At 55.9% G+C, this 134,013-nt stretch overlaps 13 protein-coding genes and 1 pseudogene across 17 annotated transcripts; 5 read left to right on the top strand and 9 right to left on the bottom strand.

Moving 5' to 3' along the window:
* Positions 1–2,705: 2,705 nt before the first annotated feature.
* On the bottom strand, positions 2,706–5,654 carry LOC136107642 (protocadherin alpha-6 pseudogene; annotated as a pseudogene).
* A 16,885-nt stretch (positions 5,655–22,539) lies between these two features.
* Positions 22,540–28,614, bottom strand: LOC136107768 (protocadherin-10-like). The gene is made up of 4 exons (XM_065849063.2): positions 25,547–28,614; positions 24,391–24,449; positions 24,206–24,294; positions 22,540–23,978 (listed from the first exon to the last, which is right to left on the bottom strand). The coding sequence occupies exons 1-4, from the start codon at positions 28,031–28,033 to the stop codon at positions 23,719–23,721; spliced, it is 2,895 nt and encodes a 964-aa protein (XP_065705135.1). The 5' UTR covers positions 28,034–28,614; the 3' UTR covers positions 22,540–23,718.
* Positions 28,615–37,814: 9,200 nt separating this feature from the next.
* Positions 37,815–47,247, bottom strand: ZMAT2 (zinc finger matrin-type 2). Its single transcript, XM_065849010.2, has 6 exons — positions 47,141–47,247; positions 44,082–44,175; positions 43,481–43,604; positions 42,480–42,553; positions 40,367–40,512; positions 37,815–38,654 (listed from the first exon to the last, which is right to left on the bottom strand). Exons 1-6 carry the CDS (start codon positions 47,156–47,158, stop codon positions 38,511–38,513), a joined length of 600 nt encoding a protein of 199 aa, XP_065705082.1. The 5' UTR covers positions 47,159–47,247; the 3' UTR covers positions 37,815–38,510.
* A 64-nt stretch (positions 47,248–47,311) lies between these two features.
* On the top strand, positions 47,312–52,969 carry LOC136107706 (histidine--tRNA ligase, cytoplasmic-like). 2 transcript variants are annotated; one of them, XM_065848951.2, is made up of 12 exons: positions 47,312–47,475; positions 47,565–47,684; positions 48,046–48,141; positions 48,805–48,930; positions 49,088–49,195; positions 49,670–49,768; positions 50,111–50,204; positions 50,303–50,430; positions 50,511–50,753; positions 51,558–51,674; positions 51,949–52,095; positions 52,311–52,968. In XM_065848951.2, the coding sequence occupies exons 1-12, from the start codon at positions 47,326–47,328 to the stop codon at positions 52,365–52,367; spliced, it is 1,485 nt and encodes a 494-aa protein (XP_065705023.1). In that variant the 5' UTR covers positions 47,312–47,325; the 3' UTR covers positions 52,368–52,968. The 2 variants fall into 2 exon arrangements, with proteins under 2 accessions (XP_065705023.1, XP_065705024.1); XM_065848952.2 differs by lacking the exons at positions 48,046–48,141; positions 48,805–48,930 and having other exon boundaries at positions 52,311–52,969.
* Positions 52,970–53,088: 119 nt separating this feature from the next.
* HARS1 (histidyl-tRNA synthetase 1) lies at positions 53,089–71,238 on the top strand. Its single transcript, XM_065849331.2, has 13 exons — positions 53,089–53,214; positions 54,356–54,445; positions 56,213–56,332; positions 56,509–56,604; positions 57,574–57,699; positions 61,282–61,389; positions 62,478–62,576; positions 65,592–65,685; positions 65,784–65,911; positions 65,992–66,234; positions 67,408–67,524; positions 69,023–69,169; positions 70,747–71,238. The coding sequence occupies exons 1-13, from the start codon at positions 53,137–53,139 to the stop codon at positions 70,804–70,806; spliced, it is 1,506 nt and encodes a 501-aa protein (XP_065705403.1). The 5' UTR covers positions 53,089–53,136; the 3' UTR covers positions 70,807–71,238.
* Positions 71,239–71,531: 293 nt separating this feature from the next.
* On the top strand, positions 71,532–75,589 carry DND1 (DND microRNA-mediated repression inhibitor 1). Of its 2 annotated transcripts, none has more exons than XM_065849212.2 (5): positions 71,532–71,678; positions 72,876–72,993; positions 73,102–73,563; positions 74,259–74,657; positions 74,906–75,589. In XM_065849212.2, exons 1-5 carry the CDS (start codon positions 71,532–71,534, stop codon positions 74,920–74,922), a joined length of 1,143 nt encoding a protein of 380 aa, XP_065705284.1. In that variant the 3' UTR covers positions 74,923–75,589. The 2 variants fall into 2 exon arrangements, with proteins under 2 accessions (XP_065705284.1, XP_065705283.1); XM_065849211.2 differs by having other exon boundaries at positions 74,903–75,589.
* A 1,612-nt stretch (positions 75,590–77,201) lies between these two features.
* Positions 77,202–79,372, bottom strand: WDR55 (WD repeat domain 55). The gene is made up of 8 exons (XM_065849136.2): positions 79,346–79,372; positions 79,121–79,263; positions 78,922–79,022; positions 78,766–78,853; positions 78,404–78,583; positions 78,179–78,278; positions 77,908–78,077; positions 77,202–77,794 (listed from the first exon to the last, which is right to left on the bottom strand). Exons 1-8 carry the CDS (start codon positions 79,361–79,363, stop codon positions 77,467–77,469), a joined length of 1,128 nt encoding a protein of 375 aa, XP_065705208.1. The 5' UTR covers positions 79,364–79,372; the 3' UTR covers positions 77,202–77,466.
* A 746-nt stretch (positions 79,373–80,118) lies between these two features.
* On the bottom strand, positions 80,119–89,567 carry IK (IK cytokine). The gene is made up of 20 exons (XM_065849338.2): positions 89,463–89,567; positions 88,786–88,852; positions 88,102–88,194; positions 87,554–87,613; positions 86,868–87,035; positions 86,669–86,783; positions 86,420–86,490; positions 86,261–86,307; positions 85,875–86,038; positions 85,678–85,786; positions 84,823–84,862; positions 84,260–84,449; positions 83,920–83,938; positions 83,358–83,435; positions 83,044–83,125; positions 82,460–82,517; positions 81,906–81,994; positions 81,488–81,596; positions 80,791–80,825; positions 80,119–80,376 (listed from the first exon to the last, which is right to left on the bottom strand). Exons 1-20 carry the CDS (start codon positions 89,476–89,478, stop codon positions 80,349–80,351), a joined length of 1,638 nt encoding a protein of 545 aa, XP_065705410.1. The 5' UTR covers positions 89,479–89,567; the 3' UTR covers positions 80,119–80,348.
* Positions 89,568–89,640: 73 nt separating this feature from the next.
* Positions 89,641–91,695, top strand: NDUFA2 (NADH:ubiquinone oxidoreductase subunit A2). Its single transcript, XM_065849330.2, has 3 exons — positions 89,641–89,774; positions 89,864–89,970; positions 91,500–91,695. Exons 1-3 carry the CDS (start codon positions 89,671–89,673, stop codon positions 91,589–91,591), a joined length of 303 nt encoding a protein of 100 aa, XP_065705402.1. The 5' UTR covers positions 89,641–89,670; the 3' UTR covers positions 91,592–91,695.
* Positions 90,968–98,960, bottom strand: TMCO6 (transmembrane and coiled-coil domains 6). The gene is made up of 12 exons (XM_065849326.2): positions 98,856–98,960; positions 98,213–98,337; positions 97,860–97,969; positions 97,543–97,726; positions 96,268–96,372; positions 95,602–95,687; positions 94,931–95,047; positions 94,139–94,250; positions 93,881–94,055; positions 93,695–93,789; positions 92,487–92,648; positions 90,968–92,106 (listed from the first exon to the last, which is right to left on the bottom strand). The coding sequence occupies exons 1-12, from the start codon at positions 98,932–98,934 to the stop codon at positions 91,942–91,944; spliced, it is 1,515 nt and encodes a 504-aa protein (XP_065705398.1). The 5' UTR covers positions 98,935–98,960; the 3' UTR covers positions 90,968–91,941.
* A 585-nt stretch (positions 98,961–99,545) lies between these two features.
* On the top strand, positions 99,546–103,456 carry CD14 (CD14 molecule). Its single transcript, XM_065849127.2, has 2 exons — positions 99,546–100,399; positions 101,233–103,456. The coding sequence occupies exon 2, from the start codon at positions 101,243–101,245 to the stop codon at positions 102,596–102,598; it is 1,356 nt and encodes a 451-aa protein (XP_065705199.1). The 5' UTR covers positions 99,546–100,399; positions 101,233–101,242; the 3' UTR covers positions 102,599–103,456.
* A 1,172-nt stretch (positions 103,457–104,628) lies between these two features.
* SLC35A4 (solute carrier family 35 member A4) lies at positions 104,629–106,483 on the bottom strand. The gene has a single exon (XM_065849275.2). It carries the CDS (start codon positions 106,480–106,482, stop codon positions 105,535–105,537), a length of 948 nt encoding a protein of 315 aa, XP_065705347.1. The 5' UTR covers position 106,483; the 3' UTR covers positions 104,629–105,534.
* Positions 106,484–106,558: 75 nt separating this feature from the next.
* Positions 106,559–108,860, bottom strand: LOC136107892 (SLC35A4 upstream open reading frame protein). 2 transcript variants are annotated; one of them, XM_065849276.2, is made up of 3 exons: positions 108,786–108,860; positions 108,595–108,693; positions 106,559–107,261 (listed from the first exon to the last, which is right to left on the bottom strand). In XM_065849276.2, the coding sequence occupies exons 1-3, from the start codon at positions 108,798–108,800 to the stop codon at positions 107,064–107,066; spliced, it is 312 nt and encodes a 103-aa protein (XP_065705348.1). In that variant the 5' UTR covers positions 108,801–108,860; the 3' UTR covers positions 106,559–107,063. The 2 variants fall into 2 exon arrangements, with proteins under 2 accessions (XP_065705348.1, XP_065705349.1); XM_065849277.2 differs by having other exon boundaries at positions 108,616–108,693.
* A 10,758-nt stretch (positions 108,861–119,618) lies between these two features.
* On the bottom strand, positions 119,619–127,868 carry STING1 (stimulator of interferon response cGAMP interactor 1). Of its 2 annotated transcripts, XM_065849273.2 has the most exons (7): positions 127,234–127,868; positions 126,684–126,928; positions 125,939–126,119; positions 124,148–124,256; positions 123,751–123,989; positions 121,431–121,617; positions 119,619–120,052 (listed from the first exon to the last, which is right to left on the bottom strand). In XM_065849273.2, exons 2-7 carry the CDS (start codon positions 126,926–126,928, stop codon positions 119,859–119,861), a joined length of 1,155 nt encoding a protein of 384 aa, XP_065705345.1. In that variant the 5' UTR covers positions 127,234–127,868; the 3' UTR covers positions 119,619–119,858. The 2 variants fall into 2 exon arrangements, with proteins under 2 accessions (XP_065705345.1, XP_071670688.1); XM_071814587.1 differs by lacking the exon at positions 127,234–127,868 and having other exon boundaries at positions 126,684–127,045.
* Between the last annotated feature and the right edge of the window lie 6,145 nt (positions 127,869–134,013).

Below are 134,013 nucleotides of genomic sequence, written 5' to 3'. Positions count from 1 at the left end.
CACTGCATGTGACCCAGGCCTCTGCACATCCCCACCTCTCATGACTGGCACAAAGAACATATGGATGGATGCAAAGGCACTCACCACCTGGCAGACTCTTCTCAGGTGCTGAAACTTCACCCTAAATACTTTGTGCCTTCTCAGCAATTGCAGGTGGAAACACCACAGAGATGCACGTTAGAGCTCCTCTTAAAGATTCTGTGATTAGAGCTGTGACAGCTCTGATCACAATCCACGTGGATTTTACGCTTTGAGAGAATGACACCAAATGTGCAAGCGCAAGTACACTCACAGTGTCATCCACATGGGAGAATTTTCACAACAGAAAACCAGAGCTGGGCTGCTGTGCAGGGTTGGGCATATATGTGCATGTATCTGAACAAGTTACTGGTGACAAGAAGACACACCATCTCTGCTAAGGCCAACTGTGGAAGCACACAAGCAGGGGAAGTTGACTGCCCAAAGGTCTCATCCTCCTCCTTACAAATCCTGCCTGAGGAGGATCAAGGAACCATCATGGGAACATCAACAGCTGTGGAAGATCCTGTAGATGCCCACCATTACAAAAGCAGAACAGCTTTAAGCTGCCTGGATGCTTTGTGCCTTTTCAGCATTTTCATATAGAAATCAAGTTCTTAAAGATTCTGTGACTAGAGCTGTGACAGCTCAGATCCCAGTCCACACAGACCTTATTCTGCGAGGAAACCAAACCAATTGCTGAAGTGCAAGTGATTTCACTATTTCATCTGGATGGGAGAATTTGTACTATAGAAAAGCAGAGCTGAGCTGTGCAGGATTTGGCCTGTACATGCACATGTCAGAATGAGCCATGTGTGACAACAGGACACACGATCTCTACCAATGCTGACTATATTAGTGCACAAGTAAGGGAAGTCGAACACACAAAGGCTCCTCATATAGCCTTAAAAATCCTGCCTGAGGCAACATCAACTGCTGTGGAAACTGCTCTAGATGCCCACCACTACACAAGGACAGCAGATCAAAGCATTACCTTCCCACAATGCCCTTCCTGAAACAGCAGTGAAAATGTTCATCAGACAGTATTCAGCAGTTTGCATCTCACCAAGTCTTTGCCAACCTGTTGCCTACATCAGGCAGGCAGCAGCACAAGGGACTGTCTTTGGTGTAGGAAATTCCTAACCACAAACACATTGTGAGCATTTCAATACCATGTAACCATCTCAGGATCCAGAAGGCCTCATACTTCAGTCTCTTGGGATCCTGAGAAGAGATCCTGGGTAAGAACATTCCATATCCATGCTGCCTCATGCCCTAGGCTTCCTCCATTATATGCATTCTTAAGACAAGCAATTCATGTCCCATTCTTGTCTTACAGCATGGCTCATGGTCTTCCCAAGGATTTCCCATTGCCGTAGACAAGTCTTCCCACTGCTCTTTCCACCCTTCACATCATGTAATGGCCAGGCCCCACTCAGTGCCACAGCCACATTCACCTCTGCAACACGCTGCAGTTTTCTTTCCCACATCAAAGCTCAGCCTTTTGCAGACCATTCCCATCCACAAGGGCATGATAAAAAAAACCCAGATGGTATCATACACATGGCGGCCCACTGAGTCACTGCTGACCTATCCTGTTTGGCAATGCTTCAGCTGTCTCAGATGGAAATGTAGCAGACTTGGGAGCAATACTCTTTCCAAAGGTGATGTCAGGACAGTTCTAAATGGAAATGGGCGTTGATTTCATGCAGTGAGAGAATAATCCAAACGTCGAGAAGCACAGAATCATAACAGATTATATCAACTGTGTAGGAGAATCTGATTTGAGATTTTTGGGCAGGTGTAGATCTTAGGTACTGGGTTTTCTGTTGTTTCTTTGTCTATCTCTTCAGAAAAGGTTTCCTGAGCTTTTGAAACTGTGTGGCCATTGATGCAAATATTGAACAAACGCCAAAACAGGCCAATGTACTTCACACCACTTCACTGGTCAGGAACACAAATCCTTAACTTAGGGGACAGGGTGAGCAGAAGACGAAAATTCCCTTTTTCTAACACTTACCATGGGCCACACTCTTCTACCTGAACACTTCATGCTACTAAGAAGAGTAACAACCCAGTTGGAAAAAACATCACAGAACAAAGCTTCTTCCCTACTTCCTTCATGACTCTGCAGAGAGAACCAAAATGGAGATTTTTTTTCTCTTTACACCTCTAATGGCAATGAGCTTTGAATTCATGATGTGAGAGAACAACTCAAATGCTGACGAGAACATCACTACAGCAACTGATATCTACTGTGTAGGAGAATTTGACTGGGTTGTTTTCTTGCTGCTGAAATGAGAAACTCCTGGGATTTGTAAGAGTATGGTTGCTGATACAAATATTCAAACGGCATCAAAAAAGGCCACTGCCCATCACACCACCTGCCCAGCCGGGAACACAGAGCTCACAAAATGGGCAGGGAAGAGGGAAGGAAAAACGAAGAAGAAAGAAAAAGCAAATGGCACTTTCTAACATCTACCTTGGGTTTCGTTCCTCTGCCTCAGCACTTTATGCTTCTAGCTACTGTAACAACAGTGGCTAACGGAAAACAAGAAAAGTCTCTCTTGTCTGCCTAGTCAGCAAGAGTGATAAAGCTGTAAATAGTGCTTGAAGGACTGTCACCACGACAGCCTGAGTGACTTGCACTCTGTCAGCAGCTCCGGTGGAGATGCTACACAGCAGCAAGCAAAGAGCCTCTCGAAAGCCCACAGCGTGGAAGCTCTCATCACAATCCGCAGTGATCTTTTTTCGACAACGGAACGTTGCGGACTGTAACTGCTGCAGATGTGGCAACACCTTTCTTTAGTTCTCCTCCACAGCAAGAGCCAAGAGGTCCCGCAAGAACGCCCAGAATGAAGCAAATGTCCCGTTCACATTCTTAAGCACCCGCCAGGCGCCAACGGATACCAGGGGCTCAGCCTGACTCCCACCAATGCCCAGGGAACGGGAGAGATAATACACAGGTGGGGAGAGCGGGGAAGAGGTGTCGGGGAAGGGGCGAGAGTTGAAAAGAGAGAGACACTGACCGTGTCCAGGAGAGCGGGCGGCTCCGGCTGCGTCTCCTTCGCCGCGGGACTGAGAGGCGGCGGGAAGTTGGGGCTGAAAACCATCAGGTCGCTCTTGCCCGCGCCCTCCGCCACGCACACGCTCCGGCTCTGGCGCTGCGAGTACGACCAGCTCCCCACTTCGCTGGCGCACACCAGCGTCGCCGGCCCGGGCCCCGACAGCACGCCCGCCCGCGGCGCCCACCGCGACGCCCCGTACAGCACCACCGCCAGCAGGAACAGGCTCGACACCGCGCAGATGGCCACCACCAGCCACACGTTCGTTGTCGCCGCCGCTCCTGTCGCGGCCGCGCCGCCCTCCGCGCCCACCCCCGCTTTCGACGACGACGAGCCCACGGCCGCCAGCGCCGCCTCGGCGCCCTCCACCAGCGACACGCTCAGCGTGGCCGTGGCCGAGCGCGCCGGCTCCCCGTGGTCCCGCACCACGATCACCAGCCTCTGCCGCGGGCCGTCCGCCTCCTCCAGCGCCCGCGCCGTGCTCACCTCGCCGCTGTACAGCCCCACGCGGAACGGGCCCTTCCCCCGCGGCTCCCACAGCTCGTAGCGCAGCCACGCGTTGTAGCCCGAGTCCGCGTCCACCGCGCGGATCTTCGCCACCACCTGCCCCGCCGGCGCCCCCCACGCCGCCCACGCCCACAGCGCCCCCGATTCTGGCCCCGACGCCGTCTCGCCCACCAGCCCAGGCCCCGGCCCGCCGCCGCCAGCCGGCAGCAGCGCCGGCGCGTTGTCGTTCTCGTCCACCACGAACAGCTGCACCGTGGCGTTGCCGCACAGCGGCGGCTCCCCCGCGTCCACCGCCCGCACCTCGAACTGCAGCACCTGCACCTCCTCGTAGTCCAACGGCTGCAGCGCCCACAGACGCCCGCTCTCCGCGTCCACCGACACGTAGCTCGACGCCGGACGCCACCCGCCGCCCGCCGACGCGACACCGCCCACGCCGCCCTCCCACACCGAGTACCGCACGCGCCCGTTGTCCGCCTCGTCCGGGTCCCGCGCCCACAGACGCGCCAGCTCCGCGCCCGCCGCGTTGTTCTCCCGCGCCAGCACCGTGTACACGGCCTGCGCGAACGCCGGCGCGTTGTCGTTCACGTCCGACACCGGCACACGCACCTCGCGACGGGCGCGCAGCGACGGTGACCCGCCGTCCTCCGCCCGCACCTCCACCTCGTACTCCGACACCCGCTCCCGGTCCAGCGCCTCCCGCAGCACCAGCGAGTACGACCCCGCGAACGTCGACACCAGCCCGAACGGCGCCGCCGGCCACACCGCGCAGCGCACACGACCGTTCGCCCCCGAGTCCCGGTCCGACACGCTCAGCAGCGCCACCACCGTCCCCACCGCCGCGTCCTCCGGCACCGGCACCGACAGCGACGTCACCCACACCTCCGGCGCGTTGTCGTTCACGTCCAGCACCTCCACCAACACCTTGCAATGCCCCGACAGTGGTGGATTTCCCTGATCTGTCGCGCCCGCTTGAAGCCGATAGAGACCAACATCCTCAAAGTCCAGTTCACCCCTGAGACGGATCTCCCCGCTGTTTTTGTCGATCCAGAAAACGTCTTTTCCATCCTGAGGGAACACGTGCTGGACAGAATACGAGATATTCCTGTTCGTTCCCTCGTCTCTATCCGTGGCGTTTAGTCTGATCACTAAAACACCGCGCTCTGTATTTTCCAGCAGCTGCACTTTGTACACTGACTGGTTGAACTGCGGAGCATTGTCGTTCGCATCCAGCACGGAGATCACCAGCTCCATAGTGCCCGTCAGAGACGGCCGGCCCCCGTCACTCGCCGTCAGCACCAACCGGTGCACAGGCAGCGTCTCGCGGTCCAGAGGTTTCGCGAGCACCAGAAATAAGGACTCGCTGTCTTCCTCTGTTTTCTGCAAATCCAGAGAGAAGTGTTCAGTGGGACTGAGTGTGTAAGAGAGCTGTGCGTTGGCACCGACATCTGCATCCGACGCGCCCTCCAGAGGGAACCGAGACCCCGGTAGCGACGATTCCGCGATGCTGAGGTTTCTCCGGGTTGCGGGGAAGAGTGGGGCGTTGTCGTTGATGTCGGTGACCTCCAGCTCCACATGAAACACGCGCAGCGGCCGCTCCACCAGCACCTCCAGGCGCAGGGCGCACGGCGCGCTCTTCCCGCACAGCTCCTCCCGGTCCAGCCGCGAGCTCACCACCAGCGCCCCGCTCGCCCCGCTCACCTCCACGCTCGCCCGCCGGCCCTCCGACACCAGCCGCAGCCGCCGCGCCTCCGCCTCGCCCGCCTCCAGGCCCAGGTCCTGCGCCAGACGGCCCACCACCGTCCCGGCCTTGGCTTCCTCCGGCACCGAGTACCGCACCTGCCCGCCGCCCAGCGCCCAAGCCGCCTGCAGCACCACCACCATCACCACGGGCTCCCAGCGCTGCCGCGCTGGACCACAAACGCTCATCGCAGTCACCGATTCCTTTTTCTCCCCACCGCGCTGTTATGTATCTTTCTATCGAAACGATTTTAGCTGTCCACTGTATAGTAATCCTTTCTCAGGAGCTGCACATCCTCTGCTGCTCGTTTTCTTATCTGCGTTCTTTTTTTCTGCGCCCCGGAAGGTCTTTCCCCGCCTTCCCCCTGCTTTTATCACACGTTTTTTAGGTCAGAGCGACATCATGTGGCACTCTGTACAAACTGCCTGTTACGGTTCCCTGTATTTATACCGCCCTGCTTTACTACTTCTTTGCCGTTTTCCATTCCATGCACTTGAATTCTTTCTTACTTTGTTGCCTGATGCTTTTGCCCAGCATTTTCGTTGCATTGATTTAGGAGAGGTTTATATGATTGTCCCCAGCTTCTTCGTAGAGCACCCTTCTGCCACTTTTTCTGGAACAATACTTTTCTCTAATTACGAGTGATTTTGAGGCCTGAATTTTGTTATTCGGCTAAAGCGAGCAGAAAAATAACATGGACATTTTAATTCTTCTCGGATACGGTTTATTTCCTTTTGAACTGGTGTTTGTTGTCCCCTCTATTCATAAATTTGTAGCACCTGTCACCAGTTCAAGTGGCCGAAAGCTAATCTGTAACACTTGTTCTCTCAGTGATATGGTCTTGCCATAAATTAATCGAAAAATATGTTCAATATAATCGGACAGGTGACAAGATGACCTTGATCGGGGTTCCTGTAGTAGAAACCCTGCGGTTTAATTGAAGTGTCTCCTAAAATATATGTGCGTTCCACATGCAGTTAGATACACTTCTTGAAAAACTAACCTGGACGTGTTTTGTAATCGAGCGTTCCACCGCTCCCATCCCCAGCACCCCTCCGAGAGAACGGCGGGATCAAACGATTCGGCAATAACTCCTTCACAGGAGATACTCCCCGCTACCCAGCAGCCCTTCTGACAGAAGAAGTGACTACGCTGCGCAGTGCAAAGCTCTGAGCCATGCAGGTTACTCCAGATCTCCCTCTTCTCGGAGCCGAGGCGGACACAGGAGGGCTGAGGTGAAAGGAGCCGTAGCCAACAGGCGTGGTGACTCCCGTCCGTTAGGAGGAAGCAGAAAAGCACTGTCTTGGATGAGATCCTTCATTTAAACTAAACACTGCTCAGTTTTTCTGCTCTCTGTGCTCTTCATTCCTGCTCGCCGTCTGTCAGAGGCTCGCCTGTGTCACAGGGCGCTTCCATAAGTGTTACCACGCCGCGTGCGTGGCTGTGGAAGGATTTATGACCACTATTTGTAGCTTTAGGGCAAAATCCACCTCCTGCCCACGTAGATCTCGTCCGCCCCCGCTCGCATTCACCACCAACCTGTACCGGTCCCCCCGCGAGTAGCCCGGTTGCAACACCCCGACCACCGCACTTTCCGCAGCCGGACTGAGGATGAGAGCAGTTTCTGCCGGTACCTCCGCAACTCACGTACACAAACAGTTCAAAAGATTATTGAACACAATTGTGTCTACTGACCTTTTTGTATTCCTGCGCGATTGGTCTTCGCAGCGCCGTCGGTTCACACAGAAATCTGCCACTGAAGGTAGCCAGGTTTTTCCTGGACAGCAATGATGTCTTGATTTCAAATTCGTGCCTAATGCCATTAATGTATGGCCTATGCCATCAAAATGCAAAGACGAGCTCTTCTTCCTACTGCGTCTTTGTAACTTACCTCCATTTCCTCACCCTGACCAGGTTTTTCTTTCCGACAGGGTTTTCTTCCCGGTGAAGTCATTCAGACAGATCGCTTTTCATATCCCATATCCTTGTGGAAGTTCAGCCTTTGAAGACTGGTCTCTTCCCTTCAGCGCTGGACCCCCGGCAGACACTGTTGCTGTTGGGGACCCCGACTTATCAATCCCATTAGCACATCTCTATCGCATTCATAACGCCCACGCAGGTTATGTCCTTCTCTCCAATTGTTTAGGTCTATATACGGATTTTCTGCATTCTCACTGTCATTACCATAAGATCACAGGTAAACAGACAGATACAACTCTATCCTATCAAACCGGACAACACTTGCTAACTTTTTCCAGGTGCGAGGGACAGAATTGATCTTTTTTGGTAACAGATGATGGACGAAGACGATTCTACAGGGCAAGATTTTTGCCAAGTTAATCTGGAGACACATTCCCGATCTCCGAGTTTTCTGGCAGTTTGTTTTAATTTGTGTGGTAAAATGAAATAAAGATTTGGGTAGAGATAACTGTCTTGACTCGTGGATCAGAAGAGATGCTGGGACATATCGTCTGTCAACAATTCATCATGCTCTCTCCATGTGAGTCCAGGACGAGAGGTATTCAAGCAGGACAGGTTTGCGGCGTTTTGTGGTGGTTTTTGTTTGCTTGGTTGGTTGGTTGCTGGTTTTTGTTTGTTTGTTCCCCCTACCTATCTGCTTGTTAAAGTTAACCGACTTACCTGGAATAAGTAGCTCTTCTCTGCAGGAATATTTCATGCCATATTCATGGAAATGAAAATATAATGCCGATGTCAGCAAAAACGAGCACCATTGTATTTTCAAGTATTTTAGAGCCGTGTTAGGGTCTAAGTTAAGCTAGCTGTAAAATGTACTAGGATGTTTTAAATCAGTAGAACAGCTGTTAATGAGATGACAGCCACTGACGTCAAGATATAGGATACGGCGTCCCTTTGTCTGTGGTCTGAACACTTGGCTCCATCGTTTCTATATTCACCAAGCAGCAGCTGGAATAAATCGTTCCACAATGCCGGAGATGTGAGCTTTGCTAGGGATAGAAGTGTTTCTATATGAAATGAAACAAAGTATCCAAGATAACCTACATGTTGGAAGAGTTGTTTCTTGCTTAATTAAATCTAGACCATATGAGATTCTCACATTCCGCTGAAATCCAGAGTAGACACCCTAGTAGCAGTAGGGCAGAGGGTGCCATAAGCATTGTAGCATTGTGATACTACCACAGATGTACAGCTAGTTTGCCTTTTATACCACTTGTATCTATAATGAGAAGCCACAAAGGTCATAGGAAATAGCTGAGATGATCCTGCAAAAAGCACCCGAGCTGGTCAGTCTCAGAGTATGCCCTATGCCTCTAAGCAACAACTCGTGAGGAGCGGTGATCCACATCAACTACGAATCTGTATGGAAAAATATCAGTAAAAGCTACTCACCTTTACAGCCCGACAGCCCACCAAATGCCCGGGCATTCCTCTGAGTCTCCTTCATCAGATAGGAAGCGGTGAAAGCCTAGTTAAACTGTTGAAAAAACCCACGAATTTCGACATTCCGAACTAATTTCACCCACTGGAGCTACGGAGCAAATGCTGAATTATTAGAAAAATCAAGTACGGCCCAATGGCCAACACCAGCCGAAAGGTTCATGTCCTGTCGTTCTTTAGACAGTGGAGAGACAGAAAGACTTTCCCAGGGATACTTGGAAAGCTCTAGTTCGACCCCTGCTGAACTCAAAGCATGACTTCGGTTACACTTGGAGACAAGAAATGGAGAATCGGCAAGAGGGAAAAAAACAAGCGGCAGCTTCCACAGAATCGCTGCCATGACACAGGACACTTGCAGCTTTACCATCCCTGAGATGAGAAGTGCCGCACCGCAGCTCCAGATCAGCCGGCTCAGGACAACTGTCCCCGTCCACGGAGATCCAGAAAGTAGAGCCCGTCCCCTCCTGAAGGGCAGGCGAGCCCCGAGCTTATATCGTCGGATTTATCTTCCTGCGAAGAGGGTCCTTCACGCCTCTTTAACGCAGTTCCGTAGTTAGAGCACGGCAAAGAGAAGCCGAAATCTGTTTTCAAAGCTTGAGATAAAAAGCTTTTAAAACAGCCTCTCCCACCACTCAAGAGTCCCCTAATTCACCGAGAAAGGGACCGCCCGTATGGGGTCCCACCGGTCCTTCAGCTGGGCGTTCCGCCCTCGGCAATCCCGGCGGAGGGGCCGGGGGTGAGCTGGTCGCTCAGCGGCTGGAGCACACACCGCCGCGGGGTTCAGCCCTCGCTTCTGCACGTCACCTTCCCCAACCACCGAATATAACCTGAGCAAGCTCGGCAAACACGGAACGGTCACCGAACCCGTCCCTTCCCACCTCTGCTTTCAGGGCACTGACATAGCTGGAGCCCCCGTCCCCAGCGTTTCTTGGGAAGCTGCCGCCGACGCCCATCGCTGGGCGCCAGTCGCTACTGCCGCTCGGCCTGACACTCGGAAAGTGACAGGACCTGTCGCAGGGTCAGGCAGGAGCCATCCTGCACCCGCCCAGCTCTCCCCGACAAGCCCAGTGCCTGCCCTGCTAGCCCAGTTCCCTCGGCACGGAGCCGCCCAGCTCCCGGCTCGGCTTCCCCGCCGCCATCCGTGGGAAGCGAAGAGCGCTCCCGGTCGGGAAGTGCAGTAAAAAACAAAAAAAGACCCAGACACTTCCAACGCGCCCCCAAGCCAGCGCGTCCGTCCTCGGAAGAGCACGGAGTCGACTCTCGGTCCGGACGAGATCCCGGCCGCCCCTTCCTCCCCTCTGCGGAAGTTCCCGGCAGCCTCTGCTCCCGCCGTTGCGTTCCTGCGGGCGACAGCGGAGCGGGGCGTGCGCTACGGCCACCGGCGCTTCGGCGACAGCTCCGGGTTCCCCCCGGGGACCGGCAGCAGGTGCTGACGTCCCGAGCGGGTCTGGGCTCTCACTGATCCCCCTTGAAGGAGCGGGTTTGCCCGCGCTCAGCCGCCGGTAGGGCAGGGCTGTACAGACCCAGCAGCCCCGCTGGAATAGCGGCTGCGCTTGTTCTCTTTCTGCCTCCCTGTCCCGTCACTGGAGGTTTAATCCTCAACTGGCCTATATTTAGACTGGAGTTCCTCCAAGTGGGGTTTCTCACGTGTTAAGTGTTTTCTCACGTGTTAAGTGTTTCAGGCGCACGGTGCCCTCTAGCTTCTTTAAGGGAAGGCGTGTCTGCTGACACAGACCCCTCCCGATCGCTGTCAGGTGGAGATATCCTCCATTATTAAACATTTTGGCTATTCACCCCGCGATGAGAGCGCTCCCAGCCTCCCCCAATTAATATCCCTGACATCTGCGCGTTCGCAGCACCCCACACATCCCGGTTTTCCCGGGGAGTGGCAGGCACCCAGAGCGGGCGGTGGGATGGAGCTCAGCCGCCCCGCCCACTCCTTCGGCTGCCAGCGCTGGAAGGAGCTGAGCTGGAAATCCTTGACAGCTGCTCCGAGAAAACACAGTAGGCACCTTTAGAGGTAGAGGATAAAACGTGGAGAATAATATTTATTGGCGGCAATTAGCATTGACCGAGAGAAAAGGCGGGTGAGATCTGCTTCCTCGCTCGGGTGTGTGTGATACAGGGAATTGACAATTAACTAATTAACACTTAAAAACTAACACTTGACGCTTAAGGAACTAACCCTACCCCACATCACTGAAGACACTTAGAGGGCTAACCCTTTAACCCACATCACTATTGCCCAGCCTTGCTTAGCTCCGTGTAACTTATTGTACGAAAAACGGGACTTCACTGACGCCTTGCAAAGATAATAGTCCTTGATGCATCCTTGGGTGAACTAGATCACAGAAACTCGGGCACAGGACAGGAGATACGCCAGTTTTAACCAACTCAGCAGTCTGAGACCTAACCAACTCATCACACTGGACCAAAGGTGACCGTGTACAGAGAAAGAGGACCCGGGTTCACGATCACTGCGCAGCTGCAACCAGGAGCCAGAGGTGGAGACTATGGAAATGATCTACCGAAACTCATTGTAATAAGAACCACCTTCTCGGAGACAGGTTATGAATATGTATAGGCGTTCCTAAAACATTAATGAATATGTAACACTTTACTGCATATAACCAGGTTCACAGCTACTGTAATTTTACACACGCGTTAGGTGAAATTATTCCCCATGTGTCCGGCGTCGTAAATAAATGCATACCTTCCTTATAACTTCAAGGGTTGTAAGGTCATTCCGTGCCTCATGGGGACACAAGGCAGCCCCTGCAGCGGGGCTCTCTCTGGCCCAGGACCCTTTGATTTTCGGAAAGGATCTTGAAAGAGAGGGCGAGTTCCCCGAGAGCTGGTGGAGCCTGCGAGGCCTTCTTCTCTGCAGACGTTCAAACCCGCCTGGACACATTCCTTCCTGTGCAGCCTCATCTAGGTGTTCCTGCTCCGGCAGGGGGATTGGACTGGATGAGCTTTCCAGGTCCTTTCCAACCCCTGACATTCTGGGATTCTGTGAAGAGATGCCCACGCTCGGTCTGACTCCTAGTTCTCTGTGAATCCGTGCGGGATCCTGTCCCGGGGGTGGGGAAGTCCCCCTTGTTGTCCCACCCTCGAAAGGCTACGCAGAGACCAGGCCTCCCGGAGCCCTGCTGGCCGATCCCATTGCTTTTTATTTGTTAAGTTTATTCCCCAGACACCATTAGAGCTACCAGTCGGGAACAGATGGCTCCCCTTCGTCCCGAGGTTCATCCCGGACAGATTGCATACAATTTATTAATAACCCAACAGATGCTCGGGCACTTTCCAGCTCAGATTATATTTCCTGATTGCTCAAATCCCAGTGTGGGGGAGCTGCTCATTTATCTCCCACCGCTCATCTTTGTGCTTTACCAGCACCAACATGACAAGGCGGGAAGGGGTGAAATTCATGTCCCTCTTCCCGATCCTGCGTGTAAGTGTCCAGAAACTGAATGGGATCTGATACCAGCTTAGGTTTGTCCCTCCCAGCACCCACGTCCCGGGAAGAACCACCGCTGCGTGCTGCCGGGACCGCCCGCTCCCGGCGGGCACAGCACGGACCAGCCGTCGGGTCGCTCCGGTGCTGCTCGGCGCGGCGGGGCTGGAAGCCCAGGAACTCGTTAACCTGGCAGGGAGCGACATGTCGTGACTCCTAGTAAACAGCAGGAGTCGGGATTTATGCCTGTTACTTCCCAGGGTTATGCTAATTGAGTCACGGAGAACCAGGTTTCCCCTCCCCGAGCTGCTTTCCGAACTGTGGGGATCCCTGTATCGAGGTTGAAATGGAAACAACCCCATTAAAAAAGCGACACTGCCCACGGCACGAACTCCCCCAACCTTGGGCAGTGCGGGCAGCGAGACAGGCAGAGCTGAGGGCCGGTGACCCCATCTCCCTCCCGGACGCAAGGTCCTAAGAGAGGAGGGGGATGTACGGGCAGAAACTGCTTATGCTCTGCGATACCCCTCCCCGAATTAGGTAAGATGCTCCGTGCTCCAGAAAAAGCCATCACAGACCTTTCAGCAACACTACGTTCAATTTTAATGTATAAAATGGGCTTTTCTTTGCTCTGTAGGGAGAAGCACAAAAGCAGCAGGTTGTTTATACTACTGAATAAAATAAATGCAGGTCTCTGAGGGATCTTATGCAAACCACTTACCTTGAAACACAACCCCACGGGAAAGCGAGCTACGAAGAGATGTGTGGTTAATGTTTCACATCTTCAGAGCAGCATCCAAGTGGCTGGCTCAGCACCAGTTATCATTAGGTATCACGGAAGGCAGGGGCTGTGGTTATAATTTGGAATGTCGAAGTCACTTGTAAGATATAAGCAGCAGGACATTTGGGGTTGAGATTTAGTGGAGCGTGATGTAGGAGTTAACCCTAAAGGTTTCAACTAAGTCTTGAAGCTGAAGTCTAATTGTTAAAGTGAGAGTTTGGAGGCAAATTTGTATTTATGATCAGGATGCATGCCATAGTGTAGTTTTAAAATAAAACTAGGAAGCATGGTAATCTTTTCTGCTCTGTGGCAGCTGGGTTCAGTGAAAGGCACTTCACTTTCTGTGAATGCAGGTGAGAGAAACTCTCAGGAATAACAGCAGAAGAATATTAAAGTCTGTTACATTTTTCATAGCTCCTGACATTTGCAATATAATTCCACTTCCTTACCTTCACCATGCTCCCCACGCCCAACAGATTTAGTGCAGGGGTGAGTTTTCTTCATTTCAGCCTCTGTAATTACAGTGAGAGAATAATGCAGTTGCAAGAAAAGCAATTCCTTCTTCCTGGCTCTACAGCATCAGGGAAGAACTTTGTGAAATGATGCCAGCCAGGCTTGCTGTGGAAAGGAGAATCAGGATGGAAAAGCTGGGGAGGTTGTGGTAAGATGACCAGTGAACACGATGTGAAGGGGGGTTGTGGGCTACCAGAGACTGAGCTTTTTGCAGTTTCGAGTGGAACCCATATAATACCTTAGACCCTGTTAAGGTAACAATTTTCTTTCCTATCTGTAGGTTCCCTGAATACCACAGATTCCCTGAAATGTCCCCCAGAATCATAATGGAGGGAAATTCCAACACTGGTACAGGATTCCTGGTCAGATAGAGGCTATTTTATCCAGTTTTCAATGTTCTGCCCATCTTTCTTCCTTCTTTCTGTAACAACAACTACAAATATTATCCCATGGCAGAAATTCTCACAGGCTGTTAAATTAGACAAATCTCCCACCATAAGATTTTTCTTTCGCTTTCCTTTGCTGCACACCAGCTGTGTGGGTCCTGAAAGCCGTCTCCTTTCTTCTTTCACAGACTTCCCAAATACACACACTCCCAACAACGCAGGGAACGAGCAAAACCAACAACAGCAACACAAATATTTTCTGGTTTGATAAATGTTTTTCAATCACTCCCCACGTTGTACTCCTGATAAACTGCCAGCACAACGAGTAAATATTTTTAAATACCATACACATTTTAAAGGAACATACAATTATGTGATCTGTTGATGTTTTGCTAAGTTTTCAGTCCCAACTTCCTCATCGCTGAACTCAAAAAAGGAGAAATATGAGGCATATCCAAAGTAACAAGAATTGCAAAGTAGAATCTTGTGAAATAAAAAAGACAAAAAAAGGTAGAAGGATTAACTTCCTGCATTTCTGCGTTTCTCTTTTCTTTTTTTTTCCCCTCACAATTTCCTTGAGAGTGAAAGGATCAGCCATACTCTTTATCACTTGGAGGACAGACATCCCAATAAAGACAAAATGGAAGTGTGCTGTGATGGTCAGCCAGCCTATATCTTATACAAAAGAGAACTCATTGGGGAACTTCAGCTCTCCCCAGAGCAAGAGCATATGGAAATGTCAGGGAAGAAAGAGATGGGAATCAGGACTCAGGGGATTCCCATTCAAAGTAGGAAAAAATGCATCAGACTTTGTGTCTGCCAGTACAGATTTCTAAACAGGTGCCAGCAGTGATGAGGGTGCAGGGTCAGGCCCTGGGGATTGTCCTGATCCAGTCTGACAGTAAGGCACAGGGCTCCTATCACACAAGTTTTCTCTAAGATACAAATCTGGTACAAATCTCTGCCCACACTGCAGGCAGAAAGGGTTTGAATTATCAGCAGTGATTCCAGAGGCTTGGGCAGTTTGAAAAACTACAGGGACCAGCTGGTCCTCTTCCACCTCTCCTAGGCACACCACAGTTTAGCTAAAACCTCTTCTCAAGGCCTTATATTCCCCAAACTTCCAATCTTTAAGCTTAGTTGAATTATTCTGGGCATTGTCATGGCAAACCACTTGTTTCTATTCAAGCAGTACAAAAATTACAGGACTGCCTGATGTTTGAGGTGGGAGGCCAAAAAGCCGGGGCAGGCAGCAGAACCTGGCTGGTGTGCAACTGGTAGCACAGCATGGTTAGAGCAGCGTATGTCCAGGCTTTGCGAGGCTCAGAATCACAGACTCACAGAATGGTTGAGGTTGAAGGGTCCTCTGGAGATCATCCAGTCCAACCCACCTGCTAGCGCAGGGTCACCAGAGCAGATCACACAGGGTCACGTCCAGGCAGGTTTGAATGTCTCCAGAGGAGACTCCACACCCGGTCTGGGCAGCCTGGGCCAGGGCTCTGCCACCCTCGAAGTAAAGAAGTTTTTCCTCATATTCAGATGGAACCTCTTGTGTTTCAGTCTGTGCCCATTGCCCCTCACCCTGTCGCTGGGTGCCACTAACAGAGTCTGGTCCATCCTCTTAACACCCACCCCTAAGATATTTATAAGCATAACTAAGATCTCTTCTTGGCCTTCTCCTGGACAACTTGACTCCAAACAAGAGAAACAAACCAGTTTTCTTGGCAGTTATGCAGAATATTATGTTAGGCAATAGTGTGTAAGCAAATGTGATGCAAATATGGAAATGTCAGAATTGTCTCTTTTCTTGCTGTGGTAACAGCAACATCTATCTATTTTGGGTCAAGGAAAAGGCTGTGATCACAGAATCACAGAATGGTTGTGTTTGGAAGAGATCTCTGGACAACACCTAGTCCACTCCCCTCTGCTCAAAGTGGATCGCCCAGGACTGAGTCCAATCAGTCATTTTACTCTGTGTGTTGGTTTCCTCGGTTTCAGCTTTCAGCATCTGGAAGCAGAAAAAGTGGATTTGTTTGAAGAATTTTGCTTGGTTTGTTTTGTTAGAGATACGTCTGCATCATTCTTGTTTTGGAGGTCTTTCTATGTACATGAGCTTAAAAATGTTCTCTGTCTTTGTCAAGCCTGCTGTTCTCTACTAATCTTTAACAGCCAGCTGTATGTGTGCCAAAAGATTTTACTGAACAAAACCCATAAAGCAGCAAGCAATCCAGTTAAGCCAATGAATGACAGCCCCACAACCCCAACCTAGAAAACACCGCAAGCTGCATCCAGATTGATACTTAATTTGCCACCAAAATAAATAAAAAAATCAAGCCTAAAGCACCATGGCGTTCATCAGGAAAACAAAAGCCAGGGCAGAACAGCAGCTTCCTCACTAGGAACTGGAGAAAAAGAAAAACAACTCTCAGTCTCAGCCTTTGTAACAATTCCAGATAACAAGGTCCACTATATTTTGCGAACTGCAGGATACCAGGGACCGCAGATTTCCATCAACCACTCTGGTTAGACTTGCTGCATGGACACCTGTCCCTGGTCACTAATCTTTTTTTGCCTTCTTCAACATTTCGGTCTCTTTTGGGCAGAAGCACACCTAGGCCTGTCCCCCATGGAAGCACATTTATGAGAGCATCTGCTGTCTCTGGTTCCTGCTCAAGGCCCTCGTTTGGCCAAAGGGCTCAGTAGAAAGCTATAACTGGAGGGGTTCTTCAGCTCCTTTCTCTCTTCCCAAGGACATTGGGCAATGATTTTTTGCTAATACAAACTCCTTGTCAGGCTTAACCCACTGCCTTGTTTACCACTTCTTGACTTTTCCACTGAACCCCAGAAAGAAACCAGGCACACAATCCTAATGAAAAGCTCGGCATGTAAAGGGGGAATTTATATTTCACTTCTTGCCTTTGCTATTGGCTTTACAAGTGATTGCTCATCAGAAACCAATTACCCCAGAAAGGCTTGGGTTTGGGTCCCTACTGGTGTTAGTAGGATGAATAGCCTCATTTACAATCTCTCAACTGGAAAACAAAAAGTAATGATAATAAAAAAAAGAGGTCTTTTCTAATTCTCTCTGCCCCTGTTGTAATTCACAAGAAAATTAAACTAATAACTCTCTCTGTGAGCGTGTTATGCAGATGCCAGGAGTCAGGGATAAATGGATGAAACTATCCCAGGCAAAGTCTCTGGGGAAGGCACCTCTGAGCAGACAACTGTTCTGCTTTGCAAGATTCAAAGCTTCTCCAGCAGTGCAATCTATGCAGAGAAAAGGCTGTTTCATTTTTCTTCCTTCTTTTTCTACCCTCTCTTTTCACTTGAATTGCACCTGAAGGCAGTAAAAAACTTCTGTAATTTTTTGCTAGGTTCATTTCCCACCCCATCCCCTGTTCCCACTCCATCTCCATAGAGGTCCTTTGCAAAGAAAATTCTCCATGCCAACAGAATCAATCTTCTCAAAAGCGGCTCCCAGAGTGGTCTTCCTGCCTCATCCCTTCAGCAAACAGACAGTGCTTTACTAGACAGAAGGGCCTGGGGGAAGACACAAGGGTCCCCATCATGTTCCCAGCTTTGTGCTGTGATTTGTCCCTGCAGCTCAGATCCAAGTTTTTAATTTTGTACTTTTTAAAGAAGATAAAACACGAAAACAAAGTCTGTAACTGCATCTGCTGGTCTTCAAGATGGGAGGAAGGATAATTATCTTCTAACTCCTTCCTTGCAAGACTGGAAGTGTCTTGCTGGTCAGATGTGATACCCCACGTAGAACCACCCTGGTTTTCGGACACCACAACACTGCACACAAGACAGCTCAGTAGACACAAACACAAGATCTCCTTACATACTGGGACAACTATCAGACTATTTTGCAGAGGGAAGCTGAGAGGAAGAAAAGATGGTCTAGGTAAGTACACTGATTATAACATCGCATTTCCCCACGAGAGAAAAATTAAGCTTTAGTTTTAGGACCTGATTTCAGGATTACATTCCTGAAGTTTGGTGTTTTAGGGGAGACTCAAAGCAAACAGTAATTCTGTTCCTCTGGTGTCTGATAAAATGCCACTGACAGGCAGGTGCTGAGTATGTGAGGCTTTATCTCCACTTCTGGTATATTATATTTAAGGGAGATCAAGGAGGAGACTGGGGACAAGCGGGATCCTGCAGGTAGGATTCAGCCCCAGCTCAAATTCCTTACATTTGGATACCTGAGTTGGTATGTTCTATCTGTACTCAGGGGAGCTTTGGAGATTTAATCAATGCAGATGGAACAACTGTGATAAACTTGGTGAAAAAGAGTTGCAACTCTTTGACAGAAAAATTAAACCCAGAGCCCTCAGCCCTCAGCCTAGCCAATAGGAAAAAACCTTCTCTTAGTTAAAACACAAAGAAGTATGGACATGGACTTGAGAGGAGACTCATGAAACAAGCCAGGCTTCCCTGTGATCCTAGAGTCTAAACTAACCTCTGAATTTCAGATAGACTTGGGCTGAAAACATCCCTGTGTAGAGATCTGCACTATTGTTTGCACCACGATGGCCTCCAGTGCTTTTTAGGGAAAGATTTGAATATAGAAATTCAGTGACTCATTGCAATAGAACCAAATAAATTCAGACAGCTCATCTTTTCTCTGGGTTCACATAGCGATTTAACCCCAATTTTTCTATTTCACATGCAGCCTGCTATCACAGAGCCTCTGCCTCTTTGCCTATCAGAAATCCTACTAATGCTCATAATGATTTTTTTGATTGATAGTTGTTTTTCCTGCTTCTCTTTCCTTTGTATGATTTCTTTTCCGTGCAGGCAAAATGTGTGATAAGACATTTCTGGAGCTATTTAAGAATAGTTTCTGTTGTAAATATTATTGAAATGAGTGGATTTGCTGTGAAGACTTTAGTGACCCTTCTGGGAATCTTCGCGCTCTCTTAATTTCTTCTGCTGCATTTTTTCACCTGTTGTTGCAGATATTCCTAGCAATGAATTAAAAGAAATATCTCATCACAAATGCCTGCAGATCCTCTGGATGTATTTCTGATGGCTGACTGCACAAATGTTTTATTTTTCAATCCGTTTAACATGAACTTGTTTGCCCTGCATTCTTGGCATTGGAGAAACACTTTGAATTCCGAATGCTGAAATAAAAATCTCTGCTATTTTTTAAAACATGCAAAAGTGTATCATTTATTCAAATGCAAAATTTGTAAATCATTGAATTTCATGGGAGATGAATCATTAGTCAAAGTGCAGACTGCACTAGAGATCATATTTAATTTATTTTCAAAGCCTTCATTTGTGCTTTTTTGGTCCAGTGTGTCATAAGTTATTCAATACACAAAGGTGTCTACTTACGTCGCACAATAATTTAGCTGATTAAGTCATATTATCACTAACAAGAAGCATTAATTCCACTCGAGTGAATGCTGCAAACAGAGTCAGTGACATTTCCGCCACTTAGATTGAAAACACATTATAGGCAAACTGGGGAGGCAAAAAACCTCGCTTAGCCCAGGCCTTTTTCTTCATCTGATCTCTGCGGAGGAGTCGGCAGCTGATGTTTTCAGAGCAATGAAAAAGACAAAAGGTGCAAAGGCACAGAGAAGATCAGCACGTGACAGTCATGCAGACCATTTCTCAGGGCGGCAGAGGAGAAAGTATTATGACAAAAGCTAAAGGGAATTTATTTCTGCAAAACATCTCCTGAGGTCAAAAAAGAAAAAGGAGGAGGGGATGCAGCCAAAAACAACAGGCTTTTCTGTAGGGTGCGTCCAGGGGGATGTTTAAGACACTGAGGCAATTTGAAAAGAAATCAGGATGGACCTTGACCCAGTCTCAGCTCTATTAAGGTGCGTTCATTCCAGCATCATCTTCAAGGGAGAAGAGAAGAAAATAAAGTCCTAGCAACTCTGAAGACGCTAATTATCCACTGAGTGCTACAGACTTCACTGTTAATTAACCACTGCGTGCCACAGACTTTGGGCTGAATCCAGAACCCTGCAAAGTCAATATGCAGATTCCCACTGGTCCCATGGATTGCAGCTCTGTCTTGCTGATCCAGATCCCTCTGGCGAGCTGAGACCACCTGTGCTCATGGCTGTATCCAGCCCAGGCTGGCTGCTTGCAGGCTGCCGTGTCCCTGCTGAGGGTTCCTGCATTTCTCCGGCCGTTGCTTGACTCCACACACAGCAGAGCTGAGCAGAGCTGAGCACCAGCCCCTCCGGGTCCTTTCTCTCTGCCCTCTTTTCTCTCTACCTCTGGATTCATTTTGTCTCTCTGATATATGCTTTCAAGTCATTACAGAGATATAAGTAATGTTTCCATCCAAAGAGTCTATTCAGCAATAGCGAGAGCACAAAAAACCTTCCCTATTTGCACTGGTGCCCAGAAGCGCTGTGTGCCTGCCTAGCGTGGCCTGCGGCATTTTGCAGCCAACTGCACCACATGGCAGCTTTCCTGCTGTTGTAGAAGCAAATCTCAAGCTGGCTGGCAGGTCCCTGAAAGCCAGATTTGCCTCTGGATCTCTGAACGTATGAGAGGGGCATATAGAGAGTGTTCTGCCGAGTACGTCTCCAAAGTGGCTCTCATGCCCAGTGCATTACCAGAATACAGAAACCAGCTAATGCTCATGAACTGTGCAGGAGCGTAAGCACAGGAAGAGTTGTAAAAATAACCAGTTGTAGGGCAAAGACCTTGAATTTTTAATGGCGCTTTGTCCCCGTGGGAGATCTTCAAAGGAGAACTCATCTATTAGAGGGACGATTCCGACCAGGCATGCTCTTTGAAGGAGGGACAGTAGTGTGGTTGGGTGGGTTTGAGTAAGTGTCATCTCGCCTAAAACAAGACCCTTTTTATTGTCCTTTTAATTGATACATTGACTGAGAAGAGAGATTGAAACTGAGCTCCTGCCAGTGATGACTTCCTTCAAACTAAGCAAAAGGATTCTCAGGGCACATGGGATGCTGGGGCCTGGGCTGGGTGCTGTGTTCACCCCCAAATCCCTTTTGGACGAAGCCTGACCTGAACACGCAGACCTGTGGATCAGCAGGAGGCGCAGGGGGGATGTGTGTATTTGTCTCTTCTCCTGGGCTGAGCATAGCCAGGAGTAATGGAGAGGAGAGGGAGGCGATTTACTGAGGATTGGTTGAGCCTTAATTGTAGGGGTTCAAAAATGCCAACGGAGTACACTGGAGAGTGACAGACTCGGAGGCAGCAATAGCTGGCCACTTGCTTGCTCAACCCCATGAATTTCCAAAGACAGGGATGCCAATTCTTAATTTCAAATGCCAATGGTTTGGGGGTTCAATTTTGAGACCTCCCTTTGCGAAGCAACACCTGGGAATCTGAAACAATTAGTGTCAGGTCCGTGCATTCATTTAGATCCTGGATACTGTGAAGTACGTGCTCTGGATACTTTGCTGTGTGAGCTAACACAAAACTAATGGCTTGGTCTTGCTGCAGGGGGCTGGGGCTGAGCCCCTCTGGGCTCACTGGTGGGGGCTGCAGTCCTCTCCTAATGCCTGGCCAGCATCGCCTGAAAATAGCAGGGAAGATATTGGCAGAGCTAACCCAGGAGAGGGAGATGCTTGGTGCCCCCGTGGGGAGTCAGGTACATTTGATGCTTTTATTACTTCTTGAAGTTGATATTAATTCTATTGTATCACTTTACATAATCCACTTATTGTTTTGAACCAGTGAAGCAGGCTAATGCTGTACAAGGGTCTCGGGCAGTCACTGTTTGGGGTTCTTTTTTTACCCTTAACACTCTGCAGAGACCACTGAAGAATGCACTCTCAGGATAAAATCCTTCATCCTACTGTCTAATTGGGACAGAGGATATTTCATCTACTGACAGCTGCGTGGGTATGAGCTGGGACTGAAGTCACCAGAAGCATCCAGGTCCCTTCAATGTCCAAAGCACAGTCCTCCTGGGTCCCTGAGTCCCCTGGGCCCCTTTGATTGTTCTCTGCCCCTCACTTCCACTAGAAAGCCTGTTACCCACTTGTAGACAAGGACTTTCCTGGGTTAATCCCAAAAGCCGCATTGCAGCCTCCCCAGGCCAGTCACTGAGTAATCAGGGGGTAAAAGAAGGACAACCACAGCGTGATCATCTCAGGACTTCATCCAAAGCTGAACTGCTTCCCACATCGAGACTCATCCCACCAGTAGATACAGGCAGTTGGTCTCTGGCACACATCCAGGTTATCTCTGCTACTCCCGAGTCAAGCTCTTGGGTGGTGAATGTCTAGGGGAAAGCTTAAATGACCCACAGAAAGCAATGCACAATAACAACAACAATCCATTACTGCCAGATCCAGTTCTTCTCCCCAACAGCTCAAAGCCCTTTGTGCCCACACCCTGGTGTAAATGTGTGTGGAGCCTCTGCCCGAGCTGGAGCGTGAAGCAAGGAGCTGTGTGACATCTCCAGCACACAGGGTCTCCTGGCCATGACCCCAAAATGCTCCTGAGTCCAGGGTTGTGCGAAGGCTATCTTGAGCCCCCAGCATCCAGGTGAAGTGAACAAAAGGAGCTCTCCTGGGCTGCTCCAGCAACTCAAGAAGCCAGAAGGACACAGGTGTCTGTTGGAGCTGAGAGCCATGCTCTGAGAGACAAGCAGTGATTCCTGCTGTCATGTGGAGCTCAGGGACAGCCAGGAGCCAGGGTGAGCTATTAAAATACAATTTATTGGTACAAATCAGACACTGTGAAACAAACTTGGTTTAGAGAGAGCTGTCATGTTCTGCACAGATGGATTGGAAATGAGCTGTCCCGTGACAGGAGCGATTGGCAATACTGACAGCCAGACTGGGTGGACAGGTGTAGGGTGAGCAGGGCAGGGGGGGAGACTGCTCTGGGGCTGGAGTTCTGCCCTTGAGAGCTCCTGCCAGCCAGTTAAAAGTCCTCCAAGAGAAGCAGAGTGCAGTGGGAGATGTCTGTCCTATGCAGGTGAGACCCTGGTGCAGGGGTTCCCACAAGCAGTCAGGACTTGGCAAAAACAGAGATCAGGGGAGGGCAAGGGGGGAGGAAGAGCAGTATCACCTGTGTTGGGGTTCTTCTGATGGCTGGAAACTTTATTTCAGGTGATGCTGGCTTGGGCTAGAGAACTACCCAGCAGGGCCTTGCCTTGTGCACCTCAGTTGCTTAAGCTACTGGCACTTCTGACCATTCAGTTTGTTTGCTCCAGCCCAAGCTGCTCCCAGAGCAAAGCTGGGCTGTGTCCTGGACTTTTGGTCTCCAGTTCCGCCTGTGTCAGGTCAGGGTCTGAAGAGAAGAACCCATAATGGCTGGGTTTTTCACTTACACCCCAGAGAAGTCAGACACAAATGGCTGCTCTGAATATGCAACACATCCTGCTGTGTCTCAGGGACAGAACAAGGGTCACTGCCCCAGTATGTAAGGTCAGGTTGACTGAACCGGGCTTGGTCTGCGTACATTTTCCGTGCCTACTGGGACAGAAATACAGGCATGCAGCTCAGTACATTCACACAGCCAGACAAGACAAAAAAGTGACAATGTTTACAGAGATGGACAGTCCCTAAGAGGACATGAGAATGGGTAAACTCAAGACAGATTTGCTTACATCTGGTTACATGGACCCCCAACAGCACCTGATGCCAACACAGGTTTGCAGGATGAGATGGGAGAAATGCCCTGTCCCCCCTCCTCCTGCCCATCCCTACTGCTTCTAGGTCTCTTGCTCCTTCAATCCTTTCCCCATGCCCTGGTGAGCCACTATCTCAGCAGCCTCACAAAATCCAGAGTGGTCCATACATGGGGCAGCTGAAATCATGCAAGCGATTCCCAGGGCCTTGGGCAGAACCACCCAGGTCCAGCACTGGTCACTATTTCAGGTCGTTGTTGATAACCACACTGTCATGCATGTCACAGTAAGTTGTCATCTTCTTCCTCTTGCCAAAGGTGGAGAAGCTGTTCTTGTTCTCCCGGCCCACAAAGAGAGGCCCATCTTTGCTGGAAAGCAGTGTGGGGGTGCCGGGGATGTAGACATTGTGCTGATAATCCAGAGCTGGGATGTGCCCCGGGTACAAGGAGCTGTACTGGGGTGTCCAGATGCTGTTGGTGCCTGCTGAAGCCTTCTGGAACTCTAGAGGAAAGATGAGAGTGAGACCAGCTCAGAGGAGGTCACATCCGTAGCTCAGCGGGATAGTGACATCCACGTGTCACCATCCTTCCCTCTGGGTCCCTCCCTTCTGCCACCATCCCTTCCATGCCACAAATCCCCACCACTTCTGGGAGCATGGATGTGTCCCACCACTGCATCTCTACCAAGTGACAACCACGTCTTCCCAGCCCCAGTGCCCCAATACAAACCAGAGACAGGGGTCACCAGTGTGCACAGCCTCTCGTGCTCCTTCTGGAGGGCTCTGTGGATTTCCCCCACATCCTCCAGGCTCTGGGAGCTAAAGAGAGGAGACCGATTCAAAGCTGCATTGGAGATAACCTCCACATCCCCCTTCTACCCGCTCCCTCTGGTCCCACAGTGCTGGATTTGGTACCTCTTCAGGGCAGGTTGCTGTGTGCTGGGGGGCAGCCAGTCCATGTTGGGCTGCTTGATCTGCAAGACAGAGGGAAGGGCAATGGTTATTGGGACTCTCTGTTAATCAATCAGCCCTGGTACCCTTCATTTATCAGCCCAGCCATGCCAGCAACAGTTTCAGTAGCCAGGAATGCAGAACTCTACCTCTTCCTTTGTGAAGAAGCAAGCAGCACATTCCCGTTTTAGGGAAACTGAGGCAGTGTTGAACCAGCCTGTTCCCTTCTGGACCTGCCTTTTTAGCAGGTGCTGTGGTAACTTAGACCAAGTCTCAGGCACCAAAGGGTGAGAGGTGCGGAAATTGGCTGCATACCCAGTGTCCTGGGGGAGGGGGGTTGCAAACAACTAGGGGAAAATCCCATTAACGTATTAGGGAAGCGAGTCCAGTGGTGCAAGGAGACGTGCGGGGAGAGCCTCTTGGCAGCGAGTCCTGGGCTCTCCTTGGAAGGGCTGTTTTATTAAAAGTCAAGTGTAAGTGGATTAGACGCCTCATCACTCTCCATCCTTGTAATCGTGTTTCGGAAAGAGTCTTTCATCGGGAAAATTAGACATTCCTCATTTCAACACCTAACAAATGTTGACATCAAAATCCCACCCCGGAGACCCCACTCCCTCCCTGCCAGCACAGCCCGTTGCGGTACAGTGGCTAGGCCTGGGTGCCGGGACTGGGGACATGAGAGGTGCTGGTGGGGCCAGGATCAGCCCCGCTGCAGCAGCAGGACACTGCAGAGCCCCACTGGCAGTGGGGAAACGGGGCAGCAGCGACTCTTAGGCTGTCTCAGCGTTAACTGCTCACCCACATGAAGGAGATGCCACCCCCACCATCCCACTGCTCTGGGGCACTGGAGCATCTCCATCCCCTCTACTGGGTGCAAAAGGCATCAGGAAGGGATTTCATCTCGCCTCAGTCAAGCCTGATGCTCCCCTAATAATTAGACCCATCGGGAAGCTCCGCGGAGAGTTTCCTGCTGCCTGATGGCTCCTAATTCCTACACTGATCAAAAGTGATGGTTATTCTCTGGGAAAAGTTGTGCTTGGATGCTCTCAGGGTAGAGGCTGAGGGAGGGATTTGGGGAGACCCGTGGACCACCAGTGAGCACCACTGGGCATAGCATTACCTGCTTGGAGACCTGGAGGGGCTGGCCTGGCTGGGACCACTTCCCTGGGTCCTTCTCATTGTTCCGGGGTGGGCTGCAGGGTTTGAGGAACATGAAGTCGCTTTGAGCAGATTCAGGACCCAAGCAGACTTTGTAGCAGTAGCCTGGGGGGCCACCCCCGGGCACATCGAGGCGGGTGGCAGCCGTGGTCCCTGCAGGGGGCTGCGCTGCCAGGTTAGACGTCTTCAGGCCATCAGGGGAGGGTCTGGACCCGGGGCAGCAGTGGCAGCAGGGCAGTGAGCAGCCATCATTTTGAAGGGAGTGTTGCTCTCCACGGCACCGAATGGCCGTGAGGATGAGGATGGCAAGGAGGAAGGTGAAGGAAATGGAGCCCAAGGAGACAAGAAGGTAGAGGGTGAGTGGGGAGGATGAGGAGGCCTCTGGAGGGAGGCTGAACTCACTGAAGTCAGAGAGAGTCTGAGGCATGGTCTCCACCACCGAAAGCAGGAGGGACACGGTGGCTGAGAGCGCCGGCTGCCCCCCGTCCCTCACCTGCACCACCAGCCGCTGCCGCGTTGCATCCTGCTCCAGGAAGGAGCGAAGGGTGCGCAGCTCGCCTGTGTCTGGTGCCACGCTGAAGAGGGTGAAGTCAGTGGCCTGGAGAAGCTGGTAGGAGAGGCGGGAGTTCAGCCCTGCGTCTGCATCCACCGCTGACACTGTACCCACGAGGTAGCCAGGACCAGCAGATCGTGGCACCAGCTCAGTGGCCACGGAGCCATTGCGCGGCAAGGGGGAAACAATAACCGGAGCGTTGTCGTTCTGGTCCAGCACAAAGATGTGGACGGTGACATTGGCGCTGAGTGGGGGGAAACCTGCATCCTGTGCTTGCACCTGGATCTGGAAGCTGCGGATCTGCTCATAATCAAGGGAGCGCAGGGCATACATGTGCCCACTGTCTGAGTTGATAGACACATAGGTGCCCACAGGCATGCCATGGATGTGCCCGTCAGCAATGGAGTAGGACAGGTAGGCATTCTGTTGGCAGTCGGGGTCCAACGCGCTGACAGAGCAGATAGAGGCACCTGGCGCATTGTTCTCCATCACATAGACACTATAGGAGGGCTGGAGGAAGCGTGGGGCATTGTCGTTCACGTCGGACACCGGGATGGTGAGGGTACTGCGAGTCACCAGGGCAGGGGAGCCCATGTCCCGCGCTGTGATGCTTACGTTGTACTCAGGCACAACCTCCCGGTCCAGCGCCTGCGTGGTGACCAGCGTGTAGTAGTTGCGGAAGGAAGAGCGGAGCTCAAAGGGCACGTCGGGGCCAACTTCGCAGCTCACACGCCCATTGTCCCCAGAGTCCCTGTCCAGAACACTGATGACAGCAATGACAGTGCCTGGTGGGGCATCCTCCAGCACAGGTGTGGACACAGAGGTGAGAGTCACCTCTGGCGCGTTGTCGTTCACATCAAGGAGGTGCACGAGCACCCTGCAGTGCACGGCCACAGCCGAGGGTCCACGATCCTTGGCTTGCACATAGAGCTCGTGAATGCTTGCTCGTTCATAATCCAGAGGGCCCTTCAGCAGCACCTGCCCACTGCGGGGCTCTATGTGGAAGAGCTCCCGGACACGTGGTGGCGCGTGACCACTGAAGGAGTACTCGATCTCCCCGTTGGGGCCCTCATCTGGGTCAGTGGCGTTGAGCTGTATGACCATGGTGCCGGCAGGGGCATCCTCAGGAAGGCTTACACCGTACGAGGGCTGGTCAAAGGCAGGCACATTGTCATTAGCATCCAGCACCGTGACAAGGATGTGAGCTGTGCCTGAGCGCTCGGGGACACCGCCGTCGAGAGCGGTGAGCAGCAGCCGGTGCACGCGTTGCTGCTCGCGGTCGAGGGTGCGCTCGAGCACCAGCTCTGCAAACTTGCTGGCATCGCTGCGTGTCTGCACCTCGAGCGAAAAGAACCCATTGGGGCTGAGCCGGTAGGTGTGCACTGAGTTGGTGCCCACGTCGGGATCCTGGGCACTCTCCAGCGGGAAGCGGGCACCGAGCACGGCAGACTCCGCCACCTCCAGCACATACTCTTGCCAGGGGAAGGTGGGTGCGTGATCATTGATGTCCAGCACCTCCACCTCGACGCGGTAGAGTTCCAGTGGGCTCTCGATGAGGAGCTGCAGGTGGAGCAGGCAGGTCCCTCCGGCCTCGCACACCTCCTCCCGGTCAATGCGCTCGTTCACAAAGAGGATCCCGTTCTCCAGGTTCACCTCCAGGTGCTGCCTGGCCCCGGCTCTGGACACGATACGGAACCGCCGCGCCGACAAGCTGGACACGTCCAGCCCCAGGTCCTCGCCCAGGTTGGCCACGAAGGCTCCGTGCTCCAGCTCCTCCGGCACCGCGTAGCGCAGCTGCCCGCCCGCCGGGCGCGGTGCCGGGGTGCCGGGCAGCAGGAGGAAGAGGAGGGAGCGGAGGAAGAGCTGCCCCCGCCTGGAGCCTGCCCCGGCCCCCATGGCCCCGCAGAACCCCCGGGGACGTGAGGACCCACCCGCGCCGCCGTGTCCCCCTCTCCTGTGCGCGTCCTTGCACTTCCAACGAGTTTCGGGCCGGCGGGGGTGGTGGGAGAGGGCCCTGCCCGGAGCTGGGGGCCGAGCCCCGGCCAGAGGAGACCACTTAACCCTTTCCCTGCTGGTCCCGATGAGAGGATGCGATCCGGGCCCCGGGGTCACACCAGGATCGATCTACCGGAGCAGGACGCACCTGGGGAGGGGGCTTGCCCTGGGCAGGTCCCGTTAACGGCGGTGGGAGCTCCAGCGAGACCGATCGCTGCCCGGGGCACCGGTATTACCCCGCAGATGCTGTGCTGGTCCCCGCGGTAGATTAAAAGGAGCCCAGATCGCGGCGGCTGCCAAATCCCCCGGCCGCGTCCCCCGCCGTGCCGGTCCTAACCTTTACCAGATGGTTAAGCCCCTCCAGACTTGATTACATTTCCCTGCACACCGTTTTCCTTGTAATGCGGAGTTTTTAATTACCGGAGCAGGGGGGATTACAGCCCTGGATAAAGCTGAGCCCATCCATGCGGAGCCACAGAGGACCCCCCCCTTCCCCGCCTGTTCCCACCCCGGCACCCCGCCTGCCCACAGCCCCGCGCCCCTAATCCCGGACCCCCTCCGGGCACCCCAGTGTCAGCCCCTCGGGCTCTCGGGGCACGACCCCGCCGGAGAGCCGAGGACTTCTCCCCACCGCCCCCCCGCCCAGCGGCTCCCCCCGCAGGCACAAACTTTCCGCCCCCCGCAGAAGGCCAGGGGGAGGCGGGTGCGGACGGAGCCGCTGGTCCCCTCCGGCCCCCGGAGGGTGACAGACGGAGCCCCCTGCGATCCCCCCTCCCTGCCCCGGTACCGATCACGATCTCTCCGCTGGCCGATCCGTTCTCCCCGCAGACCGCTCTCCAGCCGCCGCCGCCCCCGGGCAGCTTCGCCCGTCGCCTCCCACCGGTGCCGTCCCCGGGGCGCTCGGTAACGGGACAGGACGGCCGCCCCCCCCGCCCCGCGACTGCTCAGGGCGCAGATAATCCCCTAACAATCTAGTTAAGGGCTCGGCGGGGCTCGGAGCGGCTTTAGCCGTGCAGTGATATTTCACCGTCTTTGTCTCTGCCTCCCGGTCCCCGGTGGGAAGGGAACCGCCAGCCCCAACCGCCCCCCCCCGCTCCCCACGGGGACCCGCGTGGGAGGCAGGATTCAGGGGCGACCGGGAGACCGGAGGAAGCAGGTGGCGGGGCTGGAGGGGTCCGTCGGGCTGGGAAAAGGGGGTTTGGTCCCTGGGAGCTCAGGGCGACCCAGGGGGGACGCGCCGCGGTCGCGGGGCCACCGCTGAGGGAGCTGCGCGGGGGGCGGCGGGAGGAACTGGGACGGGTGCCGGTGGGTGAAGCCCAAGCTGCACCGGAACGACCGATCACGGCCGGACTGGCCCCCGCAGCACCTCCCACGCCAGGGCCACCCCGGCGTCGTCGTTGCCACCCCCCGCCCCCATCTGTTTTTTTCTCATCCCACAATCCTCCCCCCGCCCTTCCCCGCTTTGTCCCCCCCTCCCCGCCCCACATCACCGCCCAGCCCTGCTCGGGACCGGCACCCCTGCGGTGGGATGACTGGGGCACGGCTGCTCTCGGAGCCCCCCGAGGGCTGCTCAGGCCACCGAAGGGTTTGGGAGGGGGGACACTGGACACAGAGATTTTCGGGGGTCTCGTTTCCCCGCTCCATTCCTTCCCCGTCTCCGACCAAGTGCGTTCCGGGAAATCCTCAAAGCTGCTCTCGCTCTTTTGTTTGATTCAGATTAAAATATTCATTCTCTCCCCACCCCGGGTGCAACCCGCTCCCGGCAGGATCCGTCACCCCCCGGCCCCCCAGCCCGGTCCTGTCTGCCCTTGTCCTGCTCTGCTCGGCGATGTCACCCCCCCTACCCCCGCAGCTCTCCATCGCCGCTTCCCGCGGCGGGGTGGGGGGGCGATCTGTCATCTCCCCGTCCCTCGCTTCCCTCCCCTAAGGGAGGTCCGGCATAGCCCCATCCTGTCCCTTTTCCTCACCTGCCCGCACCCTGGGGTCCTCTCCTGCCCCCTCCTCCAGCTCCCAGGATTCCAGGGGACCTAGGGCAAAAGCGGGGGGCTTGAGAAGGGGACACGGGCTCGTTCCCAGGATACCCTTCCTGAAGGAAACGGCACAGGCTGGGGGTGCTGCAGAGGGATGGGGAATCCAAAAAAGAGCCTCTTTTCGTGGGGTGCAGCAGAGGAGGGTGGACAGCAGGATGGGGGTCATGGCATGGAGACGTTCCAGCACCCCAACTATCACCTCACTTCATGTCCTGTAGATTTGAAGTACCCCCTTGTCACCCAGAGGAGAATTCAGCTGCCAGCCCTGTTCTCTCGGGGTAAGGAATCAGGCTGCAGCCAGAAACTTGTTTTTGGAAGGTGCTGGAAGGGGGGAGGGGGGTGTCACTCTGAGATATCTTGGCACAGGCGGGTGGACGGCTGGTTGTCACAGGTCAGCACTGATGTGCCTTGGCAGGGAAGCCGGAGAGATCAGGGTGGGAGGTAGCAGGAGATGCCGCAGGTTGAGCTGCCTTGGAAAAGCCACACAGAGCGTAAAGGGTCAGGGGACTGTCCCCCAGCTGCCTGCAGGCACCAAACGTTGCCCAGCCACCACCATCCCTCCATTTTCCTGCCCAATATGTTCTGGGGCAGCAGAAACATCTGCAAGAAAAGCTGTCCCTGCCAGACCACACGTCCCTTCCCCCAGCTCCGCAGGCGCCCGTCTGCCCAGCCGTGCATGTGGGTTTGCTGCTCCCTTCTTGCTCCAAGCGAGAGCAGTAATAGTCTGCAGTGCCAAGAGGGGAGCCAGGGTGGGAGGGGGGGTCTCCTGGTTGAAGATGGGAGCAGCGCTGGTCCCGCGGCTGGTAACTCACTCCCGAGTGGCTTGTACAAGGTCAGGCGCTGGGGGCTCTTGCTTTGAATCTACAAAGTTCAGCGCAGCGGGGTGCCCTGATCCGTGCTCCTTCCCCTCTGAAGCTCTGGCTCTCTGCCCTCCCTTGGGAGGAAAAACCAAAGCCCTGAAGGGGACGGTGGCCATCTCAGTGTGTTTATCACGGCTGGTGAGGCGCTCTGCCTGCCCTTAGGTGCTGGGATGCAAAACGTGAAACATGCCCAGTCTCCCTGCAGAGGCTCTCGGGGACAGGAGGAGAAGCTACGGGCATGAGCTGGAGAGGGGAAATTCCTGTTAGGTACCAGGGAAAAAATCTTCACCATGAGGGTGGTAAAAAAAAAGCTCAAGGACCCGGCTGGAGCAGGAAATGCTGTCCTTGGAGATCCTCCTGAGCAACCTCATCTCCCAGCCCTGCTCTGAGCAAGGATGCAGTAGGGACATTCAGGGGTCCCGATTGACCAAAACTGTTGTGGGATCCAGAAAGCCCTGACCCGCAGCAACCCATCCTGAGCAGAGATGAAGTGCTCACCAAGGCAATGGTGCCCAGAGAGCCTCGGTTTCAGGAGAGCGCAGGTCTCGTGTCTGTCAGGGAGCTGTTTCTTTTCACTGACGCGTTGCCCAGAGGTGGGTTATGAGGCAATGGAGGATGCTGGGACTCCATTCCCACCAGAATTCCTAGTCCATGGGCTCTGTCCTGCAAGGCGCCTGGGTTGCTTGGTCCCCTCGTATTCCCCACAGCGGTGCAGGTAGACCCTTCCCACCAGGCAGGTTTAGACCCAGGATGTGTCAGGAAAGTTTTCCTGAAGTTTCAGGTGGTTTGTAGGCGAGAAGAAGGTGTAGCTGAGGTGACCAACTCAAGGGCCACTACTGGTGGAGTAAACTGGATTCTCTTGAGCAGCAACACAGCATCGTATCCCCCAGTCCCTCTGCTGGGACAGACAGAGGTTGAGACACAAGCCCAGCCCTGTGTGGACCCGTTGTAGCCTTTTCCTACTTCTGAGTATTTTCAGGACATGGGATCAGTCCCACTCAGCTCTGGGTGAGCCAGTTCTGGCTCCTTGGAGGACACAAACTTCACTGGTAGCTCAGGACACCAATATCTCTGCTCCTGCTTCAGAGGGGGGGATTTTCTTACGAGCCCAAGCCTGCAAAGGGAGCTGCTCTCACAGTTGGTGTCTTGTTCCTCTTGAAGTAAGAGAACTTGGACCCAAATCAGAAGGGCCGGGTCACCATCATCCTGAGAGTGGCAATTGTGCCCCTGGCATCTTCTTAGAGACCCTCCCTAAAATGTCCTGCGGGAACGTCTCCTCTCCCTGGGAAGGACTGAGAAGGGAGGGGGATCAGTGAGCTGGAAAATAAGGGTGGGCAATGCTGTGATGGTTGCATGGGGAAGAGCAGAGGCTTGGGAAGAGAGCAGGTAACACCTCTGAAGTTTTGCAAGAAGATTAAAAAAATGATTTAAGGCTTAGAAAAATATCTTACAGGGAGAAGCAGAAGTGAAACTGCCCGTATTCTGTGCAAAAAGAAGCTGGAGGAGGTTCGATGGCAGGGGGACAACTTGACATCTAAAGGCATGGGGACGTGTGGCTTGAGCCAGACAGCTTCATGTACTGGGATCGAGCTATTGGAACTATTGACGGTGTCTGTGTCTCTTGGCACCTGCAGATTGATGTGGAACAGAAGATGTGGGTTCATCAAGCCCAGTTCCCCTAGTGTATCTTGATTAAATGGGAAGACTGGCCCTGGGGAGAGGGGTCTGAGCAGAGAAACCACTGCAGCTTTCCCCTCCATGTGGGTGATGCCACAAGAAATCTGACCTGTTCTTTCCTATGAGAAGGTCCTAAAGCCACAAGGAAGTATCTGGTCAGCTCCCAAAGGGCTTCAGGGAAGGGGCCATCACCCCAACACAGCCCAAACATGACAATGACAGCTTCCCTTGGCAGGACCCCATGATCTGTGCTTAGATCCTGAAATCTCTCCTCTCCTCTCCTCTCCTCTCCTCTCCTCTCCTCTCCTCTCCTCTCCTCTCCTCTCCTCTCCTCTCCTCTCCTCTCCTCTCCTCTCCTCCCCTCCCCTCCCCTCCCCTCCCCTCTCCCCTCTCCCCTCTCCCCTCTCCCCTCTCCCCTCTCCCCTCTCCCCTCTCCCCTCTCCTCTCTCCTCTCTCCTCTCTCCTCTCTCCTCTCTCCTCCCTCTCATGTGCTAAATAGCAGCTGTAAATGTTGGAGTTGGGACCCCAGTGAGGAGGCCAAGGGGCGGGAATTGTGGTGGATGTTTCCTTGTCCTCACCCCACATACATCTTGCATCAATGCCCGAACAACAAATGGGTGTTTGCAATTCCCTTTGAAGTCCCACATCCCTGGGTTAGGTTGGTGGTTTCAGGAGGGAAAGGTAGAATAAGACCCATTCTTCTTTGTCGCCATTTCTGGTTTTTAGCCATCTGCTTCTACGGAGCCACCCCAGACCTCCGGGGATGCATCTCTGGAAAAGAAAGTCCAGTTCTTCCAGACCTGGACAGATACGGGGATGTTCCCTGCTTCTCTATCCCCCCTTCACTTCATTCCTCTGTCCCCATTCCCAGGACAGGGACCAGCTCCACCATCCCACTCTCTCCTGGCCTCTGCCGGGGGCTCTGTGGCCCCCTGAGACACCCCCAACATCCCCAATCTGCTCCCGGGAGCTCTACAGATCCTCCGGGTCTCTGTTTTCTCCCCCACCAGCCCTACTTCTTTCCTCTCTGTCTGGGAGATCAGTCATCGAGGGTGTCGACGTGCACCCGACTCCCGCGGGAGGGTGGGAGCGCGGAGCTGGGGGTGGTGTTCTGCTGCGAGAGCCAAAGCTGCCATCAGCAGCCGCTTTGATCTGCAGACAATTACAGACGAGTGTAGGACCTCGCTCCGCTCCGCCAATAAATAATGGAATTTGTGCGTTGACACAGACAGATTTCCCCCAAACTGTCAGAGAAGGGGAGACAGAGAGTGAGCGAACAGGAGCCCAAGCGGCTGGAGGGAAGGGGAGATGAGTGGGCAGGGGAAGGGGCTGTGGGCAACCAGGGAGAGGGGGTGAGGGAGGGTGAAAAGAACAAGTTCAGGGAGACAATGCTGATGGAGGGAGCTGGGCAGGGAGGCGAAGAAGCCCAAGGAACACTTATTTGTAGAGGGGAAGGCGAATCAAGACAGGAGCTGTGGGTGGAAAGGAGGGGGAGTGCTGCACACACAGCAGGCTGGAAGCAGAGGGAAAAGAATAAATCTGAAGGTGGAAAAGAAAGAGCAGGAGGAACAAAGGCACGGCAGCGCCCGGGGCTTCCGCTGCCTGGCAGATCAGAGCTCCCCGCACAGGGACCGTGTCCCCACACCCGCGGCACAGCGGCCCTGGCCCCCTGGGGAGGCACCCGTGAGCGGGTGAACTGGTGCCACTGGTGCGCAGCCGGCAGCAGCAATCTGCTCCCAGATCACAAGTCCCCAAAAAACCTCCTGCGGAAGCCTTGTCCCCATGCTCCCCCGCTCCTCCCCATCTCCCTGATCCCTCTCCAGCCTGGAGCTGTTTGTTCTCTGGATGACGATGTTTTTTTATTTTGCTTGTGACAAAGAAATATCTTCCCTTTGCTCAGGAGCTGCGCACCGAGCCCAGCAGGAACCATGGTTCTCCAGCCCAACCTGGCACCAGACCCAAATGGGGTGGGGGCAGCCACTGGGGCCATCTCCTTCCTCCCAGTTTGGAACACTCCAGAGCACCATTCGTTGCCTCTTGGCCGCATTTGTAGCTTGACTTGGCCCAGCCCCGAGCAGGGACTGCGTGGGCAGTGGCCAAACCTGCTGAGGTCTCCAGGCCAAGCATGGCTGTGCTGTACGTCTCCCCTGCTCCCTGCTGTGCCCTTTTTGGAAAATGGGTGTCCAAGTTTCCCAGACAAAGCTCTGAATGGGGAGCAAACACCTCCCAGCCCAGCAAACCCCCGCAAGTCTCTTGCCTTCCCCTATCCCAGCATCCCCTCCCTTCCCGCTCCCTCCTGCAGGAACACCAGCTCCAAACAGTGGTTGGACTTTTTTTTCTTGCACAGATCAGGCTCTCCCATGAGGTCACCTTGTCCCCTCCATGAGGAAAGCAGGACAGGCTACAGGTTGGGCCAAGCACTGACTACTGGGGGTGGCACTCAGTGAACAGGGTGTCCATGGAGCTGGGGGCTCTGGGGTTGTGTGGGACGGTGCTGCAGCAGAGGTTGGGTGCAGAGCCAGGAGCCTCACAGCCTGTCCCAGCAGCGTGGGTTTGGTGGCACAACTTCCTGGCACCACCATACTGGGTCAAAGAGAAGCAGGAGGGGGTTTCTGGTGATATTGCCCATGGAAGTTGTTGAGCTGCATGCTGGCAAACGGCAAGAGCGGCGGCCTAACTGGGGCAGCAATAGCTCATGGCCTGAGCAGTGGGAGGACTGGAGCTCCTGCCAAGCTCTTAAACCTCTGCTTTGGGAGGGCTGGGTGTAAAACTGGTGTAAATTGCTAAAAAGCTGAGTCTTTTTGCTAATGAAGTCCCTGAGGCAGGTAACGATTCAGCTGCCCAAAGCAGAGTAACGCACAGGGCCAGGCTGGGACACCTCCAGAATCACTGCAGGTCCCTGATCCCAGTCACTCTGCTGGGCTGGTGGGAATCCTGGGCTGGATCTCGTGGCTGCTGCTCTGGTCCTCAGCAGGACCTGAGGAGAGTGACAGGAAGGTGGGACAGCAGGGGAGGGCACAACAGCCTCCCCGCCCCTCTGAAGGGGAAAAGCAGCTTCTCAGTGTGGGCAGTGGAGCCCAGCTCCTCCCCAGCGCCTCAGTCGCCACTCCCGTGGTGAGCCCATGCAAGACAATGTGGTGGGGACAACAGATTTGTGTTTCCCCTGGGCTCTGTAGTGACGCCCCAGTGCTTCTCCAGCAACGCCATCAATATTTAACAGGATGGAGCTGTAACAGTCCAGCTCAGCTGAGCGCAGTCCCCAGCCTGGTTGGGCTGCAGGCAGGTCTGCTGAACCGGGAGATCCTCCCCACCGGTCTGCACAGCCAGAGCAGAGCCTCACACCCTCTGCCCAAGCACCGAGAACGAGCACCGAGCTGGCTCCAGGCACCTCTAAACACTTTCACAGCGAGACTAGGCAGGACACTCCAGCCTGGACGTGGGAACCATGAGAGATGTGTTCTTTACTCCACCTGATCCCACCTGTGGAAGAGCTGCAGGTAAAGGGGCTGCAGCCAGCACATAGCGCCCGGCCCTGTTTGCTGGTGGTGGATGTAGGGAGGAAGAGCTGCCAAGCTGCAGCCTCTCTCCCTAATTAAAATCCTTCCTCCCTAATTAAACCCCAAAGCCTGACCCCCATGGGCACATCCAACACAATCCTTAGCAAGTGCTGAGGAAGTCACTGAGAATCACTGCTTCAGCGTTGGGGGAAGCAAAGGGTTAATCCAGCAGGCATAGGGAATGTTATCTGTCTCTTCTCTAAATATTATTTCCTCCCATGAAACCAGCTTTTCATCCTTGGCTAGAGGCAGCTCCCGCTGCTGGGAATCCAGCGAGAGCTTGTATCTGCTGCCGCACACCCCAGTGCTCCCAGCGAGCTGCTGAGACAAAGAGCCCGGCTCCCCCGGCTCCAGCAGCCCCGGTGCTGGGACCAGGCAACCGCAGCGCTGGGACACTGGGGCTGCGGCCCAGAGGGCGCCAGTGGCCTCGGGATGGAGTGTGGGTACAATGGGGTTTTTACCAAAGAGGAATCTCATTAATGAGAGTCCTCTCCCACCCCACAAACCAAATTCAGGCTGTGGTGAGGGTTTGGCTGCCTGTAGAGCTGGTGGCTGGGATAAAATGGCTGCTGCTAAATCTTCTCTGAAACGTCCTAAACTTTTAATGCGTATGAAACCGCCGCAGCATCCCTCTCGCACCCCCGAGGGCACAAAGGCACAAGCGTCTCCTTTCTCCCATTCAGCCGGAGCCACATGCTGCAGCCTGAACAGCGTTAGGTACGTGGCTGGAATGAAAGTCGCATCCCGGCTCGCGCGTTCAGAAAGCGCTCGCCGAAGTCAAAGCAGTGCCGAGTTAAAAGGGTCAAACCTCCAAGGACAGTTGTCTCTGACTGGCTCTATATCATTTCAATAGCATCTTCAACGGGGATTATAATCTGAATTGAAGCGGAAAGACCCGAGGCAATGAAGCTGTCAGCGGTCTAAGATTAAGGAATTAAAACAGCAGCAAAGCATTACAGGATTTGTTCTAGATGTATTAGAACGAGCAGGCGAAACACACTGCAGCCTTCCCCGGGTCGGAAGATTTGTATGAGTACAGAGAAGGGCAAGAGCAAGGATCTCATCAATATACATAAAAAGAGAGAGGAGAGTGAAACCGAGCTACGAAAACTCAGCCACGCGAAATATAAATCCTCGCTGTAGAGGGAAATGAGTCGCACAAGGTTTGAGCGAGGTAAATAAAAGTAGGAATGAAGTGGATTTAGGGGAGGGCAGAGGTGACAAGACGCTGATACCAGCAGACAGGAAAAGGCTGGTAAAGTCTGGACCGCGGCACAGCCTGCTCTTGGATGGGCTCATGGAAACACAGGTCCCAGTCCCGTCCTCCCTTCTCCTCCATGTTCTTACACCCATCTCCAAAATTCCTTTAAAAAGCCAGGAATGGTGGCAAGTGCCTGCACAGGGGAGCTGAGCAGAGAGAGAGGGGGTGACAAGCCTTGCCTCTGCTCCATCAAGGTCCCAACAAGGCCACCGTGCAGCCTGACAAACACCAGCAGCTCTTCTTGGAGAGAAACAGCAGCTCTGGAGACAATGAAATAATCAAACTCCCACCAAAGGACCCATTAAAACGATCCATTTATTTCTGGTGAATTGTACACACCTTTCTTTCATTCGCTCTATCCTAGATCAGTCACGGGGAGGAATTTCTCCCTGGCCTTAAAGATATCAAAGTGATGGGACGAAACACTGAGAAAAGCAGGGCAGGATCCCTTGCAGATAAAACACACAGGAAAGTTTCAGTGACCCCGACTCCATGCAGCCACCAGCTCTGCTCAGCACAAGCTGTAACGATGCAGGTTGTGCCGCTCAGCACCACTCGCTGCGGCACATTTCCCTCACCTACACGATCCAAAAAAGCAACGGAATCGCTCCCTGCGTCTCAAACACGCAGCCTTGCTGATAACTAGAACAAACTAGGGCCCGGAACAACCAGACGCATCCTGAACCAGGCCATCTGTACAGAACTGTTGCACTTCACTGACACAAAAACGTACCCAGCAGAGCAGTTCCCTGCGTGTGCAGGACCATGGAGCAGTGAGGAGCAGCCGGATCTAGGACACAAGGAGAAAGGAAGCTAATGACAGGTGGAGCTTGTTCTGCAGCGCAGGTAGAGCATGGAATCGCTTTTCAACTCCTCCAGTCAACCTCTACTGGGAGATTTACATACAAGTCCTCAATCAAGTCTGTTAAGAGTTATCCAGAGTCCCCTGGGTAAAAACAATCTGTTTCAAGAAAGAGGAGAGTCCAGAGCTGCTCAGTGATTCTTTTTGGTTGAGCCAAAACCCGAGAAACCCATCACGGCTGCCATTTCGTCATCCTCTTCAAATGTCAAATCTTCCTCTGCCCGCCTTTTCTTCTCTCTCTGTTTCTCCTTCTTGTAGGCTTTGGCCTTCTCCTCCTGCAGCAAGGGACAGAACAGCAAAATCATTTCAGTCTGCTGAGCTGAGGAAGCTTTTGAGACACCAAGCACTGCACAGTTAACCCAGGTCCTACCAACTGCACCCAAGTTGTGTCTGAGGAAAAGACCTCAAGTTGTGGCAGGGGAGGTTGAGGTTGGATCTGGGGAACAATTTCTTCCCCAGAGGGCTGTGGGGCATTGGAACAGGCTGCCCAGGGCAGTACTGGAGTCACCATCCCTGGAGGGGTTGAACAGACATGGAGATGAGGTTCTCAGGGACATGAGTCAGTGTCAGGGATGGGGTAAATGTTGGACTCAACGATCTTAAGGGTCTTTACCAACCTACACAATTCTGTGATTCTATGAAAGCAGCCAGCAGAAACCTGGCCTGCACCTTCCAGGGGTTTTCCCACCCCACCGACCAGCCCGCGAGGGGAGTCCCACGCACAAGATGTAGCCAAAAAGAGGTGTTATGAAACACTCTCTTCTGAACAAATGTCCGAAGTTTTGTCTGGAATCAACACTGAGGCAACAGGAAGCTGTTTTTTAAGCAAGAGCCTTTCGCTTGTACGACGCCCCGTTCCAGCGGCTGCGGTGCCGAATGTCACCGCCTGTTGGCTCTCAGCCTGGCAGAGCGACAGCTGCTCACTGGAACAGAAGCTGAAGCTCTCAGCGGCTCGGGGGGGTTTTGGCATCAAAGTGTTTGTGCTGCTCTAATCAAAGCATTTTGCTCTGCGAGGATCACAAGCCCTGGAACAGCGCCAGCCTTGTACCGGGCAACGCAGAACCAGGGCTCCGGCTCCCAACTCAGCAGCCGCTCCTGCCGTCCCCATCACCAGCCGCAGCCGCTGCAGACAGCCGTGCCCTGCAGACAGCTACACCGAAAGCTGCTGCTGATTTATTTGTTGCCACGTGTGGATTGGCAGCAGCTTTTCAACCCTCAGCACTGCTGAGGTACCTGCCTCCTACCTCCCCCAGACAGACCAGGTTCAGCAGCACCAAAGGCCACTCGAGAGTGGAGCACAGGTCTGCTCTGTGTGCACCCCACCAGAGCACCCTGTGGTGACACAAAGATTGGGCTTGGGAAGGGAGACTCAAACGAGCAGTGATTTTTAACATTTGGTTGGTATCTGACTGCTGATGGAGAAGAAGCATCCACAGAAGCTCCTCAACTGTCATAACTTTGTCAGGTTTTCAAATAAACTTGATCTTCATGCCAGGGAGCTGATGCCTGAGCCCAGGATTGAGAGGAATCTCCTGTCTCTCGCTGCCTCCACACACATCTCACCACTCACAAAGCCTTCCCCCTCTCGGGGAGCCCACCCGCAAGCAACGTGCCATGTGGAGAAGGATCCCAGCAATCCCAAGAACTATGGAAGGGACAAGGATATAGATCTGCTTCGCAGAGCACACGAGTTCAAACATGACGGGACACGAAACGTGGGTGCACTGTCAGGCTTGTGGCACTCTCAGGGGAAACCTGAAGCACCAGAAGTTATTCTCACACAGGAAGAGGGGGAAAAAGGTTTCTATGGCAGCAGCAGCAAACTTCTTAAAAAGCAAAGAACAAAGAAACAACCCCCACTCACAGCAGCAAAGAAGCCTATGCTATCAAGAACGGCTTCTGTGGAACAAGATTAGGAACTTGGCTTCATCTCCTCACAAAACAGTTCATAGGGGGAATTGCTTTGTTGGTGGTTCCCCAGTCTCACCTCCTCACGGAGCTCCTTCATCCTCTCCTCGAAGTCATAGTCCTTCTGCTTCTCCTCCATCTTCTTCTTGTTCACCTCAAAGCGTTTCTTCACCTGGTCAAGTGTGGAGCGCTCCACCCGCATGGACATGCCCAGATTTCTCTGGTCTAGAAAACAGGAGTGGAATCTGTCATGCTTGGCAACACTCGTGGCTTTTGAGGGTCTGCACATTGTCCTTGATCCCAATTTAAATTTCTCAGCACAGCTGCCCCTTCCAGCCTCTCACTCCTCTCCTCAAAGCAACTTCAGGCCAGACTACGCTCAGGGTCAAGGTTGTACGCTCTCAGGCTCGGAGCTCCAGCCTAACCTGACCGCACCGGCTCACGGGCCATCCCCCACTGACAGCACAGGGAGCAGCATCGTCCATCGGGGAACGAGAGGCCCAAGAGCAGCTCCACGGAGAGGGATCTGGGGGTTCTGGTTGACAGCAAGTTGAACATGAGCCAACAGTGTCCCTGGAGCCAAGAGGGACCCGTGTCCTGGTGCACCCAGCACAGCACGGCCAGCCAGGTGGCGGGGGGGATTGTCCTGCTCTGCTCTGTGCTGGGGTGGCCTCACCTGGAGCATTCACTGTGTGCAGGGCTGGGGACACAGGAGAAAAAGGACACAAAGCTATTGGAGAGTGTCCACAAGAGGCCACAAAGTTGGTGAAGGGCTTGGAGGGGAAGTTGTATGAGGAGCGGCTGAAGTCACCAACCCCAGTTCAGCCCTTCATCTCAGGCCTACACAAAGTCATGCCAGGATTTTTTACTTCAGATTCTCTCATAAGGACTTATTGCTAATTTCCCAACACATCAAAGCACTTCAGTGTCCTCCTCCCATTCACATCAAAGCACAGGGCTTTAGCACACTGGGTTTTATTCCCACAGCTACAGAAAACTGGCCCTCAGCTTCTCTGCTGAAATCCCATTTCTCAAAGGTTCAAGCAGCCAAGTGTGCAGCTTGGGGTCACACACATCACCGCCTTCTGGTGAAGGGGCCATTTGTTGACTTCCACGGGGAGCCAAGAATCACTTTGAGGAGCCGAACAATGTGCCAAGAGTGTGTCAGCACATCCTGTTGCTCCTTTACTTTTTCCACTTCCCTGCTCTCTGAACATCTTGAGGAGAAGCAATGCCCAGTTGTGAAATGGGAGCCAATTCAATTAAGGTACAGCCCTCTTTTCCAAGTTAAACACAGGAAGGGAACAGACTGATTAATTGGGAACTCTGATCTCTTGTCTTTATCTTGGGGAACAGAGAGAAGAACCAGAGACACATGCAGGACCACACTGGTGGACCCAGCTCCAGGGTCTAACTGTCCCACTCTGGTCTCTGCTCATCCTCAGCAAACCACAGCCATGTAAATGCTGATCATACCCTGGAGCTCAGGGACCAGCTTGGAATTGATAATTCATTAAGATTTAGTGAAACTTTCACTTCTGTCTCACTGGGAAAAGTCATTGGCCGTTTAAATGAATAATGGCCAAGGTGGCCACCAGCATCCTGGTCTGTATCAGAAATGTAGCCAGCAGGCCCGGGGCAGTGACCGTCCCTGTGCTGGGCACTGGGGAGGCCAAACCTCAAATCCTGGGGTCAATTTTCAGCCCCTGATCCCAAGAAAGGCCTTGAGGTGCTGGAGTGAGTTGAGAGAAGGGAACAGAGCTGGTGAGGGGCTGGAGCACAAGTGTGATGGAAGCGGCTGAGGGGCCTGGGGGTTTCAGCTGGAGAACAGGAGCTGAGGGGAGACCTTCTGATCTCTGAACTGCCTGAAAGGAGCTTGGAGCCAGAGGGGTCGGGCTCTGCTCCCCAGGAACAAGCGCCGGGAGCAGAGGAAACGGCCTCAAGTTGCGCCAGGGGAGGTTGAGGTTGGATCTGGGAACAATTTCTTCCCCAAAGGGCTGTGGGGCATTGGAACAGGCTGCCCAGGGCAGTGGTGGAGTCATAATCCCTGGAGGGTTGAACAGACGCAGAGATGAGGTTCTCAGGGACATGGGGCAGCGCCAGGGTTGGGATAGTGGTTGGACTTGACAACCTTAGAAGTCTTTTCCAACCAAAATGATTCTACAATTCTAAGGTACAAAAATTATCCTTACGCTTTTTGCCATTGATGTGATCCAGGAAGTTAATGGAGTCTTTCACCACGCAGTCACAGACGTTGCAGTAATACCTGGCAGGAGAGAGAAAACAATAACTCCAAAGCATAAGATCACTTCATCTCACAACTCTTCAAAACAACCTACAGTGTGAAATCTGCACCTCGCTTGTGACACAGCTCCTTTCTCCCGGGCAAGAGACTTTCATCAGAGAGCCCCAGGGAATGGGAATGTGCAGGGCACAGGCCAGACTGCCAGTGCTGCCCAGGTTACACTGGAGGTACTGACACAAACAGATGGCAGAAACCAAACCATCAGCTGATCTGTGATCCATCAGTCATGGATTTTCTCACTTTATGGTCTTTTGCTACTGACTTATTCATTTTACATTTAGTTTAGACTATGGAAATGATACTAGACTAAAAGCAAATTTGAGTGATTTTCTTATTTGAATTCAAAATGGGTCATAAATTAGCAAAGACAACTCGTAACATCAACAACACTTTGGCCCAGGAACTGTTAACAAACGTACAGTGCAGTGGTGGGTCAAGAAGTTTCGCAAGGGACACGAGAGCCTTGAAGCTGAGGAGCATAATGGCATAATGAAGATGTGTCCAAGACTACTTATAATGATTTAAAATTCACGGTCCAAAACTGCAGTTAGTTTTGCCACAACCTAATACCATTCCTAGGGACAGGTAGGTGGGTCTTTCTCCCCTTCCCAGGGCACAGAAATCCAAATCAGAAACTCAGATCACCAGCAGACAGGGTCTTGCTTGTGGTCGGTGCTACGGGCGCACAGAGCAACGTTGGTGTCACATAATAATGCTGGGAGGGACTCATCCTGCTGTGGTTCTTCCACACATCAACCCAAAGATCCCGTTCAGCTGTAACACCAGGCAGCACCACCTTCAAACCCAGGAGGGGATCCCTGTAAGGGCTCAGGGTCCTGTGCCTGACCAGCACAGCCCTGGGACTGCAACAAAACCACCTCGACCTACCCGCCCATCTCTGACTGTGGGGTGGTTTTGGTGATGACGATGGTTTTCCCCAGCTTCGATTCCAGGTCCACTTTGTAGTCTCGGTGCCGCAGAAGTTCCCTTTTGACAGGCTGAGCTGGTTTGCCTAGAACATACACACAAAACCAAGTGTTTATCAGAAAAAGTCAAGCTTGACATGCCAGATTTCACGGTGCCCTTGATGAAAAGGGGCCTGCTGGGAATCTGGGACTACTTGATTCATGCAGAAATTACTTTTTTTTTTTTTTTAATCTGTAAAAGATCATTTCCTCCTCACTATTTCCTGGTTCCTATTTGAAGCAAATGGACCCCTGAGGTTTCTCCAGCTCTGACTTGGGTCATATTCTGAGATCTTGTTTCCAGGGGCTGATTGTTCCTCTCCCTCCCCAAGGAACAGGCAGACAGAGGCAAAGGTTCTCAGTCATAACTTTCGTCAAAAAATATATTCAGTGGGAGGCAGAGAAAAAAGGATGGGAGCAAGGCAGCCCTGAACTGCTGCTGCTTCCCTCCGATTTCACTTCCAGCCGCTCTGTCCCTCTCAAACACAAAGGGCTGGGGTGACTCCCTGCCAGGCACTACGCACCATCTTTCTTTTCTCTCTCTTCCGTGAGCCGCTTCTCTGCAAGTTTCTCGTATTCATCTTTGTCCCACTTTCGGCGGAAGTCAAAGTTCTTAGTCTGAGGAGGAAACAAAGTGTATATCATCAGTTTGAGTAGCTCTGAAGGGAGATTGGGAAAAGAGGTGGAATTGCTTGGCCTGTGCAGCCACAGCAGTAAATTAAGGACACTACGTTATACCCCCATGTCCTGTTTTCATATCTAGGAATTAAGGATGTAGCTTAAGAGAATGACAGAGCATGCACATATCTACTTATTCTAGAAGGATTTCAAAGCACCGAGAAAAGTAACAAGTTAATCTCAACGGCTCCTGAGATGATCAGCCAGGATTTTGCTCTGAAAACCAGACAGAAACGGGATTTAAACCGATTGACCTGAGACCTCAGAAGTACCACCTGACGAACGTACTCCAGGTGCTAGCAGGTCACACACCCCCTTTCCAAACAGCAATTAAACCCAAGCTGCAAATATGGGATGAGTAAGCCGTGAAACACAACACGAGCTACAAAGAGTTTGACTGAAAAACGTGGGAGTTCAGAAGGCTGCGCACACCGGCTCCCGCAGAGATCGGCCACACGTCTGCACGTTACAGGAACGAAAGCGCTGAGTTTGCTGCAGAATCACAGGAACCAGTACGAGTTTTACAAGTGTGATGGGTACAAACAAACCAGAAACATCTCTGAAATGTCCACCTGTCACAGCAGGGTGTGGAGACACCAGGGGAACCGCCTGGTCCTGCCCCAGCTCCCCAGAGTCCTGTGGAGCAGTGACAGGACAGGTCATGGGAAGAGAAGCCCAATTCAGGTGAAGCCGGCACTATGGAAAACCAAAACTGCTCTTTTGAGGGGGATTTTTACCTAATCACCAGCACTGAGGGCAGAAGTGACTGGACAAGAATCCCATTTCCATGCTAGTCCAGCCTCACCAAACCAGCACAGCCTCTTCCCTGAGGCTTCCCCATGTGCACCCCATAACAGTTACGGTCATAACTCTGACACTTCTTTATTTTCTAGAGAAGAGAACTCCCGTTGGGTCAGAAAGCTGCATTTCTCTTGGCACGGCAGTGAGAGGCTCTCAGCTTCATATTAAAAAAGGATGGATGTATTTTAAAACACCTCCAGGACTGAAAGACCCCCCCACACTGCCTCCTCCGTTCAGCCAAATCAAGAATCCAATCACAATCCAAAGGAAATAAATCTCATTTGAAGCCACAGCAGCAGCAGCACAGTCATTTAAGGTTTTCTCCTTGGGCAATCCTTCAAATGGAACGAACAACTGCTGATAGGAATGAAAATGCCTTAGGGAGGCGCAGAAAAATTCTCATTTATTCCCAGAGTTTCTTAAGCACTTTAAGCATGTCATAACAGGTTTTATTAACCACCCTGAGCAAAAGAAAAGAAAATATCACGGAGTGTAAATTAATGTTTGGGGGTATTTTCCAGAATCTAGACTATCCTGCACACCAGCGCACGATCACAAATCATAGCTGGGGGGAGCCCGGAGAGGAGGCAATTTACTTGCTGCTTCATTCTCCGCTTGTAATAAAAGGGAAAGAGTCTTTTGCAGATCTTTTACCAATCTCCCTCCTCCAGGCACAGGAAAAGAAATTAAAAAGAAATTAAACCCCAAACAAGATTTTGGCTAGACATGATCCAAAGGAACTTTTTTGAACTGGTCTGGTGGAGGCAAGGGTGGCTGCAAGCCCTAAAATCTTTATCTAAGAACTGCTTTGGGTGACAGAGAGTATTTCCCAAATAAGTAACAATTAAAAAGCAGAAGTGCCCCAAAGCCTCCTGCTCCCTGTGGAGGTGGACAAGGAACAACTTGCCACTATCAGCATCAAAGACTACAAGATAAGTCTCAACTCAGTCTAACAGGACACAGACACAAATGAACCCGGGGCCTCATGTCATGGCGGGCAGACATCCCACTCCCTGACCTCCCTCGCGGCTCCTCAGCCAGTGGCTTCAAGAGAAGGGAAAAGTGGCTGACAACACAGAAAAGCACAGCCCCTGTGGAGATGACAACTCTCTGGGGTGTCACCTGAGGTGTCTGAACTGCTCCAGCACTCCAGTAGCACCCACCTCACCCATCCCATCTCGGCATTCCCAACACCAGATCCTGCGGGATCCATGAAGGCAGCCAGAGCTCACTGCTACGCTGCACAAATCCACCAACACCACTAGAATCAGACAAGGGGCAACAGGTACAAACTGGAACACAGGAGTTTCCACTGAAATATGAGAAGAAACTTGTTCATGGTGAGGGTGCCAGAGCCTGGCGCAGGCTGCCCAGGGAGGTTGTGGAGTCTCCTTCTCTGCAGACTTTCAAACCCGCCTGGACACCTTCCTGTGGAACCTCAGCTGGGTGTTCCTGCTCCGGCGGGGGGATTGCACTGGATGAGCTTTCCAGGTCCCTTCCAACCCCTGACATTCTGGGATTCTACGATTTATGAATCGCAGGTACAGAAAAAGCAGTTTCTCCATGCAGGGCAGACAGCAGCAGCAGTTCCAGCAGAGCCAGGAAATGGGCAGCACTGCCCCGGGGAAGCCAGAGGGACGGGCAGGAAAAGAGGGGGAACAGCAGGAGCTGCCTCCACCATGGCCCAGCGCCAGGAGGCCCCGGGATGGGCTGAAGGCTGGTGGGCACCCCCACCCGGGGCTGGATCCCCGCACACCGCCCGGCGGCAACGGGAAGATCGGGGCGGGGGGCTCGCCCTCCTCCGAGCCCTGAAGGCATCAAGGCCTCTGCGGGGGACCCGAATCTCCCGATACCCCCGCACAGCGAGCACCGCGGGGTGCAAAGCAGAGACGGGGCCTCCGCACCAGCCCCGGCCCCGCCGCGGCCCGTCACCCCCCGGGCGGGCTGCAGGCCCGAGCGCGGCCCGAACGGGCGGGACGGCCCTGGCGCCGCCTGCTCCTCCCGAGCGGCCTCGACCCCGCCGCCGGCACAGCCCAGGGGTTACTGGGCAAGGGAGAGAACGAGAGCGCGGCCCCGCCGCCCCCGCCCCGCTGCCCACACCTACCCCGCTGCCCGACGCCATGGTGAGGGTGCGAGCGACAAGGAAACGCAAACTGTCGCGCGGTGGTTGCCCGGGCCGTAAAGCGGGGTAGTCCGCCCGAGCACCAACGAGCGCCCGCGCTCTGGCCTAGAGCGCCGCAGAGGGGGGCGGTCATGTGGCCCGGCCGCTTCCGGGTTCCCGGACCGGCCATGCTGCGGCTGGGGCCGCTTGTCGCCGCCGGGCGCCTCCTGGCGGGCCCGCGCTGCTCCGGGACCCGGGGCAGCGTCTGCAGGGCCGGGCCGGGACCGCTCGGGGAGCGCGGCCTCCCGTCCCAGGGCCTGGTCCTGAAGACGCCCAAGGTAACGGAGGAGCGGGGGCCGCGCCGGCGCTGACCGGGCGCTGCTTCCCCCGCTCCTGCCGCTGACGGCCGCTCTCCGTCCCGGGCCAGGGCACCCGCGACCATCCCCCCGCCCACATGGTGCTCCGCGACCGGCTCCTCGCCGCCGTGGTGACCTGTTTCAAGCGGCACGGTGCGGCCGCCATCGACACCCCCGTGCTGGAGCTGCGGGTGAGGCGGCGCTGGGACCCCCTGTTTCCCCCTGAAGTGTGGGTGACCCCGGGGCTGTGCGGCCCCTCTGCCCCCGGGGGTCCCCTCCTTCTGTGGGACTGGGGAGCACCCCATTTCCAGGGGCTAAAGGGCAGGTTTGGGACGGGACTGGAGGGACACAGCTGAGGGAGCCCCTTGTGTGGGGGGATGGGGCCCTGGACCCTCTTGTGCCAAAGGGGACTCGGGGGTGTGTGTCCTGTTCCCCTCTCTGCTTCACTTGTGGGGTTTGGGGGTGACAGGCTCCCTGCACCTCAGAGCCACCCCAGAGGGGATGGGGACACAGCTCCTTGGCTGCCCCCCCAGCCCCGTCCCCTCTCCCCAGGAGACGCTGGTGGGGAAGTACGGGGAGGAGGCGAAGCTCATCTACGAGCTGCAGGACCAGGGGGGAGAACTGCTGGCCCTGCGCTACGACCTGACCGTATCCTGCGCCCGTGGAGGGGACGGGGACAGAGCAAGGGCACTGCTGCCCTGGTTGGGTCACCTGGGCCCTGACAGGTGGTCTCGTAGGGGTGACAGGAGCTCCCTTTCCCATGAGCAGTGGACACGCCACCTCAAACCACCCCACAGCAAAGCTCCCTGGTTTTCCACAGTCTGTGACATGCACCATTATGCTCCACCATACTGATGTTACCTCCTCCCAGTTATAGTCCCCAGCTCTGTGCTTCTGTCCTGCTCAGCCCACTGTTTAGTGCCCCAGGGGCTGTGTGCTGCAGGTACAAAGCAGGTGTTCCTCCAGAGCCTTCTCCACCTTCATGTCTCCCTGAAAAGGTCCCCTCTGCATGTTTGTACGTCTGTGGTATACGTTGAATTCTCTCTTGATCGCACTGTGAGAGGGTAAAATGAGCTGGTAAGGTGTGTGTACATGAGACACTGACACACTGTGGTTCAGGAGAAGGAAATGGAGTTGTCCTGGTGTTGGTGGAGCTCTGAGCAGTTCACCGCACTCATCCTCAGCCCTGGCTGATGCCCCCTGGAGATCAGAGACCAGTTTGCACAGCAGGAGGCAGATGGGAGCGGTGCAGTTCAGCTTTGTGTAGCTCAGGGGAATTCCATGTTCCCGTCCTTAACTCCTTGGCCTCAGGTGCCCTTCGCTCGCTATTTGGCCATGAACAAGATCACCAACATGAAACGCTACCACATCGCCAAGGTCTACAGGCGGGACAACCCGGCCACCACCCGGGGCCGCTACAGGGAGTTCTACCAGTGCGTGAGTGTTGTGGTGGCTGTCGTGCGAGGGGCCAAGACAGCACAGGGACTGGCGTGGGTTTTACCGGCTGGTTTGCCTTTGGCTGCTGTGGGGCTGCTTGGTGGAGTCAAGGTGTCTCACCTGGGCAAGGAGCCACTTCTGCTTCTTCTGCCCCCAGGACTTTGACATTGCTGGGCAGTTTGACCCGATGATTCCTGACGCCGAGTGCCTGAAGATCGTGCACGAGATCCTGAGTGACCTGCAGCTCGGGGACTTTCTCATTAAGGTGAGACCAGAGCTGCGTGGTTTTCCTCCTCTGTGCTTTCCCCTCCTGGCGGGTTGAGGTGCCAGTGAAATGTCCAGAGGAAACACCCGCAGCTGCAACTGCCTGCACTGCTGGTGCAGGAAGAAATGGCAAGGGGGATCTCCCCTGAGGTAGAGGTGGGGGTAGACTCTTGAGCAGGGCCTGGTTGTGGTAGGACAAAGGGTGATGGTTTTAAACTAAAGAAGGGGAGATTCAGGCTGGACATGAAAAAGAAATTGTTGCCCCTGAGGGTGGTGAGAGCCTGGCCCAGGTTGCCCAGAGAGGTGGTGGATGAACCATCCCTGGAGACATCCCAGGCCAGGCTGGACGGGCTTCTGAGCAACTTGAGCTGGTGAAGATGTCCCTGCTCATGGCAGGGGTGGCACTGGGGGAGCTGGGAAGGTCCCTTCCAACCCAAACCATTCTGTGATTCCAAGTGTGCCTCTCCCACCTCAGGTCAATGACCGACGGATTCTGAATGGTGTGGTTGCCGTCTGCGGCATCCCGGAGAGCAAGTTCATATCCACGTGCTCTACCATAGACAAGCTGGACAAGGTAAGGGTTGTGCTTGTAGCGAGATCGTGGCCAGTCTGAGGGGCAGATGTTTCAGGCTACATAGTGTTGTGGCTGTTCTCATCAGAAAGGGGTTCACAGCAGCTGAGCCATGGGTGTTTGTAAAGGATTTGGGGAGCTCTTGGGTGTGGTTAAGAATAGATCCCTGGATTTCTGGTGGTTTCTGTTAACAATTCCTGTGAGAGAGAGGTGAATTGTTAGTGAGATTGCTGATTGCTGTCTTCCCACACGTGTTGTTAATACATGGGCTGGTGGAGACAGTGGATGCTGAGAGCAGCTACTGGGAGCGGCTGCAGCGGCAGAGGTTCTGGTTTCTCCTTGCAGATGCCGTGGAAAGAAGTGAGGAGCGAGATGGTGGGAGAGAAGGGGCTCTCTCCCGAGGCTGCGGATCGCATCGGGGAGTACGTCCAGCTGAACGGTGAGCACAGTGGGGTCCAGCCCTTGGCCTTGTTCCCCTGAGCCGGGCAGAGCCAGCGCCAGAGGGTTGTGAGGCACCAACACGGCTCCTTCTCACAGGTGGGCTGGACCTGGTCGAGCGGCTCCTCCAGGACCCAAAGTTGTCCCAGAACAAGCTGGCCAAGGAGGGGCTGGGGGACATGAAGCTGCTGTTTGAGTACCTGACCCTGTTTGGCATCGCAGGGAAGGTGAGGAGTGTGGGAGCAGGAGGGAGCTGCCTTCGTGGCCCCTGAGTGCACCCGGTGAGGGGCTTCCCCATGTCCTGCAGATCTCCTTCGACCTGAGCCTGGCGCGGGGTCTGGACTATTACACGGGGGTGATCTTTGAGGCCGTGCTGCTGCAGCAGGAGAACGACCATATGGAGGAGCCCGTCAGCGTCGGGAGTGTGGCCGGAGGTGGCCGCTACGACGAGCTGGTGGGGATGTTTGATCCCAAGGGTCGGAAGGTGCCCTGTGTGGGGGTCAGCATTGGCATCGAGCGGATCTTCTCCATCCTGGAGCAGAAAGTGAAGGTGGGTGGTGCGTGACACGGGGAAGGCTCTAGGACGTGTCTGTCATTTGCTGCAGAGCTCTACAGCTCCACAGGATTCAGGAGGATGGGATTTGGGTGGAGAAGATGGGTCCCCTCCTGCTGGAATGTCTGTGCACAGAAGATAGAGCCCTGTTCTGCAGCCCAACAGGATGCAGTTGTGGGCAGCTGAATGCAGCATTTTGTAGCAGCTGCCAAGGACACATCAGAGATGGGCCCTGAGCTCTGGTCCTGGCTCAGAACTCTTCTCCTGAGTGACTTTGCTCTTGTCTCCTGCCTGTGAAGTTTTCTGTGCTGGGGATTGTGAAGAGATTAATTCAGTAACAGCTGTGGCACTTGTTCTGTAACGAGCGCCCTAGGAAAGCCTGTGAGGAAATACGTCACTCTGCATTTAGTTCTGAGTTTGGGATTCATAGCAAGTAGAGCTGAAGCAATGTGTTTGTAGCTGAAGAATCAAAGGAGACATTAGAAAGCTGTCCAGGTCCCATCTGAGAGGGAGGAAGGAAGGGCAAGATCCCATGGGAACAGCAGCAGACGATTAAGTAGCATGTCAGAATGCAGATTCTCTGGGGGACTCATTGCCCTTGGCCAGGCTGTCTTACGTGTGCACATGTTTTGCTTCTGGAAGGTTGTCCTTGCTCGGTAACAGCCACTGAAGGGTGACAGTTAGCTTGTAAGTGTGTGTGTGTGTGTTGTGGGGAGCCAGGTTAAGGTCTGAAGACACGAGTAGATGAGCTGCAGGTTCCCTCAGAGCCCATCACTCCCTCGAGCGTGTCTGTCCCCGCAGGCTTCCGGGGAGAAGATTCGAACGACTGAGACACAAGTGCTGGTGGCTACACCCCACAAACACTTGCTCGCTGCGAGGCTGAAGCTCATCTCTGAGCTGTGGGACGCAGGGATCAAGGTAAAGGACGTGGGCTTAGCACTGGTAGGGGTGCGGGAGGGAGAGCCTGAGGGAGCTGCAACAGTGAGAACAGCGCCACTCGTGTGTCTCTTCAAGGCTGTCTGAGATGTAGCAGGCAGAGATCTGAGGAGAGAGCTGAGAGCACTAAAGGGAACCACTCATTGCAGGAGTGATGAGGCAGAGTTTTCTGTGGGGTTTTGGTGCTGGCTGTTCTGTTCCAGGATCCATCAGAGCAAATTTTGCACTAATGATTCACCTTCTCTGCTCCTTCTAGGCAGAGATGCTGTACAGGAAGGATCCTAAACTGCTGAAGCAGCTGCAGTATTGTGAGGACACGGGGATCCCCCTCGCTGCCATTGTAGGGGAGCAGGAGCTGACAGATGGAGTTGTCAAGCTGCGAGATGTCGCAACAAGAGAGGAGGTGAGAATGCTTTTTTATGCCAGATTTCAAAAACGCTTCCAAAATCTAGCAGTTACCGAAAGGCTCTGGGTTATCCCCCAGTGCTGTTGTTCCTCTGGGGAGCTGCAGCACAGATCTGCTCCAGAAAACCAGCACCAACTGTGTCAGTGTCCGCAGCAAGTCCTTGAGGCCAGGGTTTCAGTGCTGCTACCTCTTCCTTTCCATTTGCTTTGTAGGTTGATATCCCAAGAGAAAAGCTTGTTGATGAGATCAGAAGAAGGCTGGAGCCCTAGGACTTCTCTGACCAGAGCTGCTTGACTGAGCTGCTGTACACGTGGACCTGCCAGCACCCTTCCCACTGAGGTCTGGACACTCTCTGCTAGCCTGGGGCTCACCTGCCTGGGCTAAGGCAGTGTGGACATGGGATTTCTGCTTGGAAAGGAGTGAGCAGGTTTTAAAAGTTATGGACAGCGCAGTCAGCAGGTTGACCTCTGGTTGACAGCTCTGAAGGACGGGTCAAGCTTGTGAGCACCTAACATTGCAGTACCTGTAGCTGGGCAGCCTGTTACACCTGCCATAGGCAGCTGTGGCGGTGGTGGGTGGATGTGGATCGGGCTGAGCTCAGCGAGGGGCAGAGCTGGGGGGTGCTGGGCGCCTGCAGGCTCAGGACACGGGGCGGCGTGGTGGGGGATGTCACCCTGGCCCTGTGAGGGCTGCCGGGGCAGCTCCAGCCTGTGCCTGGGCTCTGCTGGGTGCAGGGCCAGACCTGTGTGGGGCTGCGGCACCAGAGCCTCCTGAGGGAGGACACGAGGGGTCTGCTGCAGGCAGCCTCAGGCTGGGGCGAGCGTGGAAGAACTCTGTATTTTTGTATATTAAAAAAAAAAAAAAAACCTAAAAAAGAAGAAAGGGCCTCGGTTGTCTATTTGAGCTGCGTGACCCCGGCGGTTCTCCCCGCGGCCGCTGAGCTGAGGTGGTTGCTGTGGCAACAGGAGGGCGCCGCAGTGCGCAGGCGCGGCCGGGCAGGCGGGGGCGCGCAGGCGCAGTGCGCAGACACGGGCCGGCATGGCGGACGAGGCGGCGGTGCGGGCACAGGCCGAGGCCGTCCGGCGGCTCAAGCAGGACAAGGCCGATCCCGATGAGGTGCGGCGGGTCCCAGAGCCTGCCCGGGCTGCGGGTGCGGGGCTGGGGGGCTCGGAGTTACTGGGGATGGGGTGCTGGGGAGGACCGGTATGATTGGGAGGGGGTGCTGGGAGACTGGTGTGACTGGAGGGGGTGCTGGGCTGGAGAAGAGGGGCTGAGGGAACCGGGGATGCTGGGGATGGTGCTGGGCTGGAGAGGGGGGTGCTGAGGTGACTGGGGTGTGGCTGGGGTTACTGATCTTAGTGGGACGGAGCTGTAGGGAACTGGGGACACTGGTGTGGGTGTTGCTGGGCTGGGTGGTGGCAATGGGGAGAGGGGTGTGGGGGGGGATGGGAGGGCTGGGCTGGAGAGCAGAAGGACTGGGAACACAGGTGATACTGGTGTTAGATTGGAGAGGTCGGTGTTGGGAGAAGGATGCTGGAGGCTGTAGGGGTGGCCGATGCTGGGGAGCACGTAGCAGGAGCTGGGGGTGCTGGGCCTGGGGTGGTGCAGAGGCTGGTGGGACGGAAGGTGGGGATTGGGAGATAGGTGATGAGTAACGAAGATGCTGAAGGGAGTGGAGCATCTCCTGTGTGAGGAAAGGCTGAGGGAGCTGGGGCTCTGGAGCTGGAGGAGACTGAGGGGTGACTCATTCATGGGGATCAATATGGAAAGGGTGAGTGTCAGGAGGATGGAGCCAGGCTCTTCTTGGTGACAGCCGATGAGAAGACAAGGGGTAATGGGTGCAAGCTGAAACACAAGAGGTTACACTTAAACCTGAGAAGAAACTTGTTCCTGGTGAGGGTGTCAGAGCCTGGCCCAGGCTGCCCAAGGAGGTTGCGGAGTCTCCTTCTCTGCAGACGTTCAAACCCACTTGGACACCTTCCTGTGTAACCTCATCTGGGTGTTCCTGCTCCAGTGGGGGGACTGGACTGGATGAGCTTTCGAGTTCCCTTCCATTCCCTGATATTCTGTGATTCTGTGGGGGATGCTGAGACTGGGTGTTTGTAGCAGAATTGGGGAGTACTGGAGAGGAGCAGGGGGTGCCCCTCTGTTTGCTGTGGGAGACTGGAACAGTGGATGTGTTGAGGCTGGGTGTACTGGGAATGCTGAGGGCTGGCAGGTGGGCTGACCCCCAGCTCCCTCCTTGTTCTCTCCCCAGATTGCCAAGGAAGTCGCGAAACTGCTGGAGATGAAGGCACAGCTGGGGGGAGATGAGGGGAAACACAAGTTTGTGCTCAAGACCCCGAAGGTAATTTCCCCAGCACACGTACTCACATCTGCTCTGTGTGCACGACCTGCTCCTGTGCCCAGACCCAGCACTCCCGCACCTGCAGGTGCAAAACTTCCACACAGACTTGCCTGTTGTTCTTGTTTCTGTTTCCCTTTTTGCTTTCAGCAGTAGGGGAGAGAGGGGTGAAAATATCCCTGTCAGTATCTGACCCAGATCCCCTGCTAACTCAAACACTTTCTGGTGTTTCTGTGACAAGCCAACCACCAGCTAGTGTGGTGAGGAAATTAAATCCCATTTTGGTCAAGGTTTGTTGTAACTCCCCAGTGTGAGAGGTCTCATATCTGCTCAGTTTGCGCTGTTTGAAGTAAGGTCATGACTTGCATTGCCTTGATGAGTTTATGGCTCAGGCTCTTCAGCTTGTGTAACACTGACCCCATTAGTCCCTGTGGACATGGGCCTCGTGGATCAGGGATCCTCAGGCTGCTCCTGTTCCCTGGACCGAGCGAGTGAAGCTGCTGGTGAGCACAGAGCGCTGCAAAGTGCAGCTCTGCTGGTGCGAGGCTCATCGCGGGGGAGCTGCAAAGCAGAAGGAAACCAAAGAAACGCAGGTGCCCAGCACTGTTTGCCAGGAGTGTTCAGCATGTGTTGAAATGTGGGGAGCAAGAAAGGTCTTGTGGTTTTTGATCTTGCCTTAGTCAATGAGGGTGAGCGATCCTATTGTACTGAGCAGCTGTGGCTGGCTGCTGACATTTCTGTGTCCTCCTGCAGAAGGACCCTTCAGACCCCTGAGAATAGTGTCCATAATGCAATTTATGCTAAATTTTTTTTTTTAATCTGAATGTTTCAGCACTAGCAGCTGATAAGAGACCAACTGCATTTGCCTGCTGTGGCGTGGAAAAAATTACAAATGTTGCTCACAAATAAAACAGGTTGTGTTAATACCACTGACTTAGGAAATGCCTCAAAACTCTCTCCCTTGTCCATTTGCTTTACTGTGTGTTTTGGTGAATGTAATTGTGGTGTGAGACTGGAAAGTGGAAGGGTATTTCACTGTTTAAAGATGTGGAGAGAGGATTTTGCAGCTCTGTGAGTGCCAGGGAAACACAACGTGGGTTTCCAGCTTGTCTCAGTTGTGTCCATGTACAGCTGAGAGCTGCTGTGCGACCTGCAGCTGGGGTGTTAGGAATCGCCTGCTCTCTGCTTCCTCCTGCCAGTCCCTGGAAAACGAAAGTGGGAGGTGTAGTTAATTAACAGTGATTCACGTGTTGATGAGAGCCTAAAGGTGGTCAGTGACTGTTAACAGTGAAGGAATTAAAGCTGATCACATCCCAAGTGGACACTTCACAGGTGTCATGCTTTGAAAAGATGGTTTCTCTCTGTGTGTGGACATTGCAGAGGTGCTGGTTGTTCTGCAGCTCCAGAGCTGTGTCCTCTGGTTCCACCTCTCAGGTGGCTTGTTTTGCAGGGCTCTGGCTGAGACATTTGAGCCAGAGCTGTGCACAGATCCTCAGCTGAGCTCTCTGACTGCTGGATGAATTGGTGCCTTTGTTTCCTGCATCGTGAAACTCCTCACTGAGATTTAGCTCTGCCGACCATGGCAGATCGTGTCTGAGCTGTGTCCTGATGTTTTCCAGTGGTTTTGGGTGCTGTTTTTTACTATCTCTCCCAATATCTGCTATCTGGTTTTGTTAGCAGTATGATGGCTTCATCACCTGGCCTCTCACACCTGTCTCCCCTGTGTGCCTCTAACCCAACATGTCCTTTGCTCTTCTTTATCTCCCTCAGGGCACACGGGACTACAGTCCCAAGCAAATGGCCATTCGCGAGCGAGTCTTCAATGCAATCATTGCCTGCTTCAAGCGCCACGGAGCAGAAGTCATTGACACACCGGTGTTTGAGCTGAAGGTGAGTGAGGACACAGGTGCTGAGGATCCCACAGTTGAAAGCTTGTGACGTTTTGAGGGCTGAGTTTCCTTCTTCCATCTCCCAGGTGTCCTCCCTCTCTCTCCATGTTTTCTGTGCGCTCCAGGGCTGATCCCATCACTGAAGAGGCTGTTTGTTCCTATGTCTTTTTGTTGTAGGAGACGCTGACAGGGAAGTACGGTGAGGACTCAAAACTCATCTATGATTTGAAAGATCAAGGAGGAGAGCTGCTGTCCCTGCGCTATGACCTGACAGTATCCTGCTTTAACCAGTGCCGAGGGGCCATGTCACCTTTGCTGTTCTCGTTTTGGGGCAGCGGGAGGAGCAGCTGGGGGGGCAGTCCCCTGGCTCTGGCCCTGTACCGACAGGGAGAGCATGAACAGGCAGTGTGCTTCAGTGGGTGCAGATCCCTTGCTCAGTCATTTACTGTATGTTACCTCTGTTTGTTGAAGTACCATTTGGTTGTGGAGCTGGGGGAGGATTTTCCAGACCAGGCTGCTGTGGGGCACAGTCCATGTGAGGCTGAGATCCAGCCTAAGGTGCTGCTGGAAGGTGCCTGTGAGGACACTTAATAGCAGCTTGTGTAGGCTGTGTCTTGGACAAGTCCAGCCATCTCTGAGTACAGAATCCCAGGCTGGTTGGGCTTGGCAGGGTCTTCTGGAGATCACCCAGTCCAACCCACCTGCTAACGCAGGGTCACCATAGCAGATCGCACAGGTCGGTCCAGGCGGGTTTGAATGTCTCAGAGAAGGAGACTCCACAACCTCTCTGGGCAGCCTGGTCCAGCCTCTGGGACCTCCCAGCAAAGAAGTTTCTTCTCATGTTCGGATGGAACCTCCTGTGTTTCAGTCTGTGCCCGCTGCCCCTCACCCTGTCGCTGGACACCACTGAACAGAGTCTGGTCCATCCTCTGACGCCTACCCTGGAGATATTGATAAGATCCCTCTCAGCTTCTCCAGGCTGAGCAGCTCCAGCTCTCTCAGTCTCTCCTCATCAGAAAGATGCTCCAGACCCCTCAGTATCTGTGTCCCTCCACTGAACTCCCTCCAGTATTTCCCTGTCCTTGAAGAGGGGAGCCCAGAACTGGACGCGGTTGCTTTGCCCCCCGGGTGTGCGCCACACTGTGCTGGGAGCTGGGGAGATAGTGAGGACCGTAGCTGCCCGTGACTGATAACGGGATGGGTGACCCCTCCCTGCTCCCATCCTTAACCCCATCCTCCCAGGTGCCTTTCGCTCGCTATTTGGCCATGAACAAGATCACCAACATCAAGCGCTACCACATCGCCAAGGTCTACAGGCGGGACAACCCAGCCATGACCAGGGGCCGCTACAGGGAGTTCTACCAGTGTGTGAGTCCGGCTGTGAGCAGGGGCTGCTGTGTGGGGCTGTGGGCTTGGCAGCGCCCCGGAGATGTAGCACCATAAAAATGTAGAACTGAAGGCTGTGTTACCCTGCAGTGGCCTTCCCTGTGGCTGTGGAAATCTCGGGAGGATGCACTAATCCTTAGTGTGCCTGTATGGCTGTGAAAAACAGTGGGAGCGTGGGAGAATGAGGATGATGTCCGGGACATGGGGTGCTGGTGTGCTGGGGATCTTTTGTGATGCAGCCCCAGTTATCTCCCCTGCTTTGTGCTGTGCAGGAGGACAGCCCCTTGCCCCATCCCAGGGTGCTCACCAGCCTGGTGGAGGGGAAGAATTTCCTTCTGATCCCAAACCTGGGAACAGTTGGACTCCTGGGTGTGTTAGCAGGACACCTGAGCCAGGCGAGGGACTCAGCATATGCTGCTTCTGTCCTGTACTGAGTCAGTCTTTATTTCCGAGGAAGGGAAAAACCCAGAGGCCATATTATAGAGCAGGTAAGAAAGCAATTTGCTTTGCGGCTTTGTCAGAGGAGTGTGGGAGCCCTGAGGAACAGCTTCATAGTGCTGCACTAACACAGTCCCCAGGGCCTTGTAGTGCAAACAAATTCCTGTTTGTGAATATTCCTATTTCATCACAGAACCCACATGGATGCTTTGCATCTTTGGCTTGCTAAATTCCCATTTCCAGACAACTTGGGGTCTTTGCTGTCTCATGTGAAAAACTGTTCCCAGATTTCTCTCCTAGGAGAACTAGAAATAGTCTCCCAATATCCAGGCTAAACTTGCATCTGATAGTTTCATTCTCACTGTGCCAGAGCAGCTCTTTGAAGGGTAGTTGTCATCCCAGGATAAGGATTATTCTCCTTTCCCAGATAAACATTTGGGAAATGTTTGGAGAAATCTTTCACTGTTTAGGCCATGTAAATTAAACTCTGTTACTTTCTCCACCTGAAGATGCTTTGCTTCTTTGCTCAGCCTAGTAACTTTTTCTGCATCTTTAAATATAATTCAGCAGCCCCGGTTGTTTTTTTTCAGTGAGATTTCACCTGTGCTGCATACAGCGGTAGTGGCACTTTCCTCACTGTACCAGACCTTACCCAACCTCCACAGGGATTGCATCAGCCTCCCTTGCACTCAGCTGATAGGGATTAGCTGATGTGATCTCATCTCTTTCCTCCTCTGTTGCCTCAATTTATTTTGGAAGCTTGGTGGAACCGTGTTGAAATTTACCTACTTAATCAAAATCAGTCTTGTACTCAAAATCTCACTGAAAAGTTTGCATTTGGAGATTCACAAATGGGAGTCAAATAAGATGTCTCTTGTTGCTTCTGTCTGTTTCTCTCTGAATATTGAGGGTGTCTTTGCTATTTTCCAGTCACAGGGTACCAGGCTGTTAAACCATCTTGCTGTTGGACTTTAGTTCTATGTGCCAGTTCGTCTGGTAATCCCTGGAGACCACTCAGCCTTTCTGAGTTCTTTTTCTGTCTTGGCAGTTGAAACTTTGGGTTTGCCTCAGTGAGATCACTTCTCCTGTCTTCTTCCCTGATCATTAATTTGATTGACCTGTGTATTAAAAAAAGAGCATCCTAAGAATCAAGGCAAAACGTTTGGTATTTAGGTCATACCAAATAATAAGTAGTTTTCTCCTCCCTTTCCTGGTTGCTTTGTTCTATTTGTTTACTGCTGATGATCACTCTGCTGTCTCCTTTGTGTTGTTTTTCCTCTGTTTTGAAGTGTATCACACAGTGAATTGCTGTGTTGGAGACAGGGACCAGGTCACACACCTCCAGAAGCAGAAAGCAGGGAACAGCAGGGTGGCTTCTCACAAACTGTCTGCCCTGTCCATGGCACAGTGTACAAACTCTTTGCAGTGCAGTGGACACGAGAGCACTGCTGCCTTCCATGAATCAAAGAATCATCTTACTTGGAAAAGATCTTTAAGATCATTGAGTCCAACCATTAACCTCACACTGCCAAGGCCACATCTACCCTATGTCCCTGAGAACCTCATCTCTGTCTGTCCAACCCTCCAGGGATGGTGACTCCAGCACTGCCCTGGGCAGCCTGTTCCAATGCCCCACAGCCCTTTGGGGAAGAAATTGTTCCCCAGATCCAACCTCAACCTCCCCTGGGGCAACTTGAGGCCGTTTCCTGTGCTCCTGGTGCTTGTTCCTGGGGAGCAGAGCCCGACCCCCCTGGCTCCAAGCTCCTTTCAGGCAGTTCAGAGATCAGAAGGTCTCCCCTCAGCTCCTGTTCTCCAGCTGAACCCCCAGGTCCCTCAGCCGCTCCCATCACACTTGTGCTCCAGCCCCTCACCAGCTCTGTTCCCTTCTCTCAACTCACTTCAGCACCTCAAGGCCTTTCTTCGTGTGAGGAGCCCAAAACCGACGTGAGGATTCGAGGTTTGGCCTCCCCAGGTCCCAGCACAGGGATGGTCACTGCCCTGAGCCTGCTGGCCATACCAGGTCTGGCACAAGCCAGGATGCTGGTGGCCACCTGGACACACACTGGCTCATGTTCAGTCGCTGTCACCAACACCTCCAGGTCCTTTTCCACCAGGCACTTTCCAGATGCTTTTCCCCAAGTCTGTAGCATTCATGGAGTTGTTGTGACCCAAGTGCAGGACCCAGCACTTGGCCTTGTTGAACCTCAGACAGCTGGCCTCAGCCCAACGATCCAACCGGTCCAGATCCCTCTGTATGGCCATCCCACCCTCCAGCAGATCAACACTCCCACCCAATTTGGTGTCGTCTACAAACTGACAGAGAGTGCACTCGATCCCCTCATCCAGATCATTGATAAAGAGATTAAACAGAACTAGCCCCAGTACTGAGCCCTGGGGAAGAGAAGTTGTGACTGGCCACCAACTGGATTTGGCTCCATTCACCACAACTCTCTGGGCCTGGCCCTCCAGCCAGCTCATTACCCAGTGAAGAGTACAGCCATCCAGGCCATGAGCTGCAGCTTCTCCAGGAGATGCTGTGGGATACGGTGTCAAAGGCCTTACTGAAGTCTAAGAACACAACATCCACAGCCTTTCCCTCATCCACTAAGCAGGTCACCTTGTCGTAGAAGGAGCTCAGGTTGGTCAGGCAGGACCTGCCTTTCATGAACCCATGTTATCTGGGCCTGATTGCCTGATTGTCCTGTGTGTACTGTGTGATGCCACTCATGATGATCTGTTCCGTGACCTTCCCTGGCACTGCGGTAAGACTGACAGGCCTGGAATTCCCCAGATTCTCCTTCTGGCCCTTCTTGTAGATGGGTGTCATATTCGCCAGCTTCCAGTCAACTGGGACCTGGTGAGCCAGGATTGCTGATAAATAATGGAAAGTGGCTTTGTGATCACCTCCACCAGCTCTTTCAGCACCCTTGGGTGGATCCCATCTGGCCCCATAGACAGGGTCATCTTGTCCCTTCTGGGTCCTGTTGGTGAGGGCTGGTACTCCCTTACATCCTGTTTTTGTTGCTTTTTGTAAACAAACTGCTGTGAACAGCAGAGCTGAGGCTGTAATTGCTGCAGCCACACCAGCGATGCAGAATTGCTTACAGCCCTTCTCCTGCGCCCCAGGACTTTGACATCGCTGGCCAGTTCGACCCGATGATTCCTGATGCCGAGTGCCTGAAGATTGTGCACGAGATCCTGAGTGACCTGCAGCTCGGGGACTTTCTCGTTAAGGTGAGACAGGGCAGGTTTCACGGTGGGAAGCAGTGGTCATTGTTCCTGTTTTATGCAGCAGCCCCTGTTCCCCCTCTAACACCCGCTGAGGTCTGATCCAAAAGCCCATCCCGCCTCTCTGCCTCCTCGTGGTGTGTATGTGAACCGGCTGGAGCTCAGCTCACACTCCCCTTTACTTGGGGATGCGAGAGGTTTCCCAAGGCTGCAGGGAGCAGAGTTCTCTGTAGCACCAACCTCAGTCCCCTGCAGAGCGTCCAGCAGCCACCTACCCAGGTGACTGTCATGTTCCTGCCTGCAGTAGAGCACAGGCTCTGCGCCAGGGTCCCTGTCCGAGCTCAGCGGGGACATCTGCTCACTGTGCGCCTTGTTGTCTGCAGCCTCTTGCCTTCTCCCAAGTCCTTTCTGGGGCTGAGGCCTCTTCCAGAGGACAAGTTGTGCCCTGCTGCAGGCTAAGTTTGCTGCTTGCCTCAGAACACCTTCATTTTGTTGATGTGGCACCCCTGGGTGGTTATTGTTCCCATGAGCCACTGGCTGGTGCATGTTGATGCTGCAGGATTGCAAACTCCCGAGCAGCTTTTGTTTCTGTCTGGTTTAATTGTAGATATTTTCACTACCCATGAAAACGTTTCATCTAGACGAGCCTTTGGCCTCAAGTACCCATTATTACAGAGCATAATTAAACTATGGAATTCACTATACTATTAAAAAATCCTTAGCAAGGTTTTAAGGTAATTAGATGTGCCTTTGTTCTTACACTGGGAGAGCAGGATAACGCACCGAATTAACTTCCTTAGGCCGTGGTGTGTTCCTGAGCTGTTTTTACATGTTCGCATGAGAGGACTCACAGACCCCGATGTTCTTCCTTCTCGGTGTCTGTGCCTCTAGGAGGAGACTGCGGCAGCTCTACCCTGTGTGACAGGAGTCAGTAGTGCCACCTGGGCCACCTGCTCCCCAGGAATGGGAAAGAGCAAAAACACTTCTCAGACATTGGCGAATTTCTCTTCCATGCTTAAAACTAGAGAGGAGAGAAACTGGACACAGCTGAGGCATCTGAATTCATAGTTAATGACTTGCTCCTTCTCCCCCAGGTCAACGATCGGCGCATCCTTGACGGGATGTTTGCAGTTTGCGGTGTCCCAGACAGCAAGTTCCGAATGATCTGCTCCAGCGTTGACAAACTGGATAAGGTACGAGCTGGAGCCCTGGGCTGCTGGGCTTTCAGTGAGTCTCTGTCCCTCGGGGCTGCTCTTTCCATGGTCTATGAGAACTGGCTGGAAAATGCTGATAAACGTCGAGTTGTTCTTGTTCCACCTTTTCTCTGGAGGGGAGGTACGCAGGGCACAGCGGTCACATCTGAAAACTGGATTCTATGCTTTCTTCTCCAGTATCACCCAAGGTTCTGACAAATGGAAAGGAGGGAGGGAAAAATCCTCTTCACGTGGGAGGTTCAACATCCCAAACCTTCGCCTTCTTAAGGTGCTGCTGCTTACAAACCAGAATCATGAAAACCTGCCCCCAGACTGGGCCATGGCATTGAAAATCCTTTTCAAATCAAATGCATCAGGTTCTGTCGGGTCATGTGAGGAAACACAGTTGTGTCCTGGAATCATAGAACAGGCCAGATTGGAAGGGATTTCAAAAGATTGTCCAGTCCAAACCTAATTAAAATTTCAGCCCTCGGTTGCAAGGCGAGTGTGGCATAAACAGTGAATCTCCGTGGTAATGCAGGAGTAGGGAAGTGCCATAAGTGACAGGCTGTAACCGTGTCTGTGAGGCAGTCAGTGTGCAGGTGACAGGGCAGAGCCCAATGGAACCCACAGTTGAGTTGTGTTGTCCCAGACCCTCTTCGTAAACCCTGTCCTGCAAGCTGATGCTGTCCTTGGTTGGTGATGTGACATCTGACGTCCCTGTTGAGGACACAGAGTCAGCAGCATGTGTGTGGTGCTGGCCGGGCTGTTTCGGCAGGAGCAGGGACACCAGCTTGTTTGTGGGACCCTCAGGAGGTGGTGGGGAACAGCAAGGAGACAGCAAAGAGAAGTGAGGTGGACAGGTATGGATGGGGTTTCTGTATTTTACCTGGAATTAAAGGATTTGGAGTGAGAAGGAGTAAGAGATCAGAAACATAGACCTGAAAAATAACCCCAGCAGCGCATTCCTTGGTCTGTTTGGTGTTGTCCTGCACTGGGTGTCCTCAGTGTGTGTCATCACACTCAGCTGTGGCTGTTGTCAGTGCAAAGACATTTTGCCAGGAGCAGCGGGGACTGTGCAGCTTTCTAGCAGGGCGAACACGATCACAGGGACAACAAGCTGCTCAGTGCCGTCGTCTCCCAGGGCTGTGAGATCGTGGTAGCTCATCCTGTCTCCTGATCGCTTCATTTAGACCTCTGCCAATTTGGGCGTGTAGCACAGATGCTTTTATAAAACACGCTGTGTGTGGATGTCGCTGTTTCTGTGGCTTCCTCTGTGGTACAAACCAGCCTGCTCTGTGCAGCCACTCTGGTGCGACACCAGGCAGGAGGTACCCGCAGGTTTGTGCTTGACGAGCCCTCGAGCACTGGCTGGTCAGGAGGTCTCTGAGGGATTCAGGAGGAGGGAGGGGATTGTCCTGCTCTGCTCTGCGCTGGGGCGGCCTCACCTGGAGCATTCACTGTGTGCAGGGCTGGGGACACAAGATAGAAAGGACACAAAGCTATTGGAGAGTGTCCAGAGGAGGCCATGAAATTGGTGAAGGGTTTGAAGTGAAGCCCTATGAGGAGCAGCTGAAGTCCCTGAGTTTGTTCAGCTGGAGCAGAGCAGACTGAGGGCAGAGCTCATGGGCTGCAGGTTCCTCAGCAGGGGAGCAGGAGGGGCAGGGCTGAGCTCTTCTCTGTGACAGTGACAGAACCCAGGCAATGGCAGAAGATGTGCCAGGGGAGGGTCAGTTGGACATGAGGAAAAGGTTCTTCACCCAGAGGTGCTGGACACTGAACAGGCTCCCAAGGAGGTGTCACGGCCCCAACCTGACAGTGTTCAAGAAGAGACTGGACAACGTCCTCATGGTGTGAACTGTGGGGTGTCCTGTGCAGGGACAGGAGCTGGAGTCGAGGATCCTCATGGGTCTCTTCCAGCTCAGGACATTCTGTGATTCTACGAACTATTTATTTGCAGTTGATGGTCTTGACTGTAGGTCCTAGTCAGGTATGAAGATGCTGGAGATCACTGTGTAAATGTGAATACAGCCCTCCACTAATAGCTAAGGAAGAGGAATGTTAAAATTAAATGCAATTTTTAAAATCAGTTTTCTTGGCTCGAGATCTGGAGTAGAATTTGGAGGCAAATTTCTGTGTGTGTTCAGAGTCATGTAGGGGCCACAGTGGGCTGACTGCCCCCAACCTTCTTGTGAAACCCTATGAAGCGAGGTGCCCCTGTATCTGATCTGCTGTGTTCATGTTGCTTTGTTCAAGGATGAACTGTGTTTTCCTTTGGAGGCCTTGTCTGATGGTTGAATTAAGTCAACTAGAGGAAGGCTCACCTAAAATCCTGTTAGCAGTGAGTTCTATTGCAAAGGCCTGACCACACTGTAGCATTTGGGGCTCTGTATGCATGGAAAAGCTATAGGGAGGATTGAGCTTTTTTTAGAGTGGGATAATTTCCTTGTTTTCCTACTGAAATGCTGTGACTTATCTCAGTACAGCTGGATGTGATCAGGACTCTGGTTCTCTTTGAGGCCTCGGTCAATGGGAAAACTGCAGCATAATCTGGGGTTTTGCATCACCCGACCACCTCCTCACGCCTTGCCAGGGGTAGGCACAACCAGCAACGCTTTCTTTACTGGAGTTTATGGCTAAGTACCGAACTGGGGAAACCACAGCAGCAAGACTTGGTGTTGTTACAGTACTGGTGTTTGTTTCTGGCCACAAATCAAACCCAAAGTATTTGTTCTGGAGCTTCGAGTTTTTGGGCAGCTTTGCAGACTGCAGGGTTGGGACACAGGCTGTGCAGAGGTACGAGGAGTGGAGCTGTGTGACTGCTCTGAGAGCATTTCATCTGTGGCTTCTCTCGTCCACCTCTTACGCACACTGACACCAATGGGATTTTGCCGTATGAAGATCTGTTGAGAGCAGATCTGTCTGTTCATCTGTGTCGGGCAGGACCCCAGAGACCTTCCCCAGGAGAGACCCCAGCCCTGCAGCAGTGGCTGATGTTCTTTTCTCCCCTCGCAGATGCCGTGGGAAGAAGTGAGGAGCGAGATGGTGGGAGAGAAGGGGCTCTCTCCCGAGGCTGCGGATCGCATCGGGGAGTACGTCCAGCTGCACGGTGAGCACAGTGGGGTCCAGCCCTTGGCCTTGTTCCCCTGAGCCGGGCAGAGCCAGCACCAGAGGGTTGAGAGGCACCAACACGGCTCCTTCCCGCAGGTGGGCTGGACCTGATCGAGCGGCTCCTCCAGGACCCAAAGTTGTCCCAGAACAAGCTGGCCAAGGAGGGGCTGGGGGACATGAAGCTGCTGTTTGAGTACCTGACCCTGTTTGGCATCGCAGGGAAGGTGAGGAGTGTGGGAGCAGGAGGGAGCTGCCTTCGTGGCCCCTGAGTGCACCTGGTGAGGGGCTTCCCCATGTCCTGCAGATCTCCTTTGACCTGAGCCTGGCACGGGGTCTGGACTACTACACGGGGGTGATCTATGAGGCCGTGCTGCTGCAGCAGGAGAACGACCATATGGAGGAGCCCGTCAGCGTCGGGAGTGTGGCCGGAGGTGGCCGCTACGATGGGCTGGTGGGGATGTTTGATCCCAAGGGTCGGAAGGTGCCCTGTGTGGGGGTCAGCATTGGCATCGAGCGGATCTTCTCCATCCTGGAGCAGAGAGTGGAGGTAGGTGCCTTTGGTGCTCAACTAAGCGTGGAGAACGAGTGAGGATTTACATCTTGCCCATGCACCCCAGGTCAGATGCTGAACTGAGTCTTTGGAGAAGCCAGACAGGCCTCTGCTGTGCCCTGCAGCAGGAGTCAGAACCTGGGCATAATCCCCACTTTTCTCTGGCTTGGGAAACAATCTCTGGGGCTCCCACTGGAGACAAGAGCCCTCTGCCAGCAGCCCTCAGATGTGGCTTGTTGAGCTGTAGCTGGTGGGGCCACTTCAGTCCTCAGCAGCACCAGGAACCCAGGTCAGGTGCCTCAGTGTCCCCTGCCGCGTTAGGCGTCCCTGTGACCCCGCGTCCTCTTTGGGATGGTGGCAGTGCTGGAGGGCTGGCAGGGGACAGCAGCCTCGCACATCTCCTGTCCTGCCAGAGGCACTATGGAGACTAGATATGGTCGGATGTCCCAGTTGTGGGTGTTGAGTAGGTCTCTGTAGGCTCCCAAAACACTGCTGCACATTTCCCTCCTGCACAGGCCTGTTGTGGGGAGTTCTCTCTTGGCAGCCAGACACAACTGGGATTTCTAAGTGGAAACTGAATTCTTCCCCCACCACCTCCAGTCCTGGCCAGGGTTGTTCCTCTGTGGGTGACCTTTTAAAGGCTTCTCCCTCCAGCGATGGGGAGGCAGGAAAATGCCACTTTGAGTATCCAGCATCTGCCATGGGAGCAAGTGACTCCTGACAGCACTGGAGCATCTCAGCTTGCTGCTCTAAATCCAACCCACAGTTACCAGCTCGGCTGTTGAGCAGACAGCTGCCCCTTTCCAGCTTCTGCTGGGGCTGCTGCTCCTGAGCTGCTCGGAGCAGATCTGTGGGAGGCCTTTGGGTGTGGAGGAACAACCTCTAGGCAGAAGCTGGTAGGGAAGTTGTTAATTTTCAGCACATCCTCGAGTCTGTGCACAGCCGCAGAGCAGGAGGGAGGCTGCATTAACCCCTTGTCATGGGACAGCTGCAGAAGGTGAGATTCTGCTCCAGGATGGGGTCAGTGGGGCCTCCCTGAGTTGATGCTGTTCATCCCACTGAGCCTGATCCTCTTTACCACTAAACTGAGGCTGGTGACCTGTCCTGCTTGTAGGGTCTTGTGTTTCTCTGTATGTCCATGGCATCTTTTGAGTCTTGTCTCCTCTCTAGGCATCTGAGGAAAAGATCAGGACAACAGAGACACAGGTGCTGGTGGCCTCTGCCCAAAAGAAGCTACTTGAAGAGCGGCTGAAACTCATCTCTGAGCTGTGGGATGCTGGAATCAAGGTATGACCAGCTGTTGGCAAAGTCAGGAGCTGCCTGGTCAACTCTCTGTACCAGGAATGAACAGATCAGGCTTTGCTTTGGGAAGAAGGAGTCACAGGGAGAAGGTGGGCAGCAGGCTGCCTTCCTGAACAGAGCCTCCTCAGTGTCGCGAATCGGGGCTTCTCCAGGAAGGCTTGAGGAACATAGAATCATGAAATAGTTTTGTTTGGAAGGGACCTTAAAAGCTCCTCCAGTGCCACCCCTGCCATGAGCAGGGACATCTTCACCAGCTCAGGTTGCTCAGAGCCCCGTTCAGCATGACTTGGTCAGCCCTGTAGTGCTGCAGGGGCTGCTCTGTTTTCTCAGGACAGATTCCCAAAGCAGCAGCCCCTCAGTATGGCAGCTGGGATACTCTGCTGCGTCCAACAAAAAGCAAAAAATGCAGAGTCCTGCAAGGAGGGGAGAGCGGGGCCAGGGAGGGCTGGGCTGTGTCCTGAGGCCGAAGGCCGCTGTGTGGCAGGGCCCTGTGCCAGGCAGACTCCCTCGGTGGCTGAGCGGAGGAGAACGCCCAAGCGCTCTGCCTGGCTGCTCACCCTGTGGGGACAGCGCAGGTGTCAGCCCTGCTCTGACGTGGACTGGAGCTAATGACCTGCTGGAAAGAAGCACTGTGGAGAAGAACTTGGGAGTTCTGGTTGACAACAGGTTGACCATGAGCCAACAATGTGCCCTTGTGGCCAAGAGGCCAATGGTACCTGGGTTGAATGAGGAAGAGTGTGAGCAGCAGGTTGAGGGAGGTTGTTCCTCCCCCTCGGCTCTGCCCTGGTGAGGCCGCATCTGCAGTTCTGTGTCCAGTTCTGGGGTCCCCAGTTTAAGAAGGACAAGGAATTACTGGAGGGAGTCCAGTGGGGGGACACAAAGATGCTGAGGGGTCTGGAGAGACTGAGGAAGCTGGGGCTGTTCAGCTGGAGAAGAGAAGCTGAGAGGGATCTGATCAATGTGATAAATATCTCCAGGGTGGGTGTCAGAGGATGGACCAGACTCTGTTCAGTGGTGCCCAACGCCAGGGTGAGGGACAGTGGGCACAGACTGAAAGACGGGAGGTTCCATCTGAACATGAGGAGAAACTTCTTTGCTGGGAGGTGCCAGAGCCTGGCCCAGGCTGTCCAGAGAGGTTGTGGAGTCTCCTTCTCTGAGACATTCAAACCCGCCTGGACCCACCTGTGTGATCTGCTCTGTGACCCTGCGTGAGCAGGGGTTGGACTGGATGTTCTCCACAGGTCTCTTCAACCCAACCAGGCTGGAATTCTGTAATGACCTCCTGCTTTCCCAGGACAAGCAGTGTCTTTGAGCTGTGTTGAATTACTCATTAGCTGTAATGCCAAACGTTCTCCCTTAGCTCACAGACCCCCACACTCACCAGACAGCAATTAGCAGCAATTAGCCCAGCAGTGCCTGGTTGAGGGGGTGTGGAGAACCAGGCCAGCACTGATCATGGCGGTGTACTCTGGTTCTCTTCCAGGCAGAAGTGCTGTACAAGAAGAACCCGAAGCTGCTGAACCAGCTGCAGTATTGCGAGGACACGGGCATCCCTCTCGTCGCCATTGTGGGCGAGCAGGAGCTCAAGGATGGAGTTGTGAAGCTGCGGGTCGTGGCAACCAGGGAGGAGGTGAGGCCCATGGTGGTTTGGCTTGAGGGGGTGGTGGCTGCTTAACCCTTTGCCCCTCCAGACCCACCTGTACCGGCTCTGCCGTGGTGCCCTTGAGCTGTGCACAGCAAGGTGGCCTTGCCAGCCCACCCTTGGAGTGTAGTGGAAAAAGGGGAGGTCAGAGGCTGAAAAGTGAAAAGTCTCCATGGCTTAACAAAGCTGCTGCTGCAGGTGTGGCGCGGGAAGTCTCTTACCAGGCAGGAGCCAGGGCTGGCAGGCTGGAGATGAGGCCTGGGAGCTGATGGTGGCTTGTGGGTTCACTTTTGGAGACTGGGTGAGGTTTCCTCAGCCCCTCCTGACTTGCTGTGGAGCACGTGCCCTGGCGTCACTTTGCCACCAACCCCACTCTAACAGGTTCTCAGGATTTTATCCATTGGCTCCCTCATTAGATCTTCTCAAGCAGTGATCTCCCCAGAGGCTTCTGCAACACCTCATGCTCCAGTTCCTTGCCCCATGCAGTTTCCTGGAGCCGTGGAGCGCTGTTGTCTCTGGTTCTGGACGGTTTCCCATCATGTGGCCTCCTTGAACTCCCAGCTCTTCCTCAGTTCAGGAGCCTGGAACACAGAGGGGCGATTCACTGGGCTGTAGGGCTGCTCACGCTTTCTGTCCAGGGCATGGGACCACTGCTCAAGGTCCCGGAGGTGGCACGAGTGGGACCAGTGCTGATCTGTGCACTGGCCTTGGCTGTGGAACCAGTAGGGAAGAGTGGGAAGAGCATCGCTCTCTGGATCGTTGGGCAGGAGGGGACTCGGCAGGGCTGCAGGCCAGTGCTGGCTCTCTCAGGTTCAGCTCTGTGTGTGCTGCAGCCCGTTTGATCCCCGCAGAGGGACCGGTGACAACACCACGCTGTGATCTGCCCGGGTGTATTAGAAATGGTGTGGTTAGCAGGGCCAGAGGGGTTCTCTTCCCCCTCTGCTCTGCCCTGGTGAGACCACACCTGGAATATTGTGTCCAGTTGTGGCCCCTCAGTTCCAGAAGGACAGGGAACTGCTGGAGAGAGTCCAGCGCAGCCACCAAGATGCTGAAGGGAGTGGAGCATCTCCCGTGTGAGGAAAGGCTGAGGGAGCTGGGGCTCTGGAGCTGGAGAAGAGGAGACTGAGGGGGGACTATTAATGGCGATCAATATGGAAAGGAGGAGTGTCAGGAGGATGGAGCCAGGCTCTTCTCAGTGACAACCAGTGACAGGACAAGGGGCAATGGTACAAACTGGAACACAGGGGGTTCCGCTTAAACTTGAGAAGAAACTTGTTCCTGGTGAGGGTGGCAGAGCCTGGCCCAGGCTGCCCAGGGAGGTTGTGGAGTCTCCTTCTCTGCAGACATTCAAACCCGCCTGGACACCTTCCTGTGGAACCTCAGCTGGGTGTTCCTGCTCCATGGGGGGATTGCACTGGATGATCTTCTGAGGTGCCTTCCAATGCCTGACATTCTGTGACACAGGGCCACAGATGCGGCACAGGCCATCGCTCTGGGACCGGAGGGACCAGGTATGTCAAGCTGCTTGGGTTGTATTGAAGCAACTTTGTGCTCCTTCTGTGTAGGTCAATGTTCCCAGAGAGAGCCTGGTTGAGGAGATCAGGACGCGAACGAACCAGCCTTGACACTTCCCGGCCACGTCTTGGTTGTTTGATGCTGGCCGACAGATTTCCTCCTGTAAATGCCTTCTCCAGGCCAGGTGGCAGTGGGGTTCAGAGGGACCTTCAAAAGCTGTATTTATTTGTGTCTCATGCCCTCCTTTTCCCGCCGGGAGTGCAGAGGCTGCACCGACTCCTGAGCCGGGCCCTGGCCCTTGAGTGCGTGGCTGAGAAGATGTTTTGCAAGTGGCTCTGGCAAACGCGGGTCTGCTGTCACTGCGGTGACACGTGGAGCCCTGAGCTGTCAGCAGACCCCGGGGTGTTGGCTGCAGCTTCTTGTTCCCGTCGCTTTGAATAAACCTCCCGCCCTGTCTCTGCTCTGGCTGCAGGGAGGTGACCTTATCCCCAGCGAAATGTGAAGGTGCTGCTCCCAGAAACATAATAAATGTGTCTCTCCCACTCTGCGACTCCTGGCCCTCTTTTCTGCTGGGAGCAGGGATTTGCTTTCCTGCCTCGCTGAGCGAGAGCTGGTTTGTAAATGTCACGGGGGACATGGGCGCTTCCTCTGGCTCCCCCCGCTGCTGCCACCCCCGCGCAGAGCGCAGTCCCTACCAGCCGGGCCGGAGCCCCCCGAGCAGCCCCAGCTGGGGCTGAACTGGGTCCCCCGGCCTCCTGTGGGTGCCTCTGCGCCCCACGTTCCCCCTCTGCCGCCCCACGCGTTTCGCCGCTTCCCCGCGGGGAACGAACGCGGGATGGGCGGGCGCTGCCGGGTCCCTGTGCCCCGCCCGGGGCGGAGCGGCCGCGGCGCGATGGGCGGAGCGGCGGCGCTGGAACCTTCCAGAGCACGGCCCGGGCGGCGAGGAGCAGCAGGCGCGGCAGCCGCGGCGATGGAGACGGAGGTGGGTGCCGTCAGGGGGCGGCCCGGCGGCCACCATGTTGCCGGGGGAAGGGGGAGCCCCGGTTCGGGACGCTGTTTATCTCCGTGCGGCCCTTTCCGGGGTGGGGGGACCCGGGGATCTGCTGGGGAGCACCCATGGGGTTCTCTGGGGGAGCCCCCGGGGCCGTCGGGCGGGGAGCGGAGCCGCCCAGACCCGTCTGGGCGCGTTGCCCCGTCGCAGCGGCGCCGATGCCGAGCTCGGTCGCGGTCCCGTCCCCCCGCGCTGGTCTGGGACCGGCGGCCCCGCTGCCCCGTGGGGAGCGGGGTGGTGATGAGGCCCCGATCGGCGGGGGCTGTGCTGGGGCAGGGCCGGGTCGGGTCCTGCCTTTCTCGGGGGCCCTGGCACCCCACGCACCCCCCGACCCGGGGACCTCGGGGACGAGGAGGTGCCGGTGCTGGGCCCAGCCCGGGGGGCTGCAGGGCCGGGCAGGAGGGTCTGGTGTGTGTGGCTTCCCGCACCCTCGCAGCAGAAATTCCGTCTGTATGGATCCCCACCTTCATCCGAAGGTGTTTTGTGGTCTTCAAGAAAGATGAAACCCCTTGGAGAGAGAAAGGTGCCACCATCTGGTGACGAACGTGTAGATGCGCCAGGTGAAGGTGCAGCCAGACTGCACTGTAGCCTGAGCCAGGCTTAACCCACTCAGTTTCAGGAGCTCTAATGAGACCTTGCAGTACTTAATGAGCTACACCCTGATGGTGTTGCCACATGGATGGTGTCTCTAGACCCTCCTTGATGTCCTCAGAAGCCTGAGGAGATGCTGGTGGAAGAGAGTTGGCTGGCTTGAGGTCCCAGCCTGCTTGGGATCCCATGGTGTGATGGTTCACCTTGGCTCTGTGCTCCAGCTGCCTCTTGCAGCGCCAGCCAGCTGCTACCTGTATCTTGACTTTCAGAGCCCTTGGCATCCACAGAGAACTGCTGGTGTCTGGGTGCTCTACCAAAGGTGATGGGCTTGGGCAGGTGGAGCAGGCTTGGGCAGGGTAGTATGTACAGTGTTGAGAGGTTCCTTGAGTTTCCTGAGGGCGCAGGGGTTCAGCGTTTGCTCCTCCATGCGCTGGCTGGTGCTGGGCCTTGTAGTTGGTTCATGAGGTGGGGACGACGCCAGTTGGGAGGTTGGAAGTGTTTTTCCCAGATGAGCGGCAGCATCATCTCCCTCCTCAGATGTGGACCAACAGCATCAACCAGGCCAACAAGATGGCCCTGTGTGCCTGGGCGAAAGAAACAGGTATCAGGCTGGTGCAGGTCAACGGGCAGAGGCGATACGGTGGCCCCCCCCCAGGTATGTGACGAGAGCATCTCAGTGCGTGATGCTTGGCACGTAGGGTGTCCAGGGGCATGGAGGTGAGGTGGGTCTCACCACGTGCTCCGTGTCACTGTGCACCCACAGGCTGGGTGGGCGGCCCCCCGCCGGCCGGCACCGAGGTCTTCATCGGGAAGCTGCCGCAGGACGTGTACGAGAACGCGCTGATCCCGCTGTTCCAGAGCGTGGGGAAGCTCTACGAGTTCCGCCTCATGATGACCTTCAGCGGGCTCAACCGCGGCTTCGCCTACGCCAAGTACGGCAACCAGCGTGACGCCAAGGAGGCCATCACGGCCTTGCACAACTTCGAGGTGCGGGAGGGCTGCGCCATCGTGGTGTGCCGGAGCACGGAGAAGTGCGAGCTGAGCGTGGACGGCCTGGCCGCGTCGGTGAGCGGGCAGGAGCTGGAGGCCGTGCTGCGGCGGGTCACCCAGGGCGTCCTCAGCGTCACCCTGCACGCCAGCCCCTGCCAGAAACAGGCCCAGCTCGCTGTGCTGAAGTACAGCTCGCACCAGGCTGCTGCCATGGCCAAGAAAATGCTCACAGAAGGTAACCGGGAGGCTGGGGTGCAGTGGGATGCTGCTTGGGTTGCTTTTCATGGTGTCTTTAAGGACTGAAGCCACCTCCAGACTCAGCTGCAAGGTGACTCCAGTATCGAGACGTCCCTTGTTCCCTCCCCATGTCCTGTGGGATGGCAGCTGTCCTGCGTGGGGCCGATCCCCAGCAGTCCTGCAGACCTTGTGGGGTGAAGGTGCTGCTGGAGGGGTTGGGCAGTTGCTCCGAGCAGGAGCGTCACCAGTACCAGTCCAGGGCATCCAGAGCTTTGACCACATTATTAAACCCTCCTGATGGGGGTGTCCTACCCCTCAGTGCCCCATCCCATGACTGCACTGCCCAGACGTCTGACCAGCACCTCCAAAGCCCTGATTTGTACCCATTTTTGCTCCAGCTGAGAAGCATTTGGCTCTGATGTCTTTGCGCCTGTCCCCGAGGGCAGGCTGCCCTGAAACCCCCTGAGCTTTGCAGCCCAGAGTCCACCTTGGTAGCAAAAGATGGAGAAGCAGCTGCCCCATGGCTGCTTGAGGGCTTGTGGAGGCAGGAGAAAAGCTGTTGTGCCGTTCATATGCTGTGGGTCAGGGCCAAATCACCTGTGGGGGTCACTGGCAGATGTTGGGGGTGGGATGGGGTGATGCTGGCGGGGGGTGCACGAGCATCTCCTGGCAGCTGCTGTTGGTCTCTCCTAGGGAACGTAAAGCTCAGAGGGGTGCAGATGAGGGTGAACTGGCTGAAACCCGAATTGAAGCAGAAGCTGCAGTCCTGCAAGGAGAAGCCACCGTCCAGCGTGGTTCCAGGGGGCAAGTGTCCGGAGGTCCCCAAGCCGGTGCCTCTGTCCCCCGTGTTGTGCAATGCCGTGGAGCGCCTGCACGCCGTGTGCCGGGGGCAGCATCTGGGCACCCCCCTGTTCCTCACCAAGTTCGTCCAGGCCAGCCCCAACGGGTGGCAGCGGTTCTGGTGCCAGGTGGTGATCCCAAGGTGCCCTGTGCCCTTCAGCGGCTTCACGTGGGTGCAGCAGGACAGGCCAGGCAGGAGCGGGCACGAGGAAGCGAAGGTCGCAGTGGCACTGCACGTTCTCCGGGCTCTGGGTGAGTCCTCACAGCATCAGTTCCAAGCCCCTGCCCTTCCCAAGTCCTGGAGCACCAGGGAGCACAGAGCTCCGGTGCTTCAGCGTGTGGGGGAACCCTGCCTGGTCACCCCCAGCATGGTGACCCCGGGGGCTCAGAGCTCCAGGTGCGTCTCCTGGCTGGAAGCAGAGGAGCATAGGGGTCATGGGGAGGTTTGGGGTGCTGCTCCTCGCAGCACGACTCAGTGCGTTGCTTTCCCTCCGTAGCAGCCAGCCAGCTGACGTAGGCAGGTCTGCCTGAGCCACCAGCTGAACCTGAGACACCGGCCTCGGTGCCGCGGCTGCAGGAGCGGCGTGCGAGCCTCGCTGGGGACCTGGTCCTGTTCCAGCTGCTGTTTGAGTTTGTTGGGGTTTGTTTTGAGAGCCGGCTTGGAAAGGTGGGGCTGCTGGCCAGGTCGGTGACAGCTGCCCTGTCCCCGGCTGGCCTTTGGGGACAGTTCTGTTTTTTGGGGACATAGGTTTACCTGCCCAAGTTTGGCTTCTTTTATGTTGTTTTGTGTTGCTCTGCTGTGGTGGAGGGGCCCAGTGCAGATCTTGGGAGAAGCAGCAGCTGCTTGGGGAGACTGTGGGTGTTGGCTGGGGACGCGGAGGGGACCTTGGGGACTGGCCTGAGCTCACCAGGGGACCGTGTGTGGCCTCAGTTGCTGTGCCAGGTTCCTGCGGAACGGCCTCCGGGGTGGACAGGGCTGTACAAGAGACAGTCTTGGTGAAGGTGGCACGTCCCACGGGCTGGTGGAGCTGCTGCTTAGCGAGAGGAGAGTCTGGACTGGGGTGCAGGGCTGCCTGCGGCATGGGGCAGCAGCCGCGGGTTATCGGCTGCCCATGAATGATCCCTCGGGACAGGGAGGTCCAGCCGCATGCTGTTCATTTTGTATTAAAGAAGCCTGAAAAGCGCTGGCTGTGTCACATCTTTTGCTCCCCCGTCCTCAGCTCCCTGCATGCCCAGCACCATCTCGGTGCTCTTCCCCCACATTAGTGTCTTCTGCAGTGGCAGGAGAAGAGATGGAGTGGGACATCAACTCATCCTGCAGCCTGGAGGCTCTGGAGCCACAGCCAGAGCGCAGCAGCCACTGGACCTTGGTGTCCTGACTTCTCACCGCAGTCTTTCCTAGTGCCTTTTGGTGTGCCCCAGGCTTCTACAGGCACCTCTTGATGTAGAAGTGCCTTTGGGTGTATCTTTGGTCCTTCATAACACCTTTCTGCTCGTCTCTGGGGCCTCCAGGTGCCCTTCAGCATGCCTGGTGGTCCACGAGTGGTTTCTGATGAGCGCCGTGGGCTGCCAGGTACATTTTGTGGAGCACCTGGGTGCCTCTGAGTCCAGAGTTCTGCTAGTCCCTTCTCCTATGTGAATGCCCTGTGTGCCTTGTTAGTCCCCAGCGACCTCCAGGGGCCTTACTGTGCTCACCAGGGTCCTCAGTGCCTTTTGGTGCACCTAAGGGGACTCCACGTGTCTTTCTGTGCTGCCCAGGTGCCTTTGCAGTGCAGCATGAGAGGACCCCGAAGCACCTTCATGTGTCCTCCAAAGGCCATGCTGTACTCACCACCAGTCACCCAGTGCTTTTGAAGTGCCCCAGGGACTTCACAGAGCTTTAGGATGTGGCCCATGGGGCTTCAAGGCCAGTTAGTGCCTTTCGCTGCTTCCCAGAGCTAGACCAGAACCTTCCGATGCACATCTGGACCCTCTGTCTCCCTTTGGCAGCACCCAAGGGACATCGCTGTGCCTTTTGGACATTTCCAGGGGGAAATCAATAGTGGTGTGTGGGGAGAACGTGTCTGGCCAGGGACACCCCATGGGTGCAGATGTCACCCAGCCCACAGGGAAGGTGGTTCCAATCTCCTGCCCCAGTCCCTGTATCCCCCCCAGGCCACCAGCCACCATGGACCTGGTGACACCCCTTGCACAGAGCCAGCCCCCCATGCAGCCCCAGGGCATCCCCTGCCACTGGGGCGGTGGGAAAACCCCAGCTCTCTCCAGCACCAGCTGCAAGTCACAATGCTCCCCAGGGCCACGCTGTCCCCTCTGTCCCCCACATCCTGCAGGCAGCTGGCAGGGAAGTTGGGGTGAAGCAAACCATGGCCACCAGGCACAAGGAACTGAAAGGCACTAGGTTTATTTTAAATAGAGTGGATGTCTAAGTTAATTAGCGCACCCACTGGAACAATTCAGTCCCTCAAGACAGGGATGGACCCGCGCGCCCAGGTCAGGCACCACAGGAGCCATGTTACCTCCTTCCCCCCCGCCCCAGTCCCCCCAAAGACACCAGCAAACCCCAGCTGTACCCGCAACATGTGTCCCCCCCCCACCACGGCTGCATCCCCCCAGCCATGTCCCCCTGCCACAACCAGGGATCCCCCATTCTTTGAGCCAGTCCCCCCACCCACCAGGACCCTCAGTCACAGCCCTCCCAAGGGCTCCCAATTCCCCCCCGTCTCAAGGGACACCTCTCATCCCAGCCACCCCCAGGCTCCCCGTCTCGGGCCCCCACACCCCAGAACCGCTGGGTCACTCCCTCCCAAGCCCCGTCCCCGACACCCTCTGGCCCGTAAGAACTCCCTGCAGCGCACCTGAGTGCCAGCCACAACAGCCAATCAGAATGCCAGCTCCCTGCCGCCGGCGGTAGCAGCACATATTCCCGTGCAGGACTGGCCCCGCCTTCGGGGCGTGGCCGCTGAGGGCCGCACCCCATTGGTGTGACCGCCCACGGGGCGTGGCCGCCCATGGCCACGCCCCCGCGCTAAGGCGATGCAGCGCTCCCGCCCGGCGCGGCGGCTCAGCCGCTGCTGTCGCTGTCACTATCACCGTCTTCTCCCGGCCCCGCCGCCGGCTCCGCCTCGTCCCGCAGGTCGGCGAAGAAATCCTCCCCGCTGCCCACCGCCTTGCTGCTGAGCGCACGCAGCGGGCCCCCCTTCTTCTTCTTCTTGCGGTAGTCGTCCACCACCAGTCCCCGCAGGGCAGACACGTCCCAGAACTTCACCTTCTGGTCATGGGCACAGCTGGCCAGGAGCTGCCCACCCGGGGCCACCGCCAGCTTCTCGATGGGCTCCCCCAGGTGCTGCCCCACGCAGCCCAGCACACGGTTCGGCAGGACATTCACCGCCCTGGGGAGGCAGAGCCCTGGTTCAACACCAGCTCAGTGTGTGACCCCTTCCCTTGCTCCCAGTCATGACTCATCTTGTCCTCCACCCTCCCCATCCCATCTGGTCCCCCTGACCTGATGACTCCGTCCAGGGAGCCCACGCAGACGATGCTGTCTGTGATGGGGACCATGCAGTCAATGGACTCAGCCCTCAGCGCGAAGCGGTCGCTGGCGGCCCCGAAGCCATCCCAGTTGAAGAGGTAGATGGTGCCTTCGCTGGAGCCACATGCCACTTTCCTCCCCCTCTAGGCAAGAGTGAGGACAGTAAGGAAAAGGCAGAACAAGAAACCCGGGGTGTGCAGAGGGCCCCGCAAGGTCCTGCTCTGTGGCAGGGCCCAGCTCCAACCTTCAACAGCACGACAGACGTCAGGTCCCCGTTCTGCGGCTCTGAGAGCAGCTCAAAGCGCCGCCTCTTCACGTTGAAGACACCTAGGGTGCCATCACCACTGCAGGAGATGGAATGGGCACGTCATGAGCATGGGACACGATGCAGGGCGCTCCCGCCAGCTATAAGGAAGGCCCTGCACGGGTCTCGTGGAGCCCGACTCCAGTGCCCTGGAGCCCCCGGTACCTGGCAGTCAGTAGGATCTTCCCGTTACCATCCACGGCCATTGCACTGATGTACTCCTCTTGCTGACGGGCCTCCAAGATGGCATCCCCCTTGCGCAGATCCCACACCTTCAGCCCCCCACCATCGTCGCCCGTGGCAAAGATGTGGTTGTCGATGGGCAGCACACAGTTGAGGGCAGAGCTGCGGAGACCCCAGCCCCACGCTGGCATCATCGCAACTCGTGCCGTGGTCAAATGGCACCCAGAGCATCAGGGACAATGCTCCGGGCTCTGCCTGCCCGGCCCAGGGCTGAGTGGCAGGGGGCAGACGGGGACGCTGCCCCAGCAGTCCCTGCCTGGGATGAGCTGCCTGTGCAGACCTACCCGTGGGCCTTGGGGAAGCGTGTTTCCAGCCGTCCCTCCTCCACGGTCAGGATATGGATGGCTTTATCCTTGGACACGGTAAAGAGCTCTGGAGACCTACGTCAGTGACCCCAGCCCGGGCGTCCCCCGGTGCCACCCCACAGCCCCTGCACTCACTCTGCCCATCCTGGGAGAACGCCACGTCCCGGCACGACTTGAGGTGATGCCCCGAGGACCAGAGCTGCCGGTTCTCCCCCTCGGTGCAGGAGTACGAGTACCTGCCGGCACCGGGTGGGCTCAGCGGGGCTGCCCCGACAGCCACTGCCCAGCGGCTCCTGCACCCGGCACCCCCCGCCCCGGTGGAGCCCCCACTCACAGGTAGACGTCGCCGTCCACGTCCCCCGCCGCCAGCAGCGGCCGGGCTGGGTGCAGGGCGATGGCGTTGGCCGTCGCCTCGAAGCAGATGTCCTCGGGGGTGTCCCGCAGGCGGGGCTCCCTGCTCACAGTCTCCGAGCATCCCTGGGGGAAGCGGGGCGGTTGGGCCGGGACCGGTGGGGCCATAGAACCGGCGTTGGGGCCGCGCCACCCCCAGCATGCTCACCTCCTCGGCCGCCGCCATGTTGGCTCGGCGTTGGGCGCAGGCGCGGGGCTCTTTTGTATAACCCCGCCCCCTCATTTACATAGCCCCGCCCCACCTCCCGGGGGCGCGTGTAGCGTGGCGCGGTGGCCACGCGTGGGTCAGCGGTGGCCAAGCGGTGACCTCGCGGTGTCACCAGCTCCGAGTGTCTCTCTCGGCGAGGGGCCCGATCCCGCGGACACCTCGGGCCGGTTTTGGTGGGACCAGCCCGGCCTTTCCCCACCTGTTGGGCAGCAGAAGCCCCACGGGCCCTGCTTTGCACCACGGGACTGGGACTCGGCGTCACTCCGACCCTGTTTGAGGGCTGGGCCTGGCAGGGCCTCCAGGTCCTGCCCGGGGTCACCAGCAGCGTCCCTGCCCTTGGTCAGAGGGGCTGTTCCAGCCTCCTGCTAGCCCCATCGTACCCACTCTGCCCCACATGGTCCCGCTGCTGCCAGCCCTCACATGGGGCTTCTGCTTCAGGCCATTGCTCCTACCCCACAGAGGGTCCCACTTCTTCCCCACCCACTGAGATACAGGTTGCTCAGCTGGGAATATTTTCCCCAAACAGGCTTGTTTGTTAATTTTATTAAAGTCTTTGACAGGGGCTGCTGCCTCCTATGACAAACCCCCTTATCCAGGACTCTCGCCCCTCGAGACCCACGCAGGCCCCACGGGTGAGAGAAGCAGCCCAGCACCCTCCTGATCCGAGCCTAGCCCAAGCAGCTGCTTCCCTGCCCGCACAAGCAGACGTAAGCGCAAATTTAATTCATTTTTATTAAAGCTACAACATTTACACATGACGTACAGCAAACACTGGAGGGCAGAGCCTCAACACAGCCCCACAGCACACAGTGGGGGGCATAAAAAGCCCGGGCCAGAGCAGAAAGTGGATGGGGCAGGGGCAGGAGAGCACACCAGCACGCTCTGGAAGGCAGAAGCCTGCAGGCTGGGGTTCCAGGAGCTGGAGGAGATGGTGCTGGAGGCTTCAGTACTTGGGCCGCTTCACCTCAACCCTGGAAGAGCCAGAAGGGTAGGAAGGAGGTGAGGACACAGGGCACACAGCTCTGTCCCCATCCCCCCCCAGAGTGCAGCATCGAGGGGCACAGATTGACCCCACGGAACCAGGGGCAGGGGAGGCAACAGCTCCTGGGGCACAGGGAAGGAATCTCTGGTGAAGGAAGAGCTCCAGCATGGCCCTGGGACCTGTTCAGCACCCACCCAGTGAGAGGTTTGCTGCAGGTTCTGCTGCACCGAGCAGGGCAGGAGAACCCCAAGGGGACCAAAAGTTCTCTGCTCTCCCCCCAGCCCCACTGCTGAGTGCAGCAGGGAGGTCTCTGCCCCCTCCAGCCCCTGCGACAGGTGACAGGGACAGCGAGGCCCCAGCACTGCCCTCCAGCCAAGCCCAGAGCAGAGACGACTATACTGACCCATCGGCCTCCAACTTCTTCCTCTTCTCGATGATCTGCAGAGAAAGCACAAATTCCTGTTACTCTCAGGGTACGTAGCTGCCCACAGCCGCAGCAGGATTACAGGGTGTGAGGTCCAGCCGGAGAGAGCCGTAGCCAGACCAGAGCAAGCTAAGGTGAGCTACAGCTGTCCCCAAGCTGCCAAAATCTGGAGAAGCTGGGCTTGTTCGCCCTTTGCTCCACTTTGGCCACCGAGGACCATCTATTCCCACCTTCCCCTAGCCCATTCTGTACTGCTGGGGTGCTCACGGCCAGCTCACCCACCAGGACACCCCCGGCTCTGCTGGTTAGAAAACGAAGCGACTAAACACGCCTGGTGCCCTTCAAGCCCCTCTGGATGGCTCAGAGCTGCTGGGTTTGGACACATCCGTCTGTTGCATAGCCCAGAGCAAAAAGTCCCCATCAGGACTGTTGCCAGGGCATCAGCTCCTGGTGCCTCTGCAGTCCTAAAGCTCCAAATATTTGGCTGACGCCCTCACGAGGAGCAAATCCAGCTTCTAGAGAGAGCCAGCCCTGCTGCACACACACATTGGCTGCCAGGACATGGGCTGGACCAGAGAGCCGTGCCTAGGACAGGGCAGAATGAGGTGGGATCTCTCCTGGGCTCTGCTGGCAGCTGGTGACCTGAAGAGATGACACCCCAGCACTGGGCACTCACCGCACTGATCTTCTTCCACTGCCGGTCCAGCTCTGCCTTGTCGTTCGTCTCCTTGAAGCGACGGGTTTTACGTCCCTCAGACATCTTGATCCCATACTGGAAAGCCGCCCTGCGGAAGGGCCGAGACAGAGCTCAGCGCTCGCATGGCACCCATGGGCTGCTGGGGGAATGGATGCGTCTGCCCAGCCACGAGCCCGTACTCCAGAGCCAGCCTGGGACTCTGACAGCAGCAGCTGGGCCTGAGCACTCAAAAGTGGCCTAAGAGCAAAGCCACCAGGTCCAGCATCCACAGCTCCTCCTCAGGTCCTCGCCAGGGGAGTCCCCGTCTCGATTTAAGCTCCCACAGCACCCGGGTTTGGCCAGCACTGCCAGTCCCTCCCAGAATCCTCCCTCAGGCCATCTCAAAGGCTGCACTCACTTGGGCAGCGCCTCTTTGTTGTTCATGTATTCACTGTATTCCTCCTGGGTGTCGAAGTCCCAGCGCCCCAGAGGTCCCTTCTTGTTACCCTGCAGCGAAAGAACGACTCAGAGCAGCTCCTCAGCTGCGGTAGCCAGGGCTTCTCACACAGCCCTGTGCCCAGGCAAGATCTCAACCTCCCACCGGTCCCAGTTCAACAGGCTTGTGCACCCAGTCTGGCCTTGGCTCTGAGATTCCCTCCCTGAAAAACCCCACACAGAGGATCCTGTGGATGAAGGAGCTGGGATAGACCAACAACCTCCTCAACATGTTCCCAGCACCTCTCCAACACCTCTAGGTCAAGTGCACCAGTCTGTTGCACGTTTGTCCCCTGCGATGATAGATCCCACCCGCTCCCAAGCACACAGCAGACCAGCAAACCCCAAAACACATTCAGCACTCAGCTCCCGGGCATTCAAACCCTCTGCACAAGTCCGATTTTTCTCCAGCAGGATCCTCTCAGCCTGCACGGACACCTAGTTCGCCAGCTGGTCCTAAAGCTTGTGCCAGCATACCTGATCCATTTTGCTGTAGTCCACCTCTTCATCGCTGTCCACAGCCATATCATCCATTCTGTAAAGAAAAGAGAAGCAAGGAAAAGGTCTGGAGTGGTTCCACAACCAGACCTCAGGGCCAGGCTGGTGGGAGCTGTCTCATGGCCTCAGATCAAACACATGCAGTTGCAGGAGGAGAGAGAAGCTCCTCCAGCTGCAGGCCCCACTGGTGAGCTGTACCATGGGGCACCCATGACTGCAAATCCTCAGATGACTCTGCAGGCTGAAAGCTGCTCCTCTACTGCTCAGGAACTGCTTTGTGGCCAGAGCACAATGAGCACAGGAATTACCAGGGAACCCAGTGACTCTCGGCCACCCCGGGGCACGGAGGAGCAGCAGCCTCTAGGCAGCTGTTTCCAGCAGAGACCAGGTATGAACAGGCTGGCTCTGCCAGAACTGGGGACTGGGGGAGCGTTTGAGCAGTTGGTTGCTACCCCAGACCAAGCCAAGCCTGCTCCCCACCACAGCTGTGGGGCTGATGGTGAGGTTCTCACTGCCCCTCGGCACACCCTGCTCCCACCCCACAGCTCCCAGCGCTTCCTCACGTGGCAGGGTAGCACTCGGCGTAGCTGTTGGACATGCCGAAGAAATCGCCCAGCTGCTTCTTATCTTCTGGCTTCTTCAATGTGCCAACAGTCAAGGAAAACAACACCGTACACCTCAGGGCTGAGCACCGCAGAGACGCAGAGCCACCTCCTGCCCTGACCCACCCCATCGGGGGCTGCAGAGCTTGGACCTGGCACACGAGCAGCAAGGTCTGGGCAGCATTTTTCTGCTGCCAGAGGAAGAGCCTTCCCAAGCGAGGAAGGACAGATGCCCATCCCCGCAGTCACCGCCTGCACAGACACTAAAGGATATGGCTCTGTTCCTTCCCAGCCAGTGGCTCCAGCAAACTTCTCATTGATGGATTTGATGAGCTCCTTGGCTGAGCCGGGTCCTGGGGCAGAGAGAGCAGCAGGCTGAGGTTTGGGGAGGAACAGCTCACGGCAACACGTGGTGCTGGGCAGAGCCCCGTTCTGCACAACTGGTTCACTGGACCAGGGGAACGGGCAGAAGGATGAGGTGCACATGAGGACGGGGCACATGCGAGGTAGAAGAGGAGCCAGAACACCGAGGAGCAGCAAAACCAGCTCATGTCCAGGCCAGGTCTGGCTGATCCTGGAGACCCTGAGCCCTCCTCAGCTTACAACCAAGGTAAGGCTGAGCTGCTCTGCTGCCAGGGATGGGTCTGCACACACACGCAAGCCGGGCTGGGGGTACGAGACTCTTCACCCAAAACCCTCCCAGCAATTCCCCTGGTCGCAGCAGCCTGTGGGACGGCAGGCAGCTCACACAGGCCAGCGAGCCAAGCAGTTCTGCAGCCCCGCACGGCCTCACCCACACGTTCAGCCTCACTCAAGTGTCCACAGCACTCGACTCACCTTTGTCGATGTCTGCAGGCTGCAAAGAAGAGAGAGAAATACCATGTCAGCCAGAAGGGCTCAAAGTGGCAGTGTGACAGTGCTGCAGGACTCGCAGCTCCACTTAAGACGGTTTATGGCAAGAGCTGAACCACCAACGCCACTGGCTGGTGCAAGTCCTGCCCTACTGGCTGAGGGCCCAGCCCCACGCAAGAGACTGATCCCAGCAAGAGGTGAACACATGTGGGGAGCGTGACCAGAGACACCCAAAGCCACCGGCGTGGCCACACCAACCCCCAGCTGCACTCCCCAAAGGCAGAGATGAGGGGGGACAGTCCAGGCTCCACGAGCAGGGGCTCACCTCATCATCAGCCTTGGGCTTCTCAAAGTAGCTGTGCCTCTTCTTCTCCTCCTCACGCTCCCTGTCACGTTCTCGGTCCCTGTCACGCTCCCGGTCCCTGTCACGCTCTCTCTCACGGTACCTCTCCCGCTCCTTCTCCCGTGGCACCTTCGCAGTGGAGGGCACATAATCCCCAATGTCTTCAAAGATGCTAGAAGTGGAAAACAGCCTGTGGTTATGGGTGGTGTGAGAGAAGAGGCCACAAACCCCTGCTTTGAACTGGAACCTAATAAACGAGCACATGGCACGAACCCCCAGAGCCGAGGATGCCCAACAGAACCAGCTGCTACATCTGTCAGAGGCATCACCACATTTCTGCTGCCTGGACCTGCTGCTGGCAGACCAGGACACACAGCCCTTCTCTGCCTCAAGCTTAAAATAAAAACCAGAGCTTGCCTCCAGCCTTGTCCTACAAACTGCAGGCCCAAAGGGGCAGCTGGCTCCAGAAGCACCAAACCCAGCGGGACAAAACAGAAGTTCCTTAAGGCAGAGACCCCGCAGCCTGCGGGCAGGGAGGCACTTACTTCATATCAGCTTCAGGGGGTTTCTTCTCATCCAGCTTCCCTGCGAGGACAACAAGAGCAGTGAGAGCCACATCATCCATTCTACCACCTGGTTGCAATCCTGCCAAGAATTGCCCTGGCATGCGGTACCGAACAACTCGGAACAGAGCTGTTCCACTGGGTTCAGCAACATCCTAACTAAGCTGCAGACATTTTCTAAGGTTTATAATTGCTGCCATCAAGTAATACTATTTTCCTCTTATTCACTCTTTCCTCTAAAGAAAAAAGTACTCAGTTCCATTTAACCTCAGAGTGCTCAGGTTCCATGCCTTGCGAGTAATTTCTGGCTGTAGTCTGACCACAAATCAAACTGTCTCACCCTTTGCTCTGCACCCCATTTCCACTGGAAGTTTTGAAGACTTCCACCTGGATTCTTTCAGTTTGTGTCAGAATCAGGCTTAACGCACAAGTGGATGCTATGAGCAGCTCTTTCCCTGTCCCCCAGTCCGGCTTCCAAGCTCCAGAAGTGGTGACCTGGAGGGTGTCCTGACTTTCCCTTTGGTTACCACATCCCCCCCAGGAAGCCAGTGTGTCCCTTCCCAGTAGGGGACATTTCTCCAAGCACCTGGCCCTCAACCAGGAGAAGCAGAGCAGCAGGAGCCACCGTCACAGATGTCATTTCTCAGCAGTCAGCCCCCTGCGCTCCTGCCACTGAGCAGCTGCCTTCAGGACACAGTGCCCGGGGAGCTGTAAAAAATCCCTCCTCTGAGTCTGCTGCCTCACAGTGCAGGGGAACGCAGCGAATGAAACACATCCCTTCTCTCGGGTTACGCTGCCAGTGCTAAATCCTTCTGCTTGATTCACCTCAGGTCCTACCTTTGTCTTTCTTCTTCAGCTTCTTGTTGCGGGTCCCTTGCCTGAGATAGGAGAGGATCTGCGTCAGCTTGCTGATGACAATGTCGTTGGTGGTCAGCGTGGTCTGCGCCTGGAAGAGAAACCCCCAAGGGAGAGGATGACTCCTTGTCAGAGAGCTCAGAGCGACGCGGTGGGGCAGCCCGGCCGCTGGCTGGTACCTCCATGGTGGGGCAGTCGGCTTTGCTCCGGATCAGCGTGGTCGGGATATCGGTGTCGGCGTACTCGTCGTCCAGATCCACCACATAGGCCATCCTGCCCGGGAGGAACAGCTCGTTCCGCTCGTAGGCCTTGCTCTTGAACAGAATGCGGTAGATGTTGCGACCTGGAGGGAAGGGAATACATGGGAGAGTTGCTCGCAGGAGAGCAACGAACAAGCCCCAAGCGAAGTGCATTTAATTGATCACGAACACCAGAATCGCCCCCATGCTTCCTCCAGCTCCTGAATTCAGGACACCTACACCTCAGACTCTCCCTCTTCCACTCCCCCCTTCACTATTTCTCCCACAATATAAGGTGGGGAACAGCCGCAGCCACACAGCCTTACCTAGCCGGGTCTTAAACTCGATTTTGTTCTCAGGATCTTCATCTTTCCTGAACAGAAAGAGAAAAAAAACTGAAGTATTATGCTAAGCGTGTGCCCCCGTTGCATCCTCCTCTCTGGAAGGCAGCTGCATGCAGGAGAGCAAAATCCTCAACCACTCACTTAGTCTCCTTCTGGGGCTTCTCCATCATTTCCTCTTCTTCCTTCTCCTTGCTGGCAATCTCAGCCCGTACCTGGCCACAGAGCAAATCCATCCGTTACAGACCAATCCATGCCACCGCCGCCCATCAGAACCAGTAAGCCCACTTCTACCAGCTCCCCAGCCCCTCATCAGTCTCTCCCAGAAAGAGAAATCCAATCCTAAGTGACAACTCCCACCCTCCCTGCCTGCACGGTGATGCCTGTGCTCACCTTCTGCAGCAGCGCGAAGTCCAGACCCTTCACCAAGTGAGTGTGCTCCATGTCACCACCCAAGAACTTGGACTCCTGGATCAACTGTCTCCTCTTCTCCGCTGCAGATTTATCCCTGTCCAACAAAAACGGAGCCAGTTAGGAGGCAGCCCGTCTGGAGCAGAACGCCAAGACAGGGCAGTGCCGCGGGGTGACGTACGCCTCTGCCGTGGGCCCCACAGCTCTGTAGTTGGCAGTTGTGCTGATCAACTCCGTTTCTTCGTAGTCCTTGTTCACACCATCTCTCCTCTCCTTGGCTCGATCCCTGTACTTCTCAGCCAACTCCCTCTCGCGCTCAATCTCCTGCTGGCGCAGCTTTGCGTAGTAGCTGGGGTTGGAAAAACAACTTGGTGTTAGAACAACAGGTTCACGCTTCTGATGTTCGAGTCAGGTAACAGTCCCCACAGCCCCACATGTGTCTGTTCTGCTCCCGGCCCCTTCCCCAAAAAACATACGAAAGCATCATGGGACACAACACGCCTGGAGGGCACCAGATGAGGTGACGCTGCTGTTCCAAGGCTCTCCGAAGAGGAGGTCAGTGTCCTCTTGGAAAGGGAATAGTTTGAGTGCAGCCCCGCTGCCCAGCTGTGCCCCAACAGACATCCCACCACTGCTCTGCTCCGCCAGACACCCCAGAGCCTCTCCTGCTCCCCCTGTCCTGCTGCTGCCCTCCCACACTTGTTCCCACAAGCAGTGACAGTCACTCAGTTTGAGCTCTTCTCCCTCTGCTTGGCTCCAAAGCCCCAAAACAATACAACTTTGGTAGCCCCAGAGCTCAGAAGCTGCTTCCATGGGAGGGACACAATGTACATACACAAGTAATGATGCATTGCTTTCCCCATTTACCTTTTCTTCTTCCTTCTGCGAGCAGCTGGATCTTCATCTTCATTGTACTCCCGGGGCATCCTGGAAAAGGGCGAGAAACCACACGTACAGGTTGCAGAGTCACACAGACAGAGGCTGTGTGACAGAACCGTCCCTCAGGCACAGCAGCACACCAAGACACTCAAAGAGGGGAACAGCACAGTCCCATTTCTCCTTAACTCCACTCTGTCAGCAGGGAGAGGAGAGGAAAGCATCAATTTTTACAGAACAAACTTTAAATCTGCCTCCTGCACGAAGCATCTTAACAGCCATAAAAGATTTGCTCTGTTATTTAAAACAGTCCTGACGCCCCTGTTTCTGCAGTTAACACACATGTACCCTGCATGGAAACGAGCACAAAGCAAGGCCAAGGTCTGCTCCTCAGGCCCTGTCTGCACGCTCATTAGCTAAAAGCCCCTTTAAATACTCCACTGCAGAGCACAAGGGGTGAGAGTCACGCAGGAGCAGAGTCCCAGAGGGAGGACAGCCCTGCTTTGTCCCACAGCCCCATCACACAAAGTCCTACTCACTCATGGTGGCGAGATTTGGATGGTGGCGCAGATGTTGGCGCAGCCCGCGGGGTCATAAGAAGCTTTCTGAAGTCTTCATTTGTCAGCTTGGACCTGCAAGGAAAAGGGGAAACAGAAACTGTCAACTCCCAGCGAGCTCTGGCAGCCTGACAGGTCCAAGGAGGCAGAGGGTTTGCCAGCGAGTCTTGTGTGACGGAGTTGGGCACAGGGTCCCAGTGGAAGGAGCCAGGAGGCTGCAGTGCACCTGTCACCCCCACTCGCTACACGGGGAACCTGCCCGGGGTCCCACAGCCCCACTCCAGCCCACAGTTCTCAGACTGAGGGCAGAGCTCATGGGGCTGCAGGTTCCTCAGCAGGGGAGCAGGAGGGGCAGGGCTGAGCTCTTCTCTCTGTGACAGGGACAGAACCCAGGGAATGGCAGAAGATGTGCCAGGGGACGGTCGGTTGGACATGAGGAAAAGGTTCTTCACCCACAGGTGCTGGACACTGAACAGGCTCCCAGGGAGGTGTCACGGCCCCAACCTGACAGTGTTCAAGAAGAGATTGGACAACGTCCTCAGACACACAGGGTGACCTGTGGGGTGTCCTGTGCAGGGACAGGAGTTGGATTTGATGTTCCTTGTGTGGGTCCCTCCCAACTCAGGACACTCGATGATCCCAGTCCCGCCCCAGTCCCATACTCACTGGTGGAAGGAGTGCGAGTCGTCCACATCGTGGCCATCAGGGGCCAGAGGGTTGGAGAACGGTTCATCTGGGGAACAGGGGAGCACTCAGAGCCCATCAACCCCTCCAGCCCCCGCGGTGGCCCCAGCCCACGACCTGGCAGCAGCGCCCCCACCCCCTCGCCAAACCCAATACCCTGGGGTGGCCTCACCGGGGCACAGGGACACGGGAGTCCTGGTGTCACTGCCCACAGCGTGACACTGCCACCCTCACGCGACTGTCCTTGAGTCTTCTCCGGGGGGTCCTGGTGCCTCCCTAGGGGTGTCTCCACACCCGGATCCCACCCCTCGGGACTGCCCTCGCATCCCCAGGAACGCCCCGTGACCCCATCGCCGGTGTCACTGTCACCCCAACACCCCCGCTGCGTCCCTGCCTCGCATCGCCACCCCGGGAGCTCCCGCAGCTCCCCAGACTGACATCCTCCCCAGTAAGAGGCCCCAGGCCGGGGGTGCCCGTGACGCCCGGGGTCCCCTCGATCCTCCCGGCCCGGGCCTGCACCGCCCGCTCCACCGCGCCGCTCCTCAGCTCCCCCGAGTGCCGCGGCACCGCCCGCCCCAGGGCCGGATATACCAGTCCCGGGGTGTCCGTGTCCCTCCGTGTCCCTGTCCCCCCGTGTCGATGTCCCCCACCCCACTCACTGTCGCGCTCCGGCATCGCGCTTCACTCTGCGGCCCCTCCGCACCGCCGCTCCCAGAGCACCCCGCGGCCACTCAACCCGCCCTCCTGTCCGCATTGGCCGACCGCTGGGCGGCGGGCATAGCAATTGGCGGATATGCCATTGGCGGATGCTGCGATTGGTCGTCGCCGAAGCCCCGCCCCCGTGGTGTTGTCCGGAGCGGAGAGAAGATGGCGGCGGCCGCCGTGAAGGGGATCGGGGCCGGGCTGGGCCGCAGCCTGCGGGAGCTGCGCATCCACCTGTGCCAGCGCTCGGCCGGCAGCCGCGGCGCCAGGTGAGCAGGGCCGGGGGTCTGGCCTCAGCCTGTCTGGCTCGGCGGGCTCAGTCCGGGGACCCTTCGCTCGTCCCTCCTTTCCTCCGCAGAGACTTCATCGAGCAGCACTACGTGACCCTGAAGAAGGCGAACCCGGATTTCCCCATCCTGATCCGCGAGTGCTCGGGGGTGCAGCCCAGGCTCTGGGCTCGCTACGGTGCGTGCGGGTGTCCCCGGGTTCGGCGGCTCCAGCGGGGCCGTGGCCGGGGAGCGGGGCCGCGGGTGCCGGGTGGTTTGGGTTCGGGGACACAGAGGGAGCTGCGGCTCGGGAGGCGGTTTGGCAGCTCCTGTCTGCAACCTCCCACCCCTGCAGGGTTCCTATAAAAAAAAAAAAAAAAAAAAAGTTTGCTTTTTATTTGTTTTCACTGTGTTCTCAGTGAAATCACAAAATCCTAGAATGTCAGGGACTGGAAGGGACCTGGAAAGCTCATCCAGTCCAGTCCCCCCGCCGGAGCAGGAACACCCAGCTGAGGTTCCACAGGAAGGTGTCCAGGCGGGTTTGAATGTCTGCAGAGAAGGAGACTCCACAACCTCCCTGGGCAGCCTGGGCCAGGCTCTGCCATCCTCACCAGGAAGAAGTTTCTTCTCGTATTTAAGTGGAACCTCCTGTGTTCCAGTTTGTACCCATTGCCCCTTGTCCTGTCACTGGTTGTCACTGAGAAGAGCCTGGCTCCATCCTCCTGACACTCCCGCTTTCCATATTGATCCCCATGAATGAGTCACCCCTCAGTCTCCTCTTCTCCAGCTCCAGAGCCCCAGCTCCCTCAGCCTTTCCTCACACGGGAGATGCTCCACTCCCTTCAGCATCTTGGTGGCTGCGCTGGACTCTCTCCAGCAGTTCCCTGTCCTTCTGGAACTGAGGGGCCACAACTGGACACAGTATTCCAGGTGTGGTCTCCCCAGGGCAGAGTGGAGGGGCAGGAGAACCTCTCAGGACCTACTGACCATCCCACTTCTAACCCACCCTAGGTACCATTGGCTTCCTGGCCACAAGGGCCAGTGCTGGCTCATGGTCACCCTGCTGTCCCCAGGACCCCCAGGTCCCTTTCCCCTACACTGCTCTCCAACAGGTTGTTCCCCAACTTATACTGGAACCTGGGGTTGTTCCTGCTCAGATGCCCAAATGCCAAGGAGTAAGAAGAAAAGCTCCTCTGTAAAGGCTTTGTTGCCTGGGAATAGGCAAAAATAATTTAGAAACTTTATTTCAAAGACACGCAATGACTCTTTGAGCACCAGTTTCCCGGTGTGAGCGCAGAGGACAGCAGAGACGCTGGGTCTGGTCTGTATGTGCCCGGCAGGGTGGGGGAAGCTGTGGGAACAGCGAGGTTTTCAGCGACGTTTTACTGCATCTGGAGGTGAGTGGGCTGAGAGCCGCCCGGTCGCTTTGGGATGTGGTGGTGGCCTCTGCCCAGCTGCTGTGCAGCAAAAGTGAACCAAGAGGTGAGGAAATGTGTGAGACCACACTGGCTTCTCTCTGAGGGAAAGGCTGAGAGTAGAGAAGGTGGCAGCAATAACTGGGGCACAGGGAGGCATAGGGGAGGTGGTGGGTGTGAAATGGAGGTGACAGGAGCCCAGGCTGTGATACTAGTGCTACTTGTGAAACCTAAAGCTGAGCTTCGGAGTGCTCTTGCACCAGAGAAGGACCAAGGCACCTGTCCCCTCTCTCATCCCCTGTCTTTCCTGCAGAGTTTGGTAAGGAGAAGAGCGTGTCACTGGACAACCTCACTGTGGACCAGGTGGCCAAGGCCTTGGAGGACATTGTGAAAAGCAAAGCGTGAAGACAGACAGTAAACATGCGTGTGCTGAAGACGTGACTGATGATCTCTACTGTATAACATCTCTTTAACTTATCAATCGCATAAATGCAACGTGCTTATCCTGAGCTTTGTGTGTTGGGTTTAACGCCCAAAGGAGCTGCTAGGGGAAAGGCTGATGTGGCAGGTTTGTTCACCACCAATGCCCAGCACCACGGCCCGGCTGCAGCTCCGCTCTGCGGCCGCACCGAGCTCCAGGGACGCACAGGGCAGCCTGCGCGCTGCTGCTGGTGGTCAAGAGCCCTGAGCAGCCCTTGGGAAAGCTGGACAGGGGGAACAAACACTTCGCTTCTCCGGGGAGCGTAGTGGGAGGCCTAGGGGAAGGCAGACGCTGTGCTGTGGCAGGGACCGGCGGTGGATGCTCCCAGGGCCTGCCCAGCCATGTCCAGCAGCGCTCGTGCTCGCTCCTGGAGCACTGGACTGCTCTGGTACTGCTCCAGGGCCTGCTGCCCGCCTTGCCTGATGAAATCGGCAGTCACCTGGGCGAGAGGAGAGGGATGAGAGCTGCCTGGCTGGGCCTGTGTGCCCCGAGCCCCCACAGTGCTGCCCAGGGATCCCCAGAGCCTACCACACACTGACATCCCCAGTCGGGTACACCAGCCACGCTGCTCGCTGGGTGGGAGTGCACAGAGCTCTAAGCAAGCACAGCTGAGTCAAAAGAACAACCTCAAAGGGTAAAACCTGCCCAAAAGGGTTGTGTTCAGTGCAGGGCTTCCACCCTCTCCCCTCAAGTGCTGCCCTGCAGGTTCGTGTCTGGGGGGAAGGGGCTGTGTGGTAGTACCTACAGGCACTGTTAATTAAACAATAATAATCCTCATGCCTGGGGATGCTTGATGGGGGCGAGCAGCCCCACGCTCACCTCTGGGCAGTGCAGGAAGAGGAGGTGCAGCAGCTCCAGGCCCTGCCCCACAGCCTGGGGGTCGGGCAGCGCCAGCACGGGCAGCAGCACGGGCAGAGCCTGGTGCAGCTGCCGGCACAGGGCTGGGCCCTTCTCTGCGATATTGCACAGAACTGTCAGGACCTGGAATGAGAAGCAAAAGAGAGGGAGTGAGTGATGTGCGCTTTGTTAGCAGGCAGGTTCCCAATGGGCTCAGGGGGCTCCAGAGAATTCCCCGTGTGCTCCTGGAGGTCCCACCAGGTGCTTCCCCAAAGCCACGTGCACACCAACCACCTGGATTGTGAATGCTCTTCAACATCATAGGATGCTTTAGGCTGAAGGGACCTTCCCAGCTCCCCCAGTGCCACCCCTGCCATGAGCAGGGACATCTTCACCAGCTCAGGTTGCTCAGAGCCCTGTCCAGCCTCGCCTGGGATGTCTCCAGGGATGGTTCATCCACCACCTCTCTGGGCAAACTGGGCCAGGCTCTCACCACCCTCAGGGGCAACAATTTCTTCCTCATGTCTGGCCTGAATCTCTCTCCTTTAGTTTAAACCATCAGCCCATGTCCTGTCACAACAGGCCCTGCTCAAAAGTCTGTCCTGATCTTTCTTATCGGCCCCTTTTAAGTCTGGAAAGGCTGCACTAAGGTCTCCCTGGAGCTTCTCTTCTCCAGCTGAACACCCCAACTCTCTCAGCCTGTCCTCCCAGCAGAGCTGTTCCAGCCTCGGGTCATTCCTGTGGCTCCTCTGGCCCCTCTCCAGCAGGTCCATGTCTGTCCTGTGCTGGGGACCCAGAGCTGGACCAGCACTGCAGGGGGGTCTCACCAGAGCAGAGAGGCAGGATCCCCTCCCTCCACCTGCTGCCCACAGGGCTGGGGATGCAGCCCAGAGTATGACTGTACCCCACCCAGGGTACAGTATCTCCCCAGAGCTTCGGGGTTCTTCGAAAGCAGGTGGCCACAGCCTTCCCGGGCCTGCTCATCTGGGAACATCTGCTTCAGGACCCCTCTTCTGCTGGGACAAGGCTCTGTCAATCATCAGTACAGACACAGTGACCTCAAGGGAGGCAGATGGTGACTCTGCCACGACACGAGATCTTCTGCCGAGCTGCTGCTGCCCGCAGCCAACCTCCACCCTGAGCATCGCGTGTGCGGGGTTCGTGTTCCTGAACGCCCAACAAGTTCTTACCAACGCAGCGGCCATTGGGGAGCACGGCAGGAGCTGCAGCAGGGCCGGGAGCAAGTCCAGGGCGAGCAGAGCAGAGCAGAAGAAGGGCTCGTCTGCTGGGGTGGGAGAGGAGGAACATATCAGTACAGTCGAGGTCTCTGTAAACAAGACACCGCCGAAGCAGGTCCCAGCCCCACGGGCGCTCACCTGTGAGGTTGTTGAGCAGCCACAGCCCCTCCTGGACGATGAAAGGATGTTGCTGGAGGAAGCTCTGCAGGATGAGGAAGAGGGCGACCAGCAGGCGCTCATCCCGGATCGGGCCTTGGCAGCCCGTGTCCGCCGCCAGCAGGTTGCTGAGGCACCGCAGCACCGGGCAGACGAGCTGTGATGGGGCAAACACAGAGCCCTGCAGCCGGGCCGGTCCCCGTGCAGCGCCGGGACCAGCGCGTCCTGCCCGCCTCTCACCAGCTCCAGGCCCTCGGGAGCATCCGGGGGGATTTCGGAAGCCAGGTCGAGCAGGAGCGTGGTGAGGGCAGGCAGGGCGCCCAGGGACAGCAGTGCCGCATCGGCTGTGTGGCTGCAAAGGGAAGGGACAGTGCGGTCACCCTCACCCCTCGGGGAAAACAGCTGCAGCCCCCGCCAAACAACAGTGCCTGGGAATTCAGAGCGCTCTCCTGAACCAGCACAGGGCTCGCTCCACATTTGAACAGCAGCTGCCTCTGAGCTCACAAGAAAGTTGAAAAGCCCTTGGCAAACAGATCCACTGGAATTATCTGCGTGGCTCTGGAAACACCAGCCCTGATCCACCTGAGTGCCCACAGGTGTCTGTGTCTCTGCTGGGGCTGCTCGAAGGTGACACCGGAGCAGCCATGCTGAGGTGGGGAGGGACTGCTGGTGGCAGCCAGCCTGGCCAGGGGACACTGGGCCAACCCAGAGCTCTAGGATCCAGGGAACTTGCCTTGGGGAGCGTGGGGGGCAACTCCTGACACAGGGAGGCAACTGGGGGCGTTCAAAGGACTGGGAACAGCCTCCTCAGATTTATCACCTGTTATCACCCTACAAAGAACACGGCGACCCTGCAAATAGCACGTGTGCTCGGATGGGAGAGCAGGAATGCTCCAGGTGGCAGGGAATTGTGTTCCCAAGGGAAAGGGGCGAGGGGTGGCAATCCAGGCGCCCTGGCAGGACCCTGTGCCCTCATGCGTCTCTGTGTGGCTGCCCTCAGGGAACTCAAAACGAGGAGGAAAGCAGATTTACCTACAAACGATGTAGTGGAGACACCACGCAAACTCCACGGCTGCTCCTGTCCCAGCCTTGAGACCAGAACAAACCAGTCGCAGCATGTGCTGGGGGAGCACAGAGTCCAGAACCAAGCTGGGGGCAGAATGGCAGAGTTAGCGCAGGCACAGCCAGGGCAGACAAGTGACAGGGGGACACTGGCCCTGGCCACCAAGCAGGAGCTGTTCTTCCTCATTATGGGGGCCACATGCTCCAAAACCACATCTGGAAGAGGCTCCGACCCTGGGCTGCAGCGCCGGGCAGCGCTAACGCCCGAAAAAAAACCCCTGTCCATGGCAGGGCCTGGGGGCACTCAGGACACCTTGGCTGGGGTCACATTTTTGGCACTGGGGCCTGTCAAGCTGATCTTTTCCTTCGCAGGAGGAACACAGCCAGAATTTCCCTGCAAGCCTGCCCTGCTCAACACTGTCCTTTACCGAAATACCAGAGCTGTCTGTTCCGGTGAGGCTGAGGGAAACGAGTCAAGCCCCATGCCCTGATCTGCAGCAAAACGTCTGCAGTCCTGGTAAGATTCTCCTCTGAACTATTATCATCACTGGGATGGGAAAGGTGTCCCTGTCCCTGTCACACAAATACCATGCCAGGCCCTGGGGCCCATCCCGATGGAGGGTGACAACGGTGGGACTCACGGTACGATCTCTGCAGGGGCCTCCTTGGCTTGGAGCAGCTGCGAGAGGACATAACCCAGACCCTCCAGCACCGCCTCGTGTGGGGACTGCAATCAAACAGAGTGCAGCTAATGCCACCTGGCAGGGCCGGGCTGCGCGATTCCTCTGTAACACCAAACCGGGCAGCCGAGCGGCGCGGTCGCCCCGTGCCTGGGGGCACAGCAGGGGACCGCAGTGACAGAGCAAGCTGTGGCCACACCAGAGCTGCGCTGTTGCCCTCCCCGGGCTCACACGGCTGCAGCTGTAGGGATCCCGGAGCCCAAACACGGCAGCAGAGCTGCTCTGGGCACTCAGATCCACACCCCACTGCCCTCCGCACTGTGTCGGCCTCATCTGCCCACTGCAGCCCAGCCATACCGAGGGGAGAGCCTGCAGCTCCCTATCTGACAGCCGCAGCTGTGCATGTGAGAGGTTCAGCTGGAGAAGAGCACAAGGTGACCTGACACCCGAAAAAGGAGCGCAGGAGAGCCCATAGAGACATTTAACCGCAAGGAACAGCCCTGGGCAGGGGTCTGTGCCTGCAGCGGGAAGGTGGCTGGTACCTTCGTGCCCTGAGCCAGTGCCTGCAGGGCATCAGAAAAGGCTCTTTCTGGGGCAGGGGAAGCGCAGCTGAGCTATTTCACCCACCTGGATGCAGGACGCCAGCACTGGAATGATGCCCTGAGGCAGAAGCTGCTTCCTCACAGCTTCACTTTCTACCACCAGGTTCCCCAGCGTGTACAAACACAGCTCCTGCAACACCCCGAAACAACAGGTCACCTCCTCCACACTGCCCCATAGCACCTGCACCCCGGGACTGGGGCACACACGTCCCCTGAGCGTGGCTGAAGCCATATTCAAAGAGGTAAACATAGATGGAAACTTCCAGGCTCTCCAGCTACCCCATTCCCAGCTGCATCAGCTTCAGTTTATCTTTCTTCTATCTGGCTCAGGTTGGGATCTGATTGCTTCTACTTTGGAGTTTTTTTCAGGCTCCTAATTATTGCTATGATGTTTCCCCAAGACCCCTCTCATTCCACAGCCTTCCCCTGCTGACTGCCCTCAACTGATCTGCACCTGGTGTTCCTGCTTTACCCACCACACAGACACCGAGGTGCCTCCTGTCCAGGCCCTGCCTATGTCAAGAGGTCAGACCACACATCTGACGACGGAGTCCTGCTGCCACAGCCTGCAGTCCCCAAATGTCCCCGTCTCCCCAAACCGGGCTTGGAGCTGAATTGCCCATTGCAAATGTGGCACACCAGTGTGTCCTGGGCTGTGGCAGGAGGGTTTGACTGGCCTGGATGAGGCTTGGGAGTATTTAAGCACGGAGGGTATTGGTCTCTTCTCCCAAGTAGCAAGTGATAGGACGAGAGGAAACGGCTTCAAGTTGCGCCAAGGGAGGCTGAAGTTGGATCTGGGGAACAATTTCTTCCCCAAAGGGCTGTGGGGCATTGGAACAGGCTGCCCAGGGCAGTGCTGGAGTCACCATCCCTGGAGGGTTGGACAGATGGAGATGAGGTTCTCAGGACATGGGGCAGTGCCGGGGGGGTTGTGGTTGGACTCGATCTTAAGGGTCTCTTCCAACCAAAATGCTTCTACTCTCTGATTCTCAGTGCAGGCTGCAGCTGCCTGGAAGGAGGTGCAAACATGATGGAACCAAACTCATATTGGTGTTGGGATGGGGCACAGTGAAAGGGGTCTCTATATTTCCAAAACAAAGCCATGCTGCCCTGGGCTAGCACTGGGGACAGTCCTGCTCCAAGGGGAAGGTTGAACTGGAGCCTTCCAGAGCACCCCTGCCCACCAGCGCTCCTACGTCAGCCCTGTTAGGCTGGGGGTGGCCAAAGGAAGTCAGCGCCCAACTGCTACCAGAGGATTATCAGGTGCCAGAGCCCCAGCAAACACAAGCACAGATCTTACCGTGAACTCAACGCTGTGTCCCGAGAGGTAGGTGAGGAGATAGGAGGTCACTGGCAGACAGGCCTCGGCCACAGCGGGGTCACTGGAGTGCGACAGCTCGTGCAGGCAGCGCGCGGCCTCCATCTGCACGTCAGCCAGGCTGCTGGTGAAGAGCCCCACGAGGGTGCGGATGCTGCCGTCCAGCCTGGCGGGACACAAAGGCCACTGTCACCTCCTGCCTTCCCACCCTCGGCCACACAGCAGCTCACCCGCACAACGGCTGGAACAAAGGGCCACTCTGGACGTGCCCAGCTATGCAGTGCCAAACCCAGGCTGACCTGACAAACTTCTGCTGAGTGTCCTTGTTCTGCAGAGCGTGGCGGAGGCGGCTGAGCGATCTTTTCCTGTCCTCTGAACCCCTCTGCATGCCTCTGAGCAGCTCAAGAACCTATCCGAAAATGAAAAGATGGGTGAATTTCAAGCAGTGACAAGGTGAAGACTTCATCCCATTAATCCTGGAGGCAAAGAAACCCAGGGCACAAAGATGGTCGCAAAGCACCTGTTTCTCACCATGTCTGGCAGCGACTCAGAAAACCCTTCCAAACCCACCACCCAGGCTGCTCCACATGCCCAGAGGCTGGGGCAGACCCCAGGTACCCCCACCGCCACGGAGAATACCATTGCTCTTCACCTCATCCTCTGAGAGAGGGTCCGGCACGATCTCTGCTCCATCCTGTCCACTCTCCTCTGCCGCGCTGTCCTCCCGCAGAAGCCGCTTGCTGACCAGCTGCTCCTGCCGCCGGGCTCTCCTGAGAGCTGCGTGGAACCGGTCCCGTCACCCATGGAATCAGTCCCGTCACCACCCGCTCCTCCATCCCACCAAAGACTGTCAATTCCCTTTGTCAGGGAGGAACCCCGAGTCAGTCCCGCGGGGCAGCGGCCGCATTCAGACCGTGCCCGGGGTGCGGGTCAAGGTGTGAGGCCAGGGCCGGGCAGACCGGCAGGACGGGCCGTGGGGACCGCGGGGCTGCACCCGGCGGGACCCAGGGCTCGTTTTATCCGGGGGAGACCTTGCAAAGCCCAAAGCGCAGGGGCAGCCAGGGCAGAAAAGCCACGCGGATTAGAGACAAATAAGGCTGTAAAACGCTTCCCCGAGCGGGCCGGCAGCCCCGAGCTGCCTACTGCCCCGTCCGCCCCGGGATGCGCGGCCGGACGCGGGGACCGGCGCCCCGGCTGGTCCCGCTGCGGGGCAGCGCTGGCGGCCGCGGGGATCCCAGCAGCGGCCGCGGTCCCCACGGGGTCCCGCAAACCCCCCCGCACCCCTCGTTCCGGACCTGCCTCTCGCTCCCGCCGCCGGGCCCGCAGCTCCTCCGCGCCGCCGCGCCCGGCCCAGCGCCCCCGCCGGCCCCACATGGTGGCGGGAGGAGGAGGAGGAGGAGACCGGGGCGGGGACAAGGGCCGGCCGGGCCCGGGGCGGGGCGGCGGGCAGTGCGGGTGCCGGAGCCGCGGGAAGCGCGGACGGGGTTGTGCAGCCCCTGAGGGCTCGGCCGGTGGGTCCGGGCATCCTCGGGCCCCGGCACCCCGGCCCCCCCGGCTCCCGGCACAGGAGCTCAGCCCCGGCCCTTCCCGGGCTCGGGTCCCCGCCATCCCGCTGCTGCGGCGGCAGAGGGAGCGCGGGCGGCCCCGCTGCGAGGCCGGGCCGTGCGGAGCGGGTGGGGACAGCACCGGCTGCAGGGACGGGAACGGGGTCTGCCTGGGGACAGCACCGCTGGTGTGGCCAGCGGGACCAGGGCAGGGACCGCCCCTGTGCTGGGCACTGCTGAGGCCAAACCTTGAATCCTGGGGCCAGTTTTGGACCCCTCACGCCTAGAAAGGCCTTGAGGTGCTGGAGCGAGTTCAGAGAAGGTAACGGAGCTGGAGCACAAGTGTGATGGGAGTGGCTGAGGGACCTGGGGGTTCAGCTGGAGAACAGGAGCTGAGGGGAGACCTTCTGATCTCTGAACTGCCTGAAAGGAGCTTGGAGCCAGGGGGGTTGGGCTCTGCTCCCCAGGAACAAGCGCCAGGAGCAGAGAAAACGGCCTCAAGTTGCGCCAGGGGAGGTTGAGGTTGGATGTGGGGAACAATTTCTTCCTGGAAAAGCCCCTCAAGATCCTCAAGTTCAACTGTTACCCCACCCCTGGCACCAACCCATGTTCCTGAGAACCTCATCTCCGTCTGTTCAACCCCTCCAGGGATGGTGACTCCAGCACTGCCCTGGGCAGCCTGTTCCAATGCCCCACAGCCCTTTGGGGAAGAAATTGTTCCTAATATCCAATCTAAACTTGAATTGGGTGCAACTTGAGGCCATTTCCTCTCGCTCCTCAGGGGAGGGATCCTATGAACATGGCCAGCATTGGCACTTACACCAACCCCCTTCCCAGCCCGCAGCTGCAGGGAAGCGAAGCAGAAGTGACTGGGGCGGTTGGCGCACACCACGCTGCTTCCCGCGGCACGGCCGGGTCCCACTGGGGAAGTCGGGCAGCGGGAGCCAGGGCAGCGCCCGGACCAGCCTGTGAGTGCCCACCGACCCCGGCCACCCACACCTGCAGGCACGACGGGTAGCGGCAGCAGGAAGACAACTGCGAGCACCGCCGTGTCCTGGGGCGGGAGCAGCGGGCGCAGGGAGAGCCGAGCGCTGGCACAGCCTCCAGCACCCCAGCCCTGTGTTTGGCAGCAGCTAGAGGAAGCAGCCGTGGGGCAAGGAAACATTTCAGCGTGAGCTGGCTGCTGAGTCACTGGACAAACCTACTCCTGCTTCGTGCTGCCCCTCCAGCCAGGGGGACGTTGCCAGCAGAGCTGCTCCCCGGGACGTGCTGTGGCCCTGCGGCGGCACAGACAGGTAGGGAGAGCTCCATCCTCCCAGGGTTTTGAGGTGCAGCCAGAAAATGCTGTGGCTGATTGGGTCTTGTGCTGGCAACAGACCTGCTTGGAGCAGGAGGTTGGGCTGGAGACCCCCAAAGGCTCCTCACTACCGACCATCTGGGTGCTAGGAGACAGCTGAGTCGGCACATTCTTGAGAGCCTTTAACTTTGCTTGCTGCTTTTTTTGTGATCTGTCGATAAGCCGTCAGCTGGACAGCAAAGCGGTACTCGGTGCTGACAAGGGTGAATACAGACCCTCAGAAATTACTTTTTGCTGTCCCCTTGGAGCTTGGTAATGAATCAAATCGCTGGGTAAGCAGAAGGAAAATAAGAAGCCCTGTTGCAATTTCCTGCTCCGGATCACACGGCGCAGCATGCAGAGAAACAAACGGCTGTGGCTTTCCCGTCCCGTGGTCAGACTGATAGATCTGGCTCCACTATCCGTAACTCAACATTTCCAGTTTCTCCTGATGATTTCCTGCTGGGTTTGGAGCGGGGCTGTGCAGCCCGGCCAGGAGAGCGCAGAGCCCGGGACGAGCCACCCTGCTTTGCTGAAACCCTGGTTTTGGGGTGGGGTGTGCCCAGAGCCACCACCTCCCTGCCTGGCGGTAGCTCCTGGGTGTTGCCTGGCGATTTGAGCTCTGCCCTGAGCCATGGCTGAGCAGCCCGGAGAGTTGGGCAGGAGGGACGAGGGCAGCGCTGTGTCCCTGAGCGGTGGCTCAACCTGCCCAGTCCCTACAGTTTGCTGGATTGGATGGTCCCCTCAGCCACCACAAGCACTGCCTTTCACCGCTGCTCTTCTCGTTTCTAGGTTGTTCACCATGAATGTGGCTGTTCTGCTCCTGCTGGGGCTGGGGCTGTTGGAGGCAGAGGGCAGGTGTTTCTTCAACCGCACGCAGGAGCACTGTGTGTGCTACAACCTGTCCCAGGAAAGCGTCGGCAGCATCATCCAGTGCCTAGCAGCCACTGTCCTGGAGTTCAGGGGGGGAGAGCTGCAGAGATATGTGGCCTTCCCCATCAGCGACCTGGACCCCCCCACTATTGATATGCTGGGCTCTCTTGTCATCAGGAAAATCATTTTTTGTGATCTTCTGGTGCCTGAGATACTCCTGGCCCGAGTCCTGAGGTTCTTCTCCTACACCCAGGTGCAGGAGTTGGTGTTTGAGAGCTGCACTTTTGAGGGGAGAGGCAACTGGGACGAAATGGCCAGGCAGAACTTGCCCATCTTGTCCCTGCACTTCCACAATGTGACATCTGCCCCACTGACGGGCCGTGAGGAGGACTTGTCCAGCCTGAGCAGCTGGCTGGAGACGCTGCAGGAGCTGGCTGTCACCGGCTGCCGCCTCACCAGCCTGCCCTGTGGCATCGGAAGGACGTTCAGAGCTCTGCGCTCCCTGGACGTGGCACAAAACAGCCTTGGGGATGAGGGTTTGATGCCCACCTTCTGCAAGGGGGCTTTCCCTCAGCTGCAGGTACTGAGCCTGCAACGCAACAACCTGACGTCCTATCACGGCGTGTGCGAGAGCCTGCAGCTGCTGCCTGAGCTCCAGCATCTGGATCTCAGCCAGAACAAGCTCCTTGCAGCTCCATCCTCCTCCTGCCAGTGGCCAGCATCCCTCCGAACATTTAACTTGTCCAACACTGGCTTGGATGAAGTCCTCACACCTCTGCCTCCCAGTCTGGAAGTGCTGGATATGAGCTGCAACCGCCTCCACACCATAGACACCTCCCTCAGCTCCCTGAAGAAGCTTTTCCTGAGTCAAAACATGCTGCAGGCTGCCCCCTCCATCAGGAATTACCCCGTGTTGGACACCCTCCACCTAGACAACAACTCGATTACGGAGCTGCCGTGGGATGAAGTGAAGCTCCTGAGGCAGCTGCAGGTCGTGGCTGTGGCTGGGAACCCCTACAACTGCTCCTGCGCGGGGGCCGGGGCGCTGCAGGCGCTGGGGGGCACAGGGTGCCTCGGGGAGGGCTGGCCCCAGGGCTACACGTGTCGCTCCCCCCCACGCTACCAGGGCAGGCTGGTGCGGGACGTGCCAGTCTCGGTGCTGCGGTGTGACCGCGCTGCCGTGATCGCTCCTGTCTGTGTTGTCCTGGCCCTGCTCGGTGTGGCCGGGGCTGTCTGCCTGCTCAGGTCCCGGCCCGGGCTCCTCCGGCCCTGCCGCAGGGCGTGAAGGGGACGCGTGACCATTGCCACCAGCGTGTCCTCGCGGGGGCTGCGCAGCCAGGAGCTCCGTGGGAAGACTCACAGGACCCCAGGTGCTGGTGGGAGGTCTCTTGGTGTCCCCAGTCCAGGCTCCGCTGTGGAGCAGGACTGTCCCCAGCGTTATCCCACAGTGGCTGTGGCTTTGCCCACACGAATTTTGGGAAAGGCCCCAAACAAAACCCCGTTGCCCTGCTCTGTCCCAGGGCTGTGCCCTCCCAAAGAGGTTTTCCTTATGGCCCATTCCAGGTCCTAAACCCCCAATGTGCCCCCGTTGCCCCTGTGATGTCGTCTACCCTGAACAGGAGTTCAGCTCTATCAGATTTGCCTCGCTGGGGTCTGGTGGTCCCTGCCCGGAGTCCCCTTGCACCCTGCGTCCCCCACCCATGTCCCTATGTCCCCCGCAGCCCCTCTGCTGCTCCCCAACCCCTCCAGCTGCAGCTGGGCCCTGGCTGTGAGGAGATGGGGTTTGTGAAAGTGTTCGCTCAACTGCCGTTCAGCACAAGAGAAAAACCACAAAAGACAGGAAAAATGACTAAATTAAACACCCCTGTGCACAAACGCTAACGAGCGGGGGGTAACGGAGACAGCAACCGAGACCTGAGCTCTTGAGGCACTGGTGGACAAACCCCTCAAGTGTGACCTAGAAGAGGTTCAACCAGAAACTTTTTAACGGATAAAATGAAAATGGATTTATTCCAGATTCTGGGTTATTCAGGAAATGTCTCACAGGAAGGAGAAAATTTATTCTGGGGTGCTGGGGGAATGTGCAAAACTTCCTGGGAACGTTTGTGGGAAGGACTGAAGTGATGATCAGGGGATGAGCACAGGGGGATGGGGAATGGGGGAGAGGGGCTGGTCACAGGGGTGCAGCGCTTGCCTGGGCAAACCCTGTATGTCGCCCCCATGGTCTGTCTCTTCTCATTAAAATCTGCTCCTGGGTGTTGCCTGTGTCCCCTCACTCTCTGTTGAGCACACAAGTCCCTGTGTCCTGCAAGCAGGCACATGCTGGACCAGCTATCAGCTGAGAGCCCAGCGTGTGTGCAGACACATGGCTGGAGCCAGAGAGCAGCCAAATGGGGCCCAGGGTCCAGCTGTGGAGCTGGGGTGCCCTTGGGGTCCGTGGCATGTTCAAGGGCACATGGGTGTGGGTCAAGGGGGGTCATGTGGGGCTGGGCCACCAGCTCACACCAGTCTGGAGCAGCTGGAGGGAAGAAATCCTAATGTCCCAGAACCCCAGGATTCACGTGCCCCCAGCAGCACCCCCGTGAGGAACATCCCCCCAGACCTGCTCCTGACAGAGCCCCAGCTGCTGTTTGCACCATTGGCAACAACTCAACCCAGCCTGAACCTCCCGCTGGGGGTTCAGCTGGAGAACAGGAGCTGAGGGGAGACCTTCTGATCTCTGAACTGCCTGAAAGGAGCTTGGAGCCAGGGGGGGTCTGGCTCTGCTCCCCAGGAACAAGCGCCAGGAGCAGAGGAAACGGCCTCAAGTTGCGCCAGGGGAGGTTGAGGTTGGATCTGGGGAACAATTTCTTCCCCAAAGGGCTGTGGGGCATTGGAACAGGCTGCCCAGGGCAGTGGTGGAGTCACCATCCCTGGAGGGTTGGACAGACATATAAATGGGGCTCATAGGGACATTGGTTAGACATGACCTTGGCAGTACTGGGTTAACAGTTGGACTCTACGATCTTGAAGGTATTTTCCAACCAAAATGATTCTGTGATTCTAACCAATCCCCCCAGGTGCCAGGGGACCAGCCAGCCCCAGACAAACCACCCTGCTCTGATGTGGGCACCTGCCTGCACAGGCTGGGGCACAACCCAGCCACAGGAACAGGTATGGAGTGAGGGCTGGTGGCCCCTGGGCTGCTGCCACATGGGATTAAAGCAGGTGCTCCTTCAACAATGAGCATCGTCCGGCTCCGACGTGTCCCCAGCCCCCAAACCTCTGCCAAGTGAACAGACACCTTCTCGCAGAGAGGACACACAGACACACACCTGCTGTTGAACCGCAGCTTTAATACTCTCAGACAGGGCCAGTAGTGACTCCCACAGCCAGGAGCTCACCAGCCACCACTTTGGTACAAATCTGAGCCCTGTCTCCCTTTCTGGGAGCAGGCAAAGCAGATACCACACCCCCCATTCCCCATCTGCTCTGCACAAGGCAGTAACACCACAACTGAGGAGGGGAATGGGGCTGAGGAGAGGGGCCCTTCAGCCAGGGGCTGGAAAACTGCAGAGACAGGGAAGAGACGCCCCTGCCCGCAGCGTGCGGTTCTGCACAGAGCAGAGCCCAGCCTCGTGCATATGGTTGGTACGTCCACAGACCCAGAGGGACAAGCCTCTGCCCACCTCGGGGGGGCTCAGCCCAGCAGGGTGACCTCCTGCAGCACTGGGGCTCCCCTGGGGCCACGGGCTGGGGATCAGCAGGGCGTGTCGAGTGGACACGGCCCCCCTGACATGGAGACACGTCACCCACGGGAAGTGAAACAGTGTCAGAGCAAGGCTGGCCAGGCAGCGGTCGTGCAGCAGAGCTGCCTGCGCGCAGAGCTCACAGCGCAGCATTTACAGGCACAAGGAACAGGCGCGCTCTTTGGTGTGGAGAAGGTGGGGAAGCAGCTCGAAACGTGACACACTGCAAGAACATTCAGGACCCACTGGGGAGGCTGAGGCCACCCAAGGGTGCAGGAGCCCTGTGGCAGAGCCCAGCGGGGCTGGAGTGGGGCCCAGCATCCCCCCAGAACAGGGACCTCCCCCCACAGTGCTGCTCTTGCACCCATCCACCAGTAACACCTCTTGCCTTCAGCAGTGCAGTGAGGCCGATGGGAGAGGCCCGCTGAGGAGCTGAGAGCACCCCTGAGAACGGCTGGAGATCACCCCAATGCACACATGGCAGGGTCAACAGCTACGTCACCCCATAGTACAAGTGAACAGCGAGGCCGATGCATGAGACGGCAACGAAGAAGAGGAGGGTGAGCTGCAGGTTGAAGAGGGTGACGGACAGGAGGGCGTTGACCAGGATGGAGCAGGAGATGACGAAGAGCCTGGTGATGTTACTGCTGTGCTTCATGACCACGGACATGATCAAGCCGTTCAAGGCCTGGCTGAGCACAATCACCAGCACCCAGGAGGAGAAGCCCTCCCAGAACCCGCCCTCCGCGCTGCTCCACAAATAGCCCATCAAGTTGAGCAGGACCCCGAAGAAGTAAAGGAAGAGGTTCTGAAGGCTGAGCGGCAGCGCCTGGCTCTTCAGGATGGCTTCCGTGTAGACGGCAGACAAGCCTGATATGAGGCAGTACACTGCCAGCAGCACCAAGCCCAGCAGCGTGACGTGCAGCTGCATCTCGGAGGTGCTGCCGGGGTCCCGCAGGCCGCCGCAGCTGTAGCTCACCCCCGCAGCCAGCAGCAGCAGCAGAGCCAGCCAGCGGCGTGCTCCCAGCCTCTGCCGCAGGAACAGGCTGTAGAGGAGCGCGGTGCTGACAATCTTCAGGTTGCTCAGCACCTGGTAGGTGCTGGGATCCATGAAGAGCTGCATGTGGACCACCAAGTTGTTGTTGGCAGCGTAGAGCAGAGCAGAGAGGGCGAAGGGGACGACGTGGCGCCACGACACAGCCACACGCAGCAGGTCCCGGTTGCAGGCCAGCAGGAAGAGAAGGGAGAGCAGCAGTTTTGTCAGCTCGACAAGAACCACGACGGACGCGGAGCTGAAGGGGATCGTCCCATCCACCTTGCAGAGGGTGAGGAGGGGAGCGTGAGAGCCGTATATGGCTACGGACAGGAGCAGCATCAGCCCCCAGAGTCCCCTGCGGAGCACCCGCCGTGCAGGACCAGTGGAGTTACCAAGCGTCACCATTTTCAGGTGGCTGGCAGAAGGGTGAGCTGCTGTCAGCACAGACAGGCCAGACAGACTCACACCCTAGAACACTCAAGAAGAGACTAAATACCATGAATTTAATGAGCCTGATTAAAACAGGACGTTTCCTGCTACATTTCTGACGCAGTAGAGGAGAATGATTTTGTCTGTCACTAGGAAGAGCACTACAGGTCTCCTTGAGAAGCCACACAAAGGGCGTTCCTGGGGCAAAGTGTGCACCCAGCAGAAAGGTGTACGGGTGCTGAATGTGGTGACACGTCACAGGCAGCTGTTCTGTCTGCAGGGACATGGAGACAGCAGCAGGGGAAAGGCAGGTGGCAAACCATTGGCTGCCGACGCTTCCAAGCTACTGCGGGTCAGTGGGGCGACTGTTGCTGTCATGATGCTCTGATAAACACCCCATCACTGGATCTGCTGGTGTCTCACATCAACGTGGTGTAAAGCCCTTTTCCAGTGGAAAGGAACGGCGTGTGTGACGTGCCTCTGCGAGCCCCAGGAATCTCCTGCGCCTGCTGACCAAGGAGTAACCGCTCTAGTCACCGCTGCCGAAGGGCTCTGTGCTAGTCCCGGCCTTTTTTCAGCGAGCTGACATAGTCCCGGACTGTCTTTTCAATGTTGGGGACAGCGTAGTTCTGAGCAGCATAGATCCCCGTGCAGGTGCCAACCACGAAGCCCAGGACAGCCGAGAAGCGAAGTTTGGCCACCAGGTACCCAGCCAGGAAGCCCTTGAGGAAGGGGGAGGCCAGCAGGGAGCCGTCCTGCGGGAGAGAGGGCGGGTGAGCTGGCGGGCATGGCCACTGTGGGGCTGGGACGTGCCCCAGTGGTTTTCGTGAGGAGCCCTTGAAAGAGGAATGTTGTTTTGTGGATCTGAGGCCTGACCCAGCGGGTGGGGACTGAGGGACATCAGCTACCAGATCTTGAATGTGAAACAAAGTCTCTTTGTGCTAAATCCCAGAATGTCACGGGTTGGAAGGGACCTGGAAAGCTCATCCAGTGCAATCCCCCCGCCGGAGCAGGAACACCCAGATGAGGTTCCACAGGAAGGTGTCCAGGCGGGTTTGAATGTCTGCAGAGAAGGAGACTCCACAACCTCCCTGGGCAGCCTGGGCCAGGCTCTGCCACCCTCACCAGGAAGAAGTTTCTTCTCAAATTTAAGTGGAACCTCCTGTGTTCCAGTTTGCACTCATTGCCCCTTGTCCTGTCACTGGTTGTCACCCAGAAGAGCCTGGCTCCATCCTCCCGACACTCCCCCCTTCCATATTGATCCCCAGGAATGAGTCCCCCCTCAGTCTCCTCTTCTCCAGCTCCAGAGCCCCAGCTCCCTCAGTCTTTCCTCACACGGGAGATGCTCCACTCCCTTCAGCATCTTGGTGGCTGCGCTGGACTCTCTCCAGCAGTTCCCTGTCCTTCTGGAACTGAGGGGGCACAACTGGACACAATATTCCAGGTGTGGTCTCCCCAGGGCAGAGCAGAGGGGCAGGAGAACCTCTCTGACCTATTGACCACCCCCTCCTAACCCACCCCAGGTACCATTGGCCTTCCTGGCCACAAGGGCCCAGTGCTGGCTCATGGTCACCCTGCTGTCCCCAGGACCCCTGGGTCCCTTGCCCCTACACTGCTCTCCAAGAGGTCATTCTCTTGGAATGCAAACCGACTCCTGTGGTTAAAAGTTAAGCTGGGGGAAAGGTTGGCCAGTGCACCAGGAAACCAGACCTTCAATGGAAATAAATAGATAAGGGGAGGGTTGTTAGAACTGGAGCAGTTAGAGAGGGAAACTGAGGCAGGACAGCCGGGAAGCATCGGGTAGTCTGAGAATTCTGTAGCCAGCAAGGCGGAATACGGGAGAGAATTTGCAGCCGCGAATTGGGGAATGCAAGCAGCAGCTTTTGCCCTGTCCCGTGTGCCTACCTTAGGTAGAACACCTGGCCTTGCAAAACGTTTAATAAAGTATGCTTTGCTGAGAGATCCTGCCTGGGCCTGTTATATTGGCAAGGGAATCGGTTTCTACTCTTTGTTTGTTTGTTTCTTGAGCAGGTCTCTCAGGACAGGTTGGCGGGCCCACCCCAGGTCACCCCCGCGGGGCCGCGTTACCTGCCCCATGCCCGCCTGCACCTCGCCCTCCACGCGGCGCTGCAGGCTCTCCAGCTGGTCCTTCAGGAACGCGAGGTCCTTCAGCTTGGGCAGCGGGTCCTGCGGAGACACGCGGGCTCACAGGGACCCGGCACATGGACGAGACCCGCGGCCACCCGGCCCGGCCCGGCCCGTCTCACCGCCCCACTCACCTTATCGTCCGCCATCTTCCCCGCGCAGCGCCGCCCGTCGCTGATTGGGCGGCGAAGCGTCACGTGACGCCACGCACATTCCCCCGCGGCCGGCCCGCCCGGCGCCATCTTGAGGCGGTCGCGGCGCCACCGTCACCGTGGGGGCGTCCCCCGAGGGCCGCGCCGCTCCGGGACCGGCCCCGGAGAAGCGGGTTCGGGGACGGCTGCTGGTGTCCCTGCCCTGATCCGCCCCAGCGGGTGGGAGCTGCGGGGTGTGTGTGATCGCTGCCCTGGGGCGCGGGGCCTGTGGCACAGGGTGGGTTAATGGCAAATGCTCAGTGGGCTTCTGGTAAACGTAGGAAACGGTCGTCTTTGCCAATAGAACAGGCCCAGGCGGGATCTCGCAGCAAAGCTTTTCTTAACGATTTTTGAAGGCTGAGTGTCCTGCCTAAAGGCAGGCACACAGGATAGGGCAAAAAGCCCCTGCTTATAAACCCCAAATAATAAATAAATAATAAATAAACCCCACAAATTCCTGCCCTGTTACCTGCTGGTTGGTCTAACTACATGAGACTGCTTGGCAATGAGAATTCTCCATTATTCTCATGCCCTTTAAAAAAAAGAATTGTACTTGCGTTGTGCTATATATATAACCCATCAAGATAAACGATTTCATTTCAATGTATTGATAATTTCAATGCTAACATCTGACGTGATTTATGGTATTTCTTTTCTGACAAGAAAAAGCATCTGAGATAAACAATCTGGAGTTCGGATAATCACCTGCTTGTGTAGATCAAAATATTATTTAGATCACTTTGAAAGCGCTGCCCAAGGTTGCATTTTCCTTAGATAGCAGCTCAGATCTTCTCTTAAAGATAGTGCTATTCAGCATTGGACATTTGTATCACTGAAGCATGAATATAGTCTAAAAGCATAGTGGATATCATGTATATATGAAACTCCAAAGACATAAATTCATTTTGCAACTAATTTATACGAATTGCCTTGAATTGTCTTTGTAATCACGAATATCCATCCTTCCTAAGAAGCCTTACCTAGCTTTAGCAATAAAGAAAAACTGTTTTGTACTCATCTGTGTGGGTTTGTCTCCTTAGGAAGGTTATGGACACCCGACCCTGCCTCAGTTTACCTGTCTTGTCTAATTCTAGCAACCCCCTCCCCTTCTTGGTTTATTTAAAATACGGATTCCTGGCTCTTTGGTTACCCTTCCCCCTAACTTAACTCTTTAAATACAGCAATCAGTTTGCATTCCGGGATTAGTTCACAGAGACTTGGTTTTACATTAAGGATTCACAGTCTGATGTCTCTCGGTCCTCCCGCTGGGCTCAGGCGCCAGGTCCCCAGTTTTGTACAAATGACATTCCTGCTTCAATGGCTCCTCACCACAAACACCGGCTGTGCTGCCTCGCAGGTGAAAGGGGATTTACCCCCCCGAAAGCGACTGATCCGCCACCCCTGAAGGGCTGAACAGATGTGCAGATGTGGTGCTCAGGGACACGGGTTAGAGGTGCACCCGGCAGCGTTGGCTTTACGGTCCGACTCAATGATCTTAAAGGTCTTTTCCAGCCAAAATGTTCTTGTGATTCCATGTCCCCCTCAGAGGAGCAGCACTGGGGGGCTGCTCCCCATCTGTGCGTGCTGCAGTTGAAGAGAAGCTGCCAAATTAATGTATACTGTGATTAAGTTATAAAAGATGTACCCATCATTAACCAGTTAACGTGAGATAAATGCTTTCTGACCACCTGCGAAATGAGGGAATATTTTTCAGGTTTTAGATCCTTCTGCCTGACAAGAGGGGGACAGAAGATTGTTTAGAAGCAGAGTGCTTAGTTTATATTTAACTAATAATTAATAGATGTATTGTAAGTAAGAAACAAAAATATAACTAACATAATGAATTATTTCTTAGTATATATGTATGTCAAAATTTTCAAAAACTGTAATGCATATGTAATAATTATGTGAATATAAGCAATGCAAGAGCATCCAGTCTTGGGAGCACTTACGGAGGATGATCCCCAGTGTTCCCCAGCGCTGATAAAATAAAGAATGCCGCTTAACAGTATAATTGACTCTACTGTTAAGTTTATTTCTCTGTTTCACAGTGCCCAGGACTGCAGGTGGTGAGTGTCCCTTGTCCTGCCAGAGCCGTGGGGAGGTTCACCCGTGGGGCTGCCCCACGGCTCCGCAGGGATCAGTGTCACCATCTGACACGTGTTGGCAGCGATGGGCTGTGGGGTGGATGTGCTGGTGCAGCTCCAGCCTGCAGAGGTGGGGAGCACAGGGGCAGCAAACAGCATCCAGTGTGGGGAGACATTCTGAAATATTAAGGGCTTGAGTCTGTCTCATCCCACCTCCACTCCTGTCCTGGCAAGTCATGGAATCACAGAATCATTTTGGTTGGAAAAGACCCTCAAGATCATAAAGTCAAACTGTTACCCCACCCCTGGCACTGTCCCATGTCCCTGAGAACCTCATGTCCGTCTGTCCAACCCTCCAAGGATGGTGACTCCAGCACTGCCCTGGGCAGCCTGTTCCAATGCCCCACAGCCCTTTGGGGAAGAAATTGTTCCCCAGATCCAACCTCAACCTCCCCTGGCGCAACTTGAGGCCGTTTCCTCTGCTCCTGGTGCTTGCTCCTGGGGACCAGAGCCCGACCCCCCCTGGCTCCAAGCTCCTTTCAGGCAGTTCAGAGATCAGAAGGTCTCCCCTCAGCTCCTGTTCTCCAGCTGAACCCCCCAGGTCCCTCAGCCGCTCCCATCACACTTGTGCTCCAGCCCCTCACGAGCTCCGTTCCGTTCTCTGAACTCGCTCCAGCACCTCAAGGTCTTTCTTGGTGTGAGGGGCTGAAAACTGACCCCAGGATTTGAGGTTTTTTCTCCCCAATGCCCAGCACAGGGATGGTCACTGCCCTGGGCCTGCTGGCCACACCAGTGCTGGTACCAGCCAGGATCCTGGTGGCCTCTTGGCCACCTGGGCACACGCTGGCTCATGTTCAGTTGCTGTCACCAACACCTCCAGGTCCTTTCCCGCTGGGCACTTTCCAACTACTCTTCCCTGAGCCTGTAGCATTCATGGGGTTGTTGTGACCCAAGTGCAGGACCCGGCACTCGGCGTTGTTGAACCTCAGACAATTGGCCTCAGCCCAACGATCCAGGTGGTCCAGATCTCTCTGTATGGCCATCCCACCCTCCAGCAGATGCCACCCAACTTGGTGTCATCTACAAACTGACTGAAGGTGCACTCGATGCCCCAGGCGCTGGTGTGGGGCTGGTGGCAGCGGTGCCAGGGGTGCGGTGGCTGGGCCAGGCATGAGGAACGGGATGTGTTTGGTCCCACGTGTGGTGCCTCATCCTGTGGCTCAAGGTCCTTCCCGTCATCCACCCGGCCCTGGACCCCTAGACTGTGGCACTAGGACATTTGTCCTTTCCCAGCAGTGAGGCTGGAGCAGCCCCGTCCCCTGGCTGTGCCGCTGCTGGTTTCAGGTCTCTGGCCTTGGGAGGCTGCCTCCAGCCCAGGGGCTCTACCAAGAGTGGTAAAAAGAGAAAAAAACATGTCCCAGACTAATTAATGCCCCTTCTCTCCCTCCTGCGAGCAGGATGTGTTTGTGCAGACACCACTGTGGGCTCTTTCCTCCGTGATCAGAGCAGCTCAGGTGTCAGCGCTGGTTTGCTGGGGACAGACGGTGACTGAGGACATCCTCTACATCCGTGTCTGCCCTGGTTACCCCTGCTCCTAGTGCAGACCCCAGCACCAGTGGCCAGGACAGAATTGATGAGGAAAGAACAAAAAAGTCTCCCTGAAATGAACACTTTGCAGTTACCATATAAAGGCTGGAGCTGGTGGTTCCCTTGCCAGCAAGAGGCTCGGCGAAAAGCTGCCCTGTGTGGGCCCCCAAGCCACCTGTGATCCCAAACTGGCACCTTCTTTGCTCCTTGGAGCTTTAACTTGTATTTCCAATTTCTTTGTTCACCTTTCTGTGAGCACTGCGCGGTTGTGCTGGGGACCAAGCTCCATCTAACACGTGTTGGAGGTGGCACCACAGAACTATGAGGGAGACCAAGGAACTGTGAGAAATGCACATTTCAGATGCTTGGCTGACAAGTTAATTAAAAATTGGGATGTTGGGTTTTATGTGTGAGTTAACCCTATGGATGCTACACCAGGGTTATAAAGACTCAAGGGCTTAAGGTTGTGTGTGTTATACTGGTCCCACTGAGCCCCCAGAAAGAGGAGACCAAAGGGACTGTGCAGTCAGCAGCAGGTGGACCGTGAAGCAGAGGCAGTTAATTAATTAATTGCCAGTTTAGGTCCAAGAGATGTGAGGGTGGCTGAAGTGCTGAGCTGCTCTTTTCCCAGCCTTGCAGGGTGCCAAACTTTAACCACAGAAGGTGTGAGCTTTAGAGAACCTGCCCTTTTCCTCAGCCACTTCAAACAAGCCCACACTTCAAGCGGCATTTTTACTACATGAGAGGTAAATAAAGAAAAAGAAAATCAGTGCGATTGCAAGAGCCTTTCTTGGAGCACAACCACAAAACTAGAAAAGTGCAACTTAGTTCAGGCCGCCTTTGAAAACGTGGACATTGCTGAGAAGCAGCACTTGAGGGCAGCGCAGCGCTGTGGAACAATCACTGCTGCTCACCTGCGCTGGGTTCCTCGGGAAGGTGCACCCATCCCATCCACACATGCGCTTGTCTGCAGAAGGTGACGTGTGGGTTTTCCTCCAGCGATGCACAGGAGCCTCCCTGACTGCTGTGTGAGCCCTTCGCCAATAACTTGTCTTATTTCAGCCTCCTGAAGTGACCACCCTACAGCAGCTGGTTCTAAAACATCATAATTCGCCAAGTGTTCTTTGCCCTGAACCTGCACAGTTACCAACCGACCTTTAGAAATTGCATGGATATAAGATTTAAAGATATGAATAAAAGCAGGTCTTGATGAATATTTTGGGCTATTGTCAAGCTTCAGAAGTAGCTGCCTTTGGCTTCTTCTCCCCTCCTGCCCCAGATGCAGAGGATTCTGCATTTGCAGAGCTCCGTACATGGAGCTGGTGAGGGGCTGGAGCACAAGTGTGATGGGAGCAGCTGAGGGACCTGGGGGTTCATCTGGAGAACAGGAGCTGAGGGGAGACCTTCTGATCTCTGAACTGCCTGAAAGGAGCTTGGAGCCAGGGGGGTCGGGCTCTGCTCCCCAGGAACAAGCGCCAGGAGCAGAAGAAACGGCCTCAAATTGCACCAGGGGAGGCTGAGGTTGGATCTGGGGAACAATTTCTTCCCCAAAGGGCTGCGGGGCATTGGAACAGGCTGCCCAGGGCAGTGGTGGAGTCACCATCCCTGGAGGGTTGGACAGATGAGGCTCTTAGGGACATGGGGCAGTGCCAGTGTTGGGTTAATGGTTGGGCTTGATCATCTTGAGGGACTTTTCCAACCAAAACAATTCCATTATTCCAAAATGTGACCTTTTTAGACAATTAGAGAGTTTCTGCCCAAAGGCTTCAGGGCCCAAGTCGTTGGGATGGGTTTGGAGCTCTCAGGGGCAGGAGCACAAACGAAGCTGAGAACATCTGCATCCTGGCACCAGTGGCTCAGGTTTTAGGGTCTGCTGCAAGATCTGTTTTGGCAATGCCAGCATTAATATTCAAGCCACTGCATAAATTTTTAAAGAGTCAAAATTGACTGCGGGTCACCCATTAAGAAAGAAACTTTGCAGCCAAGGTGTGTACTTGGCATAAAGCTTCAGCAGACTGTAGTTACCAGGAATGTAAGCGAAAGTGAGAAATCTCAGCACACTTTCCATGATCCGGTCGCTGACCACCAGCATTATAGGGGTTCCCTCTTTACTGCTGTTGCAAGGACAAGGTCCCACAAGCACAGACAGCAAGAGGGGGAAAACCAGCATCCGGATCAGCTGCTCGGATTCACACACATGTAAGTGAGGGTATTGCCAAGGGCAGGGACCACTGCGGTTTTGTTCTTTGGTCTGTTAAGCCACGTGTTTTTCCTTCAGCTGCTGATAATGATAAATACATAAGCATTTTGTTCAGCGCTTGGTCAACTCCAGTTCCCACTACGAACAGAATGAATTGAAATGGCTCAGTAAGTTTTTCTGATTTTGAGCAAAGCAGTGACTTACACATAGTAAGGGGAATGCAACCGCCATAAAAATAAATCCTAAATTCGCCATTCCCAAACCAAAAGACAAGAATTTGAGAGCATTGTGCTTCATCCTCCCCATCCCTCTGTCCCAGACAGTTGCTGTATTCCTGCACACAGCAGATCAGTGGGCACTGGTGGCTTTTCGTCCGAGGTAAAGGAGAGGAGCAGGAGTAAAAACACTTGTAATAGGCAGAAGAACCTGCAGAAGAACCAAAGGTGAGTTTTTCTTAGTTTGTGGTAAAAGCCCAAGCACCTGCTCTGTGATGGGTCTTTGAGAAAGCTCACACATCAGCTACGCTGGGGTTAAAAAATAAGTCTTTGCTGTATGGAGCAGGGTGGATCACCACAGGCAGTTAATAGTGATTTCTGGTTGCCCAGAAGGAGAAAAGACCAAAGCGCGCTGCAGAAAGTAGTGCCCACCTGGGAGCCGGGCTTATGGACATCCAACGGCACCAGCACCCCGGTGGGAACAGCCGAGGTGTGAGGAGGAGCTGTGGGAACCCTGGTCCTCGCTGCCCCTGTGCTCAGCCCGGCCGGAGGGCACAACCACGCGGTGCCAGGCTCTGTGACTCCCTCATGCTGTTCCTTCATCCTGAGGGCAGAGAGGAGACTCTCAGGCCATGGAGCAGTCTGGGTGTTGGGCAAAAATGTCCAGCAAGAACACCCTGCTGCTGGCGGGACTGCTCGGCTGTGATCATTGATCTTTAGCCCTTTGAGGCCTGGATACCTGAGACCCAGCAGTCCTGCGGCAGAGCTGGCTGGGAAGCTCAGCTCCTCATCCCACACATCCCACACACCCCACACACGTCCTCTTCTCCTGGGAGGACAGGCTGGGAGAGTTGGGGTGTTCTTCTCGGTGACAACCACTGATAGGACGAGGGGCAATGGGTGTGAACTTGAACACAGGAGGTTCCACTTAAATTTGAGAAGAAACTTCTTCATGGCGAGGGTGGCAGAGCCTGGCCCAGGCTGCCCAGGGAGGTTGTGGAGTCTCCTTCTCCGCAGACATTCAAACCCGCCTGGACACCTTCCTGTGGAACCTCAGCTGGGTGTTCCTGCTCCATGGGGGGATTGCACTGGATGAGCTTTACAGGTCCCTTCCAATCCCTAACACTCTGATTCTGTGATTCTGTGATTGCTGTGCAGGGCTCTACCCCAGCACTCGTGATGACTGGGGACACGTGGAGCTTTAGCCCACCCGTGGCTGTGGGCATAGCAGTGATGAGGGCACAGTGCTTGGCAGCATGGCCAGGCTGCAGCCCCATGGCACCTTCAGCAGTTGGGGAGTCCCAAGCCAGGTCTGGAATGCTGCAATTAGCACAAAAACTCAGCAGATTTCTGCTGTTAGGGAGCTCAAGGGGAAACCGGTTATCCACCGTTTGCCAGCTTGGGCAGCAGTTTTCACTTCCAAGGTTTGATTTTCCTGCCTGGGATTCAGCTCTGCCTGTGACTCTGCCAGCACAGGCCTGGCCTTGCCGTGTGCTTGGCCCTGGCTTTGCCCTTGAGCACTGCAGGAGCTGAGCCTTTGGCTGGCAGCATGGTCTCTGCTGGAACAAGGTTGTGCTGTCAGGTTTCCTCTGGGCATGTGCCCGTCCCTGGACTTGTCAGCCACCTTCAGCCCAACCTGCCTGCGGGCCACGATGGGCAAGATAAGAAGTGCCTGGATGGGAAGGGAGCAGGGGCTCCTTCCCATGGGGATCCCCAGTGGATTTGTAGAATCATAGAATCACAGAATGTCCTGAGCTGGAAGGGACCCACAAGGATCCTCGAGTCCAACTCCTGTCCCTGCACAGTTCACACCATGAGGACGTTGTCCAGTCTCTTCTTGAACACTGTCAGGTTGGGGCCGTGACACCTCCCTGGGAGCCTGTTCAGTGTCCAGCACCTCTGGGTGAAGAACCTTTTCCTCATGTCCAGCTGACCCTCCCTGGCACATCTTCTGCCGTTCCCTCAGGTCCTGCCTGTGCCCGTGTTGCTGACCGCAGCCCCGATGCCACAGCCGTGCATTTACCTTGAACCTCGGCAGGTGCCCACGGCGTTTGCTCTGTGCCCTTGGGAACGCTGCTCCCGAACAAGATGTGGGTGATCAGGACCCCTGCCCACCAGCCCAGGGCCAGACCCTGGGGTGCAGGACTCTGCTCGCTGCACCCAGGGGTTTGTGTCCCACCATGAGCGGGAGGTCCATCGCCTGCAGCTCCACAGCTCTGCCTCCTCCCTCTGGCCAGTGCAGCACATGGCGACAGCCTCGGCAAAGATCCCCCACAGCTCTGCAGAACAGCTGGCTCCCTGCAGCCGCCTTTGCTGCCGCGAACCCTCCCTTCACTGCCCTTTCATCTGCCATTTGTGTCTTTTGCACAGATGCAGCACCCAGAGATTAGGCTGCAGATTAAGGTTTTACTGAATCCTAGAATGGGTTCCAATTCCCAGTTCCAGCGGACCAACATGCAGCCAAATCTCCTCGGAAAGCTCTGGAGCTGGGGAAACATCTCCAATCGTGTTTTGCCATGTGCCTGAAAGATGGAGCCCTGATATTCAGGTGGGGTGCTTTGCTGAGCAGCAGCTGCCAGGTAAGAGCAGTTTTATCCTGGGAAGGAAAGCCAGGGAGAGGCGGAAGGAACTGGAGCTATTTCATGAGTGGATTTAGATGAGAGAGGAATAAGCTGTAGCCGATCCCTCTTTACTTGGGGTCATGCTGGGGGCAGAATGCCTCAGCCCAGAGCACATGTCCAGGCCAGGATAGTGGTACCAGCCTGTGAGGGACAGCACATGGTGTCCCACAGGGCTCACAGAGCTCTGAATATCCCTGGAGCTACACAGGCACCGTGTGAGGTGAAAGATGTCCCTGGCATTCTGTGATTGTGATTCTGTGATCCTGCTCAGCCACAAACCCCTTCACCTTGGCCTGGGAGCAACAAAAAGCCCAGTGCCCTACCGTGATCCCCACAGCTGTGCTGGCTCTGTCCTCTTGGCTGGTTTGTCACCCTGCAGTGCACCATGGTCCTCACATGGGCTGTGCGTGCTCAGAGCCAGGGAGCTGGGCTCTGACAGGAGCCATGGGGCACAGACCAAGGCGAGAAGCCTGAGCCATGGCATACCCGACACAGAATCCCAGAATATCAGGGGCTGGAATGGACCTGTAAAGCTCATCCAGTGCAATCTCCCCATGGAGCAGGAACACCCAGATGAGGTTCCACAGGAAGGTGTCCAGGCGGGTTTGAATGTCTGCAGAGAAGGAGACTCCACAACCTCCCTGGGCAGCCTGGGCCAGGCTCTGCCACCCTCACCAGGAAGAAGTTTCTTCTCATATTTCAGTGGAACCTCCTGTGTTCCAGTTTGCACCCATTGCCCCTTGTCCTATCACTGGTTGTCACTGAGAAGAGCCTGGCTCCATCCTCCTGACACTCACCCTCTACAGGACTGGAGAGAACGTAGCCACACTGGAGAAATGGTGTCAGGGAATGTGGCTTAACTGGGGACTCCCCAGGATCCCCAAAGAGAGGCAGCAGCATCCCCCAGGATGCTTCTGTGTCCCTGGCTCCATGCAAAGCCATCCAGGTAGCTTGTGTCACTGTCCTTAGCCACATAGTTGGGTCCCCTCCTCCGGGCCCCCGGACTCCACAGTCTCCTGGGGGTCTCCATGGCCCAGAGGGTGGTTACAGCTGTGTCTGGACCCTCGTGCTGGGAGCTCAGGCTGAGTACAAGCCTCTGAGATCTCTCCAGGACCTCCTGCCAAAGTCCTGGGAGTTGGGAGGAACCAAACGCAGGGATGCTGCAACATCAGAGCCAACAGAGCTGCCTCCTGCCCCCGCTTCCCTCCCAGGGCAGGACTGGCTGGCTAGATCCTCCTTCAGCTCCTGGAAAAAGGGGAAACTGAGGCACAGAGCCATGAGTACACAGCTCTGGGCCCTGCACCAAACTCTGCCATGGGCTCTGGCAGCCTGGGGAGCCCTGGGGTCACCATCCCGTCCCATGGCACACAGCTCTGACCACGCCATGTCACTTGTGCTTGGCTGCCTGAGGGCTCAGCTGGCTCGCCTGCCCCATGGCCAGCCCCAGGGGCACCTTTGGTATTTTGCTGTCTGCCCAGCTGGCTGGGCTGGTGAGGGTCCTGCAACCCCCATGCACGGAGGGCTGAGCACCCAACACATGATGTCTTGCACCAGAACCCCCATGTAAACCCTCTCAGGGCTGCACCTGCCCCTTTCCCAGCGCTCCAGGGGTCTGGCACGTCCTTTGGGGCTGGAGAAACGCTTCTGCAGAGAGCTCGGGAGGAACGCGGGCACGACCGGCATCAGATGGCGCTCAGCACAAAACTGCTGGATGGAGCAAAGGCAGGGAGGCTTCCCACACCATGGCACCACCAAATGTCACAGTTCCCAGGCCTGGTCTCCTCTGCTTCCCCTTCTACACCCCGAGTGGGTGGAACATGAGGATGTTTGTGTGTGACATCAGGCCAGGAGTCCCATGCAGATTCCATGTGCCTGCAGAAGCCGTCAGATGGGCCAGGCCGGATGGCTGGGGGTGTTGGACCCAGCGCACATGTACACACCATGGCTAGGATTTCCAAAACCCCTTCTGACACCACAGATGTCCAAGGGCAGACAGCACATCATGCCCAAGCTTCAGGATAATGTACTTGCCCCAGTAGAAAACGCTTTATATGACACAAATCAAAGCAGATTGAAAACCAATGATTAATATACGAGATATACATAACCAAGAAAATGGGAACCGTGCCACAGGGTTGTGGTTTGAGTCAGCTGTTCCCAGTTCACGTGGTGCACAGGAGGTTTTGGTGGGAAGTTCCTGCGGGAGCTGGGGATGGCGGCCACGGGCGGCACTTGATGCGGGAGGAAGGGGCTCGGAGTGGGGAGCGGAGCCCCGAGCCACGGTGCGGGGCGGCCAGCGCTGCGGTTCAGAAGCCGTCGCTTCGCAAGGGCTGCGGCAGGTCTGACGTGCTGATCTGGAGGTTGAGCTCTGCTGAACTGAGGGTCGCGGATGGGCTGCAGGGGCGAGTCCCCTCGTGCACAGTGTATTCCTCACAATGCTGCTGCCGCAGGTGCCAGAGCAGCTCTCTGGACAAGAAGTGGGTCTCTGCTTCAGCCGACTCTGCAACAGAAGGAAGACAAAACCCATTGTCACCTGTCTGGGCAGGGAGCAGAGTTGCTGGGAGATGTCCCCAAAGATGCAGAATTTCCTGAGAAGTCAAAATACAGCTCTTACTTCTCCTTTCAGCATGCCAGGAGAAAGAAATTGAAACAGAGAGTGAAGGAAGGAGAGCAAAAAATATGCACTATGTGCTGGATTCCCAGTAGTGCTTGTTGTGTTGGATATAAATGCTCCTCCCCATCACAGAGAGCATTGAATCTCCTCTCAAAAACAAGGGGAACCGTTTCAGCAAGAAGCAGCAAGCTGTTCGCAAGCCCCGCTGCTCTGGCGGAGGTGAGAAGGGGAAGGAAAGGAGGATGGTAAAGGGAAAGCCTCGCTCTGTCCCATCCCCACTCAGCAGGAACGGTGCTGAGCCCGCACACCTCAGCACCCATCCCACTGCCGGGGGCTGCCAGCCCCAGCATTTCTGCAGGAACAGCAGCAGTGGCAGGAGCTGCTCCGTCCTCAGCAGCCCTCGTTACACCTCAGCCTTGAGGGAGCGTTCCCGCTGTCCCGGCAGAAGAGCATTTGTCTCAGGTGCCTGTGGGGATTGCACAGGGACCTGCTCTGCCAGCGTCCTCCCCACTCCTGAGACCCACAGCAAGAAATCCCTGTCAGGGGCAGGGGCCCCCAAGGGCCATCTGAGGGTGTGTGTCAGGAATAGTGTGGCCGGCAGGCCCAGGGCAGTGACCGTCCCTGTGCTGGGCACTGCTGAGGCCAAACCTCAAATCCTGGGGTCAGTTTTAGGCCCCTCATGCCAAGAAAGGTCTTGAGGTGCTGGAGCGAGTTGAGAGAAGGGAATGGAGCTGGTGAGGGGCTGGAGCACAAGTGTGATGGGAGTGGCTGAGGGACCTGGGGGTTCAGCTGGAGAACAGGAGCTGAGGGGAGACCTTCTGATCTCTGAACTGCCTGAAAGGAGCTTGGAGCCAGGGGGGTCGGGCTCTGCTCCCCAGGAACAAGCGCCAGGAGCAGGGGAAACGGCCTCAAGTTGCGCCAGGGGAGGTTGAGGTTGGATCTGGGGAACAATTTCTTCCCCAAAGGGCTGTGGGGCATTGGAACAGGCTGCCCAGGGCAGTGCTGAAGTCACCATCCCTGGAGGGTTGGACAGACGGACATGAGGTTCTCAGGACATGGGGCAGTGCCAGGGGTGGGTTATGATTGGACTCGATGATCCTGAGGATCTCTTCCAACCAAAATGATTCTATGACTCTGTGTCTCTCTGTGGGGGGTGTCAGCCAAGCACTGCACAGACCCCACCTCCTGCCCCTCATCTGCCCTCACCCAAGGTCACTCAGGGCTGGGGGAGCATGGGGACCCCAGCTGTTCCCCGCCTGCTCACCCTCGTAGGCCACGAGCCGGTAGGTGCCCGCGCACTCCCGGGAGCCTCTCAGGATCTCCTCCAGCGTCCTGTAGAACAGCTTGGCCTGCTCCACACGGTCCTCCCGGCTGAAGGCGGCACAGTCATCCTGGGACATGGCATGAAGGGACTGCAGCGGGGTGGCGTACTCCACTGCGCAGTGCCAGAGCTGTGGGGAGGGAGGACAGAGACGTCAGGACAGGGGCACCAAGTGTCCAGCAAGAGGCTGTTGTGGTTCCCCGTGCTGGGCAGAGACTCCTGGGCAGCTCCTGCCCTGTGCTGATGCTGTGTGCTGGACCCCTGGGATGGGGACACTGGCCCCAGTGTCCCCCTGCCGTGAGCTGGGTACAACTGTGCCCAAGCACCGGGTGGGCTCTGGGAGCTGCCTCCCTCCCGCGGGTGCCGGGGTGCAGCCGGTGGCTTTGCAGCACTCCCAAGCCCGGCCTGGGGAGGGGTTTTCCCCATGGAGCTTGGTCCTCCTGGAGACACCCCTCGCTCGTGTGTTACCACACCTTCTTGGTGTGTTTCCGCTAGAGATGAGGACATCTGAGCACCCCGATGGAGAGCAGGAAAATGGAGAAGACGACCACATTAATGTTTATAAATGTATAAAGGGTGAGTGTCAGGAGGATGGAGCCAGGCTCTTCTTCTCGGTGACAACCAATGGTAGGACAAGGGACAATGGCTACAAACTGGAACACAGGAGGTTCCATTTAAATATGAGAAGAAACTTCTTCATGGTGAGGGTGGCAGAGCCTGGCCCAGGCTGCCCAGGGAGGTTGTGGAGTCTCCTTCTCTGCAGACATTCAAACCCGCCTGGACACCTTCCTGTGGAACCTCAGCTGGGTGTTCCTGCTCCATGGGGGGAGTGCACTGGATGAGCTCTCCAGGTCCCTTCAACCCCTGACATTCTGGGATTCTGTGAAATGCTGGCAAGGTGAATGCACAGCTGGAAGAAAGCTGATCAAACAAACACGGAGAGATTTGCTAAGGCCATAAAAAATTCCAAGGAGGAGCAGGGTTACCAGTAACTCTCATACTGGGATGAGGGAATGGCTCAGCGAATCTTTTATGCAGCTGCTTTCCCCACAGCAGCTACTGAGATTTATGGTAGGAAGGGTGGGGAGAAATAAGCAACCCAGATGAGCAGGCCCTGTGTGGTTGGGTTCTACATCATACTCTGGTTTTGCTGGTCTGATCTTTCTGCAATTCTCCTTTCCTTGGATAGTTTCATTAATGGTCCCATTCACTGGGGACTTGGAATGTAGCTCCCAGTGCCAGAAATCATGACTTGGCTAAGATAAGAAGGAGCAATCTATCCTTGCAGTGGGGGTACTGATGGCAAACTGGACAGTCTGAGTGTGTCAGAAGGAAGAGGGACGGGCTCCCTGGGTAAATGTGGAGCCCCAGGAAGAGCTGGCAGCCTGGAGCGCAGTCACCCCAGTGACCAAGCCAGCGTCACTGCCACGTGTGCCCTCGGCATTGCCCGGCCAGCGAGCTGGTGACAGCGGGTCAGGACAGCGCTGGGCTGCGGAGCTGCTGGAGGTCACTGGGTGCGAGTGACTCAGCGGGAGCCCAGCAGATGAGATGGCGTCAGTGTCTGTATCCCCACAGGGAAACCCAGCACTGACCGCGCTTCCCCGGGAGCAGGGCCAGGAAAGGAGCCCTGCTGGCTTTAGAACCAGCAGCTCAGTGCTCAGCACCATCAAACGGCAAAGTAGGGGGAGCCAGGTGAGAAGCATCGCTGTGCTGATGCTTCCACCCAGGGCTGGGTCAGCAGGACCGGGGGGTTCCCTCCTCCAGGGGTGCAGGGCAGACGCCCATCTGCCTGGAGGTGTGGAAGGAGGTGAATCCAACAGGAGGTGGAGGGATTTGGGGCTCAGCCTGGGAAAGAGGTGACTGGAGGAAGAGGAGAGTCAAATTATATAATGACTCACACAGACATTTTCAAGCACCTCTTCACAACAAAAGGAAAAATTCACTCGTCCTATGAGAAGTGGACCCCACATCTGCTTTTTTTCTGCTCAGTTTCCTGCTGTTTTCCAGACTGAAATCAACTCCAGGGGTTCAGTGAGCCCAACGTCTCCGCAAGGGCTGAGCTGGGAGGAGGCAGCCAGGAGGACGGGCTGCAGGGGCCGGCATGGACAGGACCTCTCCATCTCACGGAGCCCGAGAGCTGGGAGTACCTGACGGGAGAGGGGACACTGTCCTGCCCTCATAGCCACCTCTGGGCCAGGATCTGAGGCCAGGGAGACCTTTGGGCTGAGCCATGCTGACCGCTCTGACGCTGCCCTCAGCCTACCTTGTTGTCTTCATCCCTGATTGCATACAGGCTGTGTTTGTAGACCCTTTTTTTGGTGCCAGCTCGGCTCAGGGTAGTTTCAGCAAGGTCTGTCAGGTACTGGATATTGCTGTCAACTTTCTCCAGGTCATCATAGACATCACAGCTCAGAGGGATCAAGATGTGGAGCTTCCAGGTCTCCATGCATGTCAGCACGTTGGGGTTGGCTCTGCTGAGTTCCTCCATTGACTTTTTCACCCCTGGTGGAAGAGAACATTGGGCAGAGGGGCCTGCTGTGAGTACAGCTGCTTTCTACCTCAGTCCCCATTCCCCTGCTGACACTGTAGAAGCGAGAGGATTGTTATCGGGAGCTATTTCTATCTGTAGGCATTTATAATGCAGGCAAAGAGCTACGTACGTGGCAGGACTATTTTTAGGTACCCAACGTAATAAGACCAGGCCAGCCCATGAGCGACGTTCTGCTTGGACGTCTCAAACATCTCAGACATTTCCACCGCCGAGGGCTTCTGCAGAGAGAAGGACAGACAGACCAGTGGCAATGACAGCAGACACCAGTCAGTTCACTATGGGGACTGTGGAGCAGCCGCCCCCTCCAGCGAGATCTGAAGAGTGTTAGCTCATCTGGGTGTTCCTGCTCCATGGGGGGATTGCACTGGATGAGCTTTCCAGGTCCCTTCCAACCCCTGACATTCTGGGATTCTGTGATTCTGAGTGACCAGCCCTGCTGGCCCTTTCACCACCCCACGGGCCAAACGTCCTTGATGGCCCACACAGCCCCACAGATGAGGAAGCTGACGCTGGGGTGAGCTGGACACCCTCCTGGCTGCGTCCTCCACTGGGACTGCGTGTCCCAGTGCAACCCATGCATCTGCCCAGTGCTTCCAGCATGTGGGAAGAGACACCCCAGCACCCGATGGTGGGATTTCCAGGGTCTCTGCCAGCTCTATGTGTTCATTTAGTTAGAAATGGGTATTGAAACCCCACAGGCACCTGACGGCTGCCCTCCCCAAAGCACCTTTCTGTCACCTGTGTGACCCCTCTCGCCTCCCAGCTCTGCTGGGTGAAGCAGAGCCCTCCCCATGCCGCAGAGGTCCCCGGCGCTGGGCTCTGCCACCACAGCACACCTGATAACTAACCCTTTGCAGACCCTGCAGGCTGCTCTTACCCCAGGCACCAGCGTGACTGATGGAATTCAAACCACACTTTTTTTGTGTCACGGGAGCTACGGCTGCAGCAGGGGGTGGCCGTGTTCAGTAATGGCAGCCGGGCCCCACCAGCACGCGTGGTAGCGCGGGGAAGAGATCAGTGCTTTCGCTGAGCTAATGAGAGCATTTCTGCTGCTGTGGGGCTGTACGTGCAGGGGCAGAATCTGAGGAAGGTCAACAAGGGCAAGCGTATGGTCCTGCACCTGGGGGGGGATAACCCCTGGCACCAGTACAGGTTGGGGTGGACCTGCTGGAAAGCAGCTCTGCAGAGAAGAACTTGAAAGTTCTGGTCATCAACAGGGTCACCATGAGCCAACAATGTGCCCTTGTGGCCGAGAGGCCAGTGGTACCTGAGGTGCATGAAGAAGAGTGTGAGCAGCAGGCTGAGGGAGGTGAACGCTCCCCCTTGGCTCTGCCCTGGGGAGGCCACATCTGCAGTTCTGGGTCCAGTTCTGGGCTCCCCAGTTTAAGGACAAGGAATTACTGGAGAGAGTCCAGTGGAGGGACACAAAGATGCTGAGGAGTCTGGAGCATCTTTCTGATGGGGAGAGACTGAGAGAGCTGGGGCTGTTCGGCTGGAGAAGAAAAGCTGAGAGGGATCTTCTCAGTGTTTATAAATATCTCCAGGGTGGGTGTCAGAGGATGGACCAGACTCTGTTCAGTGGCGCCCAATGCCAGGGTGAGGGGCAGTGGGCACAGACTGAAACACAGGAGGTTCCATCTGAACACGAGGAGAAACTTCTTTGCTGGGAGGTGCCAGAGCCTGGCCCAGGCTGCCCAGAGCGGGTGTGGAGTCTCCTTCTCTGAGACATTCAAACCCGCCTGGACCCACCTGTGTGATCTGCTCTGGTCACCCTGCAGGGGCTGGACTGGGTGATCTCCAGAGGTCTCTTCCAACCCCAACCAGTCTGAGATTCTGTGACTGCCTGAGGCTGCCGTGCTCCCTGGGACACCCAGCCAGGCAAGAGGTGTTGGTGCCTTACGTGGAGTCCCAGCACGAAGGTGAGCAGATGGCCAAGGCTGGCCAGGATGAGGTGGAGGCCCAGCTGCCACCCATCTCCATCGAAAAGAGCCACGTAGGCTGAGCCAGAGATGAGCAACAAGGGCAGGTGCCGGTGCAGGGGGATGCAGGCGCTCAGGACCCTCCAGAAGCTGCCGTGGTGCCTGGGTGGGAGAGGAGACAGGACACAGGCTGGTGACCACCCACCATCCCTGTCTGCAGCACTGACCAGGGGACGGTCCCACTGCCCTGCCAGTGCCACTGACCTTCTGGAGCAGCACAGAGCCCTGTGGGACCCTGCCCAGCACTGGGGTGCACCCAGACTGGGGCTCCTGCAGCACCCCTGGGTCTGGGAAGGCAGCAGATGCAATGTCACCCTGGACAGTACCGCCAACAGCCTCGTGTCCTCTGGCAGCGGGTGAGATTGGGACTGAGATTGGCTCCCCAGGGAAAGGGCGCACTCGGGAGGAGAGGGAGATATCCACAGATAACGGGAGAGCTGGGCAGGGAGGAGAAGGGAGAGGAGGAGGAGAAGAAGGAGGAGGAGGAAGATGAGGAGATGAGAAAGATGCAAGGCTGATGGACAGCAGCCTGTGTTGCTGGGGCACAGCAGAGCATCACCACAGTGGACACGCATGGGGTTAGAAACAAGGAGCAGATCCCTCCCGACACCCAGAGGCTGCTGTGCCCCCGTTCCCCCAGGAACCCGGGAGACAGCGCTGGCTCACCTGGACTGCAGGTGGAAGATCTCCTCCGCCAGGTAGCAGATGCCCTTGAGCAGCACCCCGAGCTGCAGGGTCATGAAGTGGGAGACGAGGCTGCGAGCAGTGGGCGTGAGGGGCTCCCTGGCGAGGCACAGCGCCGCGGCGCACAGGGCCAGCAGCAGGTACATGGCGCGTTGTGCTCGCCCGCCCCGCGCCGTGGGGATGAGCGGGGCGGTGGGGCGGCTCGGCTGCCGCGATTCCTGAGACATCTGCAGCAGAGGGGGGTCAGGAGGGACTGTTGTCCCCAGCAGCCACAAGGAGTGGAGAAGGGGATGCACATGCATATCGAGCACACTGAGCACCCCGGAGCACACAGCAGAGCTGACCCTCCCTTTGCAGCAGGTTCCATCGTGCTGCCCAGGCCACCTTGGGGCTGTCCCCATGCCCATGTGGGCTCAGCTAGAGAGACCCTGGCTGGCCACCCCACTCCCAAATCCATGCCAACCCCACGCCAGCCCTCCCTGCTCTGCAGCCATGGAGTCGCTCCTCTCAGCACACCGACCGCAGCACTTACCGCCGGGAGCACTGATGCTGTGTCACTGGGCTCCGGGCTCCAGCCTGGGCGGCCGCGGCTCTTCCAGACGCTGCTGCTGCACACGGACCCAGAAGCCCGGCACCGAACAGGCTGCTGGTGCCACAGGTGGAGCTGCGCGGTTCTGATAAAAATGAAAAGGAAAGAAAATGAAACTGAAAATGCAGGCGGAAGCAGCAGAGCCCTCCCATCACACACGAGGGCGTCCACCCCATGGGGACTCCAGGCATCGGGCAGCGCTGGGTGGATGTGGCAGGTTTCGATATCCGTGAGGTTTCACCCTGGGAAAGTCCCCACGTACCTGCTGAGTCACAGTGGGGCTGATTGGAGCTGGAAGGAGGGAGGAAACCAAAATTTATTGACATTGAATTTATGAAGTGCAGCAGATTTCAAAGGCTGCTTTTATTAAGCACAGCAGGTTCCAGGGGTGAAACACAAGCAAATCCCTTCTAGCAGAGAGGGTGACTCAGCTGATGCAGCCTGTGTCCCGTGCAGCCCCTGAAGGCGCTGGCTGGTGACAGTGCCATGGGCACTGGTGACACAGCAGTGGCTTCCTCGGCCGGGCTCTTGCTGGCCAGGCAGGTCCACGAGCCTCCCAGGTCCATGGTCCCAGTGACCACAGACCCAGAGCAGCCCAGGTACTCCAGGCCTTTGTTGACTCTGTTGTTAGAGCTGGGGTTTGCCCTCAAGCCTCCCAGGTCCCTGGTCTGAGCAGCAGTCTGTACCTGAGCAGCATCGCCCATCCTAGAGGAAGATTGACTTGGGACACACATACACAAGTCCATAGGACCTGGTGTGATGCAGCTGAGGGTGCTGGGGGAGCTGGCGGTTGACACGGCCAGTCTCCTCTCTGATCTCTTTGGAACAACATAGCTATCAGGAGGTTCTAGTGAGTGGGAGAAGGCAAACATCACAGCCAGCTTCTAGCAGGGCTGGAAGCAGGGCTTGGTGAACCACAGCCTGCCCAACCTCTCCTCTGTCCCTGGGAAGGTGATGGAGTAAATCCTCCCACCAATCACTGCCAACCACCCGAAGGATGAGAAGGGAACAGCCAGCAGGGATTGACAAAGGGCACGTCACTCCTGACCCACCCGAGTGCCTGAGATTGAGATGATGGGATAGATGATGAGATGATGGGATGATGAGATGAGATGACTGGCTGCGTGGATGAGGGGAGAACTTCACTTCAGCAAAGTTTCCCATGGCCTCTGTGAAGCCAAACTAAGTAGATACAGGCTGGGTACGGGTGTGACTGTCCAGAGCGTGCTCTGGGTCCGGCTGCGTTTGCCCAGGAATGGCTGTGGAGGCAAGGAGCATTCTGAGGGACCCTGGCAGCCCCTGCAGGCACCGTGCTGGGGGTCTCTGTGGGCTGCAGCGGGCACACAGCACATGGATAGTGGCTCATCGGGCCCACAGGTCACATTTAATTCGTGCCTTTGCAAACCCAGAGATTGGGAGGAAGGAATAGATGCCGGAGAGACTGGCAGCGTGCTATCTGGACTCATCTCAAGCTTATCAGACTCTGTTTTGGCGGTACCTCGGAAACCCCAGCAAACCCACTTTACAGGGATCTGTCCCCAGCCTGGGGAGCACTTGTGGATACATCCAAGGAATGTCTGGTTGCTTCTTCAGCACAAAGCTTGGCTCAAACATCAAGCAAATCCCTTCCTGCTCCTGCGCTGGCTCGTCGCTGTGCCCGGTGTCACTGCCCAGCCCCGGCTGGTGCTTGTGGCTGGTGGAGGTGCTGCCTGAATCCCCAGCCCTTGTCTGGCGGGGCACCAAACCGGGTGCCTCTCCTGCCCGGGAGCCCAGCCTCTTGCTATCAGTTCGACCTTCAGCACGCTAACACCCGGTGCTTCCGTCTCTTCCACATCTGCTCTGAGCCAGCCTTTGCCACACAGCCCCCGACCCACCTCGTACGTCAGCTGTTGCCGGGGTGCTAATCGCAATAAAAAAGCAGCGTGGAAGAGCTGTTTTGTCTGCCAGAGCCTGCAGACGCAGATGACGAGGCTGAAGGGGGCTGAGGGTTGGAGCTAAGCGGAGTTGCACCTGCAGCTTGCAGGCCAGCTGCAGACGAGGACAAAACGAGAGCTGCCACGTTCTCAGCCACATCGTGTCACCTCCACAGCACTTTGGTCCCGAATAAGCCTCCCAGCCACCCCCAGCCCCTCCAGGCTCCCTGCCACGTTGCTGATGGGACTGAGCCTATGGTGCACAGCGCGGAGCAGAGCTCTGGTGCCTGGTCCAAGAGCTGAGCCTAAACTCCAGGAATGAGATTTGAATGTCTCCAGCGGAGACATCTGCGACATCAGAGCTGGCCTGGGGATGGAGAGCCCAGCACTGCAGCTAGCAAGAAGCAGCAGCACCACAGCTGCCGCTTTGTCCTCCCCGGCTTTATCTCTCGCTGACAATTTGCACTTCCAGATTGTGCCCGGATTGATGTTTCCTCTTTCCCTGCGTGCTGTTATTCTCTCAAGGGAAAGGGACAAGAAGTCATGCATGATGCCAAAAGATATTAGATGCATAAAACCACCTGGCAAGTGACCTCCCCAGACCAGCGCCATGGCACTTCCAACCCGGCTAATGCTAACACCTCTGTCTGAGATTTGGTTGCACAAAGAAATCAACTCTCTGTGAGGCAATCTATAAATGCACCTACACTGCAGACCCCGCTGAGATTAGTAGAGGTTTTTAAACCACTAGTGTGTCAGGCAGCGTAAACCCCTCACGCACCATGTGCCACGGCTTTTTGCTGACCACGCAGCAACACGTGCACCAGCTGGTGCTTATTCCTGAAAATCACCAGGCTGGCAGTGGCACAGACAGACGCACGGGCCACCCTCACCTTCCCAATGCCCCTCGTTTCGGGCCACCTGCCGCCTTGGGCAGTGTCCCACCAATGCATCGGTGGGGTGCTCCTGATTCAGACAAATCACAGCAAAACCGCCTCACCATGTTATTGGAGGTGTCCATGATCATCTGCTGGATAACCGACTCACCAGCGCCAAACCAGTGAGCGCTAACCTCGCACCCAGCTGGGCCTTACTGGTTTCCACGCTGCTGCGGTGAGCGGAGACCGGCCAGGGCAGCTCGGTGGGTGGTGGGTGGGTGTCTGAATGCAGCATGGACCTCAGCACCATGTTCTAATATTTAAAGGGTGGCTACAAAGAAGGTGGAGATTCCCTTTGTACAAGGAATCAGGTGGAAAAGACATGGGGCAATGAGTATCAGTTACTCTGGGGAGATTCCAAGTGGACACAGGAGTGAATTTTTTCCAATGAGAATAACCAGTCATTGGAATAATGTCCCCAGGGAAGTGGTGGATTCCCCAACATCGGACACTTGTAAGATTCAGCTGGACAGGGCTGGTCCAGCTTGTCTAGACAGGTCTTTTGCCAAGAAAGCTTGGACTGGTTGATCCTTGAGGTCCCTTCCAACCTGGTATTCGATGATTCATATGATCCTATGATTCCCTGCCGCTGCATACACCTTTGCCGGCTCTGTGGGACCAGCCTGGACCTCGGCTCACTCTGCCATTGGTGTCTGACTCTGCCAGGTGTAACAGAGGGAAGAATTTGTGTGAAATTGTCCGTTCGGGTGGTACCGCCAGGCAGAGCAGCTTTGGGGCAGCTGGGGCAGCCGTCAGCACACCAGTTCTTCTGCTGCCCACACACGGGGCTTCAGCAGCTCCTGGAGGAGACACCAACCAGCACGGGAAAAAAGTGCCCTCTAAAGACATAAAGGTTTCAGCAGCTATGGAGACAAGTAATTATCAGCTCGTGGCTGCAGGAGGGGATGTGGGTCCCTTTGGCAAGGTGCAGAGCTTTCTTCTCCCTGACCTTCTGCTTCACTTCTCCACTGCTCCAGCTCCATTTTTCTAAGAGTTTTTTTCTTTGAAGCTTGCTCACTGTATGTCCAGCACTGGTAAAGTGTGGGCTTTTCCCTTTTCAGCTGTGTCTTACTTCCTTTAGGGTTATATTTTCTCACCTTCTGACAACCAATGGTAAGACAAGGGGCAATGGGTACAAACTGGAACACAGGAGGTTCCACTTAAATATGAGAAGAAACTTCTTCGGGGTGAGGGTGGCAGAGCCTGGCCCAGGCTGCCCAGGGGGGTTGTGGAGTCTCCTTCTCTGCAGACATTCAAACCCGCCTGGACACCTTCCTGTGGAACCTCAGCTGGGTGTTCCTGCTCCATGGGGGGATTGCACTGGATGAGCTTTCGAGGCCCCTTCCGATCCCTGACATTCTGGGATTCTGTTTGAAGCCTCCCTGGTTGCTGAAGCCCAGAAAAATCAGATTTGACCAGCTAGGCTGGGAAGTTTCTACTCCTTTAAATTTTTGTGCCTTTCCTTAAGCATGTCTTTTTTTTTTTCCCTAGCACAGCACCGCAACCTGATCCTGCTGAGCAAAGCCCATCGGAGGGAGATGGAAAAGGAAAGGCTGGAGTCATCTGAGGACAAGGCGGGCTCAACTGGCTCCTCCGGTGATGCTCTGCTGCTTTTTGGGCGGGTGGCGTTGGCACGGGCCGGCGTTGGCAGGCGCGGGCAGCAGATCGCTCCATGCTTCTCTCTGGAACGAAGTGAAGAGCACAGTGGTGCCCGCACAACCAGAGACCCCCATGCCCCCCAGGTACTGCAGGACCAGCTCTCAGAGAGGCAGAAAGCTGCAGGTGGAACATATAAAATGCCGCATTGGGGTGCTGTGAGAGGGGCCGGCAGCGACTGGTGTGGGGAGACAGCACCTGCCTGACTGGGAACGTCTGCTCCGCAGCGATGGGTGGGGAACAGCTGGGACTTTTCGGAGCAGCTGCAGCCAAAAGCATCTTCTCTGGTGCTGGTGACCAGAACTTGTCCTTCTGGAGAACAGGACCAGGGTGGGATGGGAAAAAATGAATATTTTTTATTCATTGGGCAAGTGTGCGCACTGGGGGCATCTTAAATTACACCTTTAGAATTAACTGCTCTGGCATTCTCGTGGGGTATGAAGCTATTGAAACTTCAGTAGCTCTGTGGCCAAACCAGCAAGCAGCTGCGTGCGGCTTTCTGAACTTTGATACTTAAACTATCTATGGTGTAGCCCCACGGTCCTGTACAAGGAAACCAAGCTACTCCTAATCCTAGATGCTAGTCCAGCGAGGTCAAGGTTAACTATATTTCACATGGGAGTTACCACTGCATTTTGAAGAAGGTTACATGTAGTCCTTGGGGATAAGAGGTTAAAATGTGAATAGAGGGGAAACTAGTTAGTAAATTTAAGCTTGAATTATGAAGTAATGTTAGATTTTTTTTAAGTTTAATGGTTACTGTGGTGAAATGAGTTATAGGAACACTGCAAACATCGCTTGTTCTTTAATGTTTTGTGCTACTGAATTATAGAGCACACCAGAGTATTAGAACTGAAAGCCAGGTTTGGGCCTTTCCCTCAGTTTAGAATATGGGTCAGTGCCACTGTCTGTGTGTTCGGGCAGGGGTGGGAAGAGGCTGAGAAATCCAGGACACCAGCAAAAGTCACAGGTGAGGTGAAGAGAAGCAAGGGAGACAGGCAGCAGGTGGGATAAGGAATTCCTGACAAGCAGAAATGGAGAGACACGAGGGAGCTGGGCGGTGAGAAAGGGCTGCAGGCAGGGCCGCAAAGGGGAAATCTAAACAAGGAACCTCAGCAAAGAGAGAAAGGAAAGGGAAAGAGAATGTGAAAGACATGAAAAGCATGGTGTGATGGGGCAAAAGGCCAGGAGGGGAAAGCCTGACCTCAAGCTCAACTGGGCCAGGTTTTCCCTGGCTCTGCTCCCTGTCGCTCAGGTTAATGTTTGCTTGTGCCTGACGGTTCCCGCATCTTACAGCATTTCTAGACGTGTCCAAGCTGCCGTGGAAAGTGTTCAACCTATTGCCACACCAGGCCAAGATCTAACGGCGAATGTTGAGGGAAATAGAGACACGGCCCAGTGTCCAACTTCCCACAGCAAGTTCACATCCACTCACCCACAGCTACAGCCGAAGCTCAGAACCTGCAACCCAGATTGGCCTTTCTGCAGCCCTCAAGGGACTGATTTTGTGAAAAACAACAAAAATGCCTTTCCTACTTCCATCTCTTATCTCTTTGAGAAGTTCCTGTACCTCTGGTAAAAAACAGCAGATCATAGTTATCCCTGGTACTAAAACCACCGCAAACTATTTTCCAATCTCTTTATTTTCAAAACGGTCGATTCTCTGGGTTGAGTTTTACAATGCTTTACCAAGAGAGGACTTTTTGAAGCTTGACAAGGAAAAACGAGCAATCCAGACTGCTGCTGTTGTTACTGTGATGGAAAAATAATTTTCCAATCTGGGGACAAAATCCAACACTATTTTTTTTCTGAGATGAGTTCAATCTCAGCTGCTGTGCAGACTCTGAGAAGTCACAGAATCACAGAATGTCCTGAGCTGGAAGGGACCCACAAGGACCATCGAGTCCGGCTCCTGTCCCCGCACAGGACACCCCACAGTTCACACCATGACGACGTTGTCCAGTCTCTTCTTGAACACTGTCAGGTTGGGGCCGCGACACCTCCCTGGGAGCCTGTTCAGTGTCCAGCACCCTCCAGCTCCTCATATTCAGATGGAGCCTCCTGTGTTTCAGTCTGTGCCCACTGTCCCTCACCCTGGCGTTGGGCACCACTGAACAGAATCTGGTCCATCCTCTGACACCCACCCTGAGATATTGATCCCACTGATCAGATCCCTCTCAGCTTCTCTTCTCCAGCTGAACAGCCCCAGCTCTCTC

Source organism: Patagioenas fasciata, chromosome 14, assembly GCF_037038585.1.
Source record: "Patagioenas fasciata isolate bPatFas1 chromosome 14, bPatFas1.hap1, whole genome shotgun sequence".
NCBI classification, from domain to species: Eukaryota; Metazoa; Chordata; class Aves; order Columbiformes; family Columbidae; genus Patagioenas; species Patagioenas fasciata.
This window is presented reverse-complemented; position numbering and strand designations above follow the sequence as displayed.

Coding starts and splice junctions, on each gene's coding strand:
- TMCO6 (XM_065849326.2), bottom strand. CDS start 98,934: ATGTGGGGCCGGCGGGGGCGCTGGGCCGGGCGCGGCGGCGCGGAGGAG. Junction 95,048..95,601: donor GCCCCTGCAGAGATCGTACC/GTGAGTCCCACC, acceptor TTCTGCCCCCAG/CTTGGTTCTGGACTCTGTGC. Junction 93,790..93,880: donor GCTGCTCAACAACCTCACAG/GTGAGCGCCCGT, acceptor CTCCCACCCCAG/CAGACGAGCCCTTCTTCTGC.
- WDR55 (XM_065849136.2), bottom strand. Junction 79,023..79,120: donor GTGGACGGCGACGTCTACCT/GTGAGTGGGGGC, acceptor CGGTGCCGGCAG/GTACTCGTACTCCTGCACCG. Junction 78,279..78,403: donor AAGATCCTACTGACTGCCAG/GTACCGGGGGCT, acceptor CATCTCCTGCAG/TGGTGATGGCACCCTAGGTG.
- HARS1 (XM_065849331.2), top strand. CDS start 53,137: ATGGCGGACGAGGCGGCGGTGCGGGCACAGGCCGAGGCCGTCCGGCGG. Junction 56,605..57,573: donor CCCTGCGCTATGACCTGACA/GTATCCTGCTTT, acceptor CCATCCTCCCAG/GTGCCTTTCGCTCGCTATTT. Junction 67,525..69,022: donor TGTGGGATGCTGGAATCAAG/GTATGACCAGCT, acceptor GTTCTCTTCCAG/GCAGAAGTGCTGTACAAGAA.
- IK (XM_065849338.2), bottom strand. Junction 87,036..87,553: donor CGCAGAAGGAAGAAGAAAAG/GTAAATGGGGAA, acceptor TTCCAACCCCAG/CTACTACGCAAAGCTGCGCC. Junction 81,597..81,905: donor AACAAAGAGGCGCTGCCCAA/GTGAGTGCAGCC, acceptor GCCCTTCCGCAG/GGCGGCTTTCCAGTATGGGA.
- NDUFA2 (XM_065849330.2), top strand. CDS start 89,671: ATGGCGGCGGCCGCCGTGAAGGGGATCGGGGCCGGGCTGGGCCGCAGC. Junction 89,775..89,863: donor GCCGGCAGCCGCGGCGCCAG/GTGAGCAGGGCC, acceptor TTTCCTCCGCAG/AGACTTCATCGAGCAGCACT. Junction 89,971..91,499: donor CAGGCTCTGGGCTCGCTACG/GTGCGTGCGGGT, acceptor TCTTTCCTGCAG/AGTTTGGTAAGGAGAAGAGC.
- LOC136107768 (XM_065849063.2), bottom strand. CDS start 28,033: ATGGGGGCCGGGGCAGGCTCCAGGCGGGGGCAGCTCTTCCTCCGCTCC. Junction 24,450..25,546: donor CCCTCCAGGTCTCCAAGCAG/GTAATGCTATGC, acceptor TCTGTCTTGCAG/ATCAAGCAGCCCAACATGGA. Junction 24,295..24,390: donor CAGCAACCTGCCCTGAAGAG/GTACCAAATCCA, acceptor TCCTCTCTTTAG/CTCCCAGAGCCTGGAGGATG.
- DND1 (XM_065849211.2), top strand. CDS start 71,532: ATGGGCGGGCGCTGCCGGGTCCCTGTGCCCCGCCCGGGGCGGAGCGGC. Junction 71,679..72,875: donor CCGCGGCGATGGAGACGGAG/GTGGGTGCCGTC, acceptor CTCCCTCCTCAG/ATGTGGACCAACAGCATCAA. Junction 72,994..73,101: donor ATACGGTGGCCCCCCCCCAG/GTATGTGACGAG, acceptor GTGCACCCACAG/GCTGGGTGGGCGGCCCCCCG.
- LOC136107892 (XM_065849276.2), bottom strand. Junction 107,262..108,594: donor TGCAGGCGGGCATGGGGCAG/GTAACGCGGCCC, acceptor TCTCTCCCGCAG/GACGGCTCCCTGCTGGCCTC.
- LOC136107706 (XM_065848951.2), top strand. CDS start 47,326: ATGCTGCGGCTGGGGCCGCTTGTCGCCGCCGGGCGCCTCCTGGCGGGC. Junction 48,142..48,804: donor CCCTGCGCTACGACCTGACC/GTATCCTGCGCC, acceptor CCTTGGCCTCAG/GTGCCCTTCGCTCGCTATTT. Junction 49,196..49,669: donor TCGGGGACTTTCTCATTAAG/GTGAGACCAGAG, acceptor CTCCCACCTCAG/GTCAATGACCGACGGATTCT.
- STING1 (XM_071814587.1), bottom strand. CDS start 127,003: ATGCATGTGCATCCCCTTCTCCACTCCTTGTGGCTGCTGGGGACAACA. Junction 121,618..123,750: donor TCAGGGATGAAGACAACAAG/GTAGGCTGAGGG, acceptor CCCTCCCCACAG/CTCTGGCACTGCGCAGTGGA. Junction 120,053..121,430: donor CCGGCTCGTGGCCTACGAGG/GTGAGCAGGCGG, acceptor CTTCTGTTGCAG/AGTCGGCTGAAGCAGAGACC.
- SLC35A4 (XM_065849275.2), bottom strand. CDS start 106,482: ATGGTGACGCTTGGTAACTCCACTGGTCCTGCACGGCGGGTGCTCCGC.
- ZMAT2 (XM_065849010.2), bottom strand. Junction 42,554..43,480: donor CCACAGTCAGAGATGGGCGG/GTAGGTCGAGGT, acceptor CTCTCCTGCCAG/GTATTACTGCAACGTCTGTG. Junction 38,655..40,366: donor TGAAGGAGCTCCGTGAGGAG/GTGAGACTGGGG, acceptor CCCTTGCTGCAG/GAGGAGAAGGCCAAAGCCTA.
- CD14 (XM_065849127.2), top strand. CDS start 101,243: ATGAATGTGGCTGTTCTGCTCCTGCTGGGGCTGGGGCTGTTGGAGGCA.